The sequence below is a fragment of the Pan paniscus genome, chromosome 3 (genome assembly GCF_029289425.2).
Source record: "Pan paniscus chromosome 3, NHGRI_mPanPan1-v2.0_pri, whole genome shotgun sequence".
Lineage (NCBI taxonomy): Eukaryota > Metazoa > Chordata > Mammalia > Primates > Hominidae > Pan > Pan paniscus.
In genome coordinates, this window is record NC_073252.2 from 101,889,314 (window position 1) to 102,033,492 (window position 144,179).

The window sequence follows — 144,179 nt, forward strand, 5'->3', positions numbered from 1 at the left end:
TGCTTCTGTAGATTTGTTTTTTTATTTTGAATACTTCATATAAATGAAACCATATGATATGTGATCTTTTGTGTCTAGCTGTTTTCACTTAGCATAACATTTTGTCTGTTCCTTCATTTTGCAGCATGCAACAGTAATTTGTTCCTCTTTATTACTGAAGAGTATTCCATTATATGGATATACTTTTGAGTAATGACGCTATAAGCTTTTGTGTAAACATTTTGTGTAGCCAAATATTTTCATTTATTTTGGGGAGAGACCTAGGAGTAGAATTTATCAGTCTTACAAAGTTTAACTAATGTTAAAGTTTTAAGCAATTGTTAAAATCTTTTCCAAACTAGGTGCACAATTTTACATTCCCTCATCAATGAGGATTTCATCTTTTCTACACCTTCATTAACACATGTGCATGTCTGACTTTTGACTTAGCTTTTCTTGTGTGTGTAAAGCATGATCTCATTGTGATTTTACTTCATATTTCCTTGATGTCTAATGATGTTAGCATTTTTCATGTGCTCATTTGCCATTTGTAGATCTTCTTTGGTAAAATATCTATCCAAGCTTTCTGCTCAGTTTTTAATTCGGTTACTTGTCATCATCTTATTAAATTGAATGAGTTATGTATTCTAGCTAAAGTCTCTTATCAGATATATTGCTTGCAAATGTTTTCTTCTAGCCTGTAGCTTGTATTTATACTTACATAAGGGTATATTCTGAAACACAGAAGTTTTAAATTTTGATGACAAACTTTGCCTAAACCAAGATCATCAGAATTTACTCCTGTTTTATTTTTTAAGTTTTATTTTTGCTTCTTACATTAGGTCTAATTTTATATTATGTCATATACTAAGTCTAATTAGGTACTAATTTATAAGGTCAATTTTGAGTGCACTCTGAGGTATGGGTCTAATTCATTTATTAATTAAGAAGAATTGAAAGTTATTTAAATTTCTTCTTTTGCCCTTTAATACATCAAAAGTCAGGCTTAGTAGTGTTGGTAAATAATATTATGGGGAAATCTATACAGAAAAATGAATGAAGAAACTGTTAATTTATTCTTTAGTTCCTAAGGGAAGTGTGGAAACAAAAATAGAAAAGAGACAAAAAATTTCTGAATTATGTTCTGATTCTCTTTTCTGTGGGCCTTGTCTTACTAAGGAGTACATTATGTTAATGATCATAATTTAAGCTAGGAGCAGACACATGTTACTCATAATCACCGTTGGGAGTGTACGTGCAGACTCCTCATTGGCCGCTCTGTACCAACTGGCATGCAGCTACATCAGAGTAAATTTGGCAGGACAGTATGAGTTGGGCAGCTTGAAAGAGATGGCTAGATTGAGTCTTCTTGAGCCATATTAGTTCCACAAAACATAGACACAGCACCATAGGTGATTTTTTTTAGCAGCATCCTTCATACACACGGTAAGGCGGTAGTATTAGAGCCCTGCAGAATAACCTGGCTGAGCCAGGGTTTAATAGAGACATGGCCATATTTGTTTGGTCTCTGTCCAACTGATCTCAGACAGATTAAGCAAAGAGATGCTACTAGTTCTTTTTCTTTTTGTTTTTTTTGAGATGGTGTCTTCCTCGTTGCCCAGGCTGGAGTGCAATGGCACGATCTCGGCTCCCCACAACCTCCGCCTCCTGGGTTCAAGCGATTCTCCTGCCTCAGCCTCCTGAGTAGCCGGGATTACAGGCATGCACCACCACGCTCAGGTATTTGTATTTTTAGTAGAGATGGGGTTTCACCACATTGGCCAGGTTGGTCTTGAACTCCCGACCTCAGGTGATCTGCCCGTCTCGGCCTCCCAAAGTTCTGGGATTACAGGCGTGAGCCACCGCGTCCGGTGCTACTAGTTCTTGTCTAAGTCAAAAGAGACAAGCTTACCTGTTACATCAGCTACAATATTCAGCTGAAAGGGCAGCAACACCCTAATGGACAAGAGACATCACTTCAAAGGGAGGTAAAAGCATCTACACTTGATAACTTACACATTTTTTAACTGCCCTGAGTTTACTCAGGTGGTGTGCGCTTCTCAACTAAACCACACCCCAGTCCTCCCACTTGAAAAATGTCAGAGAAAAATGAGCAAGGGAATGGGTAGGCCACAGGAGGGTCTAAACATTTTGGTATCAGCCTGAACACTGCCTAACTACACTGATAAAATGATCAGAAAATAAATATTTAAATTGGATTGATCACGAAAAGAATTTTCTCAGTAAGTAGCAGGGGGTTAAAAATGATCAATTCAGCTACACACAAAATAAGTTTGGCAGGCAGCTCTAAAGAAACTCCCAATAATCCCCACTTCATCATATACATGCTCCTGCATAATTCCCTTGCCTTGCATATGGGAAGAACCTAATAACTTGCTTTTAAGAAATAGAACATGGCTAAAGTGATGGGATGTCACTTTCATGATTCTTTTTTTTTTTTAATTGGGAAGTTAGATTTAATTAATTTTTTTTGCATTCCAGGACTTATGGAATTTTTATTATTATTATTATACTTCAAGTTTTAAGGTACGTGTCCACAATGTGCAGGTTAGTTACATATGTATACATGTGCCATGCTGGTGTGCTGCACCCATTAACTCGTCATTTAGCATTAGGTATATCTCCTAATGCTATCCCTCCCCCCTCCCCCCTCCCCCCACACCACAACAGTCCCCTTCCATCACCCTTTCTCTTACTGACACCCTTGCCCTTGTTCCGATGAAGCCAATTACCGTATTGTGAGATGTTCTGGGAAAGGATCACATGGCAAGGAAATAAGGGAGGCCTCTGACCAACAGCTTGTGAAGAATTGAAACCTTAGTTACAAGTCAGCTGGAACAGAATCTTACCAACCACTATATTAGTGAGTTAAGAAGTGGATCCTTCCAGTAAAGCTCTGAGATGAGGGCAGCATTGTGACAATCTCAGGACTGGAGGAGCCACCTAAGCCACACCTAGATTCTTGGTCCACAGAAACTGTAAGATGATAACATTGCTGTTTTATGCTACTAAGTTCTGGAGTAATTTGCAATGCAGCAATAGAAAACTAATAATTTACATCATATATATATATATATCTGGAAAAGGGTGATAAATGTTTTTTGGTCTACAACATATAATGGTGACTAGACGTCACAAAGGGTCTAAAAATGTTTTCCTTTTCAGGTAGTTGAGTGTGAATTTGGGAAGGTACAATTGTACTTATTCTCTCTAGCATCATTGAAATGAAGCCTCTTTGAGCATCACACAGTTGTATATATATCACACAGAGTGTATATATATATACATTCACTGAAGTTTACACATCCAGGCACCTCCCCCAAAATTTCTTTCAGTCATTGCACACTAAGGATACTGTGGGGAGTAGGAATTCATCAAATTTAATTAAAACTTGAAAAGCATGGTGTTTCTTATGGAATATAAGGAGCTAACAAAATATACTTAAGAGTGTTTAACTGTTGGTTTTGAATTAACATAGTCCAACAAGCTTATTTGACAGGTGAATAACAATTATTCTTTTTCCTGGAAGAAAAGGGCATTCTTGAAAAATCATGGAAAGCTTTGATTACCAACTTTCCATGACTAAACCTCAATACAAACCCAGAAGCTAAGAGTAGGGTGGAGAAGGCAATGCCAAGTTAATTATTAAATACAAAAATAGAAACTTGAAAGAGTTTAGGGAAGTGGAGCTGAACCTAGTAGCAAAATCAGAATTATGCATAGGAGTCAAGATCAGGAAGGCACTCTGAAAGGATTAGGTAGCATGGAACTGAGTTGTTAACAAGGAATAACTTAATTTTGCAAACTGTGTGATGCTCAAAGAGGCTTCATTTCAATGATGCTAGAGAGAAGTACAATTGTACCTTCCCAAATTCACATTCAACTACATGAAAAGGAAAATATTTTTAGACCCTTTGTAAGCTCTAGTCACCATTATATTTTGTAGACCAAAAAAACATTTATTTATTATCACCCTTTTCCAGATCTTTTCTATTTTTAAAATTAATTTCTTCCCCCACTCAGGTCTCAAATATACTGTTTAGACCTTTAGAAAGCTTGTAAAAACTGAAAGATCTTGTCAACTCTGAAAACAGTGTATATGATAGAATATTTGCTAACTACACAAATTTCAACTCTGGCTGGCTATATTAGAACCATATCCCTGCGACTTACCAGATGTGTGACCTTGAACTTATAAGGTCATTTAACTTATCTGAACCTGTCTCCTCATCTGAAAAATGGATATGATAATATTAGTTACCAATATAGGATAATTGTGAAGTTTAAATGAGTAAACATGTATAAAGAGCTCATAATAATATCTGGCACCAAATAAGTTAAAGATAATTATGAATGGTATTAATCATATTATTATTATTATTTTTATTTTATTATTACTATACTTTAAGTTTTAGGGTACATGTGCACAATGTGTAGGTTTGTTACATATATATACATGTGCCATGTTGGTGTGCTGCACCCATTAACTCGTCATTTAGCATTAGGTATATCTCCTACTGCTATCCCTCCCCCCTCCCGACCCCACAACAGTCCCTGGAGTGTGATGTTCCCCTTCCTGTGTCCATGTGTTCTCATTGTTCAATTCCCAATGATGAGTGAGAACATGCGCTGTTTGGTTTTTTGTCCTTGCAATAGTTTGCCGAGAATGATGGTTTCCAGTTTCATCCATGTCCCTACGAAGGTCATGAACTCTTCATTTTTTATGGCTGCATAGTATTCCATGGTGTATACGTGCCACATTTTCTTAATCCAGTCTATTGTTGTTGGACATTTGGGTTGGTTCCAAGTCTTTGCTATTGTGAATAGTGCCACCATAAACATACGTGTGCATGTGTCTTTATAGCAGCATGATTTATAATCCTTTGGGTATATACCCAGTAATGGGATTGCTGGGTCAAATGGTATTTCTAGTTCTAGATCCCTGAGGAATTGCCACACTGACTTCTACAATGGTTGAACTAGTTTACAGTCCCACCAACAGTGTAAAAGTGTTCCTATTTCTCCACATCCTCTCCAGCATCCGTTGTTTCCTGACTTTTTAATGATCGCCATTCTAACTGGTGTGAGATGGTATCTCATTGTGGTTTTGATTTGCATTTCTCTGATGGCCAGTGATGGTGAGCATTTTTTCATGTGTTTTTCGGCTACATAAATGTCTTCTTTTGAGAAGTGTCTGTTCATATCCTTTACCCACTTTTTGATGGAGTTGTTTGTTTTTTTCTTATGAATTTGAGTTTATTGTAGATTCTGGATATTAGCCCTTTGTCAGATGAGTAGGTTGCAAAAATTTTCTCCCATTCTGTAGGTTGCCTGTTCACTCTGACGGTAGTTTCTTTTGCTGTGCAGAAGCTCTTTAGTTTAATTAGATCCCATTTGTCAATTTTGGCTTTTGTTGCCATTGCTTTTGGTGTTTTAGACATGAAGTCCTTGCCCATGCTTATGTCCTGAACGGTAATGCCTAGGTTTTCTTCCAGGGTTTTTATGGTTTTAGGTGTAACATGTAAGTCTTTAATCCATCTTGAATTAATTTTTGTATAAGGTGTAAGGAAGGGATCCAGATTCAGCTTTCTACATATGGCTAGTCAGTTTTCCCAGCACCATTGATTACATAGGGAATCTTTTCCCCATTTCTTGTTTTTGTCAGGTTTGTCAAAGATCAGATGGTTGTAGATATGTGGCATTATTTCTGAGGGCTCTGTTCTGTTCCATTGATCTATATCTCTGTTTTGGTACCAGTACCATGCTGTTTTGATTACTGTAGCCTTTTAATATAGTTTGAAGTCAGTTAGCGTGATGCCTCCAGCTTTGTTCTTTTGGCTTAGGATTGACTTGGTGATGCAGGCTCCTTTTTGGTTCCATATGAACTTTAAAGTAGTTTTTTTCAATTCTGTGATGAAAGTCATTGGTAGCTTGATGGGGATGGCATTAGATCTATAAATTACCTTGGGCAGTGTGGCCATTTTCACGATATTGATTCTTCCTACCCATGAGCATGGAATGTTCTTCCATTTGTTTGTATCCTCTTTTATTTCCTTGAGCAGTGGTTTGTAGTTCTCCTTGAAGAGGTCCTTCACATCCCTTGTAAGTTGGATTCCTAGGTATTTTATTCTCTTTGAAGCAATTGTGAATGGGAGTTCACTCATGATTTGGCTCTCTGTTTGTCTGTTATTGGTGTATAAGAATGCTTGTGATTTTTGTACATTGATTTTGTATCCTGAGAATTTGCTGAAGTTGCTTACCAGCTTCAGGAAATTTTGGGCTGAGACAATGGGGTTTTCTATATATACAATCATGTCATCTGCAAACAGGGACAATTTGACTTCCTCTTTTCCTAATTGAATGCCCTTTATTTCCTTCTCCTGCCTAATTGCCCTGGCCGGAACTTCCAACACTGTGTTGAACAGGAGTGGTGAGAGAAGGCATCCCTGTCTTGTGCCAGTTTTCAAAGGGAATGCTTCCAGTTTTTTCCCATTCAGTATGATATTGGCTGTGGGTTTGTCATAGATAGCTCTTATTATTTTGAGATATGTCCCATCAATACCTAATTTATTGAGAGTTTTTAGCATGAAGCATTGTTGAATTTTGTCAAAGGCCTTTTCTGCATCTATTGAGATAATCATGTGGTTTTTGTCTTTGGTTCTGTTTATATGCTGGATTACATTTATTGATTTGCATATGTTGAACCAGCCTTGCATCCCAGGGATGAAGCCCACTTGATCATGGTGGATAAGCTTTTTGATGTTCTGCTGGATTCGGTTTGCCAGTATTTTGTTGAGGATTTTTGCATCAATGTTCAAGGATATTGGTCCCAAATTCTCTTTTTTGGTTGTGTCTCTGCCAAGCTGTGGTATCAGGATGATGCTGGCCTCATAAAATGAGTTAGGGAGGATTCCCTCTTTTTCTATTGATTGGAATAGTTTCAGAAGGAATGGTACCAGCTCCTCCTTTTATCTCTGGTAGAATTCGGCTGTGAATCCATCTGGTCCTGGACTTTTTTTGGTTGGTAAGCTATTGATTATTGCCACAATTTCAGATCCTGTTATTGGTCTAGTCAGAGATTCAACTTCTTCCTGGTTTAGTCTTGGGAGGGTGTTATGTGTCGAGGAATTTATCCACTTCTTCTAGAATTTCTAGTTTATTTGTGTAGAGGTGTTTGTAGTATTCTCTGATGGTAGTTTGTATTTCTGTGGGATCAGTGGTGATATCCCCTTTATCATTTTTTATTGCATCTATTTGATTCTTCTCTCTTTTCTTCTTTATTAGTCTTGCTAGCAGTCTATCGATTTTGTTGATCTTTTTCAAAAAAGCAGCTCCTGGATTCATTAATTTTTTGAAGGGTTTTTTGTGTCTCTATTTCCTTCAGTTCTGCTCTGATTTTAGTTATTTCTTGCCTTCTGCTAGCTTTTGAATGTGTTTGTTCTTGCTTTTCTAGTTCTTTTAATTGTGATGTTAGGGTGTCAATTTTGGATCTTTCCTGCTTTCTCTTGTGGGCATTTAGTGCTATAAATTTCCCTCTACACACTGCTTTGAATGTGTCCCAGAGATTCTGGTATGTTGTGTCTTTGTTCTCGTTGGTTTCAAACAACATCTTTACTTCTGCCTTCATTTCGTTATGTACCCAGTAGTTATTCAGGAGCAGGTTGTTCAGTTTCCATGTAGATGAGTGGTTTTGAGTTTCTTAGTCCTGAGTTCTAGTTTGATTGCACTGTGGTCTGAGAGACAGTTTGTTATAATTTCTGTTCTTTTACATTTGCTGAGGAGTGCTTTACTTCCAACTATGTGGTCAATTTTGGAATAGGTGTGGTGTGGTGCTGAAAAAAATGTATATTCTGTTGATTTGGGGTGGAGAGTTCTGTAGATGTCTATTAGGTCCGCTTGGTGCAGAGCTGAGTTCAATTCCTGGGTATCCTTGTTAACTTTCTGTTTCATTGATCTGTCTAATGTTGACAGTGGGGTGTTAAAGTCTCTCATTATTATTGTGTGGGAGTCTAAGCCTCTTTGTAGGTCACTAAGGACTTGCTTTATGAATCTGGGTGGTCCTGTATTGGGTGCATATATATTTAGGATAGTTAGCTCTTCTTGTTGAATTGATCCCTTTACCATTATGTAATGGCCTCTTTGTCTCATTTGATCTTTGTTGGTTTAAAGTCTGTTTTATCAGAGACTAGGATTGCAACCCCTGCCTTTTTTTTGTTTTCCATTTGCTTGGTAGATCTTCCTCCATCCCTTTATTGTGAGCCTATATGTGTCTCTGCATGTGAGATGGGTTTCCTGAATACAGCAAACTGATGGGTCTTGACTCTTTATCCAATTTGCCAGTCTGTGTCTTTTAATTGGAGCATTTAGCCCATTTACATTTAAGGTTAATATTGTTATGTGTGTATTTGGTTCTGTCATTATGATGTTAGCTGGTTATTTTGCTCGTTAGTTGGTGCAGTTTCTTCCTAGCCTTGATGGTCTTTACATTTTGGCATGTTTTTGCAGTGGCTTGTACCAGTTGTTCCTTTCCATGTTTAGTGCTTCCTTCAGGAGCTCTTTTAGGGCAAGCCTTGTGGTGACAAAATCTCTCAGCATTTGCTTGTCTGTAAAATATTTTATTTCTCCTTCACTTACGAAGCTTAGTTTGGCTGGATATGAAATTCTGGGTTGAAATTTCTTTTCTTTAAGAATGTTGAATATTGGTCCCCACTCTCTTCTTGCTTGTAGAGTTTCTGCTGAGAGATCAGCTGTTAATCTGATGGGCTTCCCTTTGTTGGTAACCCGACCTTTCTCTCTGGCTGCCCTTAACATTTTTTCCTTCATTTCAACTTGGGTGAATCTGACAATTATGTGTCTTGGAGTTGATCTTCTTGAGGAGTATCTTTGTGGCGTTCTCTGTATTTCCTGAATCTGAATGTTGGCCTGCCTTGCTAGATTGGGGAAGTTCTCCTGGATAATATCCTGGAGAGTGTTTTCCAACTTGGTTCCATTCTCTCCGTCATTTTCATGTACACCAATCAGATGTAGATTTGGTCTTTTCACATAGTCCCATATTTCTTGGAGGCTTTGCTCATTTCTTTTTATTGTTTCTTCTCTAAACTTCCCTTCTCGCTTCATTTCATTCATTTCGTCTTCCATCACTGATACCCTTTCTTCCTTTTGATCGCATTGGCTCCTGAGGCTTCTGCATTCTTCACATAGTTCTTGAGCCTTGGCTTTCAGCTCCGTCAGCTCCTTTAAGGACTTCTCTGCATTGGTTATTCTAGTTATCCATTCGTCTAATTTTTTTTCAAAGTTTTTAACTTCTTTGCCATTGGTTTGAATTTCCTCCTGTAGCTCAGGGTAGTTTGATTGTCTGAAGCCTTCTTCTCTCAGCTCGTCAAAGTCATTTTCCGTCCAGCTTTGTTCCGTTGCTGGTGAGGAGCTGTGTTCCTTTGGAGGAGGAGGGGTGCTCTGCTTTTTAGAGTTTCCAGTTTTTCTGCTCTTTTTTTTCTCCATCTCTGTGGTTTTATCTACTTTTGGTCTTTGATGATGGTGATGTACAGAAGGGTTTTTGGTGTGGATGTCCTTTCTGTTTGTTAGTTTTCCTTCTAACAGACAGGACCCTCAGCTGCAGGTCTGTTGGAGTTTGCTAGAGGTCAACTTCAGACCCTGTTTGCCTGGGTATCAGCAGTGGTGGCTGTAGAACAGCGGATCTTGGTCAACCGCAAATGCTGCTGCCTGATCGTTCCTCTGGAAGTTTTGTCTCAGAGGAGTACCCGGCTGTGTGAGGTGTCAGTCTGCCCTTACTGGGGGGTTCCTCCAAGTTAGGCTGCTCAGGGGTCAAGGACCCACTTGAGGAGGCAGTCTGCCCATTCTCAGATCTCCAGCTGCGTGCTGGGAGAACCACTACTCTCTTCAAAGCTTAGATGAAAATGCAGATATCACCCATCTTCTGAGTCACTTAGGCTGGGAGCTGTAGACTGGAGTTGTTCCTATTCGGCCATCTTGGCTCCACCTCTCTCTGGCCAATCGTATTATTTTTATAAAATTGCCCTTGCTCATAGGTATCACCTTGAATCTATAAACGAATTATGATTTTTATTTTTTTTGAGATGGAGTCTCACTCTGTCACCAGGCTGGAGTGCAGTGCCACGATCTCAGCTCATTGAAACCTCTGCTTCCTGGGTTCAAGCAATTCTCCTGCCTCAGCCTCCCACATAGCTGGGACTACAGGTGCATGCCACCATACCCAGCTAATGTTTGTATTTTTAGTAGAGATGGGATTTCACCATGTTTGCCAGGATGGTCTCTATCTCTTGACCTCATGATCTGTCCACCTTGGCCTCCCAAAGTGCTGAGATTACAGGCATGAGCCACTTTGCCCAGCCACAAGTTATGATTTTTATTATTTTATTTTATTTTGTTTATTTTATGTTCCAGGGTACCTGTGCAGGATGTACAGATTTGTTCCATAGGTAATTGTGTGCCATGGTGGTTTGCTCCACAGATCAAACCATCACCTTGGTATTAAGCGTAGCATTCACTAGCTATTCTTCCTGATACTCTCCCTCCCCTCTTCCCTACACCTAACAGGGCCCAGTGTGTGTTGTCCACCCCTCCATGTATCCATGTGTTCTCATCATTCCACTCCTACTTACAAGTGAGAACATGAAGTGTTTGGTTTTCTCTTTCTGCATTAGTTTGCTGAGGATAACAGCTTCCAGCTCCATCCATGTCCCTGCAAAGGACATGATCTTGTCCCCTTTTATGGCTCCATAGTATTCCATGGTATATATATGTATCACATTTTCTTTATCCAGTCTATTATTGATGGGCATTTGGGTTGATTCCATGTCTTTGCTATTGTGAATAGTGCTTCAGTGAACATATGCATACATGTATCTTTACAATAGAATGATTTATATTCCTTTGGGTATATACCAAGGAATGTGATTGCTGGGTTAAATAGTATTTCTGCCTCTAGATGTTTGAGGAATTGCCACATTGCCTTACACAATGGTTGAACTAATTTACATTCCCACCAACAGTGTAAAAGCATTCCTTTTTGTCTGCAACTTCTCCAGCATTTGTTGTTTTTTGGCTTTTTAATAATCGCCATTCTGACTGACATGAGATGGTATCTCATTGTGGTTTTGATTTGCATTTTTCTAATGACCACTGATGTTGAGCTTTTTTTAAAATATATGTTTGTTGTTCACATGAATCTCTTCTTTTGAGAAATGTCTGTTTGTGTCCTTTGCCCCCTTTTTAATGGGTTTTTTTTTTCTTGTAAATTTGTTTAAGTTCCTTGTAGACTCTGGATATTAGACCTTTGTCAAATGGACAGATTGCAAATTTTTTCTCTCATTCTGTAGGTTGTCTGTTCACTCTGATGACAGTTTCTCTTTCTGTGAAGTTCTTTAGTTTAATTAGATCCAATTTGTCAATTTTTGCTTTTGTTGCAATTTCTTTTGGCATTTTTGTCATGAAATCTTTGCCTGTGCTTTTGTCCTGAATTGTATTGCCTAGATTTTCTTCTAGGGTTTTTATAGTTTTGGGTTTACGTTTAGGTCTTTTATTCATTTTGAGTTAATTTTTGTATAGGGTATAAGGAAGGGATCCAGTTTCAGTTATCTGCATATGGCTAGCCAGTTCTCCCAGCACCATTTATTAAATAGGGAATTATTTTCCTATTGCTTGTTTTTGTCAGTTTTGTCAAAGATCAGATGGTTGTAGGTGTGCAGTCTCATCTCTGAGTTCTGTATTCTGTCCCATTGGTCTATGTGTGTTTTTGTACCAGTACCATGCTATTTTGGGTACTGTAGCCTTGTAGTATAGTTTGAAGTTGGGTAGCATGATGCCTCCAGTTTTGTTCAAAAAGTTACAAATTTAGGATCATTGTGGCCAAATGTTTGGCTAAAAAACCTGCTTATGACTTACAGCATTGGCTTTTTCGAGTGGTTATATAATATTCCATTTCTATTTACTTTGGAAATTTACTCATATTTTGTTTTTGGATCCAGACAGATTTTCTATGACTAATTCTAGTGTTTTAGACTGTTATTGGTAATTCCAAGAAATAGTTTACCCCCACAGTAAATGATTTTGTTTCAGTAGAGATCAACTGGAAGTCCTACGCCATCAGCAGTTTCCCACTTTAAAGTCCTCTTTTGGCACCTTGCCTTCTCCCTGGAATGATGACTACTGGCTGCTATAGATATGAAACCTTTCATTCCCTGCTTCCCTACTATATATATAACACAAATACGATAAAATTTGAAGACCTATCTTAACTCCTTAGCTATCTCACGAGCTACGTTATTGTGCTAAAGTAGAAGTTTCTATTTAAAAAGTCAGACTGGGCCTGGCGCGGTGGCTCACACCTGTAATCCCAGCACTTGGGTGGCCAAGGCAGGTGGATCACTTGAGGCCAGGAGTTCAAAACCAGCCTGGCCAACATGGTGAAACTCTCTCCCTACTAAAAACAGAAAAATTAGCTGAGTGTGGTGGCACACGCCTGTAATCCCAGCGACTCAGGAGGCTGAGGCAGGAGAATCGCTTGAACCCAGAAGGCGGAGGCTGCAGTGAGCCGAGATTGTGCCACTGAACTCTAGCCTGGGCGACAGCGCAAGACTCCATTATCAAAAAAAAAAAAAAAAAAAAAAGAAAAAATAGAAAAAAAAAAAGTCTGACTGAACCTTTGACCTCTTGAAGGAAATGTGTGGTTGAGTATCATTTCTGTATTACAGTAATAAAACTAAAACTGATCCAATGACAAATTCATATATCTCCCTGACATCTTTGTTTTCTTCTGCCTACTATGCTCCTTACCCTCTGGCATGATTTTTTTTTTAAAGAGATGAACTCAACGTCTAGATAGGTATTTCTAGGAAGATGAAACTTTGTACTTGAATGAATGACAGAATTAAATAAATGCACCCAAATTTTGATTATCTATTTCTGTCAGTCTACACCCAGCCTTTTCACAATCAGTCTTCTGTAGTTATCTTGGCCTGCTTTCTACTTAATGATGTTCAGGCTTACTGGTCACCCATGTGTAAATGTAATCATTTAGGGATAAACTCAGCCATGGCTTGGACTGCAGAAACTGTCTGAAATCTGAAACTGGAGGACCTATGAAATCCTAGAAAAATAGCACCTCTAATTATCAAATTATTTTCTTCTTTTTGTCTTTCTCCAAAATACAAGAACCAGCTCTTAAAACAAATTCCTTATATAAGTAACTTTTTTTAAACCACTTTTTATGTTGAACACTGTGTCAAATACCTTGAATGGATTACTCGATTTAATTCTCATAGTTATCTTAGGAGGTATGTTGTTTTGTTTAGGTCATAATTTCTGTTTATTTCATATATATTTGAAATATATACAGATTTTCTCTGCAGAAGCGTAGGGAGAATTTAGATTTAACCTGTTATGTGTTCATTTTAGTTCCCAGTATGTTCCTATATACATAAAATGTGTCCTCTGCCTTCAGAAAAAGGACTGTTTAATTATCCCTTGTATTTTTACCAGTTGGTTCCAGTTTGTCACATAGTTGATGGAGAGACTTAAATTTAATCTTACTGAAAGCAAAGAAAGATGATTTAGGGATTTTCAGAAAGAAGAAACATTTTTGGAAAAAAGTTATTAATAGCAGTTTATACATTGCAGAACATAGCAGAGTTGCATATAACTATTGCACAATTCATTTGTAGAAAAAATTTTATGGTTCAGTATACCATTTTAGCTTGTGGAAAAGTGATTTATATAATAGTTTAGTTTCTAATTTCTAATATTAAATATGCCATTTCAGATGATTTTTAAGAAATGAATTTACAAAATTTAGTATCCCTGAGGTGTCTATTCTCTCTACATCAGTTGTTTTGTGGCCTCAGGAAAGTTCGTACATCTTGATATGCCTCAGTTTCCACTATGAAATGGATGAAACAGTAATAATAACTTCTCATAAAATCGTAAACTTTACTATTCATAAAGTATTTAGAAGAATAATGTAAAAAGTACCACATATATTTTTACAGATTCATTTCTTTCAGGATACCTAATATGCATTATTTTAGAAACTGAGTTAAATTTATGAAACCTATACTTTCAAAATCATTTTCCACTTGAAGTAAAACACATTCAGAAAAGTTCCTAAAGTATGTATGATTTTTGCTTCAATGAATTATCACAAATAAAATATCTATATTTCCTAGAACTCTTATGCCTGTCCCTATCATGATCACATCTCTTTTCCCAAAAGTAATGTCTATACTGACATGTAAAACTGTATATTTATAGAGATATTCTCTCTCTCTCTAGAAACTCTAACAATAAGCTTGAATTTTATAAGGGAGTTTCAGTTTCCACATAGCTTAAAATATCGTGTGTGTCTGTGCGTGGGTGTGTGTGTGTGTGTGTGTGTGTGTCTACTTAAATGTTTTATTCTGGAAAATTTTGACTAATCAAAAAGTAGAGAAAATATTGCAATGAATTTTCATGTACCATAACCTAGCTACATAAATCATTCACACATGGCCAATCTTCCTTAAATTATATCCCCAGTTCACTGCTTCTATAATTTTTGAATAAAATCCAATATGTCATATTATTTCATCATTAAATATATTCAAAGTATCTTTAAAAGATAAGGGATTTTTAATAAGTAAAACCAAATATTGTATTATATATAAAACATTATATATTTTAAAATATCACATATATACAATCATACATTTATTTTTCCCGCATGTAGAGTGTGTTGTGGGGGGTGGTCTGTGATGCTGAGGTTTTTGTCATAAATTTGGAAACCAAGTCCACCGACTGCATTTGGATGACAGATTTCCTATGTCATTTTTAATCTACAGATTCTTCCTTCTATGATTAACTTTACCCTGCAATTAATTTGTTAAAATAACTGCATTACTTATACTGTAGCTTTTCACATTCTCATTTTTATTGATTGCATTCCCGCAGTGAGAATCACATTTCTTACATGTCAAAATCCTCATGTAAAGTAAGAAAGAAATAATGCCGTAACATCTTCAGTTAATTGCATAAGGCCTGCTTACACAGAAATAAGCTCCACTGTGTTATAGCTCAAAAGGGTCACATTCTCTTGTGGATACATAGAAGTTTTGTTTCCACATGGATAATGTATGGAAGTGCAGGTTGTTTGAAAGGACAAATGTGGAAATTAATAGTGCTTTGATTTCTGCCTACACAGAATGAGTTTATTTGAAATACTATTATGTTTACAAAATGTTTATATACTCTTTACTGACAACTGTTGCTCTGGTGTTTGAAGGGCAATTCAGCTTCTGCTTTAGAAAATATTGGTGTTGAATTTTAAATGATTCTATACTGTTTTATGTCATGTAGGCCATATGTACAATAGGATTTTAATTCATTCTTATAAAATCCTCATAGAGTCAGATCAAGATTTTTGTAAAAAAACTTCTCTGTCCACAGATTTAAGTCTTCATTCGTATCCCCCACTCCTGGCTTATAACTTAGTCTCTTGCTTTAGTAAGAAGACTGACTTTTCTTTACTTGAACTCTTTGTATGTGAGAAGATAGATAAATTTCAGTGAAATATGGAGCACGGTATTAGTGATTAAGTGCCTGGGAAATGTAGATCAATGATCTGGGCTTGGAGGAAGGCTACACCACTTGCAAGCTATATGACTGTAGATATATTAATAACACTGGATTTATCTCCTTTTCAATGAAGTGGGCTTAAAATTGTATTTCCCGTCATAAGGTTAATGTGACTATTAGCTGAGATATGTTTGCAAGGTTCTTGACACCTTCTCAGAAAAGTTCTCACTAAATGTTAACAGTATGACACTATGATGATAAAAATCACAATTTTGCAAGTAGTGTGATCATCTATTTTTCAGTTCATCCAACACACCACCTGTAGATTAATTTCCTGGAGGTACATGTCTTATCACCAATTTGTTCCTTCAAAAATGTTTTATCTAATAGGTACTTTACATGAAGATTTGCTTTAGGAGCTGGAAACACAGAGATGAATAAGATAGGTTTCCTTTATTGAGTGGTTTATGTGAGAAACAAACTTATGCATCCAAACACAAAGAATGGATTCAGAGACTTGGAGAATAGCGAAAGTGAGACTTTCAATGACGGTCCTGTGAGATTAGGTGTTTGATAGGCAAACACACCCAGCACAGTTTTAACAAGCAATTTAACCCCTAGTGTGCAGGTCCCTCCCCCAGTTCCTTATAGGCTGAGTACTATGGGGTCACAATCTTCCTGGACATCGCCTATTGATTGTTAGGTAGGGGTTTTAGGTGGTTGTTTTAGGGTTGTCTTGCTGCATTTTGTTTCCACCCACAATGCATTGCAATTCTGGTTAGCTTAGGGGCTTTTCAAGTATTTGACTTATGACTTAAGTAGCCGGGCAGGCTGATAAGAACAGATAAAATGAGCTAATTTGCAGGCTAGTTAGCATTTATCTTAGACTAAACTTTTTTGGTTTGGGTGAGGGCAACTAAGGAGTGGGGAGTGGGGAGAGGGAGGCCGACAAGCAGGCCTTGGCTATCCAAGCAGGGGATTAGTACATCCTGTTTCTTCTGTAGTTTGCTGACCTAAGCTGATTCAAAGCACTTTGTCTTGCAAATGGACCACTGTACACATTATTTCCTTCAGTTTACAACCTACCTTTCATTTTATGAACCTTTCACTAACCCCTAATTGACTTAAGAATTGATTATAAAGCTCTTGTATTTAAGGTTGCCACAATATGCTTAATACCAGCAAATTGACTTCATTTCTTACCACTACTTCATGAAGCACATGGACTCCTTATTCACCAAATGGTCTTAATTCTGTCATCCTTATGTGTAGGTACATGTGTTGTGCTTGTTTGGTCATCACTGCCTTAATATCTACAGCTCATTCTTCAAGTGCTATGTTATCCTTTGCTGAATCCTATAACTAAATTTGAACTTTTATTTTTCTCTGAACCCCCTTAGCCTCAGTGCATATTTTTTAACAGCATGTATTCAGCCTTCTGACTTGCTTATGTAAACATTTGTGTTGTTTTCGGCCTCCCAACACAACTTAGCCATTATTATAAACTCCTTGAGTGTCATAACTATAACACATATATTTGGGAGCTTTTTAGCACCTAGCAACATGCTTGTACATAGTAATAGAGCAGTGCTTTTTAATTTGAATACAGGAAAATACATTCAATTACCACAGTAGCATCATACTGATGTTATTCTCTATTTTAATACAATCCTATGAAGAAAGGGTTAATTTTCCTCATACAAAATAGTTATAACAAAATAGTTAACATATTTTGTTCTCTATGGATGGCAGAATAAAGACTACTACCATCCCACTGATATTCATTCTGGTTTTTTCTTAATGAAGTTTCTAGCTGAGTACATGTCTGCCCAAATAAAGGCTAGACTTTTCCATTTCCCTTGCTGCCAGGTGTGTCAACATAATAGTGTTTGGCCAATGAAATGGAAACAAAGTGATATGTATAATTTCCAGGTCATGCCCTTCAAGAGAAGATATGCACCCTCCCTTCCCTTGGATTCTTTTCCAGTGGCTGGAATGTAGATGTGAGGATGAGATTTCTTGGAATGTGCACATGGGGGCAATACCTAGGGGACGGTTCGAATGGGAACAAGGCAAAAAGAGCCTGTGTGTTTGATCTCAGGGAGTCAGCAAACCAGCCTGGACTTCTTATGACCAAACTGTTAAGTGAAAGTAAAATTATCTCTTACTTTGATTTTTTGTTGTGCTTGTCAGTTATAGCAACCTAGCCCCCATCTGAAATAAAATTAGTTGTTTATAAACTAATTTTTAAATGTACATAGTTGATGTTTTTTTTTAGAGTAGTGATAGCTTTAGATAAACGCACACATCAGAATCCTAATGCAGAAACTTGAGAATAAATGAGCAGGTGTTTTCATATATATATATATATATATATATATATATATATATATATATATATATGTGTGTGTGTGTGTGTGTGAAAACACTTTAATTACAAAAAGAAATAAAAACAAAAATTAGAATATGTTCTTGTAGAAAACTGTATTTTAAGTGTAAGTGAAAATATATTAATGATATGGTTTGGCTGTGTCCCAGCCCAAAATCTCATCTTGAATTGTAATTCCCATAATCCCCACGTTTCAAGCGAGAGACCAGGTGGAGGTAACTGAATCGTGGGGGAGGTTTTCCCCATGCTGTTCTTGTGACAGTGAGTTCTCATGAGATCTGATGGTTTTGTAAGTGTTTAGTAGTTCCTCCTACTCTCATTCTCCTTCCTGCTGCCTTGTGAAGAAGATGCCTTGCTTCTCCTTTGCCTTCTGCTATGATTGTAAGTTTCCTGAAGCCTCCCATCCATGCTGAACTGTGAGTCAATTAAACCTCTTTCCTTTATAAAGTGCCCAGTCTCGGGTATTTATTATGGCAATGTGAGAACAGACTAATGTAGTTAACATGCTGATGATATCCAAGATAGATGTTACATTTTTCCTAGTTGTATTTACTTAATGTAGAATGATATAAATTATTACTAATGACACGAACATGAAGTTAAGGTCATTAATAGTGAAAATGTTTAGGTTTTAAACTATGTCAAATTATGTCAATTTACACATAGCAAATATCAATGCATTATGCTTAATATGAAAATAACAAGGCAGCAGGGTGTGCAGCCTTTTAGTTCTATGGCTAACAGAGTCATCTGAGGAGCTTCTGATACATCTTCCTAGGATACCCTGCAGACTGGTTTATTTGAAATCTCTCAGGATGTCTTTGGGCTACTGAGTCTTATTTGTATTTTAAAAAGTCCAGGGGGTTCTGATGAACAGTAATTTAAGCACTGGTTTATTTGTATATAACACTTCATACATGTTACTTGTTTATCCACCACAGTGGTTACATGTGTATTTGCCTAACTTCTGTCCTACTCTGTAAACTGCTTAAAGGTACTGCATGTCTAACTGATTTTTATCTACCCTGTATAAATTCATAAAACCATATCTGGTGCTTAGCTGCTGTTATTTTTTAGTAGAATCAAATTCAATTGTTAGAATTCTTTTTCTTAAAACATTACAGGAATATACCTAAATTCATAGATATTAATTTCCACTTTATAAACTGATGATGCATTTAATTCTTTTATGATACACATGTTTTTAGCTGATATTTTGTTGCTGTGTAGAATCCTTGCTAGTTCTTATTTTTAATCTTGTTCACTTGAAAATAATTATTACTTAGACCAACAAGTCTTGAAATTATTAAATTCATGGACCCCTTTATCCTGATAAAAGCTTTGGGATTCTTTCACCAGAACAATGAAAACACACTCCACCAACTTTGCACAGGGATCTCCTGAAGCTCATCCAAGGTCCCCAAGTAAAGAGCTTACCACCTAAACAGGGAGCTGCATAAAGAGGTTATTTTTTTTTTCCTGCTTACCCATAAATAGTCAAAGCTTTGAATATCCACTTCATGCCAAATAGACACGGAACTAGAGTAACAGAGGCAGAGTCTGTATTAATCTTGGAAAGATCAGCAACATTGAGCATGTTTTCAATCCAAAAATATGTGACAATTTCTCAGCGAGTGGGAATAGTGAAACATAGAGGGAGCGAAGTGAGGGGAAGCCAGAAAATCCAAGATAGTTACAGTCGAGACAAAGTGTTATCTTCAGATGAAATAAGAAAGGCAAGCTAGCCAGGTATTGTAGAAATCAAGAGAAACTCTATATACTATGTCCTGGCAAGGAAGTCAATTAGAACATACTATTATCATACATAATGCATATATAATGTTCTTGCCAATTGCTTAAAAATACACATGTAAGGAAAAGGAAACTTGAAGGGAGTCAAATCAAAATATTAACAGTACCTATATTTTAATGTTTTATTTTCTATCCTTTTCTGTTTTCCTAATTTTAATTTACAATGAACACAACCTTTTACAAAGAAGATATATTTTGTGCTGCTGCTGTCTAAAAAAAATAATGAACATCCAGAAGACAGGAGTAGATGCGTAGAAATCTACGCTTCTACTTTTCTACAAACGTAGAAAGACAGCATGTAATTTGAGAGGCCATTGCAGGTAAAAAAAGGCAAGCAATTACTCTGCCCATAGACAGTATAAATAATTGTGTTTAAGTCTCAATAAATAAAACCAATGAAACAGGCAATCAGACCCCAGCCTTTGAGTTTCTAAATGGTGATTTAGAAATGCTGATTTATTGCATGAAGGTTGTTGTCTCTTCTTAATTTACAAAAGACAAACAGCTATTGGAAAGCAGAAAGGTCATAACAGAAAAGCTATAGTGGAGGCAGAGCAGAGAAGACAATCACTGTAGTGTAACATATAGGTTTAATAATAATAAGTTTCACTTTCGGGTACAGGACTGTGTAAAGCAGTTATACTGATTTATTTTCATTGCCTAGATAGTCTTTTATTTTTATTTGGTGCTTATGCTCAGGCAAATAATAAAATGGATTGAGAATTGGTGATATGAGAGAAAACTGTAGCTTTGAATGTGTCCTTTAAAAATATTAACTAAGGTGATATAAAGGACAGTATTTAAGCTTTTGCTTTGCCTCCAACTGGACTTCCTATCTGGTTTATGGCAGTTCTGTATGGCAAGAGGTGAGGACCAAAGACTCACAGCAAAACAAGGGAAAAATAATGGTCCTGGCACTGAAGAAGCCTAATAATTAGAATTGCTGTAAGTTGGGGATCAAGAAGGAGCCACAGCAGTTAGAAACCAACAGTCTGGATTCAAGGAGGAAACAAACAGGCAAAAATCAAGTCAGGTTAATGGTTAAGAAAGCAGTTAGGGAAAATAGTACTTGCAGCCTCAGATACAAGACCTTATATTCAAGTGACTCACATCTGAGAGGACAAACACCATGATTTCTGCCTACCAAATATCAATACTATGAAGGCCACCTCAGGGCCCCCGAGTAAAATTGTGTGAACCTTAGAAACATGATATTAAGTGGTATGCAGTCTTGTTTTGAAAGACGTGTGTAATCAGGGTAAAGTATATTCTGTATATAGTAATTATTTTTGGCACACTTATGAAGGTTTGAAGAAAAATGTTCATCTATTTATCTGGTAATGTATAAAAATCTAAGCAAAGTCAAGATGCTCTTATTAGATCTTCAAATATTATTGTATCACAAATAAGAAACATTATTTGACTTAGCCTTGGTTTAAGTTTGGTTATATGAAGTAAATTTATATAACCAAGTAAATTTATATTATAGTATCAAATTGTGTAATCACTTGCAAGCTTTCATTTCTTTCTGCAAAATATGTGGACATGATGACTATCACTTGAAAAATTGATGAAAAACAATTCTTCAAGGACAGTGACAAAGAAGAGTCAACTCTAGGTCACAAGGTCTGGTTTGATGTAAATGTTTCCTTAAAGAAGCAAATAAAAAGCATTCTAAAAGAACATTAAAGTTATCTATTCCTTAATCTTAATGGCATAAAATAACCATGTTTGATGCTCACAGATGCTGTGGTTAAAGATTTTAATAGGACACGGCTTGGATGGCTTGTCTCTAATCCATATCTGGGGAATAAGTATTCTCTAAGCCTCTCCCTAAAAAGACTAGAAGGCTGGAGATGACTTAACAGTTGGGAGGTGTAAGATCTGAAGGCTTCCTCACTCATATGTTCACGACTGAGTTCCACTATAGGATGAACTCTTACATAGTGTCTCTCCATGTGGCTGCTTCATCTTTCTCAAAGCATGGTGTTTGGGTTCCAGTAACGAGCATCTGAAGTGAGCCACTAGAAGTTGTATCACTTTTTATGACCTAACATCAAAAGTCATCTGGGGTCACTTCACTATAGGCAAAAGGAGAGGGTACATAGCCCCAAATCCCCATGAAAGGGATAACAATGTCAAAATGCAAAAAAAAAAAAAAAAAAAAAAAAAAAAATCATGCGATATGGAATGTATTATTGTGTCAATTTTTGGAAAATACAGTCTGGCGCAAAGATGTAAAACACATTTGACCAGCAAATGATCTGATTTCATACAAATCAATATAAGCAGAAATAAATAAGCCAGAAAACACTATAAAATATTAAAAAAGGTAATTTATGTGCCATTAAAATGCATTCTGGGAATACAGAAACTGCATGTATTTGTAAAGAAAGAAAAAAAAAAAGCAATCCCCATGCGTGATCTTTAGCTTTATCCTAGAGATTGCATTCTTTAAAGTTCCTAGGTTTTCCCATCATGGGAGAAATGTCCACTTTTGTACCTGAGTTTTAGAAGTAGTCTGTTTTCTGAAGATTAATAATAGGATGCTTTGTGAAAATCTAGTTGAAAGTATACAGGAAAAATGTCAGTATTACTATTATCTATCATTAAGGATTAATTTGTCTAAAAATCTAGGCTTATTCATACAGAGAGACTGAAGAAATTATGAACAAATTGGTTAATGCTCAGAGGGTACCAAAAAGGTGGAGAGAAAATCATATATGTTGAAAATTATCTAAAACATATATGTTGGTTTAGTTGATTTTTTAACCCTCCGAAGAGGGAAAAAAAGTGTGCCAAAAATGAATGTATTGATTTTCATAAATTGCAAAGTAATCAGATTTTATACTAAATCTGTCAACATCAATATACATCAACTAGATCCAAAGAGAATAAATATCTTGTCCACAAAACACATTTGTTTAATAACAAAGATGAGATAAGAATGCATCTCTTGATTTAATTCCAGTAAATTAGAAAACTTCTATCATTTTGGATGATTAAAAAACTGGAACCTAACTAAATTTTCCTAAATATTTTTGGACCACCTTTAGACTGTCAGATGTTTGGATTTTATTGTCTATAATTAGATAGTTTTCACTTATCAAAAATGGTGGTGGCTTCTTGTCAGGTAAAAATATCTCCATTCTGTTAAAATTAAACATGTGACCTTAGGTGCTTTTGTACTATCTTGTACAAAAAATAAGGACATTTTATTAATAAACAGAATTTATGGTATAAAACCAAATATAGGTAAAGTTATTATCAATATCTGCCTATAGAGAATTTCTCAAATCCTATACCTTAATTAATATGGAATTATTCATGAAAATGTTTAAAACAACATTTTGTTGGAAAATAAACTATCTCATATATTCTCAAACCCAAAGTTTGGGGTTACAAGTTTCACTAAAATTTTATCCCTGCATAAAACAACTTTAAACCAACAAAGATAAAAAAAGACAAAGCAGGGCATTACATAATGGTAAACGGATCAACACAACAAGAAGAGCTAACTAGCCTAAATATCTATGCACCCAATACAGGAGCACCCAGACTCATAAAACAAGTTATTAGAGATGTACAAAGAGACTTAGACTCCCGTACAATAATAGTGGGAGACTTTAACACCCCACTGTCAATGTTAGACAGGTCAATGAGACAGAAAATTAACAAGGATATTCAGGACTTGAATTCAGCTCTGGACCAAGAGGACCTAATAGATAGCTACAGAACTGTCCACCCCAAATCAACAGAATATACATTCTTCTCAGCACCACATAAGCACTTGCTCTAAAATTGACCACATAATTGGAAGTAAAACACTCCTCAACAAATGAAAAAGAATGAAAATCATAACAAACAGTCCCTCAGACCACAGTGCAATCAAATTAGAAATCAAGATTAAGAAACTCACTCAAAAACGCACAACTACAAGGAAACTGAACAACCTGCTTCTGAATGACTACCAGGTAAATAATGAAATTAAGGTGGAAATAATGAAGTTCTTTGAAACCAATGAGAACAAAGACACAACATACCAGAATCTCTGGGACACAGCTAAAGCAGTGTTTAGAGGGAAATTTGTAGCACTAAATACCCACATCAGAAAGCAAGAAAGATCTAAAATCGAAACCCTAACATCACAATTAAAAGAACTAGAGAAGCAAGAAAAAACAAATTCAAAAGCTAGCAGAAGACAAGAAATAACTAAGATCAGAGCAGAACTGAAGGAGGTAGAGACATGAAAAACCCTTCAAAAAATCAATGAATCTAGGAGGTTTTTTTTTTTTTTTGGAAAAGATTAACAAAATAGACCACTAGCCAGAAGAATACAGAGGAAAAGAGAGGAAAATCAAAAGACATAATAAAAAATGATAAATGGGAGATCACCACTGATCCCACAGAAATACAAATCACCATCAGATAATACTATAAATACCTCTATGTGAATAAACTAGAAAATCTAGAAGAAATGGTTAAATTCCTGGACACACACACTCTCCCAAGACTAAAACAGGAAGAAGTTGAATCCCTGAATAGACAAATAACAAGTTCTGAAATTGAGTCAGTAATTAATAGCCTACCAACCAATAAAAGTCCAGCATGAGATGGATTCACAGCCAAAATCCACCAGAGGTAAAAAGAAGAGTTGGTACAATTCCTTCTAAACTATTCCAAACAATATAAAAAGAGGTACTCCACCTTAACTCATTTTATGAGGCCAGCATCATCCTGATTCTACAACCTGGCAGAGACTCAACAAGAAAAAATTTCAGGCCAATATCTCTGATGAACAATGATAAGAAAATCTTCAATAAAATTTTGACAAACCGAATCCAGCAGCACATCAAAAACTTATCCACCACAATCAAGTTGGCTTCATCCCTGTGATGCAAGGCTGGTTCAACATACACAAATCAATATACATAATCCATGCATAAACAGAACCAATGACAAAAACCACATGATTATCTCAATAGATGCAAAAAAGGCCTTTGATAAAAATCAACACCCCTTCATGTTAAAAACGCTCAATTGTTGCGGGAAGTCAGGGAACCCAAATGGAGGGACCAGCTGGAGCCGCAGCAGAGGAACATAAATTGTGATGATTTCATGGACATTTATCAGTTCCCAAATAATACTTCTATAATTTCTTATGCCTGTCTTTACTTTAATCTCTTAATCCTGTTATCTTCGTAAACTGAGGATGTATGTCACCTCAGGACCACTGTGATAATTGTGTTAACTGTACAAATTGATTGTAAAACATGTGTATTTGAACAATATGAAATCAGTGCACCTTGAAAAAGAAAAGAATAACAGCGATTTTTATGGAACAAGGGAAGACAACCATAAGGTCTGACTGCCTGTGGGATTGGGCAAAAAGAGTCATATTTTTCTTCTTGCAGAGAGCCTATAAAAGGACTTGCAAGTAGAAGAGATATTGCTAAATTCTTTTCCTAGCAAGGAATATTAATATTAATATTAATATTAATATTAATATTAATACCCTGATGAAGGAATGCATTCCTGGAGGGAGGTCTATAAACAGCCGCTCTGGGAATGTCTGTTTTATGCAGTTGAGATAAGGACTGAGATACACTGTGGTCTCCTGCAGTACCCTCATATCGGGGAAACTGCCCTGATAGTCACGTAGGTTCTTTTCTATTTTCCCTAAGCATCAGCCGGTTTGAGAAATAAAGGGACAGAGTACAAAAGAGAGAAATTTTAAAGCTGGGCGTCTGGGGGAGATATTCCATGTCAGTAGGTTCTGTGATGCCCCACAAGCCGCAAAACCGGCAAGTTTTTATTAGGGATTTTCAAAGGGGAGGGAGTGTACGAATAGGGTGTGGGTCACAAAGATCATGTACTTCACAAGGTAATAGAATATCACAAGGCAAATGGAGACAGGGCGACATCACAGGACCACAGGACTGGGGCGAAATTAAAATTGCTAATGAAGTTTCGGGCAAGTTTCATATTCCTCTTCCTAATAACCCTGGGAGCGCTATGAGAGACTGGGGTTTATTTCCTCCCTACAGTCTCGACCATAGAAGACGGCCACACCCAAGGCGGCCATTTATAGACCCACCCTCAGGGGTGCATTCTCTTTCTCAGGGATGTTCCTTGCTGAGAAAAAGAATTCAGCAATATTTCTCCCACTTGCTTTTGAAGGAAGAGAAATATGGCTCTGTTCCGCCCAGCTCACTGGCAGTCAGAGTTTAAGGTTATCTCTTTAATTCCCTGAACAATTGCTGTTATCAAGTTCTTTTTTCAAGGTGCCCAGATTTCATATTGTTCAAACACACAGGCTTTACAATTTGTACAGTTAACACAATTATCACAGGGTCCTGAGGCAACATACATCCTCCTCAGCTTACAAGGTGACAGGATTAAGAGATTAAAGTAAGACAGGCATAGGAAATCACAAAGGTATTGATTGGGGAAGTGATAAGTGTCCATGAAATCTTCACAATTTATGTTTAGAGATTGCAGTAAAGACAAGCATAAGAAATCATAAAAGCATTAATTTGGGGAACTAATAAGTGTCCATGAAATCTTCACAATCCACGTTCTTCTGCCATGGCTTCAGCCGGTCCCTCCATTTGGGGTCCCTGACTTCCTGCAACACCCTCAGCCTTACTAGGGTGGAGAAAAACTCCGCCCTGGTAAATTTGTGGTCAGGCTGGTTCTCTGCTCTTGAACCCTGTTTTCTGTTGTTTAAGATGTTTATCAAGACAATACATGCACCATTGAACATCGACCCTTATCAGTGGTTCTGCTTTTGCCCTTTGCCTTGTGATCTTTGTTGGACCCTTATCAGTAGTTCTGCTTTTGCCCTTTATCCTGTTCCCTCAGAAGCATGTGATCTTTGTTAGACCCTTATTAGTAGTTCTGCTTTTTGCCCTTTGAAGCATGTGATCTTTGTACCTACTCCCTGTTCTTACACCCCCTCCCCTTTTGAAACCCTTAATAAAAACTGGCTGGTCTGAGACTCAGGCGGGCATCATGGTCCTACTGATAAGTAATGTCACCCCCAGCGGCCCAGCTGTAAAATTCCTCTCTTTGTACTGTCTCTCATTATTTCTCAGCTGGCTGACACTTATGGAAAATAGAAAGAACCTATGTTGAAATATTGGGGCAGGTTCCCCCCAATACTCAATAAACTAGGTATTAATGGAACCTATCTCAAAATAATAAGAGATATTTATGACAAACCCATAGCCAGTATCATGGTGAACGGGCAAAAGCTGGAAGCATTCCCTTTGAAAACCAGCACAAGACAAGGATGTCCTCTCTCACCACTCCTATTCAATATAGTATAGGAAGTTCTGGCTGGAGCAATAAAGCAAAAGATAGAGATAAAAGGTATTCCAATAGAATGAGAGGAAGTCAAATTGCCTTTTTTTTTTTTTTTTGCAGATGACACAATTGCATGTTTAGAAAACCCTATCGTCTCAGGCAAAAAACTCTTTAAGCTGAGAAGCAACTTCAGCAAAATCTCAGGATACAAAATCAATGTGCAAAAATCACAAGCATTCCTTTACACCAATAATAGACAAGTAGAGAGCCATATCATGAGTGAACGCCCATTCACAATTGCTACAAAGAGAATAAAATACCTAGGAATACAACTTACAAGGGATGTGAAGGACTGCTTCAAGGAGAACTACAAACCACTGCTCAAGGAAATAAGAGAGGACACAAACAAATGGAAAAACATTCCACGCTCATGGATAGGAAGAATCAATATTGTGAAAATGACCATACTGCCCAAAGTAATTTATAGATTCAATGTTATTCCCATCAAGCTAACGCTGACTTTCTTCACAGAACTAGAAAAAACTACTTTAAATTTCATATCGAACCAAACAAGAGCCTATATAACCAAGACAATCCTAAGCAAAAAGAATAAAGCTGGAGACCTCATGCTACCTGACTTCAAACTATACTACAAGGCTACAGTAACCAAAACAGCATGGTACTGGTACCAAAACAGATATATAGACCAATGGAACAGAACAGAGGCCTCTGAAATAACACCACACATCTACAACCATTTGATCTTTGAGAAACCTGACAAACACAAGCAATGGGGAAAGGATTCCCTATTTAATAAATGCTGCTGGGAGAACTGGCTAGCTATATGCAGAAAACTGAAACTGGACCCCTTCCTTACACGGTATACAAAAATTAAGTCAGGAGGGATTAAAGACTTAAAAGTGAAACCTGAAACCATAAAAACCCTAGAAGAAAACCCAGGCAATACCATTCAGGACATAGGCATGGGCAAAGACTTCATGACTAAAACACCAAAAGCAATGGCAACAATGGCCAAAATTGACATATGGGACCTAATTAAACTAAAGAGTTTCTGCCCAGCAAAAGAAACTATTATCAGAGAGAACAGGTAGCCTACAAAATGGGAGAAAAATTTTGGAATCTATCAATCTGACAAAGGGCTAATACCCAGAATCTACAAGGAACTTATACAAATTTACAAGAATAAAACAAACCCCCCCATCAAAAAGGGAGCAAAAGATATGAACAGACACCCCTCAAAAGAAGACATTTATGCAGCCAACAAACATATGAACAAAAGCTCATTATCACTGGTCAGTAGAGAAATGCAAATCAAAACCACAGTGAGATGCCATCTCACACCAGTTAGAATGGTGATCATTAAGTGTCTGGAAACAACAGATGCTGATGAGGATGTGGAAAAATAGGAACGTTTTTACACTGTTGGTGGGACTGTAAATTAGTTCAACTATTCTACAAGACAGAGAACCAAAAATACCATTTGACCCAGCAATCCCATTACTGGGTATATACCCAAAGGATTATAAATCATTCTATTATAAAGACACATGCACATGTATGTTTATTGCAGCACTATTTACAATAGCAAAGACTTGGAACCAAATGCCCATCATTGACAGACTGGATAAAGAAAATGTGGCACTTGTACACAATTGAATACTATACAGCCATTAAAAAGAATGAGTTCATGCCTTTTGCAGGGACATGGATGAAGCTGGAAACCATCATCCTCAGCAAACTAACACAGGAACAGAAAACCAAACACCACATGTTCTTACTGATAAGTGGGAGTTGAACAAAGAGAACTCATGGACACAGGGAGAGGAACATCACACACCAGGGGCTGTCGGGGGGTGGGGGACAAGGAGATGTAGAGCATTAGGAAAAATACCTAATGCATGAAGGGCTTAAAACCTAAATGACAGGTTGATAGGTGCAGCAAACCACCATGGCAAATGTATACCTATGGAATGAACCTGCACATTCACCACACATATCTCAGAACTTAGAGTAAAATAAAATAAAATAAAATAAAATAAAATAAAACAAAATAATTTCATCCCTGACTCATTTATTGTATTGTATGTGGTGAGTGTTGGATTAAGTTTTGCTTTGGTTTGTTTTGTTCTGTTTTAGTATTGATCACCAGCCTTGAGTATTTGTGATTCAATTTTTTCTCAATAAAATTATAAATTTTATATAATTTAATTATAAAATTATTTTATAATGTTGTAAATTGTAAATATCAACAATAAGGAAACCATACTATTATTTTTGTTGCAATTAATCTAAAACAATAATGTTAAAACCACAGATAACAAGTGATTACTGTAATCCATTCAACAGAGATAAATTGCTCTCTCTCCCCAATACTTCTTTCTTGTCCCCTGAATAGTATCATCCTCTTTTCAAGAATATCCTTCTCCAGCTCTATACACAATTCCCATCTATGATACAGTATTAGTTTCCTTTTTTTGTTTTTTTACATTACCTCCCCCTCTGGTCAAAATAATTGTTGGAAAGAGTGTGCCAGTGAAACAGTCCTGAGTCCTTCCTTGAGCATTTAAAAAATTAGAACTAAGAAGGCCCCTATTGTATCCTGATAAGGTTGACAACGTGAACTGGGAGTTACTAGTAGGCATAATTTCCACAATGGTAAATGAAATCAATACACAAAAGAGAGAAATCCTGTTGGTATTTAACCCCATATGCCAGAGGTCATAGAAACTAGTTCCAAATCTTTTTTGTTTCATTTTTATTAAATAATTTGCCTTTTATCTCTTGTTTATTATAGGTATTTCTATCTCTCAAGGCAGAAATTCAAATAATTCTTACTATTGTTAGCAGATAGGAGTTATCTATTTGTACTGTTTTTTATTTAAATATATTTAAATTATCATTTCATTATTTTTAATTGCTTAATTATTATCACGGAGCCAAATTTATTTAGACACAGTTAATTTTAAAGATCACATCTCAAAATGATTAATGCCTTTGTGATAATGTTGTTATTTATAAATCTAAAAACGATCAATCCTTGGTAATTTTTATAACAATATAAAAATCACAAAAATAAAATTTTAACTTGACATATAATAAACATACCAAACAAACACAGTTAGAAATGTGAGCAATATGCAACATTTTTAGGATCTAAAGATTAAATAGGTAGAATCCCTAAGCTGAAGTTTCCCAATGCATTCCTAGAGGAAGAGAGATTGTCAGAGAATGCATAATAGTTAAACTGTGAGTTTTTAAAAAAGATCTAATTTTTGTAGAAATTACAGTAAGCATAAAGTTGTCCATATGTTATCATTCTCATGCACCAAGATTTATGTTAATGGGCAGAAAGAGGAGCTGAGCTAGAGCTAGGACAACCAGAAAATATTCGTAAGCAACGTAAGCATCTCCAGAATCAGAGAAGAAATCTGAATCTAAGAGACTGTTATTCAAGGGGGGAAATGTGGGCTCCTTTGCTTCCACCATCTGTTTAAATGTCATTAGTCTTTCTCCCATTGCCTGCTCTGCAAAATCTCATGGTATTTAACATACCGATGATTCACAAACGTATAGCTTGCAAGACAAATCATTTTTCAGCTTAAGGTTTGTATATCCGACTGTTAAAATATTTTCAATCAGATGTCCTGCACACACCCAAACCCAACCTTATTCAAAACTATACATACTATATTCCACAGTAAATCTGTGTCTCCCGTGCTGCCCATTTTGGTTGAAAGTACTTCTATCTAAGGTCATCCAAACCAGAAACGTGTGAGTGGTCTCCTTAGCGCTTACATCTAGCAACATACCATTCATTAATTAATACTTTTAATGTGACTTGCCCTCATGTAACAGTTACACAGATTCTGATTGCTAAAGAAGACTCATAGAATCCCAATGAAATGCTGACAAATACCCAGTTTATAGCAGGAAAAGGCACAACATAGCCACAGCATTAAAGTAAAGGTGTGAGTCACAGCCAGAGACAGCTTCAGAGCAAAGTATCTGGAAAGGCCAGGAGTGAACTACATTTGCCCCGCTCTGTAAGGGCCATCCTGTGACACACTTTGTTTATTGAGCCAGTAACCACCAGGTGTGAGTGAAACATTTTAGAATAAGAGGGTCCAAACTTCAATCTCAATCAGAGGTTTTATAACCTGTTGCTCATGTAACCATATTCCTGATACATAATCCATGGATCTTAATAAGACAAGGAGCAAATCACAAATTTCATTGTTTTCAGATATTTAGAAGCTGACACTTCAAGAACATATGGCTACTGAGCCATAGAAAATCAATTTTTATTTCAGCAAAACAGCCCGGGCTTCCTGGAATTAACCCTCACAGTACATGGCCCCATCTTTTATCAGACAAAGCTTAAATTTCTTAATATGTTATCAAGATCCACTGTGATTGCTGTTTACTCATCAGCATTATTATTCTTAGTCTTATTAGCTATGCTCTATCAACAATGAATTGCTTGCTACTCTCTGTGTACACAATGCTATCATCAGTTTGTGCTCAGAGTCTCTCCTGGTGTCCACCAAAATAGTGAGCAAATTGCTGCAACATGTGTTATTTGTCACAAGGAAAAAAAACTTGTTTTTAAATTTTTTTGCATAGAAATGTACACTATATTTGGGAATTTTGCTCTAGAGTATTTACCATGTAACTTGGCACTGTCAGCTATGAGCTGTGCTTATTGTTTAATATATGCTGTAATTTAAGCCTTCTGTCCTTATATAACAGCAGATCCAATGTTGCTCAAAGTATCTATGCTAGACAATGATATTGCAAAGACCCTACGGCAAGTCCTTGTGCACATTTTATGCACATCTGTAGATTTCTGGAACAAAAATCCTGTGCACTTTTTAACTATAGTAGTTTTCCTTGGAGAAATTGCTCCTGGCTAAATAACAACATTTGATTAGACTGAACCTGATCTTGAAACACCGGAGAGTAACAATGCAACTCAAATCAGCCAATATTAACTTGATATGATGTTTTCCTGCTAGGTAGAAAGTTAGGCAAACCTGACCGCACCAAATAATAGTGTTACATTCAGTGCAAGCCTGAATAGAACCTGAGGTCACATGTAAATTGCATGTGATAATTGCTCACAATCCTAGAAAGCCTAGTCCTACTCATTGTTATCCCTCTTTCAAAATGACCTATAGGATAATCCTTAAAATAACAGAGTGTAAAAAAATTACAGCCTAATTTTTAGATGGCTCTGCCTGACATGATGCTAATACTCATAAAAGATATAAATAAATTCTTCCAAAACGAAGACCATTTTGTTTTCCACTTTTCATTGGATAGATAGAAGAGGTAAAAACTTCCCAGATATGAGTGCAGGCCTCACTGTCAAAACCTGCAAAGTTACAAGATGGGGATATTTGTGATAAATAGATATGTGGAGGAACTTCTTGCAACAAGCCAAAAGCATGAAAAATATTGTGTTCATGCCTATCAACAGGACTACATAGAAGAATGGAAAGGATAACTCTCCTGTTAAATAAAAGCCAGTCTCCTGTACTGGCTATCACCCGTTGTCACATGAAATCTCTTTTCATAACCTTCCATGTTTTTTCTTATCACAAGAGTTAGAAGATGAAATTTACATTTTTCACAGTCACTCTATTTTGGGCTATGAGTAAAACTTTGGTTCTGACAGTGAGATGCACATTTTTGACATCTGAAAGACAACGTTAGGCAGAAGCCATCATCCAATGGCTATGGTGGTTGAAAACAACTTTTCACAAATAGGCAAGTTTGTAGTTGTAAGAAGCCACATTCCAATGCCTAGTCAAAAACCTCATGAATGAGTGGCAGTTGAATTGGGGGCAGCAGAGTAGAAGTAGCAGCATTTCCAAATTGCAGGTGCCGCAGTTTAGCCCTGCATCCAACAGTCAAGTTAATGTCCCTGACTTCCATTTATCCATTTGTTATTTTAAAAAACTGATACATAGTAGTTGTATATAAATACTGGGTACATGTGATATTTTGATACATGATACAATGTGTTTTGATTAAATCAGGGTAATTAGGATATCCATCACCTCAAACATTTATCATTTCTCCTTTTCTTTGAATAATTTTATAAGAATCTATTTTCTTGTTTTAAATACCTTTCTCCTTCATATATGTAGTGTTGTTTCTTTCTCCTGTATTGATTTTTGACACATGCACTTTTTTTCCCCACCATTTCAGGACTTGTCCAATCTTGTTATTCTGAAGAAAGTTGCCACATTTTTAGACATTGAGGCTAAAAATATGCTCAACATTGTGTCCCCTTCCTTTCACCAAGTTTTCTGTTACCATCTCCACTGCTGAGTGCCCAGTATTCCAGTGGCAGTAGCTCAACCTTAGCCCACAAATAGTTCCCTTGAGCAAATCAGTTAACTGCCTGGCAGCATTTTGTTGCTTTTTAATGGATGGTCAGAAGTTGTCCTCATTTGGGGGCGAAAGTAATTTAATTTCCTTTCCCTGTCTCTTGTGTTCTTTCTACATCATCATATTTTAATCAAACACTGGAAAACCTTCACACATTGAACTACTCAAAGTATATTAATCCTTTTTGGTTGATACTTTTATCACTATTTACTTTTTGGTCTGTATTCACTACAATATTCACATTTTCTCAACAGATGAGCTCATCTGGGCCTGTGTGTGTGTGTGTGTGTGTGTGTGAATTTATGTGTTTGTGTTTGTGCATGTGTGTGTGTGTGTGTGCATGCATGTGTGTTGGGGGGGAGAGAGAGGCAGAAGAAGTATAATGTGGAGGAATTTTTCAAACAGGAAGAAAAATAGATAATGTGATCCCTTCTTTCAATTAATTTATTGAGAGCACAGACACACACACACACACACACTCAACAAAGAAAGATCATCCATTAAATATATATTAATAATATTGTAAATATTGAGAAAAAATAAATAGTTTGGATAATCAGAATTTTGGAGGTTTTCTGCCATTTTTAAGAAAGAAAGGGAAAAATTGCCATATATGCAATACAGGGACATTGACCTCAGAACATTAAATTATTTCTCAATATTCAAATTTCATCATACTTTTAATTTAAAAAGAGCCACGAATAAAAAGACAATTTCTGTCAGAAACTGTATAATGCCAAGTCATGATCATTCTACTTACTTTAGTAATAACACAAATGAACCAAAAAACACAACTCATCTGCCTTGACAGTATTTTCTTGTAAGTTGTTCTAACAGAGTATAATGATAGTAATTAAAATTCAGAATGAAATCATAGTGATTTAAAATTTCTGCAGAGATAGACATTTTTATTATCTTCGCACTCCGAGAATGCATGACATTGAAGTTTCCAATCACAAGAACTAAAATTAGTGCTATTTTTCACAAAATAACTGATGGTTCTTATCAATGTGGAACAACTTGTACATTAATTTTTCATTCTGTAGTTCAGTTTTGCTCAGTAATTTTTATTAATTTAACTCATATCTTTCTGATAATAAAATTAATCTTTTTAAATATCAATAAAATATTTTATAAATAACTAAATAAACATAAGTCTTTTGGAAGGGAAAATACGTTGGAAAATATTTCATCAGGTATTCTACCATATTTTCCTCTCATAAGCAGAAAAATAATAATTTTTAAAACTGCTCCTATTATCTTTACTATCTAGTGGAAAGGCCTTTTATGAGAATGGCAGATAAATTGTCTCCCAGGCATGATAATGAAATGATGTTCTTCTATGCTTTGCTGAGCCAGAGAATGGGCTGAATTATGTTAAGCAATGTAGTGTCAAGAAGAGTTTTGTATTACTTTAAGAGAAAAATATACATAATCAGGAAGTATAGCTTTGGGCAGGTTTCTAAAAAAAAATAAAAAATAAATAGTATATGTCATTAAATATTCCATCCATGTCACATTAAATGTCCAGACTTCCTTTCCCTTTTGCACTAAAAATACCATATATCCACTATAGCTAGAGCCCAAAGACATGATCCCCTCTCCTTTTGTGAGGAGCTATATCAGTAAAATTCAAACTATTATTTCATAGAACCAAATTCTTATTTAGGGCGTTTTAAATCTGGGAACAGATAACACTCAACAGTTCTTGTAGTATAAACACTTTTTTTAGGGTTTTCAAGGACATCTATTTTATCTTTCTCTTTCCACAAAACATTTCTATAGTCTACCTATTCTGAATAAGTAGCATTTTAAGAATAAATTATTTCCATTTTTATAGGTCCCAGTGATCTGATTTTTTTTTAAGACTCAATTTCTTATTTCATTCTTCACATGTGACAATCACCAATTCTGGCCTGCTTGGAAATTTCTCCACTTCCTTTTCATATAATCCCATTGTAAACCAGTAGAAATGCAGTAAAGACCTCTTGGAGAGAGCTGACTTCATTCTCCCAACTCTCCTCTCACTATTCAAATGTTATTTTCCCCAGGTCTAGCCCACACCTTCCTTCCAGAGTAGGAAATTCTCCAATAAAATCAATCCATTCAAGTTTTTCAAAATTTTTATTTACAGTGTTAGTCTCACATAAATTAACAAAATTATGTGATCTATTTATTGCTTTTCTAATGTTTTCCTGTGTAATTTTTGAATTACTAAATCATTATAAACTTTTCAAAGGCACAATGAATCTTATGTTTTTTGGTATGTTCATCCTTTTCTAGGAGCTCATATGATAAAAAAAGGTAATTGAATATTAATCTCTATCACGCACTGATGCCTCAATCTTTTCCACAAATCTCACAAATTATAAAATTCCGTAATATGTCTCAAAACTATCTGGATAAAAGTAATTGGCAGAATTCAGGTATTCTATAAGCATTTAATTATTTCAGATTGAATATAAGCTAATATTCTTCATTTTCAAAATGGCAATTCATTAAGGTCTATGATTGGAAGTAATAAAATTTTTCACTCTGTGAAAAATTGAAATTCCTTTCATTAGAAAATTGGATAAAAATAATTGAATTTTAGGTGTAGGTCGAATTCAGAGTTCATGAAGAAGATATTCACTATCATTTTATTTATACCTAAAACCTTAATAGATTCCAGATCTCTCTCTCTCTCACTTTCTCTCTCTCTCTCTATATATGTGTGTGTGTGTGTGCGTGTGTGTGGTGTATGCATGTATATATAATTTTTTATATCAATTTAAAATTTTAATGATTTTAATATTCTAAAAGATATGTTTGTAAAAACTTTTGCTCATAACAGCACTGTGAAGTTCAAAAAGCAATTGAATGTCAAATTCAGAAACAAAACACAGGTATTACTGTTAATTATTAATCCAGTCATTCATTCATTCTTTAATAAATTCAACAAATAATACATGTGCCAGACAATTGGTGTAAGATTTTTAAAACTCCTATTTTCTTTACTATTTAGTGGAAAGGCCTTTTATGTATTAAATATTCACTGAAACAAATGTTAAGCTAAAATATATTCTGAATTGTTATTGGATGACTGTTACTTAGCATATATTAAGAATTGTCAGGAAAGATATCATTGAGAAAGGTGGTCTTGAGCTGAAACTAGGGGTAAAAAAAACAACTGGTGGTAAAGTGGAAAAGCATGTTCCAGGGATAAGAAAGAGGAAGTACTTTTACCAAAGGGAGTAGGGTACTTCCAACTGAATGAAATAATGTCAAAACGTTTTGGGCAGAATTAAAGGAGTAGGAAGGAAGCTTATAGGAAGACAATGGAGAAAAATGCTCAAATTATGTAGGGTTTCATTGACTCTGTTGGGGAGGTTTTATGTTAATAAAAAGAAGGCATTTAAATGTGTGTGTATGTGTATGTGTGCTTATAACATAATCATGCTTGTATTTCAAAAGATTTTCCTCCCTTCATTAACTTCTTTGGGGTAACTGGAGCTAGGCAAGGAAATAGATGAATAGATTAGTTAGAATACTTGGCAGTAAGTAAGGTGCTTTGTAGCAAAGAGGTGTCCGAAATGATTAAGAGGAGTGAATAGATTTGAGAGATATTTATGGTATGAAATTAATAGCGTAAACCAAAAACAAATTTCTAAGACCTCCAAGCCATCTGAGTGAACCCCTCTTGGTCAAGGGCATTCCAAAGTTAACCTGAAAAACCGTTCAGGCCATGATGGGAAGGGGGAAGCAGACATACCTCATTATACACTTCTCAATTTTGGAATCACTAAATCATTGATATAAGAGACTCTTTAATTCTGATAATAAACATTTACAATCTATTCTCCCTGAAGCCTGCTGCCTAGAGGCTTCATCTGCATGATAAAACCTTGGTCTGCACAACCGCTAATCATAACCCAGATATTCCCTTCTATTGATAATAACTCTTAGAGGCAACTGCAAATCAGAAAATCTTTGAATCTACCTATGACATAGAACCACCCCCCCAACCCCCTGCTTTGAGTTGTCCTGCCTTTCCAGACCGAACGAATGTACATCTTACACATATTTGTTGATGTCTCATTGTCTCCATAAAAATGTATAAAACTGGCCAGGTGTAGTGGCTGATGCCTGTAATCCCAGCATTTTGAAAGGCCAAGGCAGGAGGATTGCTTGAGCCCAGGAGTTAAAGATCAGCCTGGACAGCATTACAAGACCCTGTATCTACTAAAAATACAAAAATTAGCCAGGCACGGTGATGCAGTCCTGAAGTTCCAGCTACTCGGGAGGCTGAGGTGACAGGATCACTTGAGCCTGGGAGGTTGAGGCTGCAGTGAGCCGAGATCACGCCATTGCACTCTAACCTGTTTCAAAAAAATAAATCTTTAAAACGAAGCTGTACCCTGACCACCTTGAGCACATATAGTCAGGACCTCCTGAGGCTTTGTCATGGGTGTGACCTCAGCCTTGGCCTAATAAACTTTCTGAATTGATTGGGACTTATCTCAGATACTTTTGGTTAATGATATGGTTTGCATCTGTGACTCCACAGATCTGTTTAGTTGTAATCCCCAATGTTGGAAGTAGGGCCTAGTGGGAGGTGATGGGATCATGGGGGTGGTTTTGCATTAATGTTTAGCACCATCCCCTTTGTGCTGTTCTCATAATAGTGAGTATGTTATTATGAGATCTGGTTGTTTAAAAGTGTGCAGCACCTCCCCTCTTTTATTGCTTCTACTTTCACCACGTGAAATGCCATGATTGTAGGTTTCCTGAGGCCTCCCCAGAAGCCAAGCAGGTGCCAGAATCATGCTTCTCATACATCACGCTTCCTATACAGAACCATGAGCCAACTGAATCTGTTTTCTTTATAAATTACCCAGTCTCAGATATTTCTTGATAGCAATGTGAAAACAGGCTAATACAGAGTACAGTAGGAATGTGTTTCGGACTGGATATGAGGAGAATGAAAAGGGAGGTAACAATGGCCATGCATAGGTTTCTGATGTTCATAATAATATAAATACTGCTACTGCTCTCTGAGTCAATGGAATGTGGAAAAGAACTGAGTTTTAAAAGAAGAGTTGGAAAAATCATGAGTTAACTTGTGTACATGTTGAGTTTGTGGGGTTTTTGCAAAACTTCACGAGATATGTAAAAGTTTAGTAAGATTTTTGCATGTAAAGTTCATTCTTAAGCAAAAGTTGTATTCACTGTTTGAAAGACTCCCCTAGACTCATTGAGATTGACAACTCATTAAATACTTAATTACAAAATTTGATAGATGTATACCCAATAGAATATATATGTATATGTTTCCCCAAAAAAGTACCATAAAGTTTAAAGCAAATGAGTTCCAAGTCCCTTCAAATTAAAGTGGATAAATTATAATATATTTACACAATGGAACACTAAACAGCAATAAGAATAAGTAGTCCTTAAATCTAGAATTACAATGACTTATATAAAGTCTTTTACTCTGCAGTTAGGTTTCTTCACATAAACAATAATCTAGAATAAATAGAGTGGAATTGCATCAAAGTGCATTGAATCACCCTCTTATATACACACACTAAAAACAAATGCAGATAAAAGTAAGTGACAGCCATGAAAATAGAAGTTATTCTTTGTATTTCTTGGATTTTCAACTCTGAGGGTTGAAGTATAATATTAGTGATTATAAAAATGATCTAAGGAAATGTTAGAGAATTATTTTTACTCCACTCAGTTTTCTGCCTTAGATTCTGTCTTTAGAATCTGTGGCTTATTTTAAATATTATTTTATTTTAGACCTATTTTCATGCTTTATAAATGTATGGGAAAATTTAATAGAAGGTAATCAAGTGACGTGATTCAATTTGTTTTTTGATAGTTTGTTAAGATATAAAAAATACAGAAAGCACATATATTGTAAGTATACACATTTGTAAATTTTTAAAAATTTAGCACCCATATTTTTTTAAAGAACATATTTGTACCCTAGAAGTTCCTTACCTCAGCTATTGTGAATAGTGCTGCAATGAACATGGGCATGTAGATATCTCTTTGAGATACTGATTTCATTTCCTTTGGATACACACCAAGAACTGGGTTTGTTGGTTCATATGGTAGTTCTATATTTAATTTTTTTGAGGAACCTCCACGCTGCTTTCTCTAATGGCTATACTAATATACATTCCCTCTAACATGTCCAAAAATTCCCTTTCTCCACACCCTTGCCAACACTATTGTATTAGTCCCTTCCCACATTGCTATAAAGAAATACCTGAGACTAAGTAATTTATAGAGAAAAGAGGTTTAATTGACTCCCAATTCTGCGGCTATACAGGAAGCATAGCAGCTTCTGCTTCTGGGAAGGCCTCAGGAAAGTTTTACTCATCGCAGAAGGCAAACTTGCAAGCAGGTGTCTTACACAGCGCAAGAAGGACAAAGAAGAGGGGGGATGTGCTACACACTTTTAAACAACCAGATTTTGTGAGAATTCACTCACTGTTGTGACACAATACCAAGCAGAAAACCCGCCCTCATGATCCAGTTAGCTCCCAGTAGGCCCCCACCTCCAACATTGGGGATTACTATTCTACATGAGATTTGGGTGGGATACAGATCAAAACTATATCGACTATCTCTTGTTCTTTTGATAATTGCCATTCTAATAAGTATCCTCTGACTTTGTTTTTTATCTATCAATATTGTGCTCACTATTCTGGGTCTTTTTCCTATCCATATACAGTTTAGAGTCAGTTTGTTAATATTTGCAAAGCAATTTGGTGACATTTTGATTTTTGTTTTGAATCTGTAGGTCAAGGTGGAAAGAATTAACATATTGACAATATTGAATCTTCATATTATATACATGATGGGATTCTCAATTTGTTTAGATATTTGAAATTTTTCATCTATTTTTTTTCATATAGATCTTGTATCAATATATTTTAGTAAACTAATACTTAAGTATTTGATTTTTGGGGGTGCTAATATCAATGATATCATGTTTTTTTATTTCAAACTTGACTTGTTCATTACTGCTGTATAGGAAAACTATTCACTTTTGCATATTAACCTTGTATCCTGCAACTATGCTATAATCACTTACTAATTAGTCCCAGGAGTTTTTGTGTTTTTGATTGGTAATTATTTAGGATTTCCTATAGAAACAACTATGTCACTTGTAAATACAGACAATCTTATTCTTCTTTCCCAATTTTTATGTTTCCTTTTTTAAAAGTTTTTTTTTTTTCTTTTAACTTTTAAGTTCAAGGGTACAAGCTCAGGTTTGTTACAAAGGTAAACTTGTGTCATGGGGGTTTGTTGTACAGATTATCTCATCACCCAGGTATTAAGCCTAGTACCCATTAATTATTTTTCCTGATCCTCTCCCTCCTCCTACCCTCCACCCTCCAAAAGGCCCCAGTGTGTGTTGTTCCCCTCTATGTGTTCATGTGTCCTCATCCTTTAGGTCCCACTTATAAGTGAGAACATGCAGTATTTGGTTTTCTGTTCCTGTGTTAGTTTGCTATGGATAATGGACTCCAGCTCCATCCATATTCCTGCAAAGGACATAATCTCATCTGTTTATGGCTTCCTAGTATTCCATGGTGTATATGTGCCACATTTTCTTTATCCAGTCTATCATTGATGGGCATTTAGGTTGACTCCATGTCTTTGCTATTGTGAATAGTGCTGCAGTGAACATTTGCATGCATGTGTCTTTATGGCAGAATAATTCATATTCCTTTGGATATATGCCCAGTAATGGGGTTGCTGGGTCAAAAGGTATTTCTGTCTGTAGGTCTTTGAGGAATTGACGCACAGTCTTCCACAATGGTTGAACTAATTTACACTTCCACTAACAGTGTATAAACATTCCTTTTTCTCCAAAACCATGCCAGCATCCATTATTTTTTGACTTTTTAATAATAGCCATTCTAACTGCTATGAGATGGTATCTCATTGTGGCTTTAATTTGCATTTCTCTAAGAATCAGGGATGTTGAGCTTTTTGTCATATGATTTTTGGCTGCATGTATGTCTTCTTTTGAAAGTTTCTGCTCATGTCCTTTGCCCACTTTTTTATGGGGTTGTTTGGGTTTTCTTCTTGTAAATTTGTTTAACTTTTTATAGATGCTAGATATTAGACTTCTGTCAGATGCATAGTTTGCAACATTTTCTCCCATTCTGTAGGTTGTCTGTTTACTCTGTTGACAGTTTCTTTTGCTGTATAAAATATCTTTAGTTAACTAGATCCCATTTGTCCATTTTTGCTTTTGCTGCAATTGCTTTTGGCATCTTTGTTATGAAATCTTTGTCATGCCTATGTTCTGAATGGCATTGCTTAGGTTGTCCTCTGGGGTTTCTATAGTATTGGGGTTTACATTTAAGTCTTTAATCCATCCTGAATTAATTTTTATGGTGTAAGGAAAGGGTTCAGTTTCCATCTTCTGCATATGGCTAGCCAGTTATCACAGTACCATTTATTGAATGAGGAATCCATTCCCCATTGCTTGTTTCTTGTCATGTTTGTCAAAGATTAGATAGTTGTAAGTGTGTGATCTTATTTCTGGGTTCTCTATTCTGTTCCATTGGTCTATGTCTGTTCTTGTTCCAGTACCATGCTGTTTTGGTTACTGTAGCCCTGTTGTGTAGTTTGAAGTTAGGTAGCATGATGCCCCCAGTTCTTTTTGCTTAGGATTGCCTTGGCTATTCAGGCTCTCTTTTGGTTCCATATAAATTTCAAAATAGTTTTCTCTAGCTCTGTGAAGAATGTCAATGGTAGTTTAATAGGCATAGCACTGAATCTATAAATTCCTTTGAGCAGTATGGCCATTTTCACAATATTGATTCTCCCTATCCATGAGCATGGAATACTTTGCCATTTGTTTGTGTACTCTCTAATTTTCTTGAGCAGAGGTTTGTAGTTCTCCCTGTAGAGACCTTTCACCTGCCTAGTTAGTGTAATCCTAGGTATTTTATCCTTTATGTGGCAATTGTCAATAGGAGTTTATCCTGATTTGGCTCGGCTTGACTATTGTGGTATATAGGAATGCTAGTGATTTTTGCACTTTAATTTTGCATCCTGAGACTTTGTTGAAGCTGTTTATCAGCTGAAGAAGCTTTTGGGCTGAGACAATAGGGTTTTCCAGATATAGGATCATGTCATCTGTAAACTGGGATAGTTTGACTTACTCTCTTTCTTTTTGGATATGCTTTATTTCTCTCTCTTGCTTGATTGCCCTGGCCAGAACTTACAATATTTTGTTTAATAGGAGTGGTGAGGGAGAGCCTCCTTTTCTTGTGCTGGTTTTCAAGGGGAATGCTTCCAGCTTTTGCCCATTTAGTATGATGTTGGCTGTGAGTTTGTCATATATGACTCTTATTATTTTGAGGTATGCTCCTTCAATACCTAGTTTATTTAGAGTTTTTTAACATAAATTGATGTTGAATTTTATCAGTCTTTTCTACATCTATTGAGCTATTAGGTGTTTCTGTCTTTATTTCTATTTATGTGATGCATCACATTTATTGATTGGCATATGTTGAACCAATCTTGCATCCTGGGAATGAAGTCTCCTTGATCATGGTGGATAAGCTTTTTAATGTATAGCTGGATTTGGTTTGCCAGTATTTTGTTGAGGATTTTTGCATCAATGTTCATCAAGGACATTGGCCTGAAACTTTCTTTTTTAGTTGTATCTCTGCCAGGTTTTGTTGTCAAGATGATGCTGGCCTCATAGAATGAGTTAGGAAGGAGCCTCTTCTCCTCAATTTTCTGGAATAGTTTCAGTAGGAATGCTACCAGCTCTTCTTTGTACATCCAGGAGAATTCAGCTGTGAATCCATCTGGTCCTGAGTTTTTTAGGTTGGTAGGCTATTTGTTACTGCCTCAATTTCAGAACTCATTATTGTTGTGTTCAGGGATTCAGTTTCTTTCTGGCTCAGTCTTGGAAGGGTGGATGTGTCTAGGAATTCATCCATTTCTCCTAGATTTTCTAGCTTACGTGCATAGAAATGTTCATACTATTCTCTGATGGTTGTTTGTGTTTCTACGTGGTCAGTGGTAATATCCCTCTTGTCATTTCTAATTGTGTTTATTTTAGTCTTTTCTCTTTTCCTCTTTATTATTCCAGCAAGTAGTCTATCCAGTTTTTTTTTTTCATCTTCTAGATTAGTTGATCTTTTGAATGGGTTTTGTGTCTCAATCTCCTTCAGTTTAGCTCTGATTTTGGTCATTTATTGCCTTCTGCTAGCTTTTGCACTTATTTGCTCTTGGTTCTCTAGTTATTTTACTTGTGATGTTAGGTTGTTAATTTGAAATCTTTCTAGATTTTTGATATGGGCTTTTAGTGCTATTAATATTCCCTCTTAACACTGTCTTAGCTGTGTCCCAGAGATTTGGTATATTGTATCTTCATCCTCATTAGTTTCAAAGACTACTTGATTTCTTCCTTAATTTCATTATTTATCCAAAAGTCATTTAGGAGCAGGTTATTCAATTTCCATTTAATTGTATGGTTTTAAGTGAATTTGTAAGTCTTAATTTCGAATTGAATTGCACTGTGTTCTGAGAGACTATTATGATTTCAGTTATTTTGCATTTGCTGAGGAGTGTTTTACTTTCAATTATGTGATCAATTTTAAAGTAAGTGCTATGTGCCAATGAGAAGACCGTATATTCTTTTGTTTTTGGGTGAAGAGTTCTGTAGATATCTATCAGGTTCATTTGATCCAGTGCTGAGTTCAGGTCCTGAATATCTTTGTTAATTTTCTGTCTCAATGATTCATCTAATATTTTCAGTGCAGTGTTAAAGTCTCCCACTATTATTGTGTGGGAGTCTAAGTCTGTTTGAAGGTCTCTAGGAATTTGCCTTATGAATTTGGGTACTCTTGTGTTGGGTTTATATACATTTAGGATAGTTAGATCTTCTTGAATTGAACCCTTTAGGATTATATAATGCCCTTCTTTGTCTTTTATAATTTTTGTTGGTTGGAAATCTGTTTTGTCAGAAACTAGGACTGCAACCACTGTTTTTGTTTTTGTTTTCTGTTTTCCATTTGCTTGGTAGATTTTTCCTCCCTCCCTTTATTTTGAGCCTAAGGTTGGAACTGCTAAGTCATCCAAACAGCAAAGGTGGAGGCCTGCCCCTCCCTCTGGGAGCTCTGTACATGGGACTTTTCAAATCTCTGTAAGCCAGAGAACAGTGGTGGTGGTGGCTGGAGGCCCCCGTTGGGAGGTCTTGCCCAGGGCAGAATGGGATTGGGGACCTGCTTAAAGCAGCAGCCGGGCCACACTTTTGTAGAGCTGCTGTGCTGTGCTGTGCTGTGGTACTGCTTCTGCCCGGTTGAGTTGGGCTTTTCAAAGTTCGCAGGCTGGAATGGCTAAATTGCCCAAATAGCAAAGATGGTGGCTTGCCCCTCCCCCCAAGAGCTCCATCCCAGGAAGGTGCAACACTGCTACTGCTACTGATGGCTGGCTGGAATTCCAATCCAGGGTATCTTGCCCTGTGAGGTGCCATGGAAGTGGGGCCCACAGACTGTCACTGCTCAGCTCTCTGAATTTAGCATCTTTCCTAGGGGTACACACAGGGGTCTAACCTCTTGCTTTATTTGAGTTGCAGTTACTTTTGCTGGGATGCCCAGAAATCCAGAGTATCTAACGCTCCTGGGTCTCTGTGAGCACCTAAGCAGCTGCTCTGTGGAGACTCCATATAGCTTTGTGTGTCAAACTGAAGGCCTTGGTGGAGTGCATTCATGAGGGGGATCTCCTGATCCGAGGGTTGCAAAGATCCATGGAGAAGCATGGTATCCTGGGGTCATGCATTCACTCACCACATACCTGGGTGGGAAAGGTTCCCCTGGCCACATGTGAGCCATCGTCCTGCTTTGCTTTCCTCAGTTCTTCATGGGTGGAGTTGTTTCCTTGATTAGTACCAGTGTGAGTACCTGGATGTTTCTGTTGAAAGTGCTGTAGTTACTCACCCCTTTGCTTCCTCTCCATGAGAACCATGCACCTAAGCTGCTTCTAGTCAGCCATCTTGGCCCTTCCCCAATTTGTAAGAATGCCAGATAACACATATGAATAATTTTAGAGGCTCCAGATGGTGTTGGCTTCACCCAATGTTTATTCACTTTATCTTCTGAAGGACAGGAGGCTTGATTAAGTATATTGAGTCACAAAGTTATCAGACAAAAGGCTAGTTTGAAGTTTTCAACAGGGATAGCCTTCCTGTGTTTGACCTCACTCCTATGACCCTCCAGGACTTCCAATGTAAATGGTCAGGTACATTCTAAGGTCCCTAATATTTGCAAGATCCTGAACCTCAATTTTTGTTTCCTCAATACCAGGAAGTGGTTTTAAGTGCCATTTTTAAAAGATTCTTTCTGTATGCCTTCTTAATTTCTTACTTTGAGGAGTTTAAGAATTTGGCACATACTTGGAGAGAAAAATTCTCTGAATCTCTTCCCTAAATTTCTCTTTTCTCAGAGATTGTAGCTCTACCAGTTTTGCTACCATTAGGAACTCTGATTTTTAATTTGTGTTTTTCAGGCCCATGAATTTGACGAAATCTCTGCTAGGTGTCTTGCCTTTATCAGCTTGCAGCCTTCATCTCTGCCTGACTTGGGCAATTTTCTGATTGTTACTTTTATCTTACTAAATATTCTCTATATACTCAAGTTCTGGCTATTTCTGAAGTTCTTGAACTGTTTAAGCCTTTTTTTTAAAATCTTGCTTTCGAGTTCATGAAGGAGTTTTGGTATGCTACACGCTATTCTGTCAGAACTGCAAATGGAAGTCACCTCAATTTTTTAAAAGGAAAATGAGACAGTAGCGATTAACTTCAATTCAATGCATTTTTATGTGCATCATATTTCACAATTGCTTTACATTGCATAATTGGGGGTACTTGGGGGTGCAGGTAGAGATAATTTGAATTAAGTGACAACCAAAAAGACGTTTAGCTATGTCTTCAGTACCTATCCTTTCTGCTGTATAATTAATTGACTTATCTATGTTCTAGATCACATTTTAGCTTTAAAATTTTGTTTACTTAAGGAAGATAGAGTGTAACTGTTGAATAAAATATTGTGACATTTGAACTATTATTGAAGTGCATGTTTTTAAAATCTGTCATTCGAGTGACAGATTTGGTCAATATAAAAAATAAAAACACTGTAAGCCAGTCTTTTCTGTAACAACTCCTGGCTATATGCTTTAATAGTTATTGTTTCCAAAAGTAGTATTTGTGAATGTAATTACAATGAAAGGAGGTACATCAGGAAGTTTGGAAAAACTTTTAGGTAATTTACTAATTACCTAAATTCCATGGGAAGTAGAGATGGAAAAAGAGAAATTAAATTATTTTCCCTCTAGATAACAAACAATATCAAATACATATTGGTTATTTAAAATTCAATTTTTCAGTTTCCTTTTTTTCTTTTTAAATTTCAGTTCCCTACTTTCAGGTCAATTCATATTTTACTTAAATCTATAATGGAAATTAAGGAAGCAGGAGTAACTACCTCTACAAAAACCCAAAGGAGCTCTTTTTTTCAGGTGATTTTTAAAAGTTCTTATAAACCTTAGAATAAAAGATTAAGAATAATATCAGTTAGGACAATCATTTATGTTTTATTTCAGTTTACTGTTAATCTGTGTGTATCTTTTTAAATTCTGTCTTCTGAAGGTGACAATTATTTTCAACTTGCATTCAATATGTGTAAATATAAATAATGTAATAAATGTATCTGCTTCAAGAAGAAAGTATTATACGTGAATGTGTATATTGATTTATCTCTTTATATATAAATATATAGACACATACATAGATATAAAGAGAGAGAGACAGAAGACAGAGAGAGAGCTCTAGAAATATATATTATTCAAAATAATGAACTTTAACTAGTATTTAATATAGACTTACCAAATTACTAAATTTTGATATATTAAAATATATATTTTTTCCTATATTTGTTAAAACTATGTGTTTTGAGTTCATATGGGGACTTTTATTGAATTGACAAATCTTCGGCTCATTACTCAAAAGAGCTCTACAACTTCCCAACTTTGTAATTTTAGGATAGCAAAAGTCACTGTTGCTATCATGGTTGCAGATTATCTTAATTTTAATTCAGCAAATGAACTCTTGAGTTTTATTTTACTATGTTTTCATCTACTGACTGAAAAAAAGTGTATTCTGTGTTTTGTTGAAACCCATCTGAGAAATAAAATATTCATTACTTCATCAGAGACATTTGATCTGAAAGTATATGTTCTATTATTTGAAGAAAATTAATTTTTGAAAGGTTTTACTAATCAAAATACAAGTGAATTATCTGTGTCCCCCAGAACAGATGTACTTTTTGGCAACTCTACTTTCAAATATCTGTTCTTGTTTGTTTTATTTTGACCCAGGAGGCAAATATTAAAAACAGATGTTTGAAATAGCAAAGGTAATCAATTAGAAAAAGGTAGTAAAATTTACCATTGTGATAAGGTAATATTGCATGATATATTTTTAAAATATTTTAAATTTATAATGGCTACTGCAAATAGTTTCTTAATAGGATATAGCCCTTGAAAATCATATATAAAAATGTAATTAATATACAAATATTATCAAAATGATTTCACTTAAATTATGCTAGAAATTTTCTTTTATAAAATCAATTCCTAAAAATGTTAATTTATTGCTTATGAATCATAAATAGAAATTTTTCATATGATGCAAATAGTAAACAATAAAGGGCCTACATGCAGAGATTTTAAATTCTAGTTGATATATAATAAATAAATAAACAATATACAGAAAATTGTATAAAAAACATTCAGCGAATGATCTACAGTATGAGGTGTGTATTACTTTAAATAACTTGCTCCAAGACAGGCTCTCAGAAGAGGAAAGTTAATCACGATCTTGAAATAAAGCAAGAAGGAAGCCATGAAGATATCTAGAGAAGAGAGTGTGGGGCAGAGAAAACAACACATGAAATGGTAATGTGACAGAAATGGCTGATAGAAGATGAAGAAATCCCAGGGTGAAAAGAAATTATGCCAGAGTATGTATTGTCTTTTATTATACTATAAGAAGTTTGGATGCTGTTCTCAGAGAGAGGAGAATCCATTCGAAGCATGAGCTTCATATAATCCATTTGTACATTAAATATAGCCCCTAGGCTTTTGGATGAAGAAACAGCGTGCATGACAAACATGAGACAAACAGGTTTGGGGGTAATTAAATTATATTTGTGTCAGTAGCTGTGTTATTCTATTTATTTATAAAATTTCTCAGAGCTTTTTTTTATTATAGATTCAGGGGTTACATGTGCAGATGTGTGACATGGATATATTTTGTAATGCTGGGGTTTGGGCTTCAAATGTACCCATCACTTAGATAGTGAACATTGTACCCAGTAGGTAATTTTCAACCCTCACTCCCCTCCCTTCCTTCCTCTCTCCTTCCCTTTCCATTTTTGGAGTCCCCAGTGTCTATTATTTTTATCTTTTTATCCATGTGTACCCATTGTTTAGCTCCTGCTTATTTTAAAACTGCTGTTAGATCTCCAGGTGGAGAAGTTGAAAAGCAGCTGGAGAGTTGGAGAGAGAGTCTCTGCCTCAAAGAAAAAAAAAAAAGGAAAGAAAGAAGAAAGAAAGAAAAGAAAGAAAGAGAGAAAGAAAGAAAGGAAGGAAAGAATGGAACACAAAAGAGGGCTCAGAGTGAAGATATGGATTGATCAGATGACTGAGACTAGGTAAGATTATTTAAAGAGTGAGCTTAGCATGGAGTCGAAGTCTGATGACTAAGCCATGGGGACACTGCAACATTTTAAAATATTTATGTTAAATTGATGCTAAAATGTAAGTATATATTGGAACATCTAACTGATATTATTAATACATTTGAAAATGAGAAGTGAGACTAAAATTTAATAAGGTAGAAAAATAAAGATTATTCAACTTTCAGCCCCTCACCACACAAAGAGTATTAAAAAAGAGCTATTTATATAATGAGATTTCCATCATTCATGAACCTAGGGAAAAGATTTTAAAGAGAACCTTTGGTATACACCACATGCATTTGAGGGACACAATGAACTACCAAAATTAGCTGCTCTTAGAGCCCAGCAAAGAAAAGGTAAGCTGCAAATAATGTTTTAGCTTTGATTCCAGAGTTGGTTGAACAAGGGATGTGCATGTGTTACATGCATCAGACATGACCTAAGAGAGTAGTAGTGTTAGTATATGATCTGCAATATCTGTTTAAGAGGACAGCTCTTGGGGTTACTGACCCTCAGCAAAAGGAAGTTGTAGGTACTGTTGCTGGGTAGCTCGAGAGTGAGGATGAAGTGAATGAAAACCCTGGACAGACTGAGGTTGACTCTTGCAGGTAAGAGATCCTCAGTAAAAAAGAACGCATAGGAGAAAAGTCAACATTATAAATCTTCAAAGCCAGAGAACGTGTCATTGGACAAGAGATAGCACACATCTGAACTTCTTTCTTTAATTCCCCAATGTTTCAACTCTGCAGTCAAAAACAGCAAGCAGCAAGATGAGAGGGGAAGAGTAGCATAGCAAGTTGTAAAGTGCAGAAGTCAACCAGAATTTTCCTCTCTAACTGCAAGTCTCTAGCTTTTGCCAACCCTACAGGGAGAGAGAAAGAAGCCTTCACTGTTAATCAAGATTAAAGTTTCAATCTTTTAAGGTTTGTCAAATAAAGACATATTTCCTAGAACAGTAGGCATTCTGTACATAGTAAAACAACAAGCCAATGACTGATTGCTTCACCAAAATGGATTTCTAGGTTCAGACAAACGTAGTGTATTATCTTATAGAATTCCTCTAATTCACTAGTTGTTTCTATTTCCAATTTTGATAAAATTTAGACATGATTTGTAGCTGTGTTTAACTCTTTAAAGTGATTGTTATATCTCTGACGTCCATGTCAGTCCAGGTACCAAACACTATTTCAGTATTTGTGTCAGTGTCTGTGATTTTATGCTTTTGGAAATCCATCCAGATATGCTGGAACATCAATATCATCTGATCACAATGGATGTAGTTTAGTAGTGACCCCTGTGTAAGTAAGGACAATAAAACTAAGACAGATTGGTTGGGCACGGTGGCTCACACCTGTATCCCAGCACTTTGGGAGGCCAAGGCAGGTGGATCACAAGGTCAAGAGATTGAGATCATCTTGGCCAACATGGTGAAAACCTGTCTCTACTAAAAATACAAAAATTAGCTGGGCATGGTGGTACGCGCCTGTAGTCCCAGCTACTAGGGAGGCTGAGACAGGAGAATTGCTTGAACCTGGGAGGCAGAGGTTGCAGTGAGCCGAGATCACGTTACTGCACTCCAGCCTGGGGACAGAGAGAGACTCCGTCTCAAAAAAAAACGAAAAAAAAAACTAAGATTAGTAAAAAGCTTGGAAATCAACTAATTGAAGAACTGATCCCTCATATGACTGAACAACAAATAGGTAAACAAATCCAGGGGATAGTCACATATATCATCAGGCAACAGTGACAGAAAAAGGACCTTGGTTCAAAGAGGCCAATAACCATAACAGCTTAAACACCTTCCTACAAGTATAGAGATTTTCTGTTGTAAAATTATATTTTTTATGCTTATCATATTTTTCCTGCTTTTATTTTAGGTTCAGGGGGTACATGTTCAGGTTTGTTACATGGGTGAATCGTGTATCACTGAGGCTTGGCATACAAATGATCCCATCACCAAGGTGGTGAGCATAGTCTAATAAATATAATGCATCTTCTTTTGAGGACAAAGAGTATTTTGTATTCCGAACAGTGAATGGGACCTCAAGTCTACTCCAAAAGAGAAAATAAATATGTTGAATAGTAAGCTCTCACATTACTTTTCCATTTATCATTTAATTCACTTTCTTAATATAACTGCAAACCTGAAAAATGTATGCCAAACCATGATAGGTACTTGTTGCTTCTTCTTCAAATTTAGAGAATTTCATAAGATTGATTGATGTACAAATAAGGCTTTCACTTGAAATGTTGGTCCAAATGTATTGGCTGGTACTTTCCAATTGAATAACCATGTATATTTACCCTGAACTGTCAAATCAGGAGATCAATCACATAAGGAGTTGAAAGAATAATAATGAAAGTGACTATATTGACATATATAGTTATATTTATAGTAAAGGCAACTCAATATCTGTATATATGGAAGAGCAGATCATATATATATTGGTGTAATAGCATTCACATGAAGTGCTCTATGAAGTATGGTAGGCAATAGCCACATGGAACTTTCAAAATTAAATGTACCCGACTGCTTGGGCTGCCATCACATGATATTATATACTGGATGTCTTAAACAATAGAAATTTATTTTCTTATAGTTCTGGAGACTAAAAGTCCAAGATCAAGGCTTTGGCTGATTTGGTTCTCGTGAGGCTCCTCTCCTGGCTTGCAGATGGCCACCTTCTTGCTGTGTTCTCCCATGGCCTTTCCTTGATGTGTGCAGGGGAAATCTCTCTCTTCCTCTTCTTATAAGGCTACTAATTCTCTTGGATTAGGGTTACACCTTTATTACTTCATGTAAGCCTAATTATCTCCTAAAGTCCCTATCTCCAAATAAAGTCACATTGGGGTGTTAGGGCTTCAACATATGAATTTTGGGGTAATGTAATTTGGTCTTGTAGCTTTAAAATATAAAAAATTAACATTGAGCAAAATTTTAAAAACTTAGTTCCTCTATTACTCTAGTCAGATTTCAAGTGCTCAATAACCAAATATACTTATGTCTTTTATATTGGACATTGAAGATATAAGACATTTCCACCACCATAGAAAATTTGGTTAGCATTGTTGTAGAACATAGCATCTCATACTTCCAGTTCTTCTAATTCAATTTTAATAAATATAATCTTATAAGCTGAAACCTCTAAATTACTAAAACTTGTCTTATCACTCAACATATGGTTTATCTTGGTGATTATATCAAGTGTACTTAAAATAATGTGTAATCTGAACTTGTTAGGTATAATGTTTTATGAAAATAGGTTAAGAGGGTTGACTCTGTTTTGTATATCTTCTGTGTTTCTACTGATGATTTGTTTAATGATTGTTCTATCAATTGCTGAGAAAGGGTGATAAAATCTCATAGTATTAGGAAGAAATTTTCTATTTCAACTTTTAATTCCTGAAATATTGTTATTGCACTTGAAAGCTCTATTAGGTGCATAAATATTTATGATTACTGTTTTCCTGATATTTTGACTTGTTTTCATCTTTATGAAACACTTTTTGAATCTACTGTTACCCTTTTTAGTCCACATTACATAATATCATAATGGGCACAACTCTCACATTTTTTATTTTTTTCAAGTCTCTTTCTTTATTCATACGTAATAGTTGTTTGTACTTTGGTGGTACATGTGATATTTTGATACATGCATACAATCTTTAATGATCAAAGGTATTTGGGATATCCATCACCTCAAATATTTATCTTTTCTTTATGTTGGGAACATTCCAATTCGTATTTTCTAGCTATTTGAAATATACAATACATTATTGTTAACTAAAGTCACCCTACTGTACTACGACAAACTAAATCTTATTCCTTCTGTCTAAATGTATTTTTATCCCATTAACCAGCCTCTGGTATATCTTCATTTCTCCATTTCCTTTTTACTGTGTCTTTATATTAAAATGTAATTATTGTAGATAGCTCATAGATAGTTATTTTTTAAACCATTCTTGAATCTGTGGATTTTGATTGGAGTGTTTAGTTCATTAATAATTTTAAAAAATTTATTTTTAATTTGTATAAGTAGAGAGTGGGTATATATATATATGTATTATATATGGAGTACATAGATATTTTGATAAAGGCATACAATGTGTAATAATAACAGGATAAATGGGGTATTGGTAAGTTCAAGCATTTATCATTTCTTTGTGTTACAACATTCCAACTATACTCCTTTAGTTATTTTAAATAGTACTGTAAGTTATCGTTGACTTTAATCACCCTGTTGGGCTATCAGATAGAATACTTTATTCATCTTATCCAACTACATTTTTGTACCCATTAACCACTGCAACTTCCTCCACTCCCCCCACTACCCATCCCAGCCACTGGCAACCATCATTCTACTCTCTATCTCCATGAGTTCAATTGTTATAATTTTGAGCCCCCACAAATGAATGAGAACATGTGATGTTTGTCTTTCAGTGCCTGGCTTAAATAATGTCCTCCAGGGAAAGAGTAATGTTTTCTAAGAAAGTAGTTATTATATTGATGACTTAATAATGAGGAGACAATCATGCCTGCACTGAAAGAGAAAGAATTAAATATAGAGGGATTGAGTGTTTTGGTGAAGCTAAACTCTTTCTGCTACTTTATTACCTGCTAATCATGGAGCTACATTTCTCTTTTGCCTGTATTGCCAAATTTCTAGGAGGATATTCCCTCTCTTATTTGTCTCCTGTTTGTTATACAAACTAATGAAATTTGACTCCTATCATTATCAATACTTTCATTGACCTTCTTCTTGTCAAATTCATGTCACCATCTCATTTTATCTTTTGGGGGCATTTGGCATATCCTCCTATTGTGGTCTCTTCTTGCTCTTTAGCCACATTTGGTGTTCTTTGTGGACTTTTCTTCTTTTTTTCCTTTCACAAAATATTGGTGTCCCTTTGTTCTATCTTTGAGCCCCTACATTTTGACATTCCCAATAGCTTCTATTATTTAAGTGTATTTCTTTTCATCTTCTTGCTATTTTATGACTCAGCAACCTATAATCCTGGTCCCAAACTTATTGCTGGCTCCCAGACAAAATTTTTCAGTTATTTCTATATGAGTGTGAAAATGAACCCATATGTTTCTAAAGAAACCTCATCTTGAATTCTCCATCTCCATGAATGCTGTGCCCACATTTACCTAGTTCACTGGATGTAACTTGGGGTTCCTTGGGCTTCACATTCAATCAATCAAGAATTCCTATGTTTAAACTTCCTAAATATCCTTCATTGTCATGCCTATCTGAATCGTTCCAGTAGCCTCCATGCCATTCTCCTTGAAATAAACTTACTTTTCACCAAAATATCCATTACCCTGTAGGCAGATGCTTTTCTATTGTTAAAAATTGTGTTCCTTGTTTGAAATTCTACATACTATTAAGGTGAACTCACTCAAAGTAGGTTTTTTACAACTTTCATACAGATTTTATGTTTTGTGATGAACAATATTATTTAGAATGTGTTTCTGGGTGCAAATCTGGGTAATTTCCATGGAGATAAAGAAATATAGTTGATTACTTATCTTGTGAAAATCCATGCTAAATTCATGCTTCCTATTACAACTCTACACTCCATAGCCAAAGAGATCATAAAAATGCAATAAGATTGCATCAACAACTGCCACAGATGTCCAAAGTCTTTCCTTTGCATGTAGACTAAAATACAAACTTCTTGCCACGGTGGGGAAGATCCTAGCCTGCCTGTCTCTCTACCTTTCTGACATTTTTCCAACCCATTTTACCATCAACTTACTACAACTAAACCGGGCTGCTTTTTCTCCTACTCTTGGGGATCAGGCAATATTTCAATAGCACCTTTTATTTATTTCCATTATGGTGTCTGTAATATTAAGTTGTAATTTGTTTTATTTATGTCTTCTAGAAATGTGACCCGTGGAACAAAACAGAGACCTCAGAAATGACACTACACATCTATAACGATCTGATCTTTGACAAACCTGACAAAAAACAAGCAATGGGGAAAGGATTACCTATTTAATAAATGGTGTTGGGAAAACTGAATAGCCATATGCAGAAAGCTGAAACTGGATCCCTTCCTTGCACCTTATATAAAAATTAACTCAACATGGATTAAAGACTTAAAAGTAAGACCTAAAACCATAAAAACCCTAGAAGAAAACCCGGGAAATACCATTCAGGACATAGGCATGGGCAAAGACTTCATGTCTAAAACACCAAAAGCAATGGCAACGAAAGCCAAAATAGACAAATGGGGTCTAATTAAACTACAGAGTTCTGCACAGCAAAAGAAACTACCATCAGAATGAACAGGCAACAGAATGGGAGAAAATCTTTGCAATCTATCCATCTGACAAACAGCTAATATCCAGAATCTACAAAGAATTCAAACAAATTTACAAGAAAAAAAAACAACCCCATCAAAAAGTGGGCAAAGGATATGAACAGACACTTCTCAAAAGAAGACATTTATGCAACCAACAAACATATGAAACAAGCTCATCATCACTGGTTATTAGAGAAATGCAAATCAAAACCACAGTGAGATACCATCTCACACCAGTTAGAATGACGATCATTAAAAAGTCAGGAAACAACAGAGCTGGGGAGGATGTGGAAAAATAGGAATGCTTTCACACTGTTGATGGGAGCGTAAATTAGTTTAACCATTGTGGAAGATAGTGTGATGATTTCTCAAGGATCTAGAACTAGAAATACCATTTGACCCAGCAATCCCATTGCTGGGTATATACCCAAAGGATTATAAGCCATTCTACTATAAAGACACATGTGCATGTATGTTTATTGAGGCACTATTCACAATAGCAAAGACTTGGAACCAACCGAAATGTCCATTAATGATACACTGGATATAGAAAATGTGGCACATATACACCATGGAATACTATGCAGCCATAAAAAAGGATGAGCTCATGTCCTTTGCAGGGACATGGATGCAGCTGGAAACCATCATTCTCAGTAAACTAACACAAGAAAAGAAAACCAAACACTGTATGTTCTCACTCATAAGTGACAGTTGAACAATGAGAACACGTGGATACAGGGCGGGAGACATCACACGCTAGGGCCTGTTGGGGGACGTGGGGCTAGGGGAGGAATAGCATTAGAAGAAATACCTAATGTAGATGACGGGTTGATGGGTACAGCAATCCACCATGTTATATGTTTACCTATGTAACAAACCTGCAAGTTCTGCACATGTATCCCAGAACTTAAAGTACAATTAAAAAAAAAAAGAAAGAAATGTGAACCTATATAATAGCAGGCCCTCTGTACTAATTAACAAATATGTTGTAAATAGACATAAAGTTGAGCAGGTATAGTAGAGAGAAGAAAGTAAATAGGCTTATCAAACATAAAGGGGAGATGGATGCTTTATGCATTTTCAATGATTTCTGGTAGGATTTTGAGGAGTGTGATACATATATTACAGAAGGAATGTTGTAATGAGAACATTGAAGTCATTGATTTTAGTGCTTCCAACTCATATTTGAAAGTACATAAAATTTAGATATTTAAATTTCGTAAAATTTTTATGAATTGCTTTTTGTTACCTATATTAAGTGACTCTATTTGGAATTAATTAAGGTAGCAAAATACATATTGGTTTACAAATGTCTTTCTTGAGGGTTAAAATTTTTTACATCCAATGGAAATAAGTGTTTTTAATGTGAATTCTCTTATACATAAACATTTATTTTGTGCTTGTAAAGCTGACTGCTAAGGATTCAATCATGAAAGAAACTCAGTTTCTGCTCTGGGAGAAATTATTGTTTCATGGAGAAGATAAAACTTGTAAACAAATCAATTATGATGTATTATACAGAGTGCTATAGTGCAGGCATGTTGAAAGTGCAGCAGAGGACACAAAAACTAACAAGATGAACGAATCATTATGGTATCATCAAGAAAAGAAAATGATGCCTTCAATTTCCAATCTTATTTGGGCTCATTACCTGAATTTTCCTTACCATACTCATGTGTATGTTTTAACACTAAATATTTCTCTTTTTTTTCTTCGAGATGGAGTCTTGCTCTGTTGCCCAGACTGTAGTGCAATGGCATGCTCTCAGCTCACTGCAACCTCTGCCTCCTGGTTCAAGAGATTCTGGTGCCTCAGCCTCCCAAGTACTTGGGACTACAGGTGTGCAACATCACACCCGGTTAATTTTTGTATTTTTAGTAAAGACAGTGTTTTGCCATGTTGGCCAGGCTGGTCTCAAACTCCTGGCCTCAAGTGAGCCACCCGCCTTGGCCTCCCAAAGTTCTTGGATTACAAGAGTGAGCCATCATGCCAGGCCAACAGTTAATATTTCTGTGGAAACAAACATGTTTACAAGTCTTTCTTCTCCCTAAAGTCATGTTATATTTCTATTTTTCCCCTAGTAGGTCACGGAGAGTATCACAGAATAGTTAAGTAATCTTTTCTAAAATCAGAGTCCTCTGAATCTATATGTGACACTTATTAGCTTAATCTGTTTTTTGCTTCCCCATTCTTAAAATGAGGATGAGAGTAATACTTAGAACACACACTTGGTATAAAAAAACAAATGAATTATTGCAGGGCAAGTTGTCAGGCACTTAGGAACAAGCATTCAGTGACTACCAATAATCTTGTCTTCATTGTTAGAATGAGAGTTCCTTGAGGGAGGAAGCAATGTCATATTTTTGGGCTATCCCTGGTGTACATGTTCATGCCTATTCCTTACTAAAATGAATATGCTGAAATGTACCTACTTTAGATGATCTCAGGTTTTAGATAAACTGAAAAAAGGTGTTTGTGTGTGTGTGTATATATATATATTTGTGTGTGTGTGTGTAAAACATTTTACCTTAAAATATTCTGGCATTTCCAATATTCAATAATAAAGTTAAGTACCAATAGCTAGCTGTCTTCCTAAAAACAGTTTGAAAAAAAATTAATAGGGCACAGGAGACAATGATGGAAGAGATGACGCTAAATGCCCTTTCCACTATGCAGACATCATTGTCCCTCAGGCAGAATACTTTCATTGTGTGGGTGCCCTTACTCCAGGTGGATGTGACTGAAAACAATTACATTAATTGGTCATGACATGTTTGGCTTGTAGCTTGGCTGCTATTGAGCCCTAGCCTTCACTTCTTTATTCCAGGGAAGTAGCTAAAGCATCTAATTTCAAAAATAGCATCCCGGTAAGCAGGATATGAATCACAGAAGCCTATATTTAGCTATTTATTACAATGATTGTTCTTATTATTCCTTTTAGGTATACTTCCCTGGGTCATGTGGGGGTCAGGAAGCATTTTTCAGGGCTCTCTGTCACTCAAGGTTGTGAAAGGTAGTACACGTTTGTTGTTTAGAAGGCTAAAATCCACTTCTTAATATTTTGGCAGTAATATTTTAATTTTGTTGTGGTGAAAGTATCCTGAGAGCTTCCAGTGAAACCTGTTTGATCCCTAAATCTACACACACACATGCACACACACGCAAACATCTTGTTGGTTCTATTTCTCTGGAGAATCGTTACTAATATATTAGATTTCTTTTGTTTTTTGAATTCATGGGTTTTCAATGCTAAATTTGGTTGATTCATGAAGTAGAATTAAAGGATGAGATAAGTCTTTTCTTGTTTTTCCAATTTGCTCTGTTAAGTCATCCAGACTACACTAGTGAGATTTTGCATGCAAATCTCTAAACTTTTAATTCAAAGGTCTAATATCTCCCCTCTATAAATAAATTATTGATTGGCTATTAGAAATCATCAATCAAAAATATAAGTGTCTTGTATTATGTCTTAGTCAAATATATTAAATTTGATACTATAGCTAGAAATTTAAGAAGTTTATTAGAGTTAACATCATAAACTAGATACAAGAAGTAAAAATAACTATTTTTAGCTTATTTTCTTCTAATTAGACTGTTGTATATTTTATCTTTCTATATAACATTACAATTGTTATTCATAAATGGAATTATGGTTATTATCATTATCAAGTTCTAAAAAATGTGATTGTCATGTGATCTTATTTATAATCAATATTTTCCAAAAAAATACATTGTTCTGAACCTTTGAATACATCAGAAACACAACATAATTTAAAACTTATTTACCTTAAGAATTCTCTCAAGGCTTATACTTATTACTGTAAATATTAACATTCAAAATCTCTGCTTTTGTTCAAACTATGAAAATGAGATTCAATAATTACTCAGGAATAAAAATTTTTATATTAATTGAGATTATATTTTTTTCATATAAAATCAGACTAAACTATATTTCTACATTTGATTTTTTAAATTTTGTGGGTACGTAGCAGGTGTATAATTTATGGGGTACACAAAATGTTTTGACACAGGTGTGCAATGTTTAGTATTAATGATTACATCACGGAAAATAGGGTATCCGTTCCTTCAATCATTTATCCTTTATGTTATAAACAATCCAGTTATACTCTTTAACAAGTTATTTTAAATGTACAATTAAATTATTATTGACTGTAGGCACCCTGCTGTGCTATAAAATACCATGCGGTATTCACTAATTCTAACCACTTTTTGTACCATCCCTACCGCCCTCTCCCCCGTTACCCTTCCCAGCCTCTGGTAATTATCCTTCTACTCTCTATCTCCATGGGCTCGATTGTTTTGATTTTTAGATCCCACAAATAAGTATGAAAAGGTGCTCTGATAATCACTGATTATCAGAGAAATGCAAATCAAAGCTACAATGAGATATCATCCTATTCCAGGTAAAATGGCTTTTATCCAAAAGACAGGCAACAGCAAATGTTGGCAAGGATGTGGAGAAAAGGGAATCCTTGTAAACTGTTGGTGGGAATGTAAATTAGAACAACCACTATGGAGAACAGTTTGCAAGTTTCTCAAAAAACGGAAAATGGAGCTACCATACAATCCAGCAATTCCACTGCTAGGTATGTACCCAAAAGAAAAGAAATCAGTATATCAAAGTAATATCTGCACTCTCATTATTTGTTACAGCTCTGTTCACAATAGCCAAGATTCGGAAGTAACCTAAGTGTCCATGAACAGATGAATGCATAAAGAAAATGTGGTACTTATACACAATTGAGTTCTATTCAGCCATAAAATAGAATGAGATTTGGTCATTTGCAGTAACATATATGGAAGTGGAGATCATTATGTTAAGTGAAATAAGAAAGGCACAGAAAGACAAATGATATTTTTTAATGGCACATTTATTTTTATAAAAAATTTATGACAATGCTTTATTTCTGGAACATTTCTTACCATGCTCATTAAGACTTGCTAGGTTACTGGAGCTCCATCTCAGTCAAATACTGTGGTGATCCTGCTATCAAATGACCTATGTTTTCCTGTATCTCAATGTCTCCAATAGCTTCTAAAGTATGAATTTTAGGATACATTGTTCAATTGTTTTGTTTTTAAGGATTGCTAGAGTAAGAGGTCACTTAGAAAAATCGATGTTTGAAACAAAAAAGGAAGGAATACAAACAAAAATCACTATAAAGATATCAAAGAAATTCATAAAAAAATCAAAAGTGACTTCACATAGCTGATATTTCTGTTATTCTTGAAATCTGTGAGAGGTTTACTAGATGTTTTGTTTGGTTTTGTGGATGAAAATAAAATATAATAATGTTATACTCTCATAGTTTACATTTTTCAATATGCTATTTTCACCATCTCTATAGACTAGCACTTATTGTGTTTTGCTTCCTAATGGGAGAAGCATGTATGCCTTGGTGTATGTGTTTATGTGTGTGTGTATATGTGTTTTGGGAAGTTTGATATGTTGATAGAAGAGAAGATTCTCTTCTTCTTTGATTCAATTAAGTCCTAGGGTTGCCAAGGGTTGTTTCATTGCCATGGAAATACAACACTTACTTTGTAACAACAACTATCGTCACTTTTTTGAATAGCTTTGATCCTGGGGAGTCTAGCATCAGGATGTTCTTGTCTATCCTAAGAAATAATATGAGCTCTTTAATAAATTTATTTTATGTCCCTTTATTTACCTGTGACTTTCAAGTTACGAAAGTCTTTTATCCTGTGCTGTTGTAGTCAAGCATGGGCCTAAACCAGAAAGGCAAGAAAAATGAGTCCTTACATAGTTAGGTGGAGAAAGCTAACCGTCTAGAACCAAAGCTTACAAATATCTCTCACTATAAAATTTACCATATTTCAGGATGCATTCTATTTTATATAATGAAGAATTAAAACAGGATTGAGGAATGAATGCAATTATTTAATAAGAGAAATGCTTGCATTAAAAACAAAACAAAATGAAATGACGGCAACTGATTTATTAAAGGAATTTAATAAATTCCAAAGTAAGCTAAGAATAGTCCAATGAGCATCTAGAAGAAAGCAGTAAGATGTTCTAAATTTAATCTACATAAAGAGGCTTAATAAAGATGAGGAGAATAAGATAATTTGGAGGAAATAATATACTAGAACTTTTTGGAAAGCTGAATTCAAATTTTTAGATCTTTTTCCAATAACTGATTCAACTCCTTTCATTCATAATAATTGTTTTTTTTCTTGCAAATATTATGGTTTGAAATAGGCACTTGACCTGATAGGAAATATTAATTTGCTGTTGTAAGAATTCTTGTATTTGTACTATATGGTATAGAGATTTGATGAGCTAATTAGTTGGCCTGTCTCTTTTCTTTTGGTATATATTGATATATCATAGTTGTACATATTTTTAGAGTACATGTGATATTTTGATATATGTATACAATGTATAATAATCAAAGTAGGGTATTTGGAATATCTATCACCTCTAACATCTATCTTTTCTCTGTATTGGAAATATAACATTTCTTCTAGCTATTTTGAAATATCAAATAAATTATTGTTAACTATAATTTTACCTCTGTGTTTTCAAATTCTAGAATATATTATTTCTATCTAACAATATTTGTTTCTTAAAAATCAGTTTTTACAATGAGTGTATCTTGACTTTGATTCTCTATTAATTTATTGTGGAATTCATATGAAAATCTATTCTAGGGTCAGGTTTTTAACCCAAATTTCTATTAGTAAACTCTAGCTCCCTTAGAAAAGTGATGCTAAGCTTTCTGGTAATATTTTAAAAGACTACTTGGTGAAGTCTAGAACTTTTAACAACAACAACAAAAATCTAGAATCAAACATTCAGGTTTTTTTTTTCAGACAAGTCTTATCTTCATGAACTAGTTATCTGTTTTTCAACATATTTTATCTACAATATTTATCACATAAAGCATTGCATTTCTTATCCAAGTCATAATGTAAGTTCCAATTTCTGCTACAATGGCATATTTTCGTTTCTTAGAATTACTATGTTCAGCAAAATTACAAACAAAGCCAGTAAATTTTTTGGTCAACATAAGATTAGGTACAGACTACTTCAAACCTAAACAACTCTGTAACCAGAGCACTAAAATTAATGTTAATAATAATCCTAATAAAAATAATAAAACGAAATCTAATATAAACAAAGGACTTTGGGTGACTATGATGTGTCAATGTAGGTTTATCAATGGTAACAAATGTCCCACCCTGGTGGTGGATGTTTACTAAACGGGAACCCATGCATATGTGAGGGCAAGAGATATATGGGAAATATTTGTAGTCTCAAGTTTTCTGTGAACCTAAAACTGCCTTAAAAAATCTATTTTTTAAATGTTAGGTTGGTTTAAAAGACATTTTAAATCACCAATAAGTAAATACTAACAATTATTTATTTTCCCTTTAAAAAAAGGCAATGGAAGGTTGTATGAAAAAGAGTTAAGGCTGCCCAGTGTAGACATAAAGGGAAATGCACAAATAAATGCAAAGAACGAGGCAATCGACACTTCCAATACAGTGGCCAAGCAGAACCAAGGAAAGATTGTAGATTATTGTAATCTCCCAGGTCGTACTTTATTTAGCTCTGTGAATGACAGAACTTCGTATTCAGCTATAGTCAGCATGTGACATAAAACCTAACATGGAGAAAATTGATATCACTTCCATATTCTGCTGATATTGTTTCCTTCAACTGCCTGTTAGCCAGATCACATTACAGAAACATCTTTACCATAATAGATTATATATACTTAAGCTCCCAATTATCATATTAATATAGAAGTGCAATGTAATTTAACTTTCTGACCTGTCCCTCTCCCTTTTTTCATGGAAGAATTCCAGAACTTACACATTTACTGAAAACAAAAGACATTCATAATATTTATTATGATTTATTATGGTTTATATTGTACAATTTCTCACTTGGTATTGTTTATTTTTAGGTACATGTCTCAGCTTGTATGTCCATTTTCCCCATGCCATGGCTATGAGAGACCACTTGCTAGGCTACTGAGGCCAAGTTGCTTAGTGTCCATCATTGAGAGACACCCCAATCAAATCCTCCCATCATAAAATTGCTGAGGAATTTGGTGTTCAGCCCGAGTAGGCATCCAAATTCACTTAGCTTCTTACATCCTTCTATGTGGAGATGTTACTTTCATGGCCTTGGGTCTCAATACAGTGTTCACTACTTTGCATTCTTCCTTCCCTAACTAAGCGGATCCCAAAAATCTGAATTCAAAGCTCTCTTTCTTCAAACTTTTATCGTACCTCAGCTACTGTATTATACCTCTTCCTTTGAAATCTTAGATTTTGGACAGCAGTCTGGCTTTGTATTTGTGTTCAGGACCACCCATTTTTGCATGCCTGTATCTTTACAAGGCATTGAAATGCAAAAAAAAAATAATAAAAAAATAGGTGTATAAGGCAGGGAGAGTGTTTTACCTAAAGAAAAAATAGAATTATTCAGTCATGACCAGAAATTGCTGGGCGTTGGATGGTAGGGATTAGGCAAAAGTGCAAGGGTAAGAATTTTGTTTTGTTTGTTTTATAGATTTAATGGGGTTCATGTTCCAGTTTGTTTCATGTATATATTTCACAGTGGTGAGGTCTAGGCTTCTAATGTGTCCCCATCTCCTGAAAAGTGAATATTATACCCAATAGGTAATTTTTCAGCCCTGACTTCCTTCCCCTGACCCTTTTTGGGGGAGCCTCCAATACATGCAATATTTTAAGATATGTGTACCATGTGCAATGATCAAATCAGGGTAATTGGGATAGCCATGATCTCAAACATTAAACTTTTCTTTGTGTCTAATGTAACACATTCTTCTAGTTATTTTAAAATATACAATAAATTATGGTTAACTATAATTTCACAACTCTATTATCAAGTACTAGAACTTATTATATGTATCTAACAATATGTGTTTCTCCCATGTGGATATGCTGCCTCTATTATTCCTAGTGGCAACTATTCCCCTCTGCATGTCCATGTATACCCACTGTTTAGGATTTAAAAATGACAACATGTGGTATTTGATTTCCTGCTTCTGAGTCATTTCACTCAGGATAACAGCTGCCAGCTGTTATCTATCCCATGGGATATATAACATCTATAGTATCCCATCGTGACACAAAGGACTACCAGTTTATGACACAAAAGAAAGGTAAATAGGTATGGACAACCTGAAATGCTACAGTAGAAAATTTAACTCTTAAATTAGTATGTAATTCATTTTCAAGTTTTTTTTGGTTAACTGTTAGATTCAGGAAGCTGCAGTTTTGAATATAGTTATATGTTCATCCCACAGCTCAAGTTTTCAAAATTTAAAATAAAAGGAAAAACTGGGTGTTACTTATGTGTCTCTTTCAGCTCAAAATTTTATGAAATCATGAGATCCCATCTTTCACTACCTGGGGGGCTATTTCTAACAAGTGATAGATTTGAATTCAAAACATTATGTCATAGGTAACTGGTCTAAGAATACTTAAGTTGAGGAAAAACCTTTTTTATCAAAATAAAAGATGTTTACAATGACACTTTTTAGTTTATATAGTATATACATTGCTGGAGGAAGTTTTATCTTCCTGCCAATATTACACTCTGATGGTGTTAAAATTCTCTAAAATGGTTTAACATGGAAATGCAAATACACACACGCACACACACACACACACACACACACACGTTTTTCACAGTATGTATCACATAGTGGTCATGAACAAAGCCATCTTATAAAAGTAAGGCTATGATATGGTTTGGCTGTGTTCCCACCCAACTCATCTTGAATTGTAGTTCCCATAATCCCCAATCCTGTTGTTGTGACAGTGAGTTTCTTCTCACAAGATCTGATGGTTTTGTAAGGGGCTTCCCCCTTCACTGCGCACCCATTCTTTGGACAAAAACAGGCTGTTTCTTAGGATTTGATAGTCTTGCTCAAGTTTTCAACTTGGTAAACGTAAAAATTAAAGGTAATAGCCTGTAATCCCAGCACTTTGGGAGGCCGAGGCGGGCGGATCACGAGGTCAGGAGATCAAGACCATGGTGAAACCCTGTCTCTACTAAAAATACAAAAAATTAGCCAGGCGTGGTGGCGGGCGCCTGTAGTCCCAGCTACTCAGGAGGCTGAGGGAGGAGAATGGCGAGAACCCAGGAGGCGGAGCTTGCAGTGAGGGGAGATCGTGCCACTGCACTCCAGCCTGGGCAACAGAGTGAGACTCCGTCTCAAAAAAAAAAAAAAAAAATTAAAGGTAATAATTCATGTGAAACATAGTGAGTGCAACACATAGTAATTCTACCAAATATTAGCTAATGATATTTTGACTAGATATGAATTCATTGCACTTTTAAAGAAAGAAACTAAAATTAGGATGAATTAGATATTACTTCTAGTGTCCTGAATTGGCTGGGTTTAAAATCTATTATTAAGAAAACTGAGCATATAAAGCGTTACTGAGGTACTAAAACCAGACAAAGATATTACATGAAAAGAAAAAAAAAAGGGAGTGATGTAGACATTATTTCTCATGGTCATAGACATAAAAAAATCCATAACAAAATGAAAGTAAGTTGAATTCAATGGTATGTAGAATCAATAATGCATTTTGAATAAGTGGCATTTATCCCAGGAATGCAAAGTGGGTTCTGCATTAGAAAACTAATTAACAGAATTTATAGATTAACAGCCAAAAAAGAATATATGTATGTATGTATATATACATATATATACACACATACACATTTTCAATAGATAGAGAAAAAGCATTTGACAAAATGCAATGCAGATTTATTTTAAAAATCTCTCAGAGAAATAAGAATAAAATAGATCTTGCTCAATCTGATAAAGTGTGTCTAATGAAATACACAATAATAAAATGCTGAATGCTTTCCCCTCTTCCAATTTTTGATGAAGCTATAATTCTCACTGGAAGTAGTAGAGTGTTGAGTTTTAGAAATGGGCTGTGGAATCAGATTTACCTGTGTATGAAGCTAGGTTCTACTGCTTTGTACTTTTTGTTATTCTTTGACAAATCATTTAGTCTAAGTTTCAGAGTCTTTGTGCATAAAACAGATGAAATAAAATACTTCATTTATTAGTGTTTTTAAAATAAAAGAAAATATATTGTACACTAGTCAAGTCCCTGGTATGTCATTAGTGTTTGACATGTTACTTAAAAAAAAGACACATGAAAAAATGCTCATCATCACTGGCCATCAGAGAAATGCAAGTCAAAACCACAGTGAGATACCATCTCACACCAGTTAGAATGGCGATCATTAAAAAGTCAGGAAACAACAGGTGCTGGAGAGGATGTGGAGAAATAGGAACACTTTGACACTGTTGGTGGGACTGTAAACTAGTTCAACCATTGTGGAAGTCAGTGTGGTGATTCCTCAGGGATCTAGAACTAGAAATACCATTTGACCCAGCCATCCCATTACTGGGAATATACCCAAAGGACTATAAATCATGCTGCTATAAAGACACATGCACACGTATGTTTATTGCGGCACTATTCACAATAGCAAAGACTTGGAACCAACCCAAATGTCCAAAAATGATAGACTGGATTAAGAAAATGTGGCACATATACACCATGGAATACTATGCAGCCATAAAAAATGATGAGTTCATGTCCTTTGTAGGGACATGGATGAAGCTGTAAACCATCATTCTCAGCAAACTGTCGCAAGCAAAAAACCCAAACACCACATATTCTCACTCATAGGTGGGAATTGAACAATGAGAACACATGGACACAGGAAGGGGAACATCATACACAGGGGCGTGTTGTGGGGTGGGGGGAGGGGGGAGGGATAGCATTTGGAGATATACCTAATGTTAAATGACGAGTTACTGGGTTCAGCACACCATCATGGCACATGTATACATATGTAACTAACCTGCACGTTGTGCACATGTACCCTAAAACTTAAAGTATAACAATAAAAAAACACACACAAGAGATTTTTACTGAGTATTATGTAGATTTGGGGAAAATAGGGAAAGGGAGTCAAAGAAATCAATGTGTAAGAACCAAGCAAGTATCAAGGAGGTTTTACAATTATTTTTGGTTTTGTTTATCAAAGAGTTAAATTATTAATAGTACATTTGCAGTCATATTGCTTACTGCAAAACCCCATTTGGAATTTCTATATATAGCAGGGCAGTCTCCATGCTAGTGAATGAGATGTGTCTTGGCAAGCAAGCTATTTACTACCCCTCATAAGCCCACATAGGTTGCAGGTTATAATTCAGACAACTGTATGAGAAACTAAGTGTTGTCAGTAATGATATAAGACATAGCATGAATATTATAATTTGAAAAAGCTCATTTACTCAGATATGTATACATTCTGTACAATGAATTGTCATCCCTAAGTAACCTCCCATATGTTGTCCATCCAAGTCACAGTCCAAATGAATGAAATCACTATTTTTTGCTTGTGCCTAAACATAATTATAAATAAGAATATTTTACAGTAAAAGTAGTTTACCTGAAAGTTTCATTATTTTAGGAAACACTTTCTTGAAATTTCTTCATATTATTAAAGTGAAACTCTGATCATTTTTTATGCCTCAGTGATACATCTTGTGGCATTAGAAATACAGTTTGCTTACCTGCTTTATAAACTTAATGAGAATAAACACTGGTGTTCTTTCATACTAGGTGTTTAATAAAATTTTATCCAAAACTGGAAAGTCACTTGCTTTATGTAGTCTCAGGAATTAATAACAAATATGAATAAGAATTTCTTTAATTTTAGTCCAATTCATTATCTCACTATAAAAATGGCTAAGGAAAATCAATGTAATAATTTTTATTTATGAAAAACATACTGTGATAAGAAATAACAGTGAAAATAACATTTTAAAGATCAGTGCAAGTCTTAGTGTTGCTAGCTGACTTTTTTTTACTGAAAGAAGGAAACTAGTTGAAACAGTAAGGGATAGGCTCTTATTTCTAATAATTCACTTCTGGAATAAATTAAAATGAAATAGTTCTCTATTGTGAGGTAGAATCTTGGGAGAGTTGGACAAGTAAAGAAAAGGCATCTTTTGATGGCAAGATAGAATGAGGAGGATGGAAAAGAAAGAAATATAAAATGTCAAAACTCTAAGGTCAGAACTCTGTTGCTGTTGTGTGTGAATAATGTTTTGAAACTAGACCTATTCTGTTGCCTTTTATGTTTGAAGAAACAGCTAAAGACAGAACCAAATGTAGTCAAGCCATGTTCCAAGAAATGCTATTAATACACACCCTTTACTATATACAGCCATCTCTCTCCTTAATGTGCCATGACAGTGAGGATATTCTGTTTCCTTGGAACTGAGTGTAAGAAAAAAAGTGATAAGTAGGCCAGGCACAGTGGCTCAAGCCTGTAATCCCAGCACTTTGGAGGCCAAGGCAGGTGGATCATTTGAGGTCACGAGTTGGAGACCAGACTGGCCAACATGGCAAAACCCTATCTCTACTAAAAGTACAAAAATTAGCCAGGTGTGGTGGTGCTCGCCTGTAATCCCAGCTACTTGGGAGGCTGAGTCAGGAGAATCACTTGAATGCGGGAGGCAGAGGTTGCAGTGAGTCAAGATCGCACCATCGCACTCCAGCCTGAGCAACAGAGACTCTATCTAAAAACAAACAAACAAACAAACAAAAAATCCAGTGATAAGTAAATTTGTCCATTGAGCATGCACATTAAAAAATGTCTGATGGGCTTGGGATGTGGTGGCTCACAGCTATAATCCTAGCACTTTGAAAGGCCACGGAGGGAAGATTGCTTGAACACAGGAGTTCGAGACCAGCCTGGGCAACATAGTGAGACCTCATCTCTATAAAAAATTTTAAAAATTAGCCAGCCATGATGGCGTGTGTCTGTAGTCCCAGCTACTCTGGTGGCTGAGGTGGGAAGATCACTTAAGCTCAGCAGGTCTAAGGCGGCAGTGAGCCATGATCATGCCATTGCAGTCCAGCCTAGATGACAGAGTGAGAACATCTCTCAAAAAAAGTAATATAAAATAAATTTTTAAAAATATAAAAAAATGTCTGATGAATGTGGTGAGTGCATGAGGATGGATTAGAAAACATTACAGTGTTTTTTTTTCCCTTTGCCCCCAATTATTTTTAGCTAATTCAGGGGCCACGTGGAACAGCATCTATTATAAATGATGCCAATTTTAGAAGCAGTCATTTCAAATGCCATAGACATTTGAATTAACATTTTCTCCAATTTCATAATTACTTAATTATTACCAATTAAGAGCATGGCATAAGCATATGGTGGCTTCCCATCTGCTCATCTCTTCCTCTCAATTTATTATTGCCATTAGTTTAGTTGATGGTGACAGTGTTTAACCAAATCAAACTAATTAATAACAATCCAGTGAGTCACGGCCTTTCTTTTTGCATCTCATGCTTATTCATCACCAGCTGACTTCCACAATATGATTGCTCGGGTAGCATGCAACATTTTGGAGACATACAATTTTGGTGAAAGATGTATTGGAAGGTTTTAAAATATATGTCATTCCTAGTTCCTGAAAGTCACATTATTTTGATTATGCCAAATAGTTGCATATTCTTTCCCTTGGTGTTTTTCAGGTTTTATTTTATGCAAATAAAAAGCATAGATTCCTCTGTGTGTATATGTTACTTTTTTGTCTTAAATAGGACATAAATATTTTTATAGTGCATTATACACTTGAGAAGAAATATTATCTTGAGTACTAGCTCTTCCCTGGTGAAAATCACTGCTAATTTTTTTCTCTAATAATGTGATGCTTCTTCTGAAAAAAAAAATCCTGTTGGACTATCTGCCGTGCATCAGTTATCAGTTTAGGTGGAGGTAAGTGGGTGGAGATACACACACACACACACACACACACACACAATCATACATGTACTGCAGAATTATTTTATTATTTTTATTAAATGTTTAATTAAAGTTTACCTTTTCTCAGGGCTCTCTTATACCAAATTTCTGGTGTGTATATATATGTGTATATGTGTAATATGTCAACAGAGCTGTACCTGAATAAAGCTCTAAAAATACAAGTTAATAATGCTTAATGAAATATGCTAACATTATTGACTATGAGCAATACTAAAGACACAGTTCCCATTCTCAAGTAGCTGATGATTAAAAAAAAGGAAAAAATAGAAATATAGATATCACAGTAGCCATGCTGTACAGATAAACTCTGTGGCACTGGCCTAAAACTAATGAAAATAGGTGTAATTACGCATTGTTATTCTATTTCCAACATTCTGTTGTTAAATTGGCCAAACAATATTATCTTAGGAAAAAAAAAAACAGTGTGAAAAGTGACTAGCACATTACAATTAAGTGATTTTAAAAGAACATTGGTGATATATAGACTGAAAAATGAGGACCACAGGCCCAAGATTGACTGCATCTCTGGAATGTGGGAATAGCGTGTCAAACACACTTTAATGTTGAAATATATCAAAACAAGCAAATATAAAATGATATGATTATGTGATTTTTAAAATGAATCGTAATGCTAGGTAGGACAGGGCATTTCTCTTCATTCCACATTTGCTCAAATACTTTAAAAAATATTACCAGAAAAGTATAAATAGTATAAGTTTATGTATGCCAATTTTTGAATACTTATGTTATAGTTAATATATTAATGTATTGGCAGAAGCCATTGATAATAAATGAGGCCTTTTTGAAAGACATGACTGAATAGTGAAGAATTGGCTATACTTTATCATAGGAAGTGTGATCTTGTAAATGGCACAGAAGCATTTCAATACCAGTAACAATAAGGAGTGATGCTTAAATGAATTATTCAGGTTTTATCACAGTCTAAAAGCCAAGTCCAAAGAGATAATCCTATTCATTCTTCAAGATTTTGATTCAAAACCCATCTTAAGAAAATGTTACATCTTCAGTACTTACATCTTCAGTAGTAGATGTAACTATTCTAGTCCTTGATCAGCTTTAGTCTGTATTATACTTTAATATAATGGCTTTACCGTTTCTGAGCCTTTTCTAACTAATCTTTTCTATACTAGATTTTTATTTTAGTTTTGCTGTAGAGTTTCTGCTTAGGTTTCATTATTTCCATTTTAGACTTCTGTCCCATTCATCTAGCAACTACATTTTTCATTTGACATTTCTGAAACCTGTTCTTTATTAAAAAAAATTTAAGTTTAAAATTTTAGATGTTTTCCAAAATAAAATGTTATGATTATTTAGAGTAACATATCTTAGAAAACATCAATTGAATTTCTATCCTAGATTTTGGCATAAACTATAGCTCTTATTGTAGATGTTGGACCAGGAAATATTTTATCACTGATAGAAAATAAATTTAACAGTATAGAGATATAGATTTGCCTTGAAAATATTCATTTTTGTAGGTGTGCATAGGTGTGGAAGAGGAGATAATCATAGGTGTGCAGTTTTATTTCTGGATTCTCTATTGTATCACTGGTCTATAAACCTGTTTTTGTATCAGTGCCATGCTGTTTTGATTACTGTAGCCCTGTAGTATAGTTTGAAGCCTGGTAATGTGATGCCTCCAGTTTTCTTTTTTTTGCTCAGGATTGCCTTGGATATTCAGGCTGTTTTTTGGTTCCATATCAATTTTAAAATAGTTTTTTCTAGTTATGTGAAGAATGTCATTGGTAGTTTAATAAGAATAACATTGAATCTGTAAATTGCTTTGGGAAATATGGTCACTTTAATGATATTGATTCTTCCTATCCCTGAGCATCAGCCATCTGAACTTTGACAAAGCTGACAAAAACAAGCAATGAGGGAAAGACTCCCTATTCAATAGATGGTGCTGGGATAACTGGCTAGCCATATAAAGATGATTGAAACTGGACCTCTTTCTTACACCATATACAAAAATCAACTCAAGATGGATTATAGATTTAAACTATAAAAACCCTGGAAGATAACCTAGGCAATACCACCCTGGACACAAGAACAAGCAAAGATTTTATGACAAAGATGCCAAAAGCAATTGAAATGAAAGCAAAAATTGACAAATTAGATCTAATTAAACTAAAGAGCTTCTGCACAGCAAAAACAATACTAGTAATGGAGTAAACAGACAATTTACAGAATGAGAGAAAATATTTGACAACTATGCCTCTGACAAAGGTCTAATATCCAGCATCTATAAGGAATTTAAATTTACAAGAGTAAAATAGCCCCGTAAAAAAGTGGACAAAGGACATGAACATACACTGCTACTTGTCCTGCACGTGGAGATCCAAAGTGCAGACTTGCCTGACCTGGCCCACACCTGGCATTGCTCCTTCACTCACCCTTGTAGCTAACACAAAGGACAGAAACTTTTGGGAGCTCTATGGCTCTGCACATTGACTGAGACACCAGAGAACCTCTTCAGGGTAAAATAAGGCAGGCATAAATCCCATTGGTACCCTGCAGCTGCCACTCTTTTGCAAGTGCCACCTCCTGGCTGGAGGGCAGCCAACACATTCCATTACAGCATCTGCAGGTACACAGTCCATTATACCATCTGCTGGTAGAATAACACAGTACACAGTAAAGAGAAAATCTGTGCATGACCTCTGCTATCACCATTGTCCACATCACCCTGGCTAATCAGGAGGTCCTAAACCTGTCCATGTGACCAGTTCATTACTACTACAACCAGAATTTGAGAAAGCCAACACACTAAGGCTATTCACCACTAAGGAATCTCATAGAGCCTACTTCATTCCCCTGACACTCCCATCAGAGCTGGTGCTGGTACCCTCTGCTGGGAGACTTGAGGACAGGTCACATTACTGGATCCCTTGCAGACATTCCCCAATACTAGCCTGTTGTGTTGCAGTCTAGCTGGGTGGATAGACTCAGAGGAGCATCAGCATTCACAGTAATCTGGCTCACAGGGACTCCCACTCCTAGGGGAGGGAAGAGTGTACCACATCAAGGGATCACCCTCTGGGACAAGAGAATCCAGATGGTAGGCCTTGAGTCCCAGAACTTTCCACTTGTGGGAAGGTTCTTTCAACAGGGGCACCAGTGTAATGCTGGGATCAGTGTGGAAAGTCTGCAACTCTACCCAAACAATCAGGCAGCCCTGGTGCTCATGAGGAGTCCTGGAGAAGGGGAGGGGACTTCTTTTCCCCCTTGTCCACCACTGCAGACATAGCTGGGGCTCCTCCCATGGGAGCTTGGAGTGGGTATACCTGCAGATGGCCCTTCTGGAACACTTCAGGGTGACTATATCCCTGCAGAAGTTATGCCTTTCAGGATCAGGCTTGCACAAGGGGTAGAGTCACAATCCATCTCTATATGAAACATTAACATTCCTGAAGATGAAAAGCATTACCTGTTTGATCTGAATAGCCAGATCAAACTGGGTCAGGAGTGTGACTGGGAGGTGGATCACTTTCCTGCTGGACTAGTAGAGGAGCTAATATGGCTCTCTCCCTTCTGCCCAAAAGGACCTCAGTATATTTCACTGGCAGCTCCCCAGCAGCCTCTGTCAAGGCTGGGACCTCTGCCCAACAGTGGGTATTGCATTAGCCCACCTGCTTTAGCCACAAGCAATATTTGCCCATAGACACCTCCCCTACTGGCCTGAAGCCTGAACTGTTCAACCCAGTAAATAAAATACTGGGGAAACTATAAATAAATAAAAAGTACACACCATTGGGAGAATGAGATAAACTTCAAGAGACCTCTGCCATTCCAACCCCACAGGATATGGTGAACCTGCTCACACACCAAACACATTCCTAGTATTAATACATCCAGCATCTGAGAAAGCCACCATACAAAGACCCACTATAACCAAGAAACTTATCCAGAGTTTTCATTCTTGAAAGCACCAAGTGTCAAATTAGGCTATGATAAACTATCAACATTAAAATCACATCCTCAAGGGGGAAAAAAGAAATTAAAGAAAAATATAGTCAAATCAAAAATAAATCCAAAAATAATTAGAAGAAATAATCTATGAAAAGAAACCATAAAATAATTCTGTCAATATGACAAAACAGCATTCTATTACACCCCCATAATTCTGTCAATATGACAAAACAGCATTCTATTACACCCCCAAAAGATCACACTAGCCCAAAAGAGCACACTAGCAATAGATCCAAACCAAGATGAAATCTTTGAAATACCACACAAAAAATTCAAAAGGGTGTTTATTAAGCTACCCAAGGAGATAATAGAGAAAGGTGAACACCAACGTAAAAATATTTTTTTAAAAATCAGAATACAAGTGAGAAATTTTCCACGACATAGATATTTTAAAGAAAAATTAATCAGAACTTCTGGAAATGAAAGACACACTTAGGGAATTACAAAACACAGCATAATGTTTTAACAATAGACTAGATCAAGTAAAAGAAACAATTGCAGAGCCTGAAGATGAGGCTTTTGCATTAACACAAACAAAATTTAAAAAAAGAATTAAAAGAAATGAACAAAATTTCCAAGAAATATGGGATTATGTGAAACTGACAAACCTAAGAATCATTGGTGTTTCTGAGGGAGAAGAGAAAGCAAAAAGCTTTCAAAACTTATTTGAGGGAATAATTGAAGAAAAGTCTCCTGGCCTTAGATGTCAAAATACAAGAAGCTCAGAGAACTCCTAGGAGTTCACTGCAGAAAGGACATCACCAAGATACATAGTCATTAGGCTATCTAAAGTCAACATGAAGGAGAGAATTCTAAAAGCAGTGAGACAAAATCATCGGGTAACCTGTAAAGAAAAACTGTTCAGACTAACAGGAGATTTCTCAGCAGAAATATCACAAGCCAGAATGGATCAGGGTCCTAACTTTAGCCTCCTTAAACAAAAGAGCAGTCAGCCAAGAATTTTGTATCCAGCAAAACTAAGTTTTATAAATGAAGGCAAAATAATGTTTTTTTCAGACAAGTAAATGTTGAGGGAATTTGTTACTACCAGACTAGCCCTACAAGAAATGCTAAAATGAGTTCTAAACCTTGAAACAAAACCTTGATATGCACCAGAACAGAATACCTTGAAAGCATAAAACTCACAGAGCCTATACAGCAATAACACAATGAAGAAAATAAAGTAGCCAGGTCACAATCAACATGATGAATGGAATAGTACCTCACATCTTAATATTAACATTGAATGTAAATGGTCTAAATGCTCCATTTAAATGACAGAGATTGTCATAGCTGAGAAAAAATTACAAAACAAATATCTGTTGTCTTTCACACTCTAGTTACTCATAGAATTCTCATATAATCAAGGTAAAGGAGTGGAAAAAGATGTTCCATGCAAATGGAAACTAAAAGTTAGCAGGAGTATCTATTTTAATGTAAGATAAAACAGACTTTAAAGCAACAGCAGTAAAAAAGACAAAGAAAATCATTATATAGTGATAAAAGAATCAATCTGACAAAGGATATTAAAATTCTACATATATATGTACCTAACTCTGGAACTCCCAGATTCAAAAACAAGTACTGTTAGACCTAAGAAAAGAGATAAGCCATGACACAATAATAGTGGGGGAAATCAACACTTCCATAACAGCACTAGACAAATAATTGAGGCAGAGAGTTAACAAAGAAATATCAAACTTAAACTGCACTCTAGAACAAATGGACCTAAGAGATATTTACAGAAAATTCTACCCAAGAGCTGCAGAATATATATCCTTGTTATCAGCATATGGAATGTTTTCTAACATAGACCATATGATAAGACACAAAACAAGTCTAAATAAATTTTTAAAAATCAAAATCATATCAAGTATTTTCTCAGACCACAGTGTAGTAAAACCAGAAATCAACTCCACAAGGAACCCTCAAAACTATACAAATACGTGGAAATCAATCAATCTTACCCTGAATGGGTTTTGGGTTAACAGTGAAATCAAGATGGAAATTTAAAAATTATTTGAAATGAAGTGTAATAGTGGCAAGTAGTCAAAACCTCTGGGATACAGCAAAAGCAGTGCAGAAAAGATAAATGTAATTGAAGCAAACAAAATAAAGATAAATAAAACAAAAAAATTGTTCCTTGAAAAGATAAACGAAATCAATAGATAATTAGCTAGATTAACAAAGATGAGAGAAGACTCAAATAATTTCAATTAGAAATGAAAATGGATACATTACAACTGACATCACAGAAATATGAAAGATTATTCAAGACTACTGTTAACAATTCTGTGCACACAAACTAGAAAATGTAGAGGAAATGAATAAATTCCTGGAAACATATCTCTCTCCTAGATTAAATCATGAATAAATAAAAATCCTGAACAGTCTAATAATGAGCAGTGAGATTGAATCTGTAATAAAAATATTGCCAACAGGCCAGGTGCAGTGGCTCACGCTTGTAATCCCAGCACTTTGGGAGGCCAAGGCGGGCAGATCACGAGGTCAGGAGATCAAGACCATCCTGGCTAACACGGTGAAACCCCGTCTCTACTAAAAACACAAAAAATTAGCCAGGCATGGTGGCAGGTGCCTGTAGTCCCAGCTACTCGGAGAGGCTGAGGCAGGAGAATGGAGTGAACCCAGGAGGCGGAGCTTGCAGTGAGCAGAGATCGCACCACTGCACTCCAGCCTGGGCGACAGAGCGAGACTCCATCTCAAAAAAAAAAAAAAAAAATTGCCAACAAAAAAAGCCCAGGGACAGATGGATTCACAGCCAAATTCTATCTGACATTCAAATAATTGGTACTAATCCTAGTGAAAGTATTTCAACAGATTGAGAAAGAGGGAATTCTCCTTAAGTCATTCTATGAGGCCAGTATCACCCTTATACCAAAATCAGGAAAGGACATAACAAAGAAAGAAAACTATAGACCACTATCCCTGATGAACATAGATGCAAAAATTCTCAACAAAATACTAGTAAGCTGAATCCAACAGCATATCAGAAAGATAATAGATTATGATCAAGTGGGTTTCATCCCAGGGATGCAGGGATGGTTTAATACATGTAAGTCAATAAATGTGATACATTACATAAAGAGAATTAAAAACAAAAACCATATGATAATCTCAACAGATGCAGAAAAGGCATTCAATATAATCCAGCATCCCTGGTTTATTATAAAAACCCTAAAAAAAACTAGGCATAAAAAGAACATCCCTCAAAATAGTAAAAGCCATATACAACAAATCCATAGCCAACATCATACTATATGGGGAAAAGTTGAAAGCATTTCCCCTAAGAAATGGAACAATACAAGGATGCCCACTTGCACCCCTTCTATTCAACATAATATTGGAAGTCCTAGCCAGAGCAATCAGGTAAGAGAAATAAATTAAGGGCATCTGAAATTTAAGAGCATTGGAAAAAAGGAAGTCAAACTATCTCTGTTTGCCAATGATATCATTATATATCTAGAAAACCCTAAAGATTCCTTCAAAAAGACTCTCAGATTTGATACATGAATTCGGTGAAGTCTCAGATTAAAAAATCAATGTTCACAAATCCATGGCACTGCTATACATCAACAAAGGCCACACTGGGAATCAAACCAAGAGCTCAAGCCCTTTTACAATAGCTGCAAAAAAAAAAAAAATAGTAAGAAAAAAACACCTAGGAAATTTAACCAAGGAGGTGAAGATCTCTACAATGAAAACTATTAATAGAAAAGACTGCTGAAATAAATAATAGATAACAAAAATAAATGGAAATATATTCCATGCTTGTGGATTGCAAGAATCAGTATCGTGAAAATAACCATAGTACCCAAAACTATCTACAGATTCAATGCAATTCCTATCAAAATACCAACATCATTTTTCACAGAATTAGAATTAAAAAATCCCAACATTTTTATGGAACCAAAAAAGAGCATAAATAGCCCAAGCATTCCCAAGCAAAAAGTACAAATCTGGAAGCATCACATTACCTATCTTCAAATTATGCTATAAGCCAAAATATACCAAAACCGCATGGTACTGGTATAAAAGCAGATACATAGACCAACGGAACAAAATAGAAAACCCAGAAATAAAGCCAAATAGTTGCAACTACATGTAGAAGAATAAAACTGGATCCCTCTTTCTCACTGTACATAAAAATCAACACAAGAAGGATCAAAGACTTAAATTTAAGACCTGAAACCATGAAAATTCTAGACAAGAAACTCTTCTGGACATTGGCCTAAGCAAGTAATTTATGAGAAAGACCCCAAAAGCAAGTTCAACAAAAACAAAAATAAATCTATAGGACCTAATTAAACTTAAAACATCTTCATAGCAAAATAATCAGCAGACTAAACAGATAACCTAAAGAATGAGAGAAAATATTTGCAAACTATGCATATAATAAAGGACCAGTGTCCTGAATCTACAACTCAAGCAAATCAGCCAGAAAAAAAAATAATAATTCCATCAAAAAAATGGGCAAACAATATGATTAGACATTTTTCAAAAGCAGATATACAAATGGCCAACATGAATAAATGCTCAACATCACTAATCATCAGGAAAATGCAAATTAAAACCCCCATGATATATAACCTTATCCCAGCCAGAATGGCCATAATTAAAAAGTCAAAAACAATACAGGTTATAATGGATGTTGTATTAGTCCATTTTCATGCTTCTGATAAAGACATACCCGAGACTGGACAATTTACAAAAGAAAGAGGTTTATTGGACTTACAATTCCACATGGTTGGGGAGGTCTCACAATCATGCATGGCGAAGGCCTGAAGGAGTAAGTCACATCTTATGTGGACGGCAGCAGGCAAAGAGAGCTTGTGCAGGGAAACCTCCATTTTTAAAACCATCAGATCTCATGAGGCCCATTCACTATCATGAAAACAGCACAGGAAAGACACGCCCCCATGATTCAGTCATCTCCCACTGGGTCCCTGCCATAACATGTGGGATTATGGGAGCTACAAGATGAGATTTGGGTGGGGACACAGAGTCAAACCATATCAGATGTGGTGAAAAGGGAACACTTATACACTGCTGATGGGAATGTAAATTAGTACAACCTCTACAGAAAACAGTATAGAGATTTCTTAAAGAACTAAAAGTAGACCTATCTACCCAAAGGAAAAGAAGTCATTGCATATATATTAAAAAATTGTACCTGCACATGCATGTTTATTGTAGCATGATCCACAGTTGCAAACATATGGAACCAACCTAAATGTTCATCAACTGATGAGTGGATAAAGAAAATATAGTATGTATAATCATCGAATACTACTCAGCCATGAAAGGAAATAAAATAATTTTTTTTGCAGCAACTTGGATGGAGCTGGAGGCCATTATTCCAAGTAAAGTAATAAAGGAATGTGAAACAAATATGTATGTTCTCACTTATAAGTGGGAGCTAAGATATGGGTACATAAGCACACAGTGTAATAGAATGAACAGTAGAGACTCAAAAGTGAGAAGTGAGAAGTGATGAGAGATTAAGAAACTATTGGGAACAATGTATACTACTAGAGTGACAGTTGCATGAAAATCTCAGACTTCACCGCTATACAATTCATCCATGTATTCAAAAACCACTTGTACCTTAAAAGCTATTGAAATTAAAAATAAAGAAAAAGAAAGAAATTATTGCTGCTTCTAAATGCATTCTTGTCTCTTATAGAAACTGTTACATCTGGGGAATACATACTTATGTCTTTAGAGAAATATAAGTGTTGTAATAAATACAAAAATATATATTTGGCATGGGTACTGTGCTGAAGATACAGTAAAATGTTAGCATACACTGAATTTTAACTCAGATGGTGCTGATTATTCTCTTAACATCGTCTGGACATCTTTTCATTATATTTCCCATGTGGTAGTAACAGCTAATTAAATAATTTTTCATTAATTTAATCTGTATAAGCAATACATTTTCACAGCTTTTCATTATATTTATGTAGGACATGTTATTATAAAAATCACTGATTATTTTGTTCTTCCATGCTGTTTTTATTCCATAAACAAAAGAGATCAGTTACAGCTATTGGCATTAAAACAACTGAAAATAATGGTCCACAAATACACATCATCCATGTCTTTTAAAAAATAGTTTCAAGGCCAGGTGTGGTGGCTGACACCTATAATCCCAGCACTATGGGAGACTGATGCAGGCAGATCATGAGGTCAAGAGATCGAGACCATCAAGGCCAACATGGTGAAACCCTGTCTCTACTAAAAATACAAAAATTAGCTGGCCGTGGTGGCACACACTTGTACTCCCAGCTACTTGAGAGGCTGAGGCAGGAGAAGTGCTTGAACCCAGGAGGTGGAGGTTGCAGTGAGCCGAGATTGTGCCACTGCCCTCCAGCTTGGCAACAGACCGAGACTCCATCTCAAAAAAAAAAAAAAAAATAGTTTCAAGAAATTATAATGAACTTTAAGTTGACGTTAATTTATTTTATACTTTCATTTGATATAGAGTTGTTGAAAAAGTTAGGAACCTAAAACTCAGTCTAGGGATATGCAAACATATTTCAAGACTCAAAAATAAATCAAAGATAGTTGGGAAGATATGCTTTGGCAATGATGAAATATTAATCAGTTGTAATTTCATCTGACAGAGCATTCCTGATCTTTTGAAACTAACATAATATCAAGACATTTGTATAGGAAAATACAGCATTATTAGCCAGTTCTGAGAATTGACTCTCTCAATAACAAATACTGATTTTGTTTTAGTCTTCATTTTTCAAGTAAACACTAACTTTTTTCTTTTTTTTCAAGGCAAAAGTTCATAACAATCTTACAGAAAAAGAACAGATGGTTATACATTATTTCCCTGTGAATCAGTACATTTTAATTTGGTACATGAGTCAGTGAGCCTAACATCACGGTTCATTCTTGATGATATATTGGTATCATGCAGTGAGTTGAAACATCCATATGAATCACATTTTAATCATTATTTTAGCCAGATAAAAAAGTGATTTTTTTTCAGCTATTTTCTTTCCCACCCAACCCCAACATTGCTCTTTATAATTAATGAAAACAACACAATGATAATGCAAAAATCATGCCAGCATAATAATCATTTGATGTAAATAACCCTGTTGGAGATTTATATTCACCGTGTGTTTTTTTCTAGTAGCAGGTGTCTAGGTGGAAATCCTATATCCGTCATCCAGGTTATGGATAAATAATTACTAAATGGAGAGTAGTGACAAACTAGACATACACACAGTATAAATAATAGATCTTAAAAAGAATACTGAGTAAAGCTGAAACAGATTACTACAAATATACACATAAAGCTTATATAATTAGTACAGCATATACTTATAATTGGCCCCAAATTACATTATATATTTTTCCAAAGATAAACATTTACCTTAGGACTCTTATTAAATCCATACAGTAAGTGTTTATATAGAAGAAGGAAAGGATGCTTAAATGAAGAATGAAGGGGAAACAATAATACAACAAAACTAATTGCACTGTTCACAAAATGTCAGGATAATTGTTATGAATTAAGGAAAAAGTATAACACAATATTGTACTTCTGAGTTTAAAAAATAAAAGTTTTAGAAACGAAATATTATTACACAGCTGAAAATCCGAAGGCTGAGCTAAGACTCTACCTTCCTTACCACAACCACTTAGGAAGACTTAACTACCTGGCAGGCTGGAGAGAATTTCAGGGAATCTCAAGCCAGGATATATAGGCAAAAGAGAAAAGAGAGTAGTTCTGAGGCATTTGGGAGTTGGGGAGAGAGAGAGAATAAAGGATTCAGTGGCAGAGAACTGCATATTGGCTATCTATTTCTGTAACAATGACTAGTCATCTCTTGCTTGTCCTGTAAGTGCCACTCAAATGGACTCTGGAACAATAAGAATGATCATCTTAAGGTACCTTTTCCTGTGTGGTGCCAAGTGGTGCTATACATCTCTGAAAAACAGACTGAAGTGGTGGACTGAAATAATGCCATTCAAAACCCAAGCTCTTTTTTTTTTTTATGAAATAATGAAAATAGCATGGAGGAACAAAATAAGCAGTGATTATATAACAACATGTTCTATATAAATATGATAAAAAACAGTGAAAGTTTATCTTTCACTAGATATCTACTGTTAATAGTACTACTATTTTACTAGATATCTATTATTAATAGATACCTTTTGCATCTACAGAGGACAAGGAACAAAGTTGTTTCTTTGACTACCCCATAGCAGAACGTCAATTTTCATCTTTTGCCACTGATGAACTGGAACAGACCCTTCTACTTTGTATTCTACCACCTACAAGTTTAACCTATCCCAGTGATTTCATCTTCCTGAAGATTTCTGAAAAATAACATCCACTTACATAAAAATTTAAAGAAAAAAACTTCATTTTAGAGAACTCAATAATTTGATAGTTCTACTCGATTGAAAAATAGGACTAGATAATCCTATTGCAGTAGGTCAATGGAAAATAAAGAAAATATAATTATACAAATAATGAAAATTTTTAAGAAGAAAAACAATAAAAGTTATTTATAGAATTCAAAAACATGACTTTCAAAGTAAAACATACAATTTTTTTTTGTTTGTTTGTTTCTGAGGCGGAGTCTCGCTCTGTCGCCCAGGCTGGAGTGCAGTGGCGCGATCTGGAATGCAAGCTCCACCTCCCGGGTTCACACCATTCTCCTGCCTCAGCCTCCCGAGTAGCTGGGACTACCCACCCCCACCACCCACCCGGGCTAGTTTTTTTGTTTTTGTATTTTTTAGTAGAGATGGGGTTTCACCGTGTTAGCCAGGATGGTCTCCATCTCCTGACCTCATGATCCGCCCATCTCGGCCTCCCCAAGTGCTGAGATTACAGGCGTCGGCCACCGCGCCCAGCCACAACTGACATTTTTTGAAGATATATCATTGCCAATAACCAAGTTAATGTTCTAGTGCATGCATTTTGGAAAAATGTATCAACAAATTTTTTTTTAAAAAAAACAAAACATTCACACAAAATATGAACAATAATATGAGAGAGAGAAAGATTAACACCTGTTCACTGAGAACAGTGTAATTGAAAGGTATCACTGATCCATTGCAGAAAAGTTCCTAATGAAATTTCTGAATCCCAGTGATGCAGAATGAGTAAGTTACTTGTTATAATAAAAAAATAAGACTAGTATTGAACCTTGCATCTGGAAATTAGGGAGATAGAAAATAATAAAAACAGTTTTACAAGGGCTTCAAAATAGAAGATCTGTGATTGAAGCATCTAATACCTAACAAGATATTATTATCATAGGAGACGAGGAAGAAATAACACCCTGCTCTTTCTTGTATGATTGTTCATGTTTAAATTGGTATTATTCAAAAAGAAAATTTGAAGATTTAATGTGGATATTGAGAAGCAGCAACAGACAATACAAAAATCAAAAACAATTATTTAAATTTATTAAAAATAAGAATTAAAGCTGGAATTAATGATAAAGCAAATAAAATGATATTAATAATAAAGAAACCAAGTAACCAAAACAAAAGTTGATTCATTGGAATGAAGAATATGTGATCAAAACTGATAATTCCTTTGCTGGTTATTTAATATTTATCTTTTTAAATTTTATTATTTTGTCCCAAATGTATACACAGGTGCTCTCAATCAAAGACAGGCTTTTTCTTACTTGCTTTATAGTAAATTATAAGCATATCGGCTTCCCTTGCCCCACGCCTTATTTGTGGGTCAACACAATAAAAGCTAGAGAAAAATCTCCTACCTCATACATGAGCAGCTGACACTTCATATGTGAGGGATGGAGAACAACAAATTTTCCCTATTTATATACAGTAGATAGACAGTCATCCTCCTGGCCTCTGGTTGAAGCTTGTGTGGGTTGTTCCAATCAAAGTTTAGTTCTCAGAGGCTTTCTTAGGTTTGATTTTTGTCCCACACATGTATGGTTTGGGAGTTAGGCTGTGACACATGGGTACATTTGCAAAATAAGGGATCCCCTTTCCTGGCTTTCTCTACTTTTGGATTTCCTGCTCACATGCCAGTCTGCCTGGGCTTCTTTCAATGTTTTTATTTGTTTGTTTTTCTGGCCATGAACAGGGCAGTGAGTCCACCATGTGCTACCAACTTACATCACTGTGATTAGAGCCCAGGATTGAAGTCCAACCATGGCTAGGAAAGAACAAAAACCAAACCAGAAAACAGAAAAGGAAACCTGATGAGAGGTGCTTCTCAAAGTTTCACTCTCTTCCACAATTCACCTTCTTTAATTTTCAGATTTTTCGGATAGCTTTTAATAAACATTTATTTAGCCAAATTTTAGTTGTGATCAGTGGAAGAGATGTGCTCTAGGGGCTTATACTGCTGTAGTGAAAACCGAACCCCTCCTGTCTACTAAGCTTTAAATTGATATGATTTTAAGTTTCTGTTACTGAGTTTTTATTTTCAGAAATACTAACTGGTACTTTCTAAAATCTTCAGTGACACTTTCTGTAATTTCTTTCAGAAATATACAAACTTTTCCTTTATTTTACATGCAGTTACTATGGTTTTATTTTTAAAATAATATACATTCATTCATTCCAGTATTTGAAGTGTTCACATATATATTTCTCCTGACTGGCATTTCCGTTTCTTATACAGGCATTATTCCTTGTTTTCTAATGTACCCTATATCATTGAGCCTGTGTTAGTCATTTCAAAATCTATTTGTAGAGGGTTTGCCAAACCACTTCTGCTGTGCTCACAAAGGCGTTTGCAGTCTAGAACTGCTTTAAAACGTGATGGCTTGAGCTTCCTTGAGTTTTTGAGAACCTACAAACACAGGCTGTAAATCTGCATGATAACTGTTTTAATTCTGGTTCTTGCTTCCACTGAGGTATATAACTTTGGATTCCTCCCTCATTGTGTGATGAGTTGAATCCTCAGCATGGACTCTGGAATTTGATTTACATCCTGTCCATCCTGTTCATCTTAGGCGCTCATCAGAACCAGAGTTACAACTTGCTGAGATTTGCAAATGTCTCTCAGAAAGAAAAATAAAAGGAGGAGGGAGTTTCAGTGTTCAGGTTGGTTCCATTTCCTCTTTAATTGAATTTAGTATATTTTGATCTCAGTAGATATTTTAGTCTTTTGGTGCTAAGATATTTTAATAGTTTATCCAGCATGTTAATTTTTTTCATCACTAAAATTGTTCTAATAATTGTGACACCCATTAGCAGACATAAGAAGCCTATGTAGCTTTAAAGTTAGATTTTTAACCTTTCTGGGATTTATTCTATTTTATGAAGTCTGTTTTTGACATTGTTTCTAAAATGAATAGCCAATTATCTCAATATTAATCTGTCTTTTGTTTTTCCATTATATTACTTTTTTTACACAACATATACCTATGTATACAAAAGTCTTTTTCTGAACTTCTACTCTCTTAAATTGCTATATTTTAGATTTCTATATCAGTACTATTCTCTTTAAATTACTACCACTTTATAGTATTTTAATATGTATTTAGTCAAGATCCTCTCCTAATTTTTATCTGTTAAATTTTACTTGGCTTTAATTCTTCTTCATAAATTTTAGAAGTTTTAGAGTTTCCTAAATATAGAGTTGAATTTAAAGTAGGACTTTTAGATTTAGAGAGACATACTATCTTTGCAATATCAAGTGTTCCATATATAAATATATCAGCATTATCTAGCTTTATTTTAGTTTTTACATGGTTGTTGTTCCATCACTTTGAGTAATAAGTAATAAATGCTATCAGCAATTTTGTTCATGTCTTTGGGGAAATGTATTTATGAATATGAATTTTTCATGTGTATAAGTAGACATGGACTTGCTGAATTCCTTGTTACATACAAAACTTTAGCAGATACTACCAAACTGTTTTCCAAAGAGGTTAAATAAATGTACACCACGTCAGTATATTTTAAGTTTCAACTGTGTCACATTTCACTGAAACTTGTATTGTCTGCCTTTTTCACTGTAGCTGTTCTGGTGGGTGTGTAGTTGCTTGTATTTTCATTTGTATTTCTATGTTGACTTATAATGTTGAGCAACTTTTCACATGCCTATTTACCATTTGAATATCATTTTGTGTGAAATGTCTGGTAAAGATTTTTATCAATTGGGGGTAAGGAGGTTACATCTTTTCTTTACCAACTTTTATGCATTTGGGGAAAAAATGTCAGATGTATATATCCTATTCTTTGGAAATTTTTCACCCCATTTTTACTGTCACTTCTATAAATAAAATTTATTACTATATCTAGTTTTCATTTTACTTTTACTAAAAGAGATTTTGGTGTAATGTTTAAGAATGTTTTACCTACCTCAAGATAATTATTACCCTCTTGTTTCTTCTAGAAGCATTAATTAATTTACCTGTCACATATGTATAATCCATTAGAAGTTTATTATTTTCCATATAAATAACCAATTTACCTGGCACCATTTATTGAATAGATGCTAGGTTTGTACAGTCCTAAATCAGATGCAGGTATATGTGTGTGTGTTTCTTTCTTTACTTTCTATTACGTTTCATTGGTGTGATTGATAGCCTTGTGCCTTGTTTTCTCTTGATAAGTTATATATTGATAATTTTTACAATCTAAACACTCATGTTCCCTAGAAACTTTAGTGATAGTGTACTGAATTTATCAATGGCTATGGTCTAAGTGTGTCCCCCAAAATTCATGTGATGGAAACTCCATTCCCAATGCAATAGTCTTAGAAGTCAGAGTCTTTGAAAGTTATTTAGATCATAAGGTCCTGGCCCCCATGGGTGGGTTAATGCCATGATAAAAGGGCTTGATTGAGAAAGTTGGCTGCTTTTGAACCCCTTCTGTCTCCTCTGCCATGTGAGGACACAGCATTCTTTCCCTCTAGAGGATGCAGCAATAAGGTGTCATCTTGGAAGCAATTAATAGCCCTCTCCAGTCAACCAACCTGCTGGCGCCTTGGTCTTGGACTTTCTACCCTTCAGAACAGTGAGAACATAAATCTCTGTTGTTTATAAATCACCCAGTTTCCAGTATTTTGTTATAGGAGTACAAATGGACTGTGACATCACTCAGTTTGAGAAAATAAACATTTTTATGATATTGAGACTTTCTGTCCACAAAAGGGCATCACTTTAAATTTACTTATCTAATTGTACTAAATATTATTTTATAGATTTTAGTGTAAATGTTTTGAAGATGTCTTGTTAGATTTATAATTTTTTTTTTTTTTTTGAGACGGAGTTTCACTCTGTGGCCCAGGCAAGAGTGCAGTGGTTGGGCTGCTATTGCAGCTCACTGCAACCTCCGCCTCCCAGGCTCAAGTGATTCTCCTGCCTCAGCCTCCCGAGTAGCTGGGATTACAGGTGCCTACCACCACACCTGGCCAGTTTTTGTATTTTTAGTAGAGATGGGGTTTCAGCATGTTGGCCAGGCCACTCTTGAACTCTTGATCTTGGGTGATCCACCCACCTTGGCCTCCCAAAGAGTTGGTATTAGAGGTGTGAGCCACCACCATACCCGGCCCAAAATTTTTTATGTGTGAGATAAATACTACCTTTTTTCTCTGTTTAGAGTTTTTCATTTGTTGCTTTCATATAGAACCATAATTTATTTTTGCATTCAGGTGGATGATTAAATCTGTATCATCTATATCTGTATCATCTATACTTATGTCTATACTATTCTCTTTTTCAAATACCATTCTATTCATTATCTGTATCTGTCTCCTCATTCATTCATTCAATTTTTTATTTTGGCTTTTTGCACTAAAACCTCTACTAAAGTGCTGAATAGAAATTATTTCAGGCATCATCTTCCTATTATCTCTGGAGGACACATTTCAATAATTCATCATTAATGATCAATAATGAACAATAATGATGAATAATTGAACAATCGCAGTGTTCAATTACTCATCATTAATGATGAAGTTCATTAAAGATATGGCAAATGCTTTTTTCACATGAGAAATCATTTATCATTCAGTATGTTATAGTTATTTGAAATGTCTTATCTTGTTAATAACAGTCAGTGTATTTTCTTATCTTAGACATTGAAGGTTTTGAACATATAGAATACAGTTATTTAATATTGCCTGCTAATTTTGAATCCATGTAAGCCTAGTTAGTTCAAAATAGTTGATTTTTTCATCTCATTTTTGGGTTGTGTCTCTGATTCTTCGTATACCTGGTAACTTTTCTTTCTTTCTTTTTTTTTTTTGAGATGGTTTTGCTCTTCTTGCCCAGGCGGGAGTGCAATGGCGCGATCTTGGCTCACCACAACCTCCACCTCCCGGGTTCAAGCGATTCCCCCGCCTCAGCCTTCTGAGTAGCTGGGATTACAGGCATGAGCCACCACGCCCTGCTAATTTTGTATTTTTAGTAGAGACAAGGTTTCACCATGTTGGTCAGGCTGGTCTCGAACTCCGACTTCAGGTGATCCTCCCACCCCAGCCTCCCGAAGTGCTGGGATTACAAGCGTGAGTCACCACGCCTAGCCTACCTTATAATTTTTTACTGGATGTCAGACATTGTTAATTTTACCTTATTTAATGGAAAATATGTGTGTGTGTGTGTGTGTGTGTGTGTGTGTGTTTTTCAGCCTTGTTCTGAGATGCAGTTATTTGGAAACACTTTATTCCTTCAAGACTTGCTTTAGAGATTTGTTAGATAAGACAATCACAGTGTTCAATGTGTTTGATCCAGGAATATTTTCATTCTCCACAATTTAGGCAGTATCCTTCTTAGCACTTTACAGAGTCCCTCTTGAATTATGAGATTTTCACTCTGGCTGGTGGGAACAGTCACTATTTCCCAGCTTTAGGTGAGTGCTGGGCACAGTTTCCTCTAAGTATTTTGTGTAGTTTCTGCCCCAGCTTTGGTTAGTTTCCTCACACACACAGTGAGTGGTACTCTGAAGAATATTCCTGGGGAATCTGTGGAAAGTCTTTGAAGTTCCTTCTGTATGGATCTCTCTCCTCCCTGATACTCCATCTCCTTAGCTTCCCAGGACCCTTAGCTCCATCCTAAACTCAGAGATCCCCCTATGCCCCTCCTGAAATCCTCTTTATACAATACAGACTGGAAATCCTCTTAATGCAGTAAGCCTATCAATCTTAGGGCTCACTTCATTTGTTTTTCCTTTTTTTCAGTGACCCTGTCATTCATTTCCTGATGTTCATTCCTGAAAATTGTTATTTTGTAAATATTGTCTAGTTTTTTGGGTTGTTACAGGTGCAGTATTAAATCTGGTCTCTGTTACTCTGTGTTGGTCAAAGGTTTAATTCTTCATATCTCATTAGCTTTTGTTATTTTGATTTGTAGCTTATTTCTACCATTGCGGTGAATAATTATATGCAGGGATGTAATTCTTTTGAAGCTATGTCTATGCCACTATATTCTAAGTTTGGGTAAATGCTTCAAGTGCACTTGAAAATTGTGCATTCTGTCAAAATTGGGTAAATTGATATTTAAATATTGGTTGGTTCAAGTTTATTAAACATTTTTTAGCTTTTCCATATCCTACTAATTTTTGTTGATCTATCAGCTATTGAAAAGAGGTATGTTGAAGTATGTCACTATGATTGTCAGTTTTCTGTTTCATCTTTATTCCTTCAGTTTTTAAATACTCATTAACCTATGCTATTAGGTGTACATTTAAGATATATAATTGTGGTATCTTCCTAATGGAAGTCCCCTCAAATTTTATGAAATATACCTTTTATCTTTAATAAAGCATATTGCCTAGATGTCTGCTTTTTCTAATGTTAATGTTAGAAAACTACATTAGCTTGCTTTTGGCTATTTTTGCATGGATTTTGGGTTTTACTCTCATTATGGATAGACTACATGGGGCATTTCTGCCCAGAAAGAAGTTCCAATAATGAATAATCTTTGGTTTGGGGCTTTTTAGTGAGTTACCAAAGATATTTTTTTCCTAGCTACAGTACAGTTTGACCCTCCCCTAACCCAGCAGCCTCCTTCTTTCATTTCATATGTCTAAGCACTGCTTCATCTATAACTATTCCTAGTGTTCCTTCCTTCATCATTAATAAATGGTTTCTGCAATAACTGTGCATTTCTATTTTGGTATTTTATTTGAAATTCATCCTTGATTAGTGTGATTCTGATTCCTCTAACATTATCAATAGTACTTTTGTCAGTTAGTAGCAAGAAGAATTGTAAAGTAAATTTGGTGAATTCATTGTTGCTCATAAATGACAAATCTTAAAATCATATTTTTCAGCAAAAACTCTTGAAAATTAATAGATGATGTTTTAGGCCTAATTATGTGGCTAGTGAGAAGAGGTGGTTCAAATATAAGCTTCTAACTGTAAATTTACTGAGACTCCACCATGCTTCAAAATACTCTATATCTGAATAATTTATATAGATGTTAACACAACTTATAGAACAAGAAATTTATTATATATGTATAGCAAAAAAGAATGGGATGCTGTTGTTTGAAAGCAGAGTTTCTTGTATTTGAGGTAGAATTAATCTAAGGTAGAATTTTTCAACACAAAATTTCTGGTTTATAAACAAATAGGCATGTTTACATTAAATATTAAATATACCAGAAGATTTATAACTAATTATTTAAATCCCTGTAGCTTTCCACTAAGAACTTTGTGAATGCCAATCAAGTTATTTTTATCATGCCTATGTTTCTATTTATTGTCACCTTCATTAATCACTCAGAACATAGTGATTACAGGTATTGTGCTATTACTCTTCAGTTTTATAAGGCAAATGTTATTAAGCATCATTTTTTAAAGACTAAAAACACACTGAAAAAAGAGTTTCGTTTTCTGTTCCTGTGTTAGTTTGCTAAGGATAATGACTTCCAGCTCCATCCATGTCCCTGCAAAAGACATGATCTTGTTCCTTTTTATGGCTGCATAGTATTCCTTGGTGTATATGTACCACATTTTCTTTATCCACTTTATCATTGATGGTCATTTGGGTTCATTCCATGCTGAACAATGAAAACACATGGACACAGGGAGGGGAACAACACACACTGTGGCCTGGTGGGGGTAGGGGGAGGGAAAGCATCAGGATGAATAGCTAATGCATGCAAGGCTTAATACCTAGGTGATGGGTTGATAGGTGCAGCAAGCCACCATGGCACACGTTTACCTACATAATAAACCTGCACAACCTGCACATGCATCCTGGAACTTAAAATAAAACTTTAAAAAAGTTTTGAAATTATGTTTTTCCTAGACTTTTGGGTCCATGAATATCACTCTGTTGTCCTAGGGACTACCTCTTAATAAAAACAGCTTTTTCGGAGCAATGAATCAGAGAAGGCAGGAGTGATATTTACGTTTTTTTAAAAGTGTGATAGTGCCTTTACAAGTTGTATACTTAGACATATTCTTCCACTACAAAGAAGTAGATGCTCTGGGAGCTCATGTAATTTCAGAAATCTAGGAGATTCATGATGTTTATTAAGTTATTTATTTATTTTTTTGATGGAGTCTCGCTCTGTCACCCAGGCTGGAGTGCAGTGGCGTGATCTTGGCTCACTGCAACCTCTGCCTTCCAGGTTGAAGTGATTCTCCTCCCTCAGCCTCCTGAGTAGCTGTGATTACAGGCATGTGCCACCATGCCCGGCTAATTTTTGTATTTTTAGTAGAGACAGGGTTTCACCATGTTGGTCAAGGTGGTCTCGAACTCCTGACCTCGTGATCTGCCTGCCTCAGGTTTCCAAAGTGCTGGAATTACAGGCGTGAGCTACTGCGCCAGGCCGAAGTTCATCTTTAATGTATCCACAAGCTTCTGATTGTATGCAGGCATATCAAATATCTACATCTGGCTTCGTTCTTTCTTTTTCTCACTAGTGCTATTACTATGTGGTGTTTTACACAATAAAAATTATCTCAATAATGAATATCATGATGGAATTTCAAATGGCTTATTTTTTACTATTGAGAACTAACAGGCAATAGAACTGGAAGTCAGAAATGAACACAAGTGGCATGTGCCCTCTAGTGGACAGAAGATAGTAAAAACAAACAAAAAACCAAACCAAACTAAAACAAAACAAAACAAAACTACAGTTTGCCCTCCATAACTGTGAGTTCCTCATCTGGGGATTCAACTAACTGTGAATCAAAACTATTTAAAAAGTAAAAAATTAAAAATTAAAACAATGCAATAATAAAAATAATGCAAATAAAAAATACAGAATAACAACTATTTACGTAGTATTTATGTTGTCTTTGGTTTTTGCTTTGAAGACAAGTTCTCACTTTATAGTCCAAGCTGGAGTGCATTGGTGCAATCAGGGCTCACTGTAGCCTCCATCTCCCAGGCTCAAGTGATCCTCCCACCTTAGCCTACTGAGTAGCTGGGATTACAGACAGAAAACAGTGTGCCTGGCTATTTTTGTTTTTTAATTTTTGTAGAGATGAGATCTTGCTATGTTACTCAGACAGTTCTTGAACTCCTGGGTTCAAGCAATCCTCCTGCCTTCAGCCTCACAAAGTGCTGGGATTATAGGCATAAGCCACTGCACCCGGCCTGTATTAATTATAGGTAATCTAGAGATGATTTAAAGTATATGTGAGGATGTGCATAGGTTATATGCAAATATTATACCATTTTACATAAGGGAATTGAGCATGCAAGGGGTCTTGGAACCAGTCCCATTCATGAACACCAAGGGAAAGGGATGACTATATTTAAATAAAAGTGTATGTGAATAGTAATTAAGCCCACACCTAATTATTTTCTCACCGAATTGCAATTTGCATTCAGAGACTGGATTGTCATATGTGTATGTCTCCCAGAAGAGATGTTATAATAATTAAATAAGATAATTATAAACCCAAATTATCTAGGCCTTTTAGGTTTTTGATACTGTCACATTAACAGTCACTCTCATTTTACTTTTCTTATTCCCTTTTCCCTATTTTCCTCTATAATTTATTTGAAAGTTTTTATGAAACCCAAGAGGCTCTTCATGTGCATTCACAAACAAGTCTGATCCTGCTATGAGTGTCACCATGCCATTTCTAGAGTAACTGTCCACCATTTCTCACCAGGGTTCATGTCTTTTGCCAATAACTAGACACCACAACTGATCTATCAGATTTCACAGTGACATCAGAACTTCAATAAGTGAAAATAATGCATATCTCCATATTATATGCCATATTTTGTCACTAAATAAAGGGTAATTGAACCTGTACCTAACATAACCCTGATGCTTCTGATTACAGTCTCTCTCTACTGGGATCCATCAATAGGCCCAGCCAGAGACCAGCTTCTTGTTTCTATGGCTTGTAATCTTTGTCTTCTCCCCTAAACCAGACATCTAGGTACTAAACTTTATCTCAAAGCAAAAGTATACACGAGATGTACCTCTCTTTGAAATAACTTATGATCTTACCAGGCATATTTAAGTTGGTCTGGGCAAAGAGAAGGATTCCTACAATACCATGTATGTAAAGTATCTACCACAGTGTGTGAAAAAAATAATGCTAATTGCATCTGTGTTAATTTTTTAGGACTACTGTTGAATACAAACATGGTGGCTGAAAATAGCAGAAATTTATTTTCTCACAGTTCTAAGGCCAGAAGTTCAAAATCAAGGTGTCAGCACTCCCTCAGAAGGCTTTAGAGGAAAACCCTCTTCCAGCTTCGGTGGTTCCAGGCTTTGCTTGACTTGTGGCTGCTCATCCATTTTTCTTTTATGTCTCCCATGCATTCAGCTTGAAAGATTCAAGAGCTGTGTTTTCACTAAATAATTCTCCTCTGAGACATATTTGATTGCAGAAGGACCAGACAATCACATTAAGCCATTTTGTAACTATCTTTGGCAAGTGTTTAGATTCATGGTACAAGGATGATAGTCAGTATTTACTGTTCACTTACAGTAACATGAAAATTTGAAAGCTATAGGGTCACAATTTTTGCACTGTAAATAGAAAAAATATAATAGCTATGAGTTGGAGAACATTTAAGTCACTTTCAATGTATATTAATATTTAATTTGATGCCTGCCTTTTAGTCTTTCATGTAACCTGGCTGCCACTGTTATCTTTTGTACTGTGTTTGTAGTTTAGATTATTTTACCATGTATGTGCATTAGTTCTCCAAAATAAATATGTAATATTGTTAAATAAATTTTTAATAAAACATTTTTATCTTCATTTGATTCTCTTTCCATGATTTACTTTGGTTTGTTAATTTGCTATCTTTTAAAATATTTTAAATATTTATGCCTAAAAATTCACTCATAATTCCAGCAACCAGACATAAATATTTAATATGTGCTGAGAACCAAGTACTAGAGGTTGGTACAAAAGTAATTGCGGTTTTTACCGTTACTTTTAAAACCTCAATTACTAGTATTCTAGGCCTGCAGAATCCAATTGTGAACAACTAAGGTCCTTGGTTTAGTGAAGTTTATTTTCTAGAGAAAAACAAACATAACATAGTTTTGAAAATTGACATCATACTGAGTACTAGGAAGAAAATAAATCAGTCAGGTGGATGCCTCTCAAAGTAACAAGTGAGCAGACACTTAAGTGAGAAAATGAGCCACGTGTATATTATTGAACCTCATGTGGCATGATAAACCATGTAGGTTTTACTCTAAGTGAGAAAGTGGACCAGTGCAAAAGTAAGCAATATAGTCTGAAATACATTATAAAAGCATCGCACTTTACATACTGAGGGACAGTAGACTATAGAAGGCAAAAGTAGAAGTAGCAAGATTGAGAGGCCTGTCAAGAGGTTCTTGTAGAAGTCCAGATGAGAAAAGGTGGCTTGAACTGTGAGGGTAGAAGTAGAATAGTGAGTTGCTTGTTTTCAGTATTTATCTTGAAACTAAGTTCCATAATTTTAAAATTTGGTATGCAGTGTTCTATAGACTAAACGTGCCCATTCCAAATTCATATACTAAAACCTAATCCCCTGTGTGAGGGTATTTGCAGGCAGGTCATTTTGAATGTGATTAGGTCATGTGGGCCATCCCCTCATGAATGGAATAGTTCTCTTATGAAAGAGGCCCCAGAGAGATCCTTTCCTCTCTGCCTTGTGAAGACAGAACAAAAAGATGTCCATCTATGAACCAGGAAGCACGCTCTCACCAGATGTTAAATCTGCTGGTAACTTGATCTTGAACTTCCCAAACCACAGAAGTGTGAAAAATAAATTTCTGTTATTTATAAGCTATTCAGCCTATGGAGTTTGTTATAGCAGCCCAGACAAAGACACAGTGTGAAAGAAATAGACAAGTCAGAGTTGACATCAGAGTTGATGTTGAAGGCGGAGCAGATTTCAAGATGAGAAAACATATGAGGAACATATAAATATCTTACTTTTTAGGTGTTGTCATGTATTTGTGACTTACAAGTACCACAATCAGACCTCTTCCACATTGTAGAATCAGATTCTTATATGATTTGTCATGTATTGATATAGCAATTTAAATAGTTGCACCAGAAGACCATTGCTCCATTCTTGAAGCCAGGTGCCCAAGAGTCTCATTTGTACTTTGTAATTCACATTTTCCCAGTCCCACTTTCTGTGTTTAGTCACTGCCTTATATTATTTTTGTGTGATTTCCTTATCAACAATACCCATCTCTATCTTCTATTAATAGATAAAGGTTAGAGCACATTATTGGAGTCAGTTCATATTGCTTAAATTAATATATTTTCAATTAAATTCCTGATACATTAATATAATTTTAAAATTTCCATTTGGTTGGACAGATTATCATTTAGCTTTTGCTATTTCTTTTTCTCAGTATAAAATGAGAACTTGTTATAAGTGTTTGCCTTTTCATATTTAATGAGTATAATTGAGTTTTGTAATTGACATATATGTTCTTATAAATGAAATATATACTCTTGTGTCTATTATTTTATTTTCTTTAGATATTTTCCAGGTTTACTATATTTATTATGTTATTTAGCCAAGGAATGTTTTATTAATATGGGTATATAGTAGGTGTATATATTTATGGGTTACATGAGATATTTTGATACAGACATGCAGTGCATAATAATCACATTAGGGTAAATGGGGTATCTATTCCCCTCAAGCATTTATCCTTTGTGTTATAAACAATCTAGTTATACTCTTTTAGCTATTTTTAAATGTACAATTAAATTATTTTTTTACCGTAATCACCCTATTGTGTTAGCAAATACTAAGTATTATTCATTCTTTCTATTTTTTGTACTTATTAGCCATACCCGCTTTCTTCCACACCCAACCACTACCCTTTCCAGCCATTGGTAATCATCTTTCTACTCTCCATATCTATTATTTCTATTATTTTTAGTTCCCACAAATAATTGAAAACGTGTTATGTTTGCCTTTTTGTACCTGGCTTATTTCACTTAACATAATTACCTCAAGTATCACCCATCTCTTGTTGCAAATGACAGGCTCCCATTCTTTATTGTGGCTGAACAAGTATTCCATTGTGTGTATGTACCACATTTTCTTTATTCACTCATCTGATGATGAACACTTAAGTTGCTTATAAATCTTGCCTATTGTGAATAGTGCTGCAGCAAACATGGGAGCACAGGCCTCTCTTCGATATACTGATTTCCTTTCTTTTGGGTATATACCTAGTAGTGAGAATGCTGAATTGTATGGTAGCTCTATTTTTAGGTTTTTGAGGAATGTCCAAACTGTTTTCCATAGTGGTTGTACTAATTTACATTCCCAAGAACAGTAGACAAGGGTTCTCTTTTCTCCACATCCTTGCCAGCATTTGTTACTGCCTGACTTTTGGATAAAAGCTATTTTGACTGGAGTGAGATGATATCTCATTGTAGATTCGATTTGTATTTCTCTGATGATCAATAATGTTGAACAGCTTTTTTAAAAAAAAAAAAGAAAATAAAATTGAGCTTGTTTCAACTAATGTAACTTTTATTATGAAAAAATTTCAAACAGATACAAATGAAGAGAGTGGTAAAATCACCAGCTCACCTCTCCCAGGTACCAATGACCTAGATTAAACAGCCATCCACATTTGCCTTTCAGATTTCATCTACCCAACCTTTTTTTTTTTTTTTTTTTTTTTTTTTGCTGGAATATTTAAAACCACATCCCAGGTATCACTTTATCTCATCTGAAAACTCTTCAGTATAAAACTCTAGGCCAGTTGCCATGGCTCACGCCTGTAATCTCACAACTTTGGGAGACCAATGTGGGTGGATCACTTGAGGTCAGGAGTTTCAGACCAGCCTGGCCAACATGGCGAAGCCCCACCTCTACAAAAAATTAGCTGGGTGTGGTGGTGGGCTCCTGTAATCCCAGTTACTCAAGAGGCTGAGGCAGGAGAATCGCTTGAACCTGGGGGGCGGAGGTTGTGGTGAGCCGAGACCACGCCACTGCACTCCAGCTTGGGCGAAAAAGCGAGACTTTGTCTCGAAACAAGCAAACAAACAAACAAACAAACAAACTCTGAGAGATAGGATTTAAAAGGAATAACCATAATACCGTTATCACTTTCAATAAGTTTTATCTAGCATTCAGTTAATGTTCAATTTTCTTCATTTGCTTCGAAAATGTCTTTTTACTTTTGGTCCATTTGAATCAAGATCAAAACAAAGTTATCAATTGATTGGTATGTCTTTAAAGTCTTCTTGAAACTATACCATAAATATAACTTTTAAAATGTATATTACTTACTTAACATTATATTCTGCCTATTTTTAAAAATAGCTCTGTTGAGATATAATTCACATACTGTTGCAGGCTGAAAAATGATCCTTCTTTTCCCCAAGATATCAGATCCAAATCCCTGAGACAAGTACAAAAAGGCAAGAAATCTAATCAGTAAAAGAGGAAGCTTGAAGATGTTTACCAAATGTCTTATCTAGATTGAATCAAAGTCTTTTGCAACCATTGCTTAAAAATACTTTCCTCTTATTACATATCACATTTATTGCAAGTAGACAATACGTTATTTTGAAATTCCATCTTTTCTGAGCCAAAAGAGTTATAAATTGAGAACCTTTACTTAATGGTCTGTCAAAATATAGATTATTTAGTGTCTGATCTTCATGATTATAATTAAAGTTTTTATGACAATAAATAGTATTTTTGTTCTGCAATTTAAAAACTATGCTTGAATGTACTAATATAGCTTTAAAGATTTTTAAATTAATTTTAACTTAGGAAAGTCATTTAAATACCTCCACCTTTGTTTTAGTATCCTTTCTTTGGACCACTCTGATGAACTTTAGAGCCCCTTGATCATTGGTCTTTTTTAAATGCGTAAGTCTCAGATGTCTCTGTGGCAATAACAACAAAATGGAAAATTATGCTTGAAGACAGTTATTGGCAAACTACTACCAAACTACTACATGACTTTATGGTTTAAAACTGATAAATGGACACATGAGAACTTTGAATAAGAATACCTATAACTAAAAAGAAACGTGGATTATAAGGCCCTGGAGGTGTTACTAAACTGAAAATCTTTTAAATTCTTAATTAAGTTGCTGTGGTAGCTTTTTTTCATCATAGTGTATTTGGTTTAACCATTTTAACATCTCTATTCAGCAGTTTTAATCCATATTTTAGTTAAATACATAAACACAAATTTCTGAAAAATGTGTATAGTTTTTGATTTTCCTGTCAAGAGTACATAAAAATTTTTTATAAATATGACTTTATAAAATGTAGGTAGGATATACTTATAACTAGCTGTTAGGAAATAGTATAGTAGAAAAGATGGGGGAATATAACTTTTAAACTAAAACTCTGATTAATTGAAAATCTAGCAGGAAAAACCAGTCTTGATTATGCTATCACATAATTATACTTCTCAATTTGCCCATGAATTTGAACTCTAAATGATGTAGTGCAAAATGAAAACTGAAAATAAAAATTCCCAAATTATTTAGAACAGTATTTTTTGTCTTCATTCTCTGCATTGCTTATACGGTTTTGTTTCCAAATACAATCTGAAGCTAGAAGTTAGCCTGTTGAAATTCCATGTGATAATGAATCATTCTCAACTGGTAGCAAAGAACTAATTTTGGAATGTTTGTGTTTAGCACATGCATTAAAGACAAAAATAATAATGAGTGATAACCAAAAATGAGAACCAAGAAATTACTTTTTCCTTTTCTGCTTACCTTGCTTTATTTCCCTACATCCTATAAATTTTATACATATTTTAATTGTTTGCCACTAAAATACAACTTCCCTGAAGACTGGGTATTAGCTTTGTTCCCTTTTTTATTCCAAGTGACAAAACAGTGCCTAGAATATGATTTTAAAAATCTCACATATCTGAAATACCAGGTTTCAAGTTGTGAGTTTAAAATAATATTTCCTCCTTAAACAATTAAATCATTTCTTATAAATGTGGATTCACAACTTTGTCCAGCATTTTAAAACTGATATTTCTAAATTCTGTATAAACTTGGCTTGAGAAAAATGAAAATGTCCAGCACTTTAAAATTGATATTTCTAAATTCTGTATAAACTTGGCTTGAGGGAAAGATGAAAGAGTTAAGTATTGGGAGACAACCTGCTTAGTGTTTCTTAAACCAAGCTCCAATAGCTTCCTTTATCCCCTTATATTTGTTTACTTCCACCTCAAAATCTATCCTATTTTATACCTGCCAACATTGAAGCTAGGTTGCCTTTTTGGTTCTGGCTGACACACCTTCTCCTTCCTACATTTTTTTTTTTCTCTCTCTCTTCTGTATTCCCACATGTCTCTTAATCTGTTTGCTCCATTCACAGGTTTCTGATCTCATTTCTATTTCACAGCTCTTCCATCAGTGGCAAACTCCATTGGCTCCAAACAGACATGGCTCTTCCATCAATGGCAAACTCCAGGTCATATACTCACTACCTATTACTTGTTTGTTTTAACCCATCCTTTAACTTGGGAATCAAAAAAACATAACAGTGTTCACTTTGGAATCACATACACAAAAATTGAAGTGACACAGTGAGATTAGAATATCCCCTGTGCAAGAATGACAAATTTGTAACACATTTTCTATTTTTCAAATAAGCATATAAAAAGATGGTAAACACCATACATCATTAAAGAATTGCAGATTAAAGCAATGAGATATCACTGCAAACTCATTAGAATAACTAACATCCAAAACACTAGCAACACTAAATGTTGGCAAACATGTGGAACAGTAGAAGCTCTCATTCATTACTGGTGTGCATGTAAATCATACAACACCTTTGTAAGATATTTTGACACTTTCTTATAACACTAAACATACTCTTACCATATGATCCAGCAATGGTACCCGTTGGTATTTGCCCAACTGGATTGAAAATTAAGTCCACAAAAAAATCTGCACACATATGTTTACAGAAGATTTATTCATAATTGTCAAAATTTGGATGAAAGCAAGATGCTCTTTAATAGGTGAATGGATACATAAACTCTGGTATATCTGATAATGGAACATATTCAATACTAAAAAGAAATGAGCAACCAAGCCATAAAAAGATGTAAACAAAACTTGAATGCATATTACTATGTGAAAGAAGCCAATCTGGAAAAGCTAAATACTGCATAATTACATCTATATGACATTCTAAAAAAGACAGAAGTATGGAGACTAAAAAGATCAGTGGTTGCCTGGGGAGGGAGCCGGGAGGAATGAATAGGTGGAGCCCAGTGGACTTTTAAGGCAGTGAAACTCTTCTGTCTGATACTATAATGGTAAATACCTGTCATTATATATTTCTCAAAACCCATGAAATACATAACAAGAGTGCATCCTAATGTAAACTGTGGAGTTTGAGTGGTAATGACGTGTCAGTGTTGGTTCAATGCTTGTAACTAATGTAGCACCCTGGTGTGAGATATTGATGGTGGGGGAAGCTGTATGTGGCAAGGAGAGAATATAGGAGAACTCTCTGTAGTTTCCATTCAGTTTTGCTGTGAAGATAAAACTGTAAAAAATCTATGTTTTAAAAGAAAGGACAGAGAAGGTACTTTTCTTTATCGACGTTTTGAACCAGACACAATTTGATGATGGGACTTTAAATCATTGCTTTGTTTAAAAGAATCCTCTCTTCTTCTAACTTAAATCTATGATTAAAGTAGTTGAACTACTTTTTTTTATACTTTAAGTTCTAGGGTACATGTGCACAATGTGCAGGTTTGTTACATGCATATACATGTGCCGTGTTGGTGTGCAAACTATGTTTTTTAAAGGAACAATTTGTGTATTAATTATAATCAGACAGACAACGTGGAATGAACAAATGTGCGATTTCAAATCAACCTATGTATGATATGGAAGATTTTTTTTTAACTGTCACACATAAACTATGCTAAAGTTTTAGGATACCACAATCTCTGCACTTAAAATGAGAAAGTCATTATAAGTTAGGAATATTAAAATGTTACAAATAATATCTAAACTACAAAAAATCATTGAAAATTTTTATCACACATTAACCATGATCTATGCCAAAAATGGCAAGTGACAGACAAAATTCAGTGTGCGTATTTATTAATTTATTAATTTATAATTTACACTGGATGTAGCATTTTTAACTGGATTTGAAATTCTTTACAATGGAAATATTCTGAAGCTCATCAATGATCTTTTCACTTCCTATTTTCTCCCTCCTTCCATCCTGCCTCACACATTAACAAATCACCTGGTACTTGAAAGCACTTGAACGACAACTATTCCCTGATCTAATCTTCCTTATAACAACTGCGTTCTGAACTATTGAAAACTTAATGTTCTAGCAAATCATTGGTAACCAAAACCAACTAAAAATAAAAGCAATTAAAACTTTTGTAAGCGACATCAGCAAAAGTGATGGAGTAGGAAACTCCAAAAATCTTGTTACTCCACAAAATGAGTAAAGAAACTGGGAAAAACTTTCAGAATTGACTGTACCAGAACTCTTCAGATTCATAGAAATTTCCACAACGAGGTGAATGCTTAATCAAGGTGGAGAAAATAATCTGAATAAGAGAGTTTTATAATATGTTATCTTACTGTGATCCAAAACTACTCCTGAATTCAGAAGTAGTTTTGCAGACAACAGCCCATTTCTACTATACTTTTCTAATGCCAAATAAAGCAAAACAGACTATATTCTTAAAGAATTGTAATTGTTTCTCTTGATCTGTCTGGGAACTCTTCAAAGGACTTGTATTTATCCCACTTGGAACTCTACTAGTGATGAAGCAGCTAGTGAGAGGGTATTTGTCAAATATATTTAAAAGAAAGTGTATTAGCTACTGCTGCCTGTGGAAAGGAATAAAAGTTGAAAAAAAATAGACAAACCAAAAGCTTGGAATGAGAGAATTGAGAATGAGATGATTTGAGGTAAAAAATATATATATATTTTCTATATTTTTTATATACAATATTTTATATGTACGTGTGTGTATATATACACACATATATTATTTATATACACATATATACATATATTTATATATATATACATATATAAAAATGATCTTCCATATATCCCAAGAATCTAAAAGGCCATGACATGCCAAGGGCTGGGTGCATGCTCAAAAAAACTAAAAAGCCTTAAGATCTCTCCTCCGTTAAACCTTCAGATTCTGCACAGGCAAGAAGAGAAGGCTAAAACAAAATTATAGACTGCTTGTCTGAGAGTTGAAAGCATGCCTCAACTTACCCACAGAACCGATATACAATGACTGGAAGATTTTGTGTGGTTTTGAACATTTTAGATAACCTCTGTTGAATCACTTGCTGATCACTAAGCTAATGGAACACAGATTTTAGTGGCCGCATACAACAAATAATACAAACTATACAAACTAAGTTCAAAAAAGTCACCAATGGCCAGGCATGGTGGCTTACGCGTGTAATCCCATTATTTTGGGAGGCCGAGGCAGGCAGATCACTTGAGGTCAGGATTTCTAGACCAACCTAGCCAACATGATGAAACCCCGTCTCTACTGAAAATACAAAAATTAGCCCGGTGTGGTAACATGTGCCTGTAATCTCAGCTACTCAGGAGGCTTAGGCAAGAGAATTGCTTGACCTGGGAGGCTGAGGTTGCAGTGAGCTGAGATTGTGCCACTGCACTCCAACCCTCCAGCCTGGGGAATAGAGCAAGACTCCATCTCAAAAAAAAGAAAAAAAGTCACCAACTAACAAGAACGCAAGCAGCAGCAACCACAAACCCTGAAGAGGGAGAAGAATCTGATTTCCAAAGCTGCCAAATTATAATATTTAAAAGGTCCAGTTATGAAGACAAAATACGAGGTATAGAAATAAAAAAATTTATTGCCCACACATAGGATAAAAAGAGTTTAAACGAACTACATTAAATATATTCAATAAGCTCAAGGAACATGTACAAAGAACTAAATAAAACCATTAGAATGATGTTTAACCAGGTAGAATGCTAATTTGGCTTGGTCCCCAGCCAAATCTCATTTTGAATTGTACTCCCCATAATCCTCATGTATTTTGGAGGGACCCAGTAGGAGGGAATTGAATCATGCGGGTGGTTTCCCCCTACTGTTCTCGCGGTAGTGAGTTCTCATGAGATCTGATGGTTTTATGTGTACCCCTGCAGGTACTTTTCTCTCCTGCCACCACGTGAAGAAGGATGTGTTTGTTTTTCCTTCTGCCATGACTGTAAGTTTCCTGAGGACCCTCCAGTCATGCAGTACTAGTCAACAAGTAAACCTCTTTCGTTTATAAATTACGCAGTCTCAGGCAGTTCTCTATAGCAGTGTGAGAATGGACTAATACATAGAGATTAATTATACAGATTAATTAATACAGATTTTGTAAGTAGAAATTATAGAAAGAAACCTAATAAATGTAGAACCAAATGGAAATTGTAATTAAAAGTAAAATAACTAAAATGAAGAATTTAATCAAGGGATTCAACAACATATTTGAGGAAGTGAAAGTATGAATCAGTGAGTGTGGAATAAGTTAATTGTGACTATCTGACTGTGGAACAGAAACAAACAAAAATAGAAAAATAAACAGAAACTAAGAGATCCGTGGGACATCCCATTATGTGTACCAACATGCACATAATTGAAGTAGCACAGGAGGAGAGACAGAGAAAAAATAAAGCAGAAAGAATATTTGAAGAAATAATGCCTGAAAACTTTCCTTGTGAAGACATGAATCTGAGAAGCTAAATACATCTTTAGTAGAATAAACACAAAATGATCTACACCAAGACATATTATAGTCAAACTGTTGAAAGTCAAAAACAAAGAGGAAATCCAGGAAGAATAAAGAGAAGCAACTCCCCAAGTATAAGTAATCTGGGATAAAATTCACAGCTCGTATCTCATCAAAAGCAATGAACACCAGAAGGCTGTGGGATGATATACCTACGAGGTTGACTCTCAGAACAGACCAATATGGAGTTCCAAAATTGAATCAATAATAAAAAGCCTACCAACCAGAAATAGCCCAGGACCAGATGGATTCACAAATTCTACCAGATGTATAAGGAAGAGCTGATATCATTCCTACTGAAACTATTACAAAAAAATTGAGGAGGAGGGATTCATTCCTAATTCATTTTATGAGTCCAGGATCATCCAGAATCAAAAACCTGGCAGAGACACAACAAAATACAAAAACTTTAGGACAATATCCTTGATTAACATGCAAAAATTCTCAACAAAATACCAGCAAATTAAATCCAGTAGCACATCAAAAAGCTAATCCACTACAACCAAGTATGTTGTATCCCTCGGATGCAAGGTTGGTTCAGCACACATGCAAATCAGTAAATGTTATTTACCACATAAACAGAACTAAAAACAAAAGCCACAAGATCATTTCAAAAGATTCAGAAAAGGCTTTCAACAAAACTAAACATCGCTTCATGTTAAAAACCCTCAACAATCTAGGTATTAAAGAAATATATCTCAAAATAGTAAGAGCCATCTATGAAAAACTCACACCCAACATCATACTGAATGGACAATAGAATAAATTTGGAAGGGCTCTCTCCTTCAACTTTTTGTTAAGAGTTTGAGAAGAATTGGTATTAATACTTTTATTAAAAAAAGTTTGCTAGAATATACCTATGAAGTCATCTGGATCTGAGCTTTTCATTGTTAGAATTGTTTTAACTGACGTAATCTTACTAGTTATTAGTTGGTCTATCTAGATTTTCTATTTCTTTCTTTTTTTTTTTTTTTGTTTGAGTTGGAGTCTTGCTCTGTCACCCAGTCTGGAGTGCAGTGGTGTGACTCGGCTCACCGCAACCTTCCCCTCCCTGCCTCAGCCTCCCGAGTAGCTGGGATTACAAGCACATGCCACCACACCCGGCTAATTTTTTTTGTATTTTTAGTAGAGACGGGGTTTCATTAGGTTGGCCATACTGGTCTCGAACTCCTGACCTCAGGTGATCCGCCCGCCTCAGCCTCCCAAAACGCTGGGATTACAGGCATGAGCCACCGCACCCAGACATTGGGTTTTCTATTTCACCATGATTCAGTCTTTTCAGTTTTATATGTTTCTAGGAATTTATCCATTTTTTCTAGGTTATCCAATTTCTTAGTGTATAATTGCTCATAGCAGTCTCTTGTAATGCTTTGTATTTTGCAATATCATAATGTCACTTTTATCACTTCTTATTTGAGTCTTCTTACCTTTTCATTAGTTTAGCTAAAGATTCTTTGTTTATCTTTTTAAGAAACCACTTTTAGTTTGGTTGATCTTTTCCATCATTATTCTGTCTTTATTTAATTTATTTCTACTCTTATCTCTGTTATTTTTCTCCTTCTGCTAACCTTGGACTTACTTTATTCTTCTCTAACTAGTCCCTTGAGGTATAAAGTTAGAATGTTTATTTGAGATTTGTCTTTTTTTCTTCTTGTAGGCATTTATACCATAAACTTCCCTCTTAGAAATGCTTCCCATAAGCAGTATCCCGTAAGTTTTGGTATGATGTTTTCATTTTCATTTATCTCAAGATACATTTCAATTGCTCCTTTGATATCTACTCGAGACCCATTGATCACTCTCCAGTATTGGGTGGGATGTGGTGGCTCTTATTCTGGGGGAGGCCTCAGCAGTGTAGTGTCCATGCAGCTCTATTAACTGAGGTCAGCATCAATAAAGATTCCACGGGTCCTCAAGAGCCACGGCCATGATTGTCCATAGCAGTGATGAAGGTTTTTGAGCTTTTTAGTGGTCAAGGCTGCTCTGGACATCCTGATATCTTTTTTTTTTTTTCCTCACAGAAGACAATGCAGCACCTGTTCTGGCTCATGGGCGTCCTCACTGTGGTGGTGGCACTGTTGTCTAATATACAAAATGCTACTGGAGTTCTTTACATAGCAGGTCTCTGGGGCCTGCGATGGCACTCACCACATGACTAATACAGATAGGATCTTCCCTTCTTTGCTCCCAGCCATCTCCAGACATCCCTGCCAAGCCAATCTCCCTAGTGATCCCTTCTATGCAGCTATTCTGTCTCTCATTTTCTTCCCCACTATGTTGTTGTAGGTCCTGATTGAACTTTGAGCTTAGTTAATAGTTTTCTTCCAGTATTTTTATATTTTACTAATTTTTATCTAATTATTATACCAATTATTGAGAAAGAGATGTTGAAAACTCTGAATATTATTTTTGCATTAATTGATTTCTCCTGTCATTGCTTCATATCAGTCTTTGCTTCATGCACTTTGAAACTCTGTTACTAGTACATCAAAGTATAATATTGTTATGCTTTCTTGATGAATTGATGCCTTTATCCTTGTAAAATGATCCACTGTCTCTCAGATAATATTTTTTTTCCTAAAATTTACTTTGCCTGATGTCTATATAGCCACTGAAGACTTCTTTCGATTAGTCTTAGCATGCTGCTTCCCTACTGAATGAATTCTAGCTAGTGTGGGATCCAGGTTCTCACCTGTGGTCTTTTGACAGTGCTTTACTACAAAGGAAACCGTTGAGATACCAAGTAGAGATCCTTTCTATTTCTGTTCTGTGATGCATTGAGGTAATTTTCAGGGAACAAAAAGAATATGTATGCTTTCAGAAAGACAAACCAAACACTGTCTAAACATTAGGACAATATATTTGAATCTGAGTCCTATGTTTTCTGCTAAGAAAAATGAAATAACTTTGAATTAGACATGCAATTTTCATCAGATGCCAAAAAGTGCATATATCCATCTTAAATGCCAGGAAAGTTATTGCTCACAGTCTGCTTCTTTCTTCTTCGCTTGGGCTAAACGGATTGTTATTCACATTAAAATTGAACCATTGATTTCCCTAATTTCAACTCCCGAGTATCAATATTTAAAACAAAGTGTTGCTTTTCACTTTGTCAGCCATTCATTGAAATCTGCTTATTTATTTTCATTTTTATGAGAATTATGTCTCAAACAGAAAACCACTGATTTTTAAAATAACTTAAAATACATTCAAAGTTGAAAGTTTTACTCATCTATAAAAAGCTTAATAATATCCTCAGATTTGGCTTCATTATGGGGACATTAAAATAAGCCTCTTGTCTTTGAAAAAAATGCAGAAAAAGTCATCCAGGGACATATGAGTAAAGGGTACTTCAGCCACCGGCAGTCTAGAATGGGGCCCCTCTGCCTGTCTGGAAGCTCATTCCAGTCTGGAAACCCAAAAATCTTCTGTGATCACCTACTAAGGGAACCTGAAATTACCAGGTCTTTCTGTGTGGCTTATATGTTAGTCTAGATTCCACGCAGTGAGAGTTTCATATATTCCAAACTCTCCGACCTGTAGGAATGTGGCCCAATGTACTTGACTTGCTGTTATATCATCTTGCTGTTCCTTCTGTAAACTAGTAAGTATGGCTGGACTGAGCCATGTCCCCAATCTGATGTTTGTCATAAGAAAGGCTAGAGAGCTCAGTTTGGTTTCAAATGCACCCCAGACTATTGGAGTCATCACCACTATGGCCACTGCTCATATCCATGGCCAGATATACTTACAGAGCTTTTACTCTCTTTCTGTCATCAGAAGCAGAGGACTATTTCATGTGACTTTTTGACTTCTAGGTAGAGAGCAACATGTTTGCTCAGCACAACTACTTCTTTTGGAATCAAAACGTTGTGTACATAAAATATTTGATATGTGTGACTTATCCCATTTTATCGCTAGTTAAGATTATTTTTAAAACCTCTATATACTGTTTCCATGTATCATTAAAACTCTTTGAGGAGTCAAGTATTGTCAATTTTTGTACTCTCAGATCCTAGCAATGAGTTTATTATATAATTCATTAATATAACAGATTAATTGATCTTGTGAGCATAAAAATATACAGATAGGACTTTAATAATAAACTTAATAACATCTACCCAATAGTTCAGGAGTCACCAAGGGCTTTAAATTAGATCATTTAAAACTGTGTGCCCAATCAGGTTACTTAAAAATTGCTGCCTATAGAAAACCTGAGAGGAGGTATTACCAACTCTAGCATCAAGAAAACAAGTTCTGCCACTTACACCATATGCCACTTGCATGTTGGTCTCAAATATACCACAGCCTAGATCTTCGTGTTTCATAAGGGTAAATGATTAAGAATATCCTCAGCCTCAATTTCAGCTCTAAATTGGAAATAATTGCAGCATCTATGTCATAGGTTTAAAATTAGAATTAACCTACACTTACAGTGCTAGCCATATGGGAAATATTCATAAATATTAGCTAATGAGAAATGGACAAATAAAATTTAAAAGCAAATATTAAACAGATATTATCATTAACCGTCTCCAGGAGTAAATTCTAATTTAAAAGTGCATTTAAAAAAAGAGCAGCGCCAGGCGCGGTGGCTCTCGCCTGTAATCCCAGCACTTTGGGAGGCGGAGGCGGGGATCACGAGGTCAGGAGATCCAGACCATCATGGCTAACACGCTGAAGCCCCGTCTCTACTAAAAATACAAAAAATTAGCCGGGTGTGGTGGCGGGCGACTGTAGTCCCAGCTACTGGGGAGGCTGAGGCAGGAGAATGGTGTGAACCTGGGAGGCAGAGCTTGCAGTGAGCAGAGATCGCGCCACTGCACTCCAGCCTGGGTGACAGAGCGAGACTCCGTCTCAAAATAAAATAAAATAAAATAAAATATAAAAATAAAAAAGATCAGCTGTTACATTATTTCCAGTTCGGCTTGTATTATTAAAATCATATGTAAGCACACCAATTTCCCAGCAATAAATAAAGTATAATCTTAGGAAATAATAGGCTGAATGTGAGAGAAATAGTCAATATAGTAAGACTGGGGCAGGATTTGTAGAACAACACAGGAGGTCCTAAGTGGTTAGTGGTCAGTAACAGGCACACTGTCATTTAAGCTCTTAAGAAGACAGACTATATCCCATTTATATTTCTATCATCTCTATCTTTATCATCTCTATATCTATCTCTATCATCTCTCTATTGATCTATCTGAAAACCTCTAAGTATAGAGCTAATAGTGATGACTTGAGGCATTATTTCTTGATTAAACATAAGTGAATGTCAGGTCAAGGAGTATCAAGTCAGAGAATGCAGCCAATTTAGAGAAAAGAAGGCTTCTAAGGCTACCTAAACAAAATAATGATCTCATAGGGATTTCATGGGAAGCAGATCTTTGGATCACTAAAAGTTATAGGCATCAAACAAAACCACAAAGGCAAATGGAAAATTAAGTAAGATCAGAGGTGAAGTTGTTATTTACTGATAGGATTTTATGTGAACTGTTGGTCAAGTATCTATTTTGTCTATAAGGCATTAGTTATAACTTTTAATTATTAGTCAAACACTGCCCTCTAGTGGCAGACCTTCAGTTTAGCATTGCAAATAGTGTGAACATTTGATACACTAGATCTCACTTCGCACACCACAATTTGTTTTAATTTTTTCTTAGGTAGAAACTCTATGTAGACATAGTATATATGTATTTCCTTATGTGTATGCATGTATGTCTAACTATTCTTCATATTTCATTTTACTTCTATGATATCCGGAGAAAATATTGAAAATGAAGAGTGATACATAGCAGAAACCATAATTAAGAACTTTGACTAATTATCAATTATTTCAATATCAAATATATTTTTTATTCTAAAATATTTAATTTGCCATATTAAGGAGATTTATATAATTTAATTATTCTACTTTCCAATATAAATGTAAAGACAAAAATAAATATACTTCTTTTCTCTTTTGTTCACCAGCCAGAGGCTAAGGAGGTTAGTGGAGATAGGGAGGGAGTACCAGGAGAGGTTGGTCATTGGGTGCAAAGTTACAGTTAAACAGAAATAATAAGTTTTGGTGTTTTATAACACAACAGGGTGACTATAGCAAATAATAATGTAGTGTATATTTTAAGACAGCTAGAAGAGATTTTGAATATTGTCACCACAAAGCACTGGTAAATCTTTAAAGTGATGGGTATGATAATTACCCCAGTTTGATCATTGTACTATTTATACATGCATTGAAAGTTCACAATTTACTCCATAAATACATACAATTGTGTGTCAATTATAAATTTTGAAACTAAGTTAACCAAAGAAATCTCACCATTTGACATCCAGGGAAGAAAAATGAGTCCCAATTTTTCTGCGACTTCAGCCACAGTGAGGAAAAAGGCAGAACATGTTCCTTTTCCCTTTGCAAAGATGTGAGATCTTTGTGCGGTTCAAAAGTGAGCTTGAGCCTATTTAAGAGTCTAGGTTTCCTGGTGGTGGAACCAGCTCTTAAGAAAACATAGAGCTTGCTCCACCTGTGATGGAGACTCCCACTAGCAGGTAGCCTTGGGCAGGAGTGTTTTTCTAGTTCTACCATTAAACAACCTCCAGGCATATACAAAACTGTCGTCATAAACAGTATGACGATCCAGTCTTACTCAACATGAATATTTTCTTTACTATTAGGGGCTTGAAATATGTAAGTTACCCCAAATATAGTTATATTATAACACACAATAGATCAAGTTTTAAGAAAATTCTAAAGAGAGAATGAGAAGAAAGAGGAAGAGAAAGAGTGAGAGAGAGAAAGTGTGCACACACTAACAAGCAAAGACACATACAACACATTACAGAAAAACAACTGTTCCAAAACCTCAAATAAATTTGGTATTATTGTATTTAAAAATTTTATGCTAATGAGTAAAGAGATCAATTAAACTGAAATACACTTAAAAAGCAAAAATATTGGGGTTGGTTTATTCCTTTTTTCTGGTACCTTTAGGTACAAAGTTAAATTATTAATTTGAGATCTTTCTAACTTTCTGATGAAGACAGTTAGAGATACAAACTTTCCTCTTTACACTGTTTTAGCTGCATACAAGAGATTTCAGTAAGTTTTGTCCTTATTTTCGTTAATTTTGATAAATTTTTTGATTTCTGCCTTAATTTTGATGTTTATCCAGAAGTGACTCTGGAACAAGTTGTATAATTTCTATGTATTTGTGTACTTTTGAGAGATCTTCTTGATACTTATTTCTATTTTTATTGTGTTGTGGTCTGAGAGTGTGCTTGGTATTACTTCAACTTAAACAATATGACAAACAAAAACCAAATAATCTCACTAAAAAAATGGGTAAAGGACATGTACAGACACTTTTCAAAAGAAGACATACATATGAAACAACAGAAACAACAAACACATGAAAAATGCTCATCATCAATAATCATCAGAAAAATGCAAATCAGAACCACAATGAGATGTCACCACATACCAGTCAGAATGGCTCTTACTGAAAAGTCAGGAGAGGGTGGAGCAAGATGGCGAATAGAAGCTCCACCAATCATCCTCCACACAAAGACACCAAGTTAACAAATATCTACACAGGAAAACACCTTTATAAGAACCAAAAATCAGGTGAGCACTCATAGTACCTGGTTTTATCTTTATACCGTTGAAAAAGGTACTGAAGATATTTTCTTAAAAAGTCCTGAATCTCTGACACCACCTCTCCCTCAACCCTGGCAGCAGCAGCATGGTGCAGAGAGGTGCTGGGGTGCCGGTGAGAGGTGACACCATGCTGGCAGCCCTCGCAGCCCTCGCTCGCTCTCGGCACCTCCTCGGCCTCGGCGCCCACTCTGGCAGCACTTGAGGAGCCCTTCAGCCTGCCACTGCACTGTGGGAGCCCCTCTCTGGGCTGGCCGAGGCCGGAGCCGGCTCCCTCTGCTTGCGGGGAAGTGTGGAGGGAGATGCGCAGGCAGGAACTGGCTCTGCCCAGGGCGCTGGTGGGCCACCACCAGTTCCGGGTAGGGGTGGACTCGGCAGGCCCCCCACTGGGAGCGGCAGGCCGGCAGCACTGGCCCAGAACACTGAGGAGCTTAGCACCCAGGCCAGCAGCTGTGGAGGGTGCACCAGGTCCCCCAGCAGTGCCAGCCCGCCAGGGTTGTGCTCGAATTCTCGCTGGGCCTCAGCTGCCTCCTGGTGAGGCAGAGCTCGGGACCTGCAGCCTGCCATGCCTGAGTCTTGCACCCCTCCCCGCCCCCTGCCCCCCGCCGGTGGGCTCCTGTGCGGCCTGAGCCTCCCCGATGAGCGCCGCTCCCTGCTCCGTGGCACCTGGTCCCAATGACCACCCAAGGGCTGAGGAGTGTGGGTGCATGGCACAGGACTGGCGGGCAGCTTTGCCTGTGGCCCGGGTGCAGGATCCACTAGGTGAAGCCAGCTGGGCTCCTGAGTCTAGTGGGGACTTGGAGAACCTTTATGTCCAGCTACGGGATTGTAAATACACCAATCAGCACTCTGTGTCTAGCTCAAGGTTTGTAAACACACCAATCAACACTCTGTGTCTAGCTCAAGATTTGTAAATGCAGCAATCAGCACCCTGTGTCTAGCTCAAGGTTTGTAAATGCACCAATCAGTGCTCTGTGTCTAGCTAATCTAGTGGAGACTTGGAGAATGTTTATGTCTAGCTAAGGGATTGTAAATACACCAATCAGCATTCTGTGTCTAGCTCAAGGTTTGTAAACACACCAATCAGCACCCTGTGTCTAGCTCAAGGTTTGTGAATGCACCAATCAGTGCTCTGTGTCTAGCTAATCTAGCAGGGACTTGGAGAACCTTTATGTCTAGCTAAGGGATTGTAAATACACCAATCAGCACTCTGTGTCTAGATCAAGATTTGTAAACGCACCAATCAGTGCTCTGTGTCTAGCTAATCTAGTGGGGACTTGGAGAACTTTTGTGTCTAGCTCAGGGATTGTAAACGCACCAGTCAGCACCCTGTCAAAATGGACCAATCAGCTCTCTGTAAAACAGATCAGTCAGCTCTCTGTAAAATGAACCAATCAGCAGGATGTGGGTGGGGCCAGATAAGGGAATAAAAGCAGGCTGCCTGAGCCAGCAGTGGCAACCAGGTCAGGTCCCCTTCCACACTCTGGAAGCTTTGTTCTTTTGCTCTTTGCAGTAAATCTTGCTGCTGCTCATTCTTTGGGTCCGCACTGCCTTTATGAGCTGTAACACTCACCGGAAGCTCTGCAGCTTCACTCCTGAGGCCAGCGAGACCATGAACCCACCAGAAGGAATGAACAACTCCAGACAGGAGGAACAAACAACTCCAGATGCACCGCCTTAACAGCTGTAACACTCACCGTGAAGGTCTGCAGCTTCACTCCTGAAGCCAGTGAGACCACAAATCCACCAGAAGAAAGAAACTCTGAACACGTCCAAATATCAAAAGGAACAAACTCCGGACACACCACGTTTAAGAACTGTAACACTCACCGCAAGAGTCCACGGCTTCTTTCTTGAAGTCAGCGAGACCAAGAACCCACCAATTTCGGACACACTGGGGGAATGAGAAGACAGCAGTTGTGAGGCAATGAACTCAGTGCTGCCCTGTAATATCAGAAAGAAAAACCAGACCACACTTGACTGATGCTTACTCATGAAGGGAACATTTAAACCAACCCTAGCCAGAGGGAAATCACCAATTCCAGTGGTCCTAACTTGAGCACCTGCAAACTCTGTCACCAAGGGCTACAGCACTGTGTGTTTCCAAGTAAACTTGAAAGGCAGTTTAGGCCATAAGGATTGCTATTCTTTGATGTGTCCTAGTGCTGAGTTAGGCCCAGAGACAGTTGTCTGTGTGAAGGGTGGGGAGCACGTCATATACTGAGACACCAGCTGGACAGCTAAGGGAGTGCTGGCATCACCCCTCTCTGAAGCCCAGGCTGCTCTCCTAAAGAGATCTCTTCCTTTTGCTTGAGGAGGGGAGAGGAGAAGAGAGGAGAGGATGGGAGGACAGGGGAGGGGAGAAGAGGGAAGAGTTGGGAGGACTGTGTCTTGCATCATGGATACCATCCCAGCCACAGCAAAATAGGGCATCTTTCAGAGACATGTGGTCCCCATTCCAGGTCCTAGCTCCCATATGACATTTCTAGACACACCCTGGGCCAGAAGGAAACTAATTGCCTTGAAGGAAAGGACCCTATCCTGACAGCATTCATCATCTGCTAACTCAACAGCCCTTGGGCCCTGAATAACCAGCAGTGATACCCAGGTATATATCAAGGACCTCGGGTGAGACTGTGAGACTTGGTGGCTTTAATTTACCAGGTGTGGTAAATACAGAGCAAAACTCTGCTTGAGAAAAGCAGAGGGAGAGAAAAGTAAAGTAAAGGGGATTTTGTCTTACAGCTTAGATATGAGCATACCCACAGAGGGGTAGAGCACCAGGTGGGGACTTAGGGTTCCCAATTTTAGGATTTGACACTTGGATGGCATTTCTGTTGCTGCCCTTGGCTAGAGGGGAGCCCACTCCCCTGAAAGAGGAGTCTCAGGTCAGGCAGCATTCAACACAAGCCTAGTTAAAAGCCCTTAACCCTTAAGGGAACATTAGTGGTTGTTGGGCAGCACTCATGGTGTGGCATGGCAGTGGCTATGGGGTGAGGCTTCTCTGCCTTTGGAAAGAGGAAGGAAGAGTAGGAAGAACTGCATCATGTGGTTTGAGTGCCAGCTCAGCCATAATACAATCGAATACCAGGTAGACTTCTAAGGTTTTTGACTCTTGACCCTCACTTCCAGATGGCACTTCTGGACCTACCCAGGGCTTGAGAGACCTTGCTGACCTAAAGGGAAAGAAACGGTCCTGACTAGCTTTGCCACCTTCTGATTGTAGAGCCCCAGGGCCTTGAGCAAACAAACAGTAGCCAAAGTGTTGTTACAGCAGGCTTTGGGTGAGACCCACTGCTGTGCTGGCTTCAGGTCTGATTCAGTGCAGTCATAGTGGTGCTGGCCACAGGGATGCTTGTGTCATTCCACCCCCGGCTTTAGGTGGCTCAGAATGGAGAAAAGAGAGAGATAGAGCCTGTGTTTGTGAGAAAGTAAGAGAAGGAAGCAAGAGTCTCTGCCTGGTAATCCAGAGAATTCTCCTGGATCTTGTCCAAGACCATCAACATGGTACCTCTATGAGTCTGCAAGAACCACAGTGTTACTGGGCTTGGGGTGCCCCCAAAAGCACATACAGCCTACAACACAACACCCAAATCATTTCAAATATCTAAAAAGCCTCCCCCAAAAGGATGGCTACAAATAAGCCCAGACAGTGAACGCTACAATAAATATCTAACCTTTCAATGTTTGGACACTGAAGAATATCTGCCAGCATCAACATCATCCAGGTAAACAGGACCTCATCATATGAACTAACTAAGACATGGGGGACAAATCCTGGAGAAACAAAGTTATGTGACCTTTCAGAAAGAGGAAGAATTCAAAATAGCTGTATTGAGGAAACTCAAAGAAATTCAAGATAACACAGAAAAGGAATTTACAATTCTATCAGATACATTTAACAAAGAGATTGAAATAATTAAAAAGAATCAAGCAGAAATTCTGCAGCTGAAAAATGCAATTGGCATACTGAATAATGCATGAGTCCTTTAATAGTAGAATAGACCAAGCAGAAGAAAGAATGAATGGGCTTGAAGACAAGGTATTTGAAAATACAGTCAGAGAAGACAAAGAAAAAAGAAGAAGAAAAAAGCATTCCTACAGTATCTCAAAAATAGCCTCAAGATGGCAAATTTAAGAGTTATTGGCCTTAAAGAGGAGGTAGAGAAAGAGATAGGGGTAGAAAGCTCATTCAAAGGGATAATAACAGAGAACTTCCCAAACCTAGAGAAAGGTATGAATATGCAAGCACAAGAAGGTTAAAGAACACCAAGCAGATTTAACTCAAATCGACTACCACAAGGCATTTAATAAACAAATTCCCAAATGTTAAGAATAAAGAAATGATTCTAAAAGCAGCAAGAGAAAAGAAACAAATAACACAAAATTGAGGTCTAATAAGTTTGGCAGTAGACTTCTCAGTGGAAATTTTACATGTGAGGAGAGAGTGGCATGACATACTTAATGTGCTGAAGCATAAAAACTTTTACCCTAGAATAGTATATCCAGTAAAAATATACTTCAAACAAGAAGGATAAGTAAAGACTTTCTGAGGCAAACAAAAGCTAAGGGACTTCGTCAATACCAGACCTGTCCTACAAGAAATACTAAAAGGGTACCTCAATTAGAAAGAAAATGACATTATTAAGCAATAAATAAGCAACTTAAGGTACAAAACTCACTGGTAATAGTAAGCACACAGAAAAACATAGAATAATATAACACTGTGTGGAAGGAAAATACCTTGGGTTCCCAAAATAACTAAAGAAAACCCAAGCTGGAAACTTCTTAGGCCAAACTGTCAGGCCTCTGAGTCCAAGCTAAGCCATCTCATCCCCTGTGACCTGCATGTATACATCCAGATGGCCTGAAGTAACTGAAGAAACACAAAAGAAGTGATATTTAAATGGTCTGTTCCTGCCTTAACTGATGACATTCTACCACAAAAGAAGTGAAAATGGCTGGTCCTTGCCTTAACTGATGACATTACCTTGTGAAAGTCCTTCTCCTGGCTCATCCTGGCTCAAAAAGCTTCCCCACTGAGCACCTTGTGACTCCTAGTCCTGCCCACCAGAGAAAAACCCCCTTTGACTCTAATTTTCCTTTACCTACCCAAATCCTGTAAAATGGCCCCACCCCTATCTCCCTTTGCTGACTCTCTTTTCAGACTCAGTCCGCCTGCCCCCAGGTGAAATAAACAGCCTTGTTGCTCACACAAGCCTGTTTGGTGGTCTCTTCACAAGGACACTAGTGAAATTTTGGTGCCATGACTCGGATCGGGGGACCTCACTTGGGAGATTAATCCCCTGTCCTCCTGCTCTTTGCTCTGTGAGAAAGATCCACCTATGACCTCAGGTCCTCAGACCGACCAGCCCAAGGAACATCACACCAATTTTAAATCAGGTAAGCGGCCTCTTTTTACACTCTTCTCCAACCTCTCTCACTATTCCTCAACCTCTTTCTCCTTTCAATCTTGGCGCCACACTTCAATCTCTCCCTTCTCTTAATTTCAGTTCCTTTCCTGTTCTCATAGAGACAGGAGATGCATTTTACCTGTGGACCCAAAACTCCAGCGCCAGTCAGGGACTTGGGATGACAGTCTTCCCTTGGTGTTTAATCACACAGGGATGCCTGCCTGATTATTCACCCACATTTCAGAGGTGTCTGACCACGCAGGGATGCCTGCCTTGGTCCTTCACCCTTAGTGGCAAGTATCACTTTTCTGGGGGACAAGAACCCCCCGACCCCTTCTCTCCATGTCTCTACCCCTTCTCTGCTTTTCCAGGGGACAAGAACCCCCCAACCCCTTCTCTCCATGTCTCTAACCCTTCTCCACTTTTCTGGAAGGTAAGAACCCCCCGACCACTTCTCTCCATGTCTCTATCCCTTCTCTGCTTTTCTAGGGGGCAAGAACCCCCCCACCCCTTCTCTTCATGTCTCTACTCTCTCTTTTCTCTGGGCTTGCCTCCTTCACTATAGACAAGCTTCCGCCCTCCATTCCCCCTTCTTCTCCCTTAGCCTGTATTCTTAAAAACCTAAAACCTCTTCAACTCACACCTGACCTAAAACCTAAATGCCTTATTTTCTTCTGCAATGGCACTTGCCCCCATACAAACTCGACAGTGGTTCCAAATAGCCAGAAAATGGCACTTTCAATTTTTCCACCCTACAAGATCTAAATAATTCTTGTTGTAAAATGGGCAAATGGTCTGAGGTGCCTGACGTCCAGGCATTCTTTTACACATCAGTCCCTCCCTAGTCTCTGTTCCCAATGCAACTCATCCCAAATCTTCCTTCTTTCCCTCCCACCTGTCCCCTCAGTCCCAACGCCAAGTGTCACTGAGTCTAATCTTCCTTTTCTACAGACCCATCTAACCTCTCCCCTCCTAGCCAGGCTGAGCTAGGTTCAAATTCTTCCTCAGCCTCCACTCCTCCACCCCATAATCTTTTTATCACCTCCCCTCCTCACACCCAGTCTTGCTTACACTTTCATTCCATGTGTAGCCCTTCCCCAACTGCCCAGCAATTTCCTCTTAAAAAGGTGGCTGGAGCTAAAGGCATAGTCAAGGTTAATGCTCCTTTTTCTTTATCCCAAATCAGATAGCGTTTAGGCTCTTTTTCATCAAATATAAAAACCCAGCCCAGTTCATGGCTCGTTTGGCAGCAACCCTGAGATGCTTTACAGCCCTAGACCCTAAAAGGTCAAAAGGCCAACTTATTCTTAATATGCATTTTATTACCCAATCCACTCCCAACATTAAATAAAACTCCAAGAAATAAATTCTGGCCCTCAAACCCCACAACAGGACTTAATTAACTTCACCTTCAAGGTGTATAATAATAGAATAGAGGCAGCCAAGTAGCAACATATTTCTGAGTTGCAATTCCTTGCCTCCACTGTGAGACAAACCCCAGCCACATCTCCAGCACAGAAGAACTTCCAAATGCCTAAACCACAGTGGCCAGGCGTTCTTCCAGGCCCGCCTCCCCCAGGAGCTTGCTACAAGTGCCAGAAATCTGTCCACCAGGCCAAGGAATGCCCAAAGCCTGGGATTCCTCCTAAGCCATGTCCCATCCGTACGGGACCCCACTGGAAATTGGACTGTCCAATTTACCCAGCAGCCACTCCCAGAGGCCCTGGAACTCTGGCCCAAGGCTCTCTGACTGACTCCTTCCCAGATCTTCTCGGCTTAGCAGCTGAAGACTGATACCGCCCGATCACCTCGGAAGCCTGCAGGACCATCACAGACGCTCTAGGTAACTCTCTCAGTGGAAGGTAAGTCTGTCCCCTTCTTAATCAATATGGAGGCTACCCACTCCACATTACCTTCTTTTCAACGGCCTGTTTCCCTTGCCTCCATAACTGTTGTAAGTACTGACAGCCAGGCTCCTAAACCTCTTAAAACTCCCCAAATCTGGTGCCAACTTAGACAATACTCTTTTAAGAACTGCTTTTCATTATCCCCACCTGCCCAGTTCCCTTATTAGGCTGAGACACTTTAAATTATCTACTTCCCTGACTATTCCTAGGCTACAGCCACACCTCATTGCTGCCTTTTCCCCCAGTTCAAAGCCTCCTTCACATCCTCCCCTTGTATCTCCTCACCTTAGCCCACAAGTATAAGACACCTCTACTCCCTCCTTAGCAACTGATCATGCACCCCTTACCATCCCATTAAAACCTAATCACCCTTACCCTGCTCAATGCCAATATCCCATCCCACAGCACGCTTTAAAAGGATTAAAGCCTGTTATCACTGGCCTGTTACAGCATGGCCTTTTAAAGCCTATAAACTCTCCTTACAATTCCCCCATTTTACCTGTCCTAAAACCAGACAAGGCTTACAGGTTAGTTCAAGATCTGCACCTTATCAACCAAATTATTTTGCCTATCCACTCCGTGGTGCCAAACCCATATACTCTCCTATTCTCAATACCTCCCTCCACAACCCATTATTCTGTTCTGGATCTCAAACATTCTTTCTTTACTATTCCTTTGCACCCTTCATCCCAGCCTCTCTTCACTTTAAGTTGGACTGACCCTGACACCCATCAGGCTCAGCAAATTACCTGGGCTGTATTGCCACAAGGCTTCACAGACAGCCCCCATTACTTCAATCAAGCCCAAATTTCTTCCTCATCTGTTACCTATCTCAGCGTAATCCTCATAAAAACACACATGCTCTCCCTGCCGATCATGTCCGACTGATCTCTCAAACCCCAACACCTTCTACAAAACAACAACTCCTTTCCTTCCTAGGCATGGTTGGATACTTTTGACTTTAGATACATGGTTTTGCCATCCTAACAAAACCGTTATATAAACTCACAAAAGGAAACCTAACTGACCCCATAGATCCTACATCCTTTTCCCACTCGTTTTCCATTCCTTGAAGACAGCTTTAGAGACTGCCCCCACCCTAGCTCTCCCAGACTCATCCCAACCCTTTTCATTACCCACAGCTGAAGTGCAGGGCTGTGCAGTAGGAATTCTTACACAAGAACCAGGACCGTGCCCTGTAGCCTTTTTATCCAAACAACTTGACCTTACTGTTTTGCCTAGCCTTCAAGTCTGCATGCAGCAGCCACCACCACCCTAATGCTTTCAGAGGCCCTTAAAATCACCAACTATGCTCAACTCACTCTCTACAGTTCTCATAACTTCCAAAATCTATTTTCTTCCTCACACCTGACACATATACTTTCTGCTTCCCAGCTCCTTCAGCTGTACTCACTCTTTGTTGAGTCTCCCACAATTACCTTTGTTCCTGGCCCGGACTTCAATCTGGCCTCCCACATTATTCCTGATACCACACCTGACCCCCATGACTGTATCTCTCTGATCTACCTGATATTCACCCCATTTCCCCATATTTCCTTCTTTCGTGTTCCTCACCCTGATCACACTTGGCTTATTGATGTCAGTTCCACAAGGCCTAATTGCCACACACCAGCAAAGGCAGGCTATGCTATAGTACAAGCCACTAGCCCACCTCTTAGAACCTCTCATTTCCTTTCCATCATGGAAATCTATCTTCAAGGAAATAACTTAGTGTTCCATCTGCTGTTCTACTACTTATTCAGGCCCCCTCCCTTCCCTACACATCAAACTCGGGGATTTGCCCCTGCCCAGGACTGGCAAATTGGCTTTACTCAACATGCCTGAGTCAGGAAACTAAAATACCTCTTGGTCTGGGTAGACACTTTCACTGGATAGGTAGAGGCCTTTCCCACAGTGTCTAAGAAGGCCACCATGGTCATTTCTTCCCTTCTGTCAGAGATAATTCCTCGGTTTGGCCTTCCCACCTCTATACAGTCCTGTAACGGACCAGCCTTTATTAGTCAAATCATCCAAGCAATTTATCAGGCTCTTAGTATTCAGTTAACTAATGGTCTTTTAAAAACACACCTCACCAAGCTCAGCCACCAACTTACAAAGGACTGGACAATATTTTTACCAGTTGCCTTTCTCAGAATTCAGGCCTGTCCTTGGAATGCTACAAGGTACAGCCCATATAAGCTCCTGAATGGACGCTCCTTTTTATTAGGCCCCAGTCTCATTCCAGACACCAGACCAACTTGGACTGTGCCCCAGAAAACTTGTCATCCCTACTGTCTTCTGTCTAGTCATACTCCTATTCACTGTTCTCAACTACTCATAAATGCCCTGCTCTTGTTTACACTGCCGGTTTACGCTGTTTCTCCAAGACATTACAGCTGATATCTCCTGGTGCTATTCCCAAACCGCCACTCTTAACTCTTAAAGTAAATAAATAATCTTTGCTGGCAAGGCTATGCTGAACCTCCTTAGGCACTCTCTAATTAGGTGTCCTGGGTCCTCCCAATTCTTAGTCCTTTAATACTTGTTTTTCTCCTTCTCTTATTCCGTTTAGTTTTTCAATTCATACAAAACCATATCCAGGCCATCACCAATAATTCTACATGACAAATGTTTCTTCTAACAATCCCACAATATCACCCCTTACCACAGAATCTTCCTTCAGCTTAATCTCTCCCACTCTAGGTTCCCACACCGCCCCTAATCCCGCTCGAAGCAGCCCTGAGAAACATCACCCATTATCTCTCCATGCCACCCCCCAAAAAATTTTTTTCACTGCCCCAACACTTCAATACTATTTTATGTTATTTTTCTTATTAATATAAGAAGGCAGGAATGTCAGGCCTCTGAGCCCAAGCTAAGCCATCCCATCCCCCTGCATGTATACATCCAGATGGCCTGAAGTAACTGAAGAATCACAAAAGAAGTGATATTTAAATGGTCTGTTCCTGCCTTAACTGAGGACATTCCACCACAAAAGAAGTGAAAATGGCCAGTCCTTGCCTTAACTGATGACATTACCTTGTGAAATTCCTTCTCCTGGCTCATCCTGGCTCAAAAAGCTCCCCCACTGAGCACCTTGTAACCCCCACTCCTGCCCGCCAGAGAACAACCACCCTTTGACTGTAATTTTCCTTTACCTACCCAAATCCTGTAAAACAGCCCCACCCCATCTCCCTTTGCTGACTCTTTTCGGACTCAGCCCGCCTGCCCCCAGGTGAAATAAACAGCTTTGTTGCTCACACAAGCCTGTTTGGTGGTCTCTTCACAGGGACGCAAGTAAAACAAACCTGCCTCCCATTCTATTCAAAGTCACCCCTCTGCTCACTGAGATAGAGGCATATGTGATTGTCTCCTTTGGAAATGCTCATCAGAAACTCAAAAGAATGTAACCCTTTGTATATCACCTGTCTGTGACCTGGAAGCTCCCTCCCCACTTGCAGTCTTCCTGACTTTGCTTCAAGTTGTCCCACCTTTCCAGACCAAACCAATGTACTTCTTACATACACTGATTGATGTCTCATGTCTCCTTAAAATATATAAAACCAAGCTGTGCCCTGACCACCTTGGACACATGTTGGTAGGACTTCCTGAGGCTGTGTCACAGGTGAGTCCTCAACCTTGGCAAAATAAGCTTTCTAAATTAACGGAGACCTGTCTCAGATTTTCTGCATTCACATTTTGGTAACCACAGGGGGATTCTGAGTGGAGGTGCCCCTGACCTTTAACACGTCTCCTATTGGCATTTTGTACTAGCATGAAATAATTTTATGGCTCAAACCAACAGGACAATTTGCTGATGTCTGAAAGCTCCCCCTCCAGAAATCCCTGATCTTCCAAAATTTGGTCGAGATGTAAAGTTTATTTTTCTATACAACTCATCCTGTTTTTGAGTTTTACTTGCTTCCAACAGGAAGGCAAGTTTTCCTGCTTCCATGAGGATAGAAGGCAGGTAACTCCCTTAGGAGTCTGACCTCACTTCCAACAGGGAAGATCAGTTTTTGGTTTTTTTGTTTTGTTTTGCTTGTTTGTTTTCCTGCTTCTAGGATGGTAGAGAGTAGTCTACAGCCTGAGACCCACTAGGTAAAGAAACTGGTTTGGGAGTCTTGTTTTGCAAATTCCTTTCAGGTGACTTAAAGTTAGCATTTAACAATCAACTGGTGTTAATTTCTGCTTACACTTAGAGCGCGCAGAAATATTTGTGTGATCACTGTTAGTTTAGCAGCATTTTGTCTTAGCTGAAATATGGTAATAAAATTTTTAAAAAAATTTTAAAGGAGCTAAATAGTTAAAAGTCAGCTAAATTAAAAGGCTAACATTCAAGATATGTGTGTATATGTGTGTATGTGTGCTTGTATTTGAAAGGCCTTCATGTTTTTGTTTTTGTTTTTCCTCTCCTAAGACCTTGTCTTTTTTTGAGCAAAAGTTTTTTTTTTTCTATTTCTTCTCAGTTGACTGAATTCCGTTTTCAATTGATTTTTTTTTTCTAAAATATTTATTGCAACAGAGACTACTCTTGGGGTTTTAAGGAGTAGTGTAGTTTAGTTTGACTCAAAGAAAAATAAAAGTGTCTCCCTCTAGCACCACCAGACCTTTTCTTTCTGTATTTTATGATGTAAATTTTGCTATTTGATTTTCACCTGAGTTTCTTCCTTTAATGTGCAAATTTAAGGCTATTTAGCTGATAATTGCCTAGGGTTGTGAAACAGTTTATCGAGAATCTGAAAGTCAAAGTGGAAAAAAAGTAGGAGAGGGTCTTTATAAATCTATGATATGTACTGTGATTGCTCAATGGGTTTACTTTACTCGCTACCTAAACAGAACCCATTTATCAAGACAGGGGAATTGCAATGGAGAAAATGTAATTCACGCACAGCAGGCTATGCAGGAGACTGGAGTTTTATTTTTACTCAAATTGGTCTCTCCTAGCATTCCAAAATCAGTTTTTAAAGATAATTTGGTAGGTAGGGGCTTGGGAAGTGGGGAGTGCTGATTGGTCAGGAGATGGAATCACAGCGGGGCAAAGTGAGGTTTTCTTGCTGTCTTCTCTTCCTGGGTGCAATGGCAGAACTGGTTGGGCCAGATTACTGGGCTGGGTGGTGTCAGCTGATCCATCAAGTACAGGATATGCAACATATTTCAAGCACTGATCTTAGGCTTTACAGAAGTGATGTTACCACCAGGAGAAATTTTGGGAGGTTTGGACTTTTGTTGCCAGAGGCTGCATGACCCCTAAACTGTAATTTCTAATTTTGTAGCTAATTTGTTAATCCTGCAAAGGCAGACTGGTACCCAGGCAAGAAGGGGGTCTTTTCAGGAAAGGGCTGTAATCAATTTTGTTTCAGAGTCAAAACCATAAACTGAATTCCCTTCCAAAGTTAGTTCAGCCTATACTCAGGAATGAAAAAGGACAGCTTAAAGGTTATGAGGAAGATGGTGCCAGTTAGGTCAAATCATTTTTTCACTGTCTTAGTTATAATTTTGCAATGGTGTTTTCATAACTTTAAATCATGACTATCACAGTTTTGATAAATAATCTAGGTAAACAAAATTAAATAATTAAGTAAATGTAATGGGATAAGTACTTGTATACAAACTGATCATAATTTAGAATATAAAGTTATATTAAATTAAATAATAGATATTTCCTTATTTGGGTATTTGGGTATTTTCTAACAAATGTATTTTTTAGGAAAACATTCTTGCTAAAAATAAGTGGTTTTTTTTTTTTTTTTTTTTTTTTTTTTTTTTTTTTTTTTTTGAGACGGAGTCTTGCTCGTGATGTCACCCAGCCTGGAGTGCAGTGGTGCAATCTAAGCTCACTGCAAGCTCCACCTCCCAGGTTCACGCCATTCTCCTGCCTCAGCCTCCTAAGTAGCTGGGGCTACAGGCACCTGCCACCACGCCCGGCTAATTTTTTGTATTTTTTAGTAGAGACAGGGTTTCACCATGTTAGCCAGGATGGTCTCGATCTCCTGACCTCGTGATCCACCCGCCGTGGCCTCCCATAGTGCTGGGATTACAGGCATGAGCCACCGCATCCAGCCATATAAGTGACTTTATTTAAAAAAGAAGGTGAAGAAATTTTGTCTAATTCAAAGCTTATTTAAAGGTTATATATAAAACAAGGTAAAGGGAACCAGGAAATTAAAAAAAAGATGCAAAAAAGTTATAAAAATAAAGAGGTTTATTTTTTGAGGTAAAAAACTTTAAAGAGAAATAACATTATATGAGAAAGAATCTTGTATGTAAGTTTAGCCCTAAAATAAAATAACTGGTTGTTTAAAAAGGAAGGATATTCAGAACAAATCAGAAAGTCTTACCCTGACATGAACAGTCAATGGAAGTCACAGTAAGAGGATTCATGTATTTAAAAAACCCAAAAATTTTTATATAATCAAATTGTCATATTATTATTTTTAGTTTGCTTAGGAAAAAGAAACTTGAGATTTTTCAAAAATTAAGGTTATTACATCCATGTATCTTCCTATATATGCTTCTAAAATCCTTGTTACATTGAGTTACAGGGCTTTTAAATCCTGGGTCTAAAAAGGATACCAAATCCTGCTAAATCTTAAACACTGACAGCAATTAAAGCCTCATCTTCAGGCCCAGTAGAAGATGCCAATCAAAATAAACTGCATTCCTGAGACACACGGCAAGAAATTAAAGCTATTCAGTTCCTCAAAGTCCAGAGACTATCACGGAAGAGGTGGGCATTTTAGATTTTAAGGGCCAAATTTGAAGGATAAAGTAAGTTCAGTTTCTCTATAATTACTAATGTCAAAGGCACACTAATCCAAAACCAGTATATGGACCCCTGTGTCAGATTAACAAGGTTTTCTTGAGACATTAGCCAACTCCTTAACAGAGGTTATAAAGGTTTTAAAAGTCTTATGGAAGTTATATTTTATAATCAAGATTAAATTTTATAAATTGTATACCAAATTTTGAAAAAAATGTAATTGGCTTCATGTTGTTTTTATTAGGGCTACTTATTTAGAAAATTAAGTCTCCTCTCTCAAATAATACAGGTTTTCACTTTTTTTGAAATCCTTGAATTATCACTTTGGTTAAATAAATGACTTTAAAATAACCTGTAATCCTATTTTGTAATATCAAGTGTTTTAAAACTTTTATATTTGACAAACTTTCCTGCCAAGACCAGCTCGGTTGGGGAGACCCTAACCCAGTGGCACTAGAGGAATTAAAGACACACACAGAAATATAGAGGTGTGAAGTGGGAAATCAGGGGTCTCACAGCCTTCAGAGCTGAGAGCCCTGAACAGAGATTTACCCACATATTTATTAATAGCAAACCAGTCATTAGCATTGTTTCTATAGATATTAAATTAACTAAAAGTATCCCTTATGGGAAATGAAGGGATGGGCAGAATTAAAGGAAAAGGTTGGGCTAGTTAACTGCAGCAGGAGTATGTCCTTAAGGCACAGATCGCTCATGCTATTTTTTGTGGCTTAAGAATGTCTTTAAGCAGTTTTCCACCCTGGGTGGGCCAGGTGTTCCTTGCCCTCATTCCCATAAACCCACAAACTTCCAGTGTGGCTGTTAGGGCCATTATGAACATGTTACAGTGCTGCAGAGATTTTGTTTATGCCCAGTTTTGGGGCCAGTTTATGGCCAGATTTTGGAGGCCTGCTCCCAACACTTTCCAAAATCATATTATAAATTATGTCTATTTCTAACCTAAGTAATCCTTTAAGACATTGGGTTCCTTAAAGCCCAAAAATGACATACCTTGGCTTATTTGGTATAAAAATTATACAGGAAGCATTGTCAATTATGAAATGATGTTTGGTTTTCTTTGCACTGTATTTGTATAAATATGTTATTGGTATGTGTTCCAAAATTATGGGAAACTCCTGTAATTTTGATATAACTTAGAGTACATTATCAGTAACAATAATCATTTTCATGTTAAAATTATTGTGTGCCGCAGAGGTAACGAATATTCTTGTCAGTTGTGTCTTTTAACTATGGCTTCCTTAAAACTTCTTTTTTTCATCAATAGACAATTGTCTTATTTTGTCTTGTTTTTAACCCTCTTTAAAAGGTTTACAATCAGATATAAAACTCTAACAAGTGCACTTAAATGCAGATTTTCTGATAACTTTGAAAATTGTGACATTGAAATAAAGGGAAAAATTTCAGAACTGTAATGGAGAGCTGAAATGTTCGTGACTATCAAACAGAACAGGAGTTAACTGAATCAATTGAACCAACAGAAAACCGAAGTTATCTTTTTTACCTTTTGCTTAAAATGTTGTTGATATTTTGTTTTGTTTTTCAGAGTTAAGAAAACTTTTCTTTTAAGCTATTTACAGCTCTTAACAATTGAGTAAAGTATGCTCCTTTGAACAAAATTTGGAGCAAAATTTTGAACAAAAATCTCTGCCTAATTTCTCCAGAATTTCAAAACTATTTGTGAGTATTCTTAATTTAGAGCAATACAGTTTTTTGCATAAGTGCAATAAGAATCTGTTTTCTTTTCCAATAAGACACAATTGGAGACTGTTTATTTGACCAAGGCTTTGACTGGAATGTTGTGCTTTCCTTTAAGGAATCAAACTTGACTTTTAAGCAATCAGACTTTACTTACAGAGCCAATAAAACCCTTGGAAAAACTGACCTCCTATTTTGTGTACACAGTCCCTGTACAGGTTTTCTGACCTGTGGTAAGTAAAGAATGCCACTTTCTGACAGGCACAGTAGCCCCAGGTTTATCTTAGAACCTCAAGAGGGGAGGAAATTCACCCAGCTCATAGGTATTTGATGGCACAAATCCATGGCTGGGTTCAGCTTTAAAAAAGTTTTATCCTCCTATGGAGCAAAGTTCCATTAAAGCCAATTTAAAACCCATGTAAAAATAATTACTCCTGCTGAACTGTATACAAATAATTAGGCCAAGTATATTAAAGCAAACTAGTCCTAGCATGATTTGAATTTAGTAAAAAGGGGAAAATGGGGAGAGAAAAAAATTATGTTTCAAAACTACTGTAAACCTGTTGTTAGATTATAGTCTTGCCTAATGTTTTTTCAATTTTTATTATTTTCTACAGTTTGGACCAAATTCCAAGTTTTCTTGGCTACAAGTCTTCAAAATCATGTTTTCAATTACCTTTTCTTCTTTTTTTCCCATTTTTTCTAATTTGGAGGCACTGAAAACCAAGCTGTGCTTTCTTAAATCCCTGCAAACTGAAGCCAGACAACTTAAACGCCAGGAGAAAATAACAGCAACGTATGTACATACATAAGCCACTTTCATACCTGTGGACTAATGTACGGACTTCAGAGTAATGTGGTCTATATTGATATTTTCAGGATTGTTCTTTCGTTTGTTGTTGTTTTTTCTTTCTTCCTCCCCCACCCCCATTTTATCTTCACAGGACATGAGACTTCACAACCTGGTAAAAATGAGCTTTTGGGACCTACCCATGTAGAAATAAATCATCCTAGTCATGAGAAATCAGATGAAATCTGAGACCAGAGATTCATTTTCCCATAAAATGTTCTTCCAAAAGATTTTTAAAAAGAAAGGGTGAGAAATGTGAAAGAAAAACATCTTGGGCCCCCAAAATCACTAAGGAAAACTCAAGCTAGAAACTGCTTAGGGCAAACCTGCCTCTTATTCTATTCAAAGTCACCCCTCTGCTCACTGAGATAGATGCATATCTCATTGCCTTCTTTGGAAATGCTCATCAGAAACTCAAAGGAATGTAACTCTTTGTGTATTACCTATCTGCGACTTGAAAGCTCCCTCTCTGCCTCCAGTCTTCCTGCCTGTGCTTCAATTTGTCCTGCCTTTTGAGACTGAACCAATGTACTTCTTACATATATTGATTGATGCCTCATGTTTCCCTAAAATGTATAAAACCAAGCTGTGCCCTGACCACCTTAGGCACATGTCGTCAGGATTTCCTGAGGCTGTATCATGGGTGTGTCCTCAACCTTGGTAAAATAAACTTTCTAAATTAACTGAGACCTGTCTCAGTTTTTCTCCATTCACAACTGTAACTGAAGTGTGTAAATTATTCTTATCCTAATTAGAAAAACAATGAACTAATAAAAATAATAACTACAAGAAATTTTTAAGACATAGTCAATATAATAAGATAGAAATTTAAAAAAAGATAAAAAGCATGGGGATGAAGTTATGGTATAGAATTTTTGTTAGTTTTCTTTTGGATTATGTGTTTATGCAAATAGTGTTAAGCTGTTATCAGGTTAAAACAATAGGTTATTTGACAGTATTTGCAAGCCTTATAGTAACTCCAAGCCCAAAAAACATAAAATGGATACACAAAAATAAGAAGAAAGAAATTAATCATATCACCTGAGAATATAAACATGAAGATTATAGGAAGACAGGAATGAAGGAAAAAAGGAAAAGAAGACCACAAAGCAACCAGAAAACAACAAAATGACAGGAGTAAAGTCCTTACCTATTAATAATAACATTGAATGTAAATGGAGTAAACTCTCCAATCAAAAGACACAGAGTTGCTAAATAGATTTTTAAAAATTAGGCCAGGCTTTGGCAAGACAGGTGGGTCACCTGAGGCCAGGAGTTTGAGACCAGCCTGGCAAACATGGTGAAACACTGTCTCCCTAAAAAATAAATAAATAAATAAATAAATAAATAAATAAATAAATAAATAAAATATAAAAAGAAAGAAAGAAAAAAGAAAAGAAAAAGAAATCATGATCCAATGTTCTGGTGTCTATGAGAAACACACTTCACCTACAAATACACACACAGACTGAAAATAATGGGATGGAAAAAACATATCATGTCAATGGAGACCATAAAAAAAGCAGGAGTAGCTATGCTTAGACAAAGTAGACTTCAAAACAAAAGGTATAAGAAGGGACAAAGATGGTCACCATGTAATGATAAAGGGATCAATTCAGCAAGAGGATATAACAATTTTAAATGTATATTCACCCAACACTGGAGCACCCAGATAAATAAAGCAAATATTATTAGAGCTAAAAAGAGAGACAGGTCCCAATACAATAATAGCTGGAGGCTTCAGCACCCCACCTTCAGCATTGTATAGTGCTTCCAGATAGAAAGTCAAAAAAGTGACATCAGACTTAATCTGCACTATAGACCAAATGGATCTAGTCTATATTGCAGAAAATTTCATTAAAGAGTTACAGAATATGTATTGTTTTCCTCAGCATATGGATTATTCTCAAGGATAGACCATATGTTATGTCACAAAACAAGTCTTCATTCCAAAAAAATTGAAATAATATCAGCATCTTTTCTGATCACAATGGAATAATAGAAATTACTAAGAAGAGGAATTTTGGAAACTATACAAATACAGGAAATTAAACAAACAATATGCTCCTGAATGACTAGTTGGTCAATTAAGAATTGAGAAGGAAATTGAAAAATTTCTTGAAACAAATGATAATGGAAACACACTATACCAAAACCTATAGAATATAGCAAAAGCAATACTCATAGGGAAGTTTATAGCCATAAGTGCCTACGTCAAAAAAGAGAAAAAACCTTCAAATAAACAATCTAATGGTGCATCTTAAATAATTAGAAAAGCAAGAGCAAACAAACCCCAAATTAGTAGAAAAAAAGAAATAATAAAAATCAGAGAAGAAATAAATGAAATTGAAATGAAAAAAGCAATACAGAAGATCAATGAAACAAAAAGTTGGTTTTTTGAAAAGTTAAACAAAATTTAACAAAAGTTAAACAAAACTTTAGCCAGACTAAGAAAAAAGATAGAATCCAAATAAATAAAATCAGAAATTGAAAAGGAGACATTACAACTAATATTGCAGAAATTTGAAGGATCATCCATGGAAACTATGAGCATATATGCCAATAAGCTGGAAAAGCTGAAAGAAATGGACAAATTCTTACATATATACAAACTACCAAGATTGAATCAAGAAGAAATCTAAAACTTAAGTGGACCAACAAGTAATGAGATTGACGTCTCCCAGTAAAGAAGAGCCCAGGACCCAATAGCTTTACTAATGAATTCTACCAAACTTTTAAAGAAATAATACTATCCTATTCAAACTATTCCAAAATATATAGCAGGAGGGAATACTTCCAAACTCATTCTATGAGGCCAGTATTACCCTGATACCAAAACCAGAAAAAGACATATCAAAAGAAAAAAAACCAAAAAAAAAAAAAAAAACCACAGGCCAATGTCTCTGATGAGTATTGATGCAAAAATCCTCAACCAAATATTAGCAAACTGAATTCAACAATATATTAAAAGATCATTCATCATGATCAAGTGGGATTTATCTCTGAGATTCAAGAATGATTCTACATATGCAAATCAATCATGTGATACATCATATCAACAGAATGAGGAATAAAACCATATGATCATTTCAATTGATGCTGAAAAAGCATTTGATAAAATTTGACATCCCTTCATGATAAACCCTCAAAACTGGGTATAAGAGGAACACACAAAAATCAGTAATGTTTCTATATGCCAACAGTGAATAATGCAAAAAAGAAAAAAAGTAATCTTTTTTACAATAGCAACACATACAACAAAATACATATAATTAACCACATAAGTGAAAAATCTCTATAATGAAAAGCATAAAACACTGATGAAAGAAATTGAAGAGAACACCAATGAATGGCAAATAAATGTTTTGTGTTCATGGCTTGGGATAATCAATATTGTTAAAATGTCAATACTACTCAAGCAATCTACAGATTAAAGGCAAACCCTATCAAAGTAGCAATGATATTCTTCAAATAAATAGGAAAAAAATCATAAAATGCACATTGAACCACAAAAGACCCAGAATAGCCAAAGCTATCCTAAGCAAAAAGAACAAAACTGGAGGAATTATATTACCTGACTTCAAATTATACTACAGAGTTATAGTAAACAAAACGACATGGTATTGTCATAAAAACAGACACAGAGACCAACAGAACAGAATATGGAACCCAGAAACAAATCTACACAACTACACTGAACTCATTTTTGACAAAGATGCCAAGACTGGAAAAAAGACAGTCTCTTCATTAACTGGTGCTGAGAAAACTGGATATCCATATGCAAAAGAATGAATCTAGACCCCTATGTCTCACTATATATAAAAACTAAATATCCTGGCTAACACGGTCAAACCCCATCTCTACTAAAAAAAATACAAAAAATGAGCCAGGTGTGGTGGCGAGCACTTTTAGTCCCAGCTACTTGGAAGGCCGAGGCAACAGAATGGTGTGAACCTGGGAGACGGAGCTTGCAGTGAGCCGAGATCATGCCCCTGCACTCCAGCCTGGGCGACAGAGTGAGACTCCATCTCAAAAAAAAAAAAAAAAAATTAAATAAAGGATTAAAAACTTAAATCTATGACCTCAAACCATAAAACTCTCTACAAGAAAATACTGGGGGAAAATCTCCAGGACATTGGTCTGAGCAAAAATTTCTTCAGCCATAGCCCACAAACACAGGCAATCAAAATGGGATCATGGACAAATGGGATCACATCAAGTTAAAAAGCTTATGCACAGCAAAGATGTAATCAACAAAGTGAAGAGACAACCCACAGAAAGAAAGACAATATTTGCAAACTACCCCTCTGTGTTAGTCCATTTTCATACTGCTAGGAAAAAATACCCAAGACTAGGTAATTTACAAAGTTAAAGAGTTTTAATGGACTCACAATTCCATATGGATGGAGAGGCCTCACAATCATGGCAGAAACTGAAGGAGGAGCAAAGGCATGTCTTATATGGTGGTAGGCAAGACAGCATGTGCAAGGGAACTGCCCTCTATAAAACCTTAGATCTTATGAGACTTATTCACTATCACAAGAACCCACCCCCATAATTCAATTACCTGCCACTGGGTCCCTCATACGACATGTGGTGATTATGGGAGCTACAATTCAAGATGAGACTTGGGTGGGGACAGAGCCAAATCATATCACTCTTTAAGAATGGATTAATAACCAGAATGTATAAGTAGCACAAACTATAGGAAAAAAATCTAATAATCCAATCAAAAGACAGGCAAAAATTTGGATAGATATTTCTCAAAAGAAGACATATAAATGGTAAACAGGCATATGAAAATGTGCTCAACATTATTATCATCAGAGAGATGCAAATCAAAACTACAATGAGATATCATCTCACCCCAGTTAAAATGGCTTTTATTCAAAAGACAGGAAATAATGAATGATGGTGAGAATGTGGAGAAAAAGGGAACCCTTGTACACTGTTGGTGGGAATGTAAATTAGTACAGCTACTATGGAGAAGAGTTTGGAGGTTCCTCAAAAAACTAAAAATTGAGCTACCATATCATTCAGCAATCTCACTGCTGGGTGTATACCCATAAGAAAGGAAATCAGTATATTAAAGAGATATCTGCATTCCTATGTTTGTTGCAGCACTATTTACACTAGCTATGTTTTGGAAGCAACCCAAGTGCCCATCAGCAGATTAATGGATAAAGAAAATGTGGTACATATACACCATGAAGTACTATTCAGCCATTAAAAGGAATGAGAGCCAGTCATTTGCAACAACATGGCTGGAACTGGAGGTCATTATGTTAAGTGAAATAAGCCAGGCACAAAAAGACAAACATCAGTGAGATGTTTGACAATCATCTCACTGATTGACAAAACAATAAGTGAGAAGACAAAGTGTTCTCACTTATTTGTGGGAGCTAAAAATCAAAACAATTGAATTCATGGTTGTACAGAGTAGAAGGATGGTTACCAGAGGCTGGGAAGGGTAGTGAGGTGTTGGGGGTGGGGGACGGAGGTGGGGATGGTTAATGTGTACTAAAAATAGAATAAATAAGACCTACTATTTGATAGCACAATAGGGTGACTATAGTCAATAATAACTTAAAGGTATATTTTAAAATCAAATAATGTAATTGAATAGTTTGTAACTCAAATGATAAATGTTTGACAAGAGGGCTAACCCATTCTTTATTATATGCTTATTTCACATTAAACTATGGATACAGTAAAAAGATCAGTGGTTGTCAATAGTTACATCAGAGAGAGTGGTGAATAGGCAAGCACGGAGGGTTTTTAGGGCACTGAAACTATTCAGTACCATATTGTAGTGTTGGGTGTTGGAGACATGCCATTATGTATCTTTTAAAACCCATAGAAAATACAAGTGTGAACCCTATGTAAAATATGGGCTTTGGGTGATTATGATATGTCGATGTAGGTTCATTGATTTTAACAAATGTACCACTGTGGTGGGGGATGTTGATAATGGAGGAGGCTATGTGTGTGCGTGGGAAGGGGTATATGGGAAATCTCTCTACCTTCCTCTTAATTTTGCTGTGAACCTAAAACTGCTCTAAAAATAAAGCATATTTTTGGAAAGGAAAAAAATTTAAAAATAAAAAAACAGATGCTGGTGAGGCTATGGAGAAAAAGGAATGCTTACACATGGTCGGTGGGAATGTTAATTAGTTCAGCCACTGTAGAAAGCAGTTTGGAGATTTCTCAAAGAACTTAAAACAGAGCTTCCATTTGAGCCAGTAATCCCATTACTGGGTACCTACATAAAGGAAACTAGATCATTATGCCAAAAAGACACATGCACGTGTATGTTCATTGCCGCACTGTTCATAATAGCAAAGACATGGAATCAACATAGATGCCCATCAATGGTGGATTGGATTAAAAAAATGTGGTACATATACACCATGGAATACTACAAAGCCATGAAAATGAATGAAATCATGCTCTTTGCAGCAACCTAAATGGAGTTAGAGGCCATAATCCTAAGCAAATTAATGCAGGAAGAGAAAAACAAATACTGCATGTTCTTACTTACAAGAGGGAACTATTCATTGCACACACATGGGCATAAACATGGGAACAACAGACACTACAGATACTAGGGGTGAGGAAGGAGGGGGATGTGGGTTGAAAAACTACCTGTTGGGCACTATGTTCACGATCTATGAGCAATATACTCATGTAATATCTAAAATAAAAACTGAAAAAAAACAATCAGGGTGAAGTAGATGGCGAGTTGGTGGAGGTGATATGTTCTCAAATTCTTTCCTAGTATTTTCCAAAAGTAAGAATAAATACACTGAAATGCTTGTGGAAAGATTCAGTCTTATTATATTTTTATAATATATTCTCCAATGGATGTGGCGGATTCAGCCAATTGGACCCTAAAATCATCAAACATTAACATCACATTATTTACTTGTCTTTGGCTAGTTTCTGGCTTATCAAATGATCTAATAATTTGGCTTTCACAGTTTTTCTTAAATAAGAAACTTAAAAACTTAAAATGTGTTAGCAATTTTTAAAATAGCTAACACATTTGATGATTGTATTTCTTTAAAAATTAACAAATTAGCCAGGCACGGTAGCTAATGCCTATAATCCCAGCACTTTGGGAGGCCGAGGCCTGTGGATCACGAGGTCAGGAGATCTAGACCATCGTGGCTAACACGGTGAAACCCCGTCTCTACTAAAAATACAAAAAATTAGTTGTGGCTGGTGGCGGGCACCTGTAGTCCCAGCTACTCGGGAGACTGAGGCAGGAGAATGGTGTGAACCTGGGAGGCGAAGCTTGCAGTGAGCCAGAATTGCACCACTGCACTCCAGCCTGGGCAACAGAGTGAGACTCCGTCTCAAAAAAAAAAAAAAAAATTAACACATTGAGATTCTGATTAATATATCAATATGTTTTAGGTCTAACTAGACTCATTCAGCATTCCTGAGGCTGATCAAGCCAAAATATCTGTCCTCTAAAATTAAAAGCACAGATAGAGCAAGTAAACGTTATTTACCTAAAGTCACCCAATGAAACTGGTTGATTGGCAGTTAGCAATCTCTTTCGTGCTGATGGCAGTTTTCATGGGGCACCATTATCACCTTCCCTCCCTTGCAAAATTGTTATAATAACTAAAATCTTCATGTCTACATTTTATGTTTTATTTCTATTCTGTACAATTTAGAACAAAATAAGCTAAGTGCATTCAGAGGTTTAAATATTTGCATGTAACAATATGATAAATCTGAAAACTAAATAAAATATGTCCCCAAAGAAGTTATCATTTAACTTATAAGAAATACAGTTTTCCTCATGCCTCTCCTTTTTTGTGTAATTAACTGGGGAATGTGTTATACAAAATAAGGACAACTTTGTTGCATATAGTTGCATATAACCTTTAAGAGAAAGTTACTGGTAGAAGGCAAGGTACTATCAGCAAATGATATATCAGAGTCAGTAAAATTTTTTCAATATGGATCTTAATGCTTCAAAATACTTTATAAAACTTGGTAAAATAGTGTCTTGTAAGTCATTAAGTCTATAAATGTGTCAATTGTGTGATCCAGGAAAATCTGAATTCCTGAAATTCTCATAATGTGACACAATTGAAGTCTTCAGTTTGAGACATTGATATTCATAAACATGTAGAAAACACCAGATGTTTCAATAATGAGTCTCTTAGTTTACCATATTGGATTGAGCCTAATATATCACTTGTTTTATAAAATTCAGCATGTTATATATAAAGATGATAAAAAATATGATGTAGCACTCACAGAAAATGCATACTTTACTTGCAGACCTTTTAGAGTCAAAGTTTTAATCTTTTCAAGTTAAAAGGATTATGTATGCAGTTGATTGTTTTAAATAATAAGCTTTTTTTGAGGGGGCAGTTTTAGGTTTATAGCATAATTGAGTGGAAAGTACAGAGAATTTCCATATATACCCTGTCCCTACCCACCCACAACCTCTCTCACTGTGACCTCACAGTGGTACATCATTTGTTACAATCTATGAACCTACATTGACACATCATAATCTTCCCAAGTCTGTAGTTTACATTAAGGAAGACTCCTGATGTTGTACACTCTATGGATTCTACAAATGTATAATGGTAGGTATTCACCATTGTAGTATTATACACAATAGAGTCACTGCCTTAAAAAGCCCTTGGATCCTGCTTATTCAACACTTTCTCCCATTTAACTTCTTGTAACCATCCTTCGTTTTTTTCATAGTTTTGCTTCAGAATGTTATGTAGTTGAAATGCTGTATGTAGCTTTCTCAAATTTGCTTCTTTCACTTAGTAATATGTATTTAAGTTTCCTCTCTATGACTTCTTTTATGGCTTGATAGCACTTTTTTTTTGTTTTGTTTTGTTTTTAGTGCTAACATTCCATTGTCCGAATGTACCAGTTTATTTTTCCATTTACCTACTGAAGGACATTTTGGTTGCTTCCAGGTTTGGGCAGTTATGCAAAAAGTTGTTTTACATATTGTGTGTGGATTTTTTTTTGTGTGGATATAAGTTTTAAACTCATTTGGGTAAATATTAAGGAGCATGATTCCTGGATCATATGGTAAGAGCATGTTTAGTTTTGTAAGAAACTGCCAAACTGTCTTAAAAGGTAGCTGTACCATTTTGCATTTCCACCAGCAATGAATGAGAGTTCCTGTGCTCTGCATCCTCAACAGCATTTTGTGTTGGCAGTGTTCTAGATTTTGGTAATACTAATAGACGTCTCTTACTATTGTTTAAGTGCTCTCTCATTATTGTTTTAATTTGAAATTTCCTAATGATGTATGATGATGACCATCTTTTCATATGCTTATTTGCCACCTATATTTCTTCTTTAGTGAGATGTGTGTTCAGGACTTTTGCTTATTTTTATTCAGACTGTTTATTTTCCTATTGTAGAGTTTTGAGTTCTTTGTTTACATAACAGTTATCAGTTGTATTTTTTTTGCAAATATTTTGTTCCAATCCACGGCTTGTTTTCTCATTTGCTTGACAGTGTCTCTCCGAGAACAAAAGATTTCAATTTTAACAAAACCAAGCTTATTAATTGTTTCTTTCATGATTTGTACCTTTGATATTTTATCTAAGAAGTCATCACCATATCTGAGGTCATCTAAGTTTTGTCCTATTATCTTCTAGGAATTTTATAATTTTGTATACCACATTTAGGTCTAGGATTCATTTTGAGATTTTTGTGAGTGGTGTCATGTCTGTGCCTATATCTATATTTTTGAATGTGAATTTCCAGTTTTTCCAGCACTATTTATTGAATACTATCTTCTCTTCATTGTATTGCCTTTGCTCCTTTGTCAAGATCAGTTTACTATATTTATGTGGGTCAATTTCTGAGTTCTGTATTCTGTTCCATCGATCAATTGGTTATATATATATATATATATATATATATATATATATATATATATATAACCAGCACCGCAGTGTCTTGATTAATGCAGCTTTATAATAAGTCATGAAGTTGGATAGTGTCAGTCCTTTGTCTTTCCTTCTCCAGTATTTAGTTGTATATTCTGGGTCTTTTGCCTTTTCATATAAACTTTAGAATCAGTTTCTAATACACACAAGAAAACTTTCTGAGACTTTACTGTAATTGTACTGAATCTATAGATCAATTTGGAAAGAACTAACATCTTAGCAATACTGAATCTTCCTATTCCTGAACATGAACTATGACTCTATTTATTTATTTTTTCTTTGCTACCTTTCAACCAAACGTTGTAGTTTTCCTTATGTATACCTTGCACACATTTTGTTAGATTTATACCTAAATATTTTATATATGGGGCACAAATGTAAATGGAAATGTGTTTTTAGTTTTAAATTCCACTTGATAATTGTTGTTGTTTACACAAAAATATTGACTTTTGCATATTAACCTTGTATGCCATACCATTGCTAAGATTGCTTATTAGTTCCAGCAGTTTTTTGTTGTTGTTGTTTGGTCAGTTCTTTCAGATTTTCTATATAGATTATCATGTCATCTACAAACAAGACAGTTTTATTTCTTCCTTCCCAATCTGTATCACTTTTTTTGTCTTACTGCATTACCTAGACCATCTAATACAATGTTGAAAAGCAGTGGCAAGAGAACGTTCTTGTCTTGTTTCTGATCTTAGCAGGAAAGTTTTGAGTTTCTCACTATTTAAGTATAATGTTAGCTGTAGGTTTTTTGTTTGTTTGTTTTTGTAGATATTCTTTATCAAGTTGAGGGAATTTCCCTTTATGTCTAGTTTTTAAAGAGCTTTTAACATGAGTAGGTGTTGGATTTCAGTCAAATACTTTTTCTGCATTTATTTATAGATCGTGTGATATTTTCATTAGGTTTGTAGATGTGATAAATTACACTGACTGAATTTCAAATGCTGGACCAACCTTGCATACATGAGATAAATTCCACTTAGCCATGGTGTATAGATTTTTTATACATTATTAGATTTTATACGATATATTTTGTGGAGATTTCTGCATCTATGATTATACAATATATTGGTCTGTAGTTTTCTTGTAATGTCTTTGTCTGGCTTTGGTATCAGGGTGATGCTGGCCTCATGGTATGAATTAGGAAGTATTTCCTCTGCTTCTATTTTGTGAAAGACGACTGCTATGTATATATACATATATATTTTGTGCTTTCTGCTTTGAAAGATTAATTTTTAAAATAATTTCAACTTTTATTTTAGATTCAGATGGTACATATGCAAGTTTGTTACATGAGTATATTGCATGATGTGAGGTTTGGGGTATAATCAATACCGTCACCAAGGTAGTGAGCATAGTACCCAATAGTTACTTTCTAAACTCTTGCATTCCCTTTCTCATCTAGAAGTCCCTAGTATTGATTGTTGCCATTTTTATGCCTGTGAATACCCAATGTTTAGTTTTCACTTACAAGTGAGAACATGTGGTATTTGGTTTTCTACTCCTGTGTTAATTCACTTAGGTTAATAGCCTGCAGCTACATCCGTTTTGCTGCAAAAGACATAATTTCATTCTTTTGGCTGTGTAGTATTCATGGTGTATATGTATCAAATTTTCTTTATTCAGTTCAGTATTGATGGGCACCTAGGTTAATTCCATGTCTTTGCTATTGTGAATAGTGCTGTGATGAACATACAAGTGCATGTATCTTTTTGGAAGAATTATTTATTTTCTTTTAGATATATAATTATTGATTCAACTCATTTAATGGATATAGGTTAATTCAGATTGTTTATTTCTTCTTGTGTGAAACTTGGCACACTGGCTTTCAAGGAATTGGTCCATTTTATACATTATCAAATTCATGAGCATATAGTTGTTCATTATATTCCTTTATAATCTTTTAAATGTCAGTGGGATCTGTAGGAATATCCCTCTTTTCTTTTTAATATGAGTAATTTGTGTCTTTTTGTTTTTTCTTGGCTAGACTGGTTAGAGGCTTATCAATTCTATTGATCATTTTGAAGAATGAGCTTTGGTTTTGGTTTTCCTCAACTAATTTCTTGTTTTTAGTTTCACTGATTTCTGCTATATTTGTTTTTGTTATTTTTTTTCTGCTTTGTATTTAAATTGTTCTTTTTTTTTTTTTAGTTTCTTAAGGTGAAAGCTTAGGCTATTGATTTTAGATCTTTCTTCTATCCTAATATATACATTCAATGCTATGATTTCCTTCCAACTTCTTTTGATGCATCCCACAGGGTTTGATAAGTTGTATTTTTATATTAAGTTAAAATATTTTTAACAGTTGCTTGAGATTTCCTCTTGATCTCTGTGTTATTTAGAGTCATGTTGCTTAATATCAAATATTTTGGGATTTTCCAGTTATCTTTCTGTAATTCATTTCTAGTTTGACTCTATTATGTTTTGAAAGCATATACTGTTTAATTTTTATTCTTTTAAATGACCCAGATTTTTGTTTATCTTGGTGAATGTTCTATATGAGCTTGAGATGAATGTGCAATCTGCTGTTGTTTGATGAGGTAGTCCATAGATGCCAATTATATCCAATTGATCGATGGTGATGCTAAAGTCAATGATGTCCTTACTGATTTTCTGTCAGCTAGATTAGTCCATTTTAATATAGGTGTGTTAAAGTCTCCAACTATAATAAGGGGTTCATCTATTTGGCCTTGCAATACTATCAGGTTTTGCCTCATGTATTTTGATGCTCTATTGTTAGGTACATACACGTTAAGGATTGTTATGTCTCCTTGGAGAATTGTCACATTTATCAATACTTAATGCCTTCACCTATTCCTCAAAACTTTCCTCACTCTGAAGCCTGCTCTGTCTGAAATTAGTATAAATACTCCTGCTGTCTTTTGATTAATGTTAGTATCATAGATCTTTCTCTATATCTTTACTTTTAATGTATGTGTTTTTGTATTTAAAATCAGTTTGTTGTAACAACATACAGTTTTGTCTCTTTTTTAAATAAACTCTGGCACTTTCCTTTAATTAGCTCATTTAGACAATTAATATTTAAAGTGATGTATTAATATAGTTAGATGAATATCCACTATATTTGTTACTGTTTTCTAATTGTTGCTCTTGTTCTTTGTTTCTATTTTTGTCTCTGTACATTTTCTGCTTATTGTGGTCTCAATTGAGCATTTTATATTATTCAATTTTTGCTCATTTTCAAGCATATCAGTTTTTCTTCTCTTTTCAATTTTGCTACTGGTTGTCCCAGAGTTTGCAATATACATTTACAACAAATCCAAGTGCACTTTCACCTAACACTATGCTGCTTAAGGGGTGGCACAAGTACATCATAAAAATAAAGTATTCCTAATTAATTCCTCCTATTTCTTCTATTGTTGCTGTTATTCAGTATACATAAGCATTATATATGTATGTATAATATATGTATATATAATCAAATATATTATTGCTATTACTATTGTGAACAAACTGTTATCTGTTAGGTCAATTAAGAATAAGAAATAGAAATTTTTGTTTTACCTTCATTTACTTCTTCTCTAAGCTGTTGGGTTGTTTATGTAGATCTGAATTTCTGAGCTGTATCATTTTCCTTCTCTCTGAAGAACTTTTTTTTTAACATTTCCTGCAAGGCAACAAATTTCAGCAATTTCTGTTTAAGAAAGTCTTAGTTTTGCCTTCACTACTTCTTTTTTTCTTTTGGACAAGGTCTCATTCTGTCACTCAGGCTGGAGTGTAGTGGCGTGATAATGGCTCACTGCAGCCTTGACCACCCAGGCTACAGTGATCCTCTCACCTCGGCCTCCTGAGTAGCTAGGACTACATGTGCACACCACCGTGCCTGGATGATTTTTTGTAGAGATGGGGTTTCACCATGTTGTCCAGGCTGGTCTCGACCTCCTAGGCTCAAGCAATCTACCTGCCTTGACCTCCCAAAGTGCTAGAATTACAGGCGTGAGCCACCATGCCTGGCCGTCTCTTTCACTTAAAAAAATTTTGTAGGGTGCATAATTTTAGGTTGGTTTATTTTTTTCTTTACAAACTTTAAATATTTCACTCTAGTCTCTTCTTTCTGGCATGGTTTCTGTGGAGAAGTTGGATGTAATTCTTATTTCTGCTTCTATGTAGATAATGTGTGTTTTTTTTTTTCCATTTGGCTTTCTTCAACACTTTTTCTTATCTTTGACTTTCTGAAATTTGAATACAATATGCCTAGATTCAGAGTTTGTGTGTGTGTGTATGTGTGATTTATACTGCTTGTTTTTCTCTGAACTTCCTGGATATGTGGATTGGTGTCTGAAATTAATTTGGAGAAAATCCTCACTCATTATTACTTCAGATATTTCTATTTCTGTCTTTCTTCCTCTGTTATTATCACTAAACGTGCTACATCCTTTGTAGTTGTCTCATGGTTCTTGACCATTCTGTTACCTTTTTTTTTTGTTCTTCTTTCTCTCCCTCTCTTTTTTTCTTTCATATTTGGAAGTTTCTACTATCATATTGTCAAGCTTTCAGACTCTTTCTTCAGCTGCATCCAGTCTAATCAATGAGCAGATCAAACATATTCTTTATTTCTGTTACAGTGTTTTTGATCTCTAGTATCTGTTTGTAATTATTTCTTAGAATTTTTATCTCCCTGCTTACATTATTCATTGTTCTTACATGTGGTCTAATTTTCCCATTAAAATCATTAACATATTAATAATAGTTTATTTTTATTTTCTGATCTGATAATTCCAACATTCCTGTCACTTTTAACTGGCTCTGATACTTGTTCAGTCTCTTCAAACTCATTTTTTTTTTCTTTTGTTATGCTTTATAATTTTATGTTGCAAGATAGACATGATGTACTGGGTAAAAGGAACTCCAGTAAATAGCCCTTTAATGATTTGAAGGCCAGGTGTAGGGGAGGGGAAACATTATATAGTTGCATAATTTGGCCTCGGTCTTTGATATGCATGTACCACCAGGTTGTGAACATTACCCTGTTTCACGATCTCAACTCTGATTCCACTCCTGGCCATTAGGTGGGATGAAATGGCCAAAAGGGGCTAGAGTTGGGCATTTTTCTTCCCCCAGGTAAGTTAGTCTCTGATAAAACCTCAATACTTCGGGCCCTGGTAAAATAGTTTCTAATAAGGGTAGACCTTGTTAAGTAGAACAGAATGTTCTGACACATTCCAAAATTTTTTCCCCTTT

At 36.1% G+C, this 144,179-nt stretch overlaps 2 long non-coding RNA genes and 1 other non-coding gene across 5 annotated transcripts; all 3 read left to right on the forward strand.

Annotated features, from left to right (window-relative positions):
• The first annotated feature begins 18,010 nt into the window (after positions 1 to 18,010).
• On the forward strand, positions 18,011 to 59,107 carry LOC117980022 (uncharacterized). 2 transcript variants are annotated; one of them, XR_004671148.3, is made up of 5 exons: positions 18,011 to 18,390; positions 46,952 to 47,056; positions 48,383 to 48,558; positions 49,059 to 49,251; positions 55,171 to 59,107. It is a non-coding gene; the product is annotated as an uncharacterized LOC117980022 (long non-coding RNA). The 2 variants fall into 2 exon arrangements; XR_004671147.3 differs by having other exon boundaries at positions 48,387 to 48,558.
• Positions 59,108 to 85,305: 26,198 nt separating this feature from the next.
• Positions 85,306 to 94,685, forward strand: LOC134730205 (uncharacterized). Of its 2 annotated transcripts, XR_010111869.1 has the most exons (3): positions 85,306 to 85,398; positions 85,498 to 85,588; positions 94,041 to 94,685. It is a non-coding gene; the product is annotated as an uncharacterized LOC134730205 (long non-coding RNA). The 2 variants fall into 2 exon arrangements; XR_010111870.1 differs by having other exon boundaries at positions 85,306 to 85,588.
• Positions 94,686 to 100,434: 5,749 nt separating this feature from the next.
• Positions 100,435 to 100,536, forward strand: LOC112439685 (U6 spliceosomal RNA). Its single transcript, XR_003027932.1, has one exon. It is a non-coding gene; the product is annotated as a U6 spliceosomal RNA (small nuclear RNA).
• Positions 100,537 to 144,179: the final 43,643 nt, after the last annotated feature.